The sequence below is a fragment of the Vidua macroura genome, chromosome 6 (assembly GCF_024509145.1).
Source record: "Vidua macroura isolate BioBank_ID:100142 chromosome 6, ASM2450914v1, whole genome shotgun sequence".
NCBI lineage: Eukaryota > Metazoa > Chordata > Aves > Passeriformes > Viduidae > Vidua > Vidua macroura.
In genome coordinates, this window is record NC_071576.1 from 55,636,493 (window position 1) to 55,755,793 (window position 119,301).

The 119,301-nt window shown below is 43.6% G+C and overlaps 5 protein-coding genes and 1 long non-coding RNA gene across 15 annotated transcripts; 2 read left to right on the top strand and 4 right to left on the bottom strand.

Moving 5' to 3' along the window:
- Positions 1-2,880: 2,880 nt before the first annotated feature.
- Positions 2,881-15,512, bottom strand: LOC128808590 (uncharacterized). 4 transcript variants are annotated; one of them, XR_008437499.1, is made up of 7 exons: positions 15,081-15,512; positions 12,508-12,620; positions 12,021-12,107; positions 11,672-11,714; positions 10,456-10,659; positions 6,605-6,716; positions 2,881-3,632 (listed from the first exon to the last, which is right to left on the bottom strand). It is a non-coding gene; the product is annotated as an uncharacterized LOC128808590 (long non-coding RNA). The 4 variants fall into 4 exon arrangements; XR_008437498.1 differs by lacking the exon at positions 10,456-10,659 and having other exon boundaries at positions 15,081-15,496; XR_008437500.1 differs by lacking the exons at positions 2,881-3,632; positions 6,605-6,716 and adding an exon at positions 7,076-7,424.
- Positions 15,513-15,525: 13 nt separating this feature from the next.
- On the top strand, positions 15,526-29,503 carry CAT (catalase). The gene is made up of 13 exons (XM_053979890.1): positions 15,526-15,693; positions 19,290-19,461; positions 20,341-20,451; positions 21,794-21,924; positions 22,529-22,633; positions 22,968-23,093; positions 23,508-23,699; positions 24,427-24,579; positions 24,696-24,834; positions 25,863-25,993; positions 26,292-26,399; positions 26,940-27,026; positions 27,456-29,503. The coding sequence occupies exons 1-13, from the start codon at positions 15,628-15,630 to the stop codon at positions 27,519-27,521; spliced, it is 1,587 nt and encodes a 528-aa protein (XP_053835865.1). The 5' UTR covers positions 15,526-15,627; the 3' UTR covers positions 27,522-29,503.
- Positions 29,504-33,415: 3,912 nt separating this feature from the next.
- LOC128809215 (acyl-CoA (8-3)-desaturase-like) lies at positions 33,416-56,579 on the bottom strand. 4 transcript variants are annotated; one of them, XM_053980999.1, is made up of 15 exons: positions 55,684-55,907; positions 55,156-55,242; positions 53,544-53,630; positions 52,175-52,302; positions 40,072-40,182; positions 39,150-39,347; positions 38,673-38,774; positions 38,386-38,514; positions 37,375-37,435; positions 36,603-36,679; positions 36,215-36,312; positions 35,470-35,566; positions 35,124-35,203; positions 34,312-34,437; positions 33,416-34,057 (listed from the first exon to the last, which is right to left on the bottom strand). In XM_053980999.1, the coding sequence occupies exons 4-15, from the start codon at positions 52,199-52,201 to the stop codon at positions 34,006-34,008; spliced, it is 1,158 nt and encodes a 385-aa protein (XP_053836974.1). In that variant the 5' UTR covers positions 52,202-52,302; positions 53,544-53,630; positions 55,156-55,242; positions 55,684-55,907; the 3' UTR covers positions 33,416-34,005. The 4 variants fall into 4 exon arrangements, with proteins under 4 accessions (XP_053836974.1, XP_053836977.1, XP_053836976.1 ...); XM_053981002.1 differs by lacking the exons at positions 55,156-55,242; positions 55,684-55,907 and adding an exon at positions 56,081-56,579; XM_053981001.1 differs by lacking the exons at positions 55,156-55,242; positions 55,684-55,907 and adding an exon at positions 55,995-56,579.
- A 5,293-nt stretch (positions 56,580-61,872) lies between these two features.
- LOC128808319 (acyl-CoA (8-3)-desaturase-like) lies at positions 61,873-82,533 on the bottom strand. Of its 4 annotated transcripts, none has more exons than XM_053979269.1 (12): positions 82,511-82,533; positions 70,106-70,216; positions 69,498-69,695; positions 68,410-68,511; positions 68,118-68,246; positions 66,938-66,995; positions 66,501-66,577; positions 65,892-65,989; positions 65,495-65,591; positions 64,750-64,829; positions 64,516-64,641; positions 61,873-64,218 (listed from the first exon to the last, which is right to left on the bottom strand). In XM_053979269.1, exons 1-12 carry the CDS (start codon positions 82,514-82,516, stop codon positions 64,167-64,169), a joined length of 1,134 nt encoding a protein of 377 aa, XP_053835244.1. In that variant the 5' UTR covers positions 82,517-82,533; the 3' UTR covers positions 61,873-64,166. The 4 variants fall into 4 exon arrangements, with proteins under 4 accessions (XP_053835244.1, XP_053835245.1, XP_053835242.1 ...); XM_053979270.1 differs by lacking the exon at positions 82,511-82,533 and adding an exon at positions 76,327-76,341; XM_053979267.1 differs by lacking the exon at positions 82,511-82,533 and adding an exon at positions 72,829-73,047.
- FADS1 (fatty acid desaturase 1) lies at positions 82,486-89,991 on the bottom strand. The gene is made up of 12 exons (XM_053979273.1): positions 89,767-89,991; positions 87,685-87,795; positions 87,213-87,410; positions 86,357-86,458; positions 86,097-86,225; positions 84,898-84,958; positions 84,711-84,787; positions 84,115-84,212; positions 83,708-83,804; positions 83,421-83,500; positions 82,903-83,028; positions 82,486-82,696 (listed from the first exon to the last, which is right to left on the bottom strand). Exons 1-12 carry the CDS (start codon positions 89,962-89,964, stop codon positions 82,645-82,647), a joined length of 1,329 nt encoding a protein of 442 aa, XP_053835248.1. The 5' UTR covers positions 89,965-89,991; the 3' UTR covers positions 82,486-82,644.
- Positions 89,992-97,865: 7,874 nt separating this feature from the next.
- FADS2 (fatty acid desaturase 2) lies at positions 97,866-112,298 on the top strand. The gene is made up of 12 exons (XM_053979271.1): positions 97,866-98,314; positions 101,796-101,906; positions 102,898-103,095; positions 103,209-103,310; positions 103,812-103,937; positions 105,157-105,217; positions 105,549-105,625; positions 105,790-105,887; positions 106,460-106,556; positions 107,457-107,536; positions 108,574-108,699; positions 109,596-112,298. Exons 1-12 carry the CDS (start codon positions 98,108-98,110, stop codon positions 109,645-109,647), a joined length of 1,335 nt encoding a protein of 444 aa, XP_053835246.1. The 5' UTR covers positions 97,866-98,107; the 3' UTR covers positions 109,648-112,298.
- The last annotated feature ends 7,003 nt before the right edge of the window (positions 112,299-119,301 follow it).

Here is a 119,301-nt window from a genome sequence, read left to right on the forward strand (position 1 = left end):
CAGTCAAAACTTCTACAAACCATTTCTGTTCCTTCCCTTTATCACACTTCTCCCATACTCCCACACAGTTTGTTATTCCTGCCATTCCATGTCATTTAACAACACCAAAAATTATCTGGTTTAACAAGCAGTGTCTGCTTTCTCCACTTCCTTCAGTGTTTTCTCATTGCAGTATTTATTTATAAAAGAAAAACCTTTGCCAGATAAATCCTTCTCTCCTTCTGCTGCAAAGGTATCACCAGCCTTTTCCACAGGGGAAAAAAACTTTAGAACAGAAGCACCCCCAAATGTGGAAAAGATTTTCCTTACTGAAGATTTAAACCTCAAACTCCAAGATGTTGAACCCAATAAAGACAACAAGTCATACATCAGAACACCCATAAAAACAACTTAACATTCCTTGATTTATAAGGCACAATAAATACTTAGAGTTTTTTTTTGTTTGTTTGTTTGTTTGCATATGTTTCAACTGGAGCCATCAGGAATCCCAAGTTATTTTCACACCATAAAAATCAACTTTCCACAGACAGATTTTCTCATAATAATTTCTCTCTAAAATTAGTGTTAAAGTAGAAACTACCAGAAGACTTACAAGAACATACACAAAACAGATAAAACATGTAACATTGGAAATTCCATAATAAACAAAACCATGGGACTCTGGAAGCTCCATTTTCCTTCGTGTAAAGGGTTCAGATATGAGCTTTTCTAGCTCTGATAAATTACAGGGTTTAAAAATTTTAATTTAAAGTACACCAGAATTACTTAGAAATAAAGAGCCTTTGCATTCTCTGATACACCAAAAGCAACTGGATAAATAGGAAACCTATTTAAAATACTAAACACTTGTTTTAAGGAACTACAGCAGTCAAAGCAAATGTAAAATCCCCATAAACTTAATCTCTACCAAAGTCTCCAAATCACTACTTTTTCAAGTAACCAATACTGAGATTGACCTGTTACTGTTCAAGCCACAAAGTTCAGTGAATCTCTAGGAAATAATATTCATATAGATGGTATTGAGCAGAATAAACATCTCTTACCTCTAGGTCCCACGTAAGCTTATTTTATTCACTTGAAGAAGACTCAAGAATTTCCAAAAGGAAAAGAAAAAAAATTAACAACACAACCAGCCTTAACAGAGCCCTCAAAGAAGCTGCTTGATTGGTGCTACCAACCCCTCAGCACAGTACCAAAGAGAGAGGAACCCTTTCCAAACTTTATTTAAAGCAGTTTGTGGGAGGGAGTGTTACTGAGCCCAAAGGCTCAACAGCTGGCTGGGCTTCCATGGATGTTGCTGGAAATTTCCTTCTCAAGCTGCTGTCTGTGTTTTGAACACGTGCTAACAGCATTTTCCTTTTATAGCTACTTCATTAAACTGCATTTTATCTGCAAGGTTCAGGACTGTTTTTGTTAATAAAGAAAGATAGCTGCTGTCTGATACCTGAAAATCAGTGTGAGCCCAGACAGCAGAAGATGTGGGGGGAGCAGAGATGAAGCATGACTACAGGAGATGAATCACATATCAAGTCTAAATTAAATGGAAAAAAAAAAGTGTTAAGAGAATTAATTTTGCATATTTTCAAAGCATCACTGATGGAGAGAAAATGTTCATGTGGTTTGTTTTCTATCATGCAGCAAAATCCCCATCCAGCCCTCAACTTATTGTCTAACTGGAGTTGCTGGTCCAGTGCTTGGAGTGACCAAATACTCCCTGCTGACCTCACCACTGGCAGGTTCTTGTGTCTTCCCAGCTGGAGAGAAAATCTATTCAATGTGTAATAACTCAAAGTCTCCCCCCATTAATTTTGTGCAAAATGGCCTTTGCCAAGGTTACAATACTTGTCTTTCAGAATGTCTTGATTGGTAATTTAGGTAAATCTACTTGATAGCACGAATTAAAATTTAAAAAGAGAACACAGAATCTCATGAATGTAGAATTTTAGGAATAATACTGTCCCTTGTGAAAACTTTTCAGATGGTTAGAAGTCACTGAAATTAGAATGTCTGCTGAACAAATCTTCAGGCCATTAATAATAAATGGACATCTCACCTTCTCCCTGTCTTGGTTTTATCTGTGATTTAGCATAGCCTAAAACTACATTTTGCTATTAACAATTCCTACCAAGAGAAACACTCCTGCTTAACAAATCTTGCTTCATTTTTTCCCTACTCTACTATTTAGCCTAATAAAAGACATTTCTTGTCCTTACATAACTTGCCTTGCTCGTATCCTTAGGCTGTCAATTAAAACATAATTTCTATTTAAATAAGATCAGGAACTTAAATTTGCTTAGCATAAGAAATCAGCCCAGATCAGCATTACTGTTATTTATAATGACAGATAAGGCAGAGCTTCTCAAAATTAATACTGTCAAGAAAGAAGGGGTCATGTCTATCATGACTCATAGTGACTGTTAAGCAAGACCATTTAAAAAACTTTAATTGCTGAAGATTTTATATTACAGCCTGCTTCTGACACACATTTTCAGATATGAAAAGCATAAGAAGCACTGAGAATCTATTAAGAATATCTTTTCTACATTCAAGAGCTGCCTTTTGTAGTAGATATAATTGGAGTGATAAGGAACTTGGAGTGAAATCTCCATGCACAAGTATATCAGATGCCCAGAATGAACAAATAAGTGGTTTTCTGCTGCTGCAGAGAACTTCTTCAGAGATCCTTCAGAGCAAACTGGTCAGGTATCAGTCAGGTACAAACTGGTCAGCATCCCCTTTATCCTTGGGAAAAGGGTGGAACAAATAAGCCTGGAAAGCATTAAGGACAAAAGGGTGATTTAGAATCACAGAGTTTGGATTGGAAAGGACCTACCACTTACTTCCTTCCACCCCCTGCCATGGGCAGGGACACCTCCCACAAGACCAGGATGCTCCAAGCCCTATCCAGCCTGGCCTTTGAAGCCTTCCAGGGATGGGGATTCCACAACATGTCTGGACAACCTGTGCCTGTGTGTCAGCACCCCCACAGGGAAGAATAAATTCCCAGTACTTGATGCAGGATACAGTTGTCTTTCTGGATTGCAAGTGTGTGTTGCTGGGTCTTGCTGAGCTTCTCATCAGCGAACACCACCAAGTCTTTTCCAGGCTGCTCTTAATCCATTCTCCAGCTATTTAGGAAGGGGAAATGATGCCTTCCATGATGATATCAGTGGTATGATGGATTAGGGAAGGGCAGTGGATATTATCTTCACCACAGCAAGGCTTTTGACACTCACTCCTGCAACATCCTCATTGACAAATTGATTCATTTTTTTTGCTCCTTTCAATCTAAGTGGAAAACAACTTTGGATAAAAAGACCTGTTGGAAAACAAGTTGGATGTGAGCTGGAAATACATCCCTGTGGCAATGAAAGCCAGCAGCATCCCAGGAAAAACACTGCCAGCAGGTGGAGGAGGTGATCCTTTCCTCTGCTCAGCATTGATGAGATTCAGATGGAATCAGAGTCCAGCTCTGGGTTTTCCAGTATAAAAGAGGTGCAGACAAACTGGAGTTAGTCCATCAACGGGACACAAAGATGATTAAGGGACTGGACTTCCTGTCATTTGAGAGGCTGAGAGGCCAGGATTGTTCATTCTGGAGAAGGTGGGGCAGTAGCTCTACCTATAAATACCTGAAGAATAAAAAAAGGAAAAAGACAGGGAAAGAGCAAGAAGCAGTAGGCTCAAACTGAAATACAAAATATTCAATTTAAACTTTAACCCCCCCACACCTTTTACTGTGAGGGTGGTAAGACACTGGAACAGGTGAAACAGGTGAAAACCTGGAGCAGGTTTCCCAGGGAGGTTGTGGAATCTCCATAGTCAGAGATATTCAAAACCCAACTGGACACAATCCTGGACAAGCTGCTTTAGCTGACCCTGCTTTGTGATCTCCAGAGGTGCCTTCCAATCACTGGAAGGATTCCATGAATTCTGCTCTTTCTACTGCAAAGGGTGGAGAGACCATTTCCAGCACAACTTCCCCTTTCCAAAGTCTGCCTACATTTGGAATGATTCTCCTCATAAACTTTCAGCACTACTGCTGAATCCTCTGATCTTTAAACATTTCTGGTTCATTTTGTTTTTAATCTCTCTCAATTCAGCACACATTATATACATTAAGGCATCTTTAAATCAAACATTTTCTAAGAATGAAAGTAGTACTGAAGATGCTTCCTACACTTTTAGGAAAGAGCCTCCCTCCCTGGCAGCATTTTCACTTATTTATTCCATGGGTGTTTTTTGAAAAAAAAATTTGAAGTAGGAAAAGTAAACTAATCTTGGAAACAACCAATGACATTTAACCTAATTTAAAATGTAATCCTCAACAAGAATTGAACATTTCTGTCCTGAAATTTGGAGTGTATGAAGACAAGACTTGATATAAAAATGCTTTCTAAAATTTTAAGTGCAACCAGACAACTGAGCAAGTGTTATAGTAGGCCTTATTTGGAAAGATTATGGAACTACAAAAACTATGGATCTCTGTTGGATTATTTTGCCCAATAAAATGATTGTGATGACAAAGGGTGGAGAAAACTGTCAGAATAAGAAAGATCAGACTAGAATGCATTAAATTCCTGGATAGAAACTTGGTACAGTATCAGACTGTCTCAATCACTATCAGAAATCTTATCAGTAAGGGTTTGTGGGGAGAATTATATTTTACCTGGAATCAGATCAAGTGAAGGGAGTAAAAGAGTATTTACTTCATCACATGACAATATTCAACATGAAGGGTGTACTGAAACTTACTGAGGCCTCCTTTCCTCCTCCTCCTCTTCTCATTCCACTCCTACTATTAATCACAATTTTACAGTGCCTGCATTTTCTTCCTAATGCAGGAATCAAACAACCAGAACATTCTGAGAGCCATCAGGCATTACCAAATAGCTGCAGACAAGGATGTTGTTCTTCAGCATTTAACAGCTTCTAATTTATAACATCCAGCTATAAAGTTACAGCAGGATAAACTTCCCCAGTCACCCAGATCCAGAGCTCTGATCTAACAGCAGGCCTGCCAAGTCTGTGTATGATAGCTACCAGTGTAAAATAACTCTTTGGAGGCACTTGAAATAATCTCAGTTATCTGGCCACAGGATCCACTGCCATATCATGTCTGTGTGGAAACCTGCTGCAGTCCTGTGTGCCAAAACACACATTTGGAAGAACTTAATGTCAAAATTGCATTTATTACTACAGCCATTCACTGGCTGTAATATCAGCCTGTCTCATGAGGCACTTGATAGAGCCAATTACGTGTATCAATTGCAACGGATGTGTGTCATGTTTCCTGAAACAATGTTCATATCCTCAGCTCTCCCCTACTGGCCAGGGACACAGTATTGACAAGAACATTATCAAGACTCTATCACTGTAATTACAAAGCCGATGGAAATAATAGCCAAAGAGAAATAATTACAGCTAAATATTGTATTTTTCATAACCCTGAACAGTCAGGAAGTTGCCAGGAAGCCAAATAAAGTACAACCCTCTAAGAGTGCTGTGAAGTGGATGCTCCAAAGCTTATCAAGCCATGCTGAGATCACTGGTTATTTACAATGGCAAACAGTGCTGAATAGAATTGAAGAGAAATTACTGAGAATGTTCAAGGTCAAAACTCACACTTGCCTTGCCTGGGATCATTCAGAACCATCGGACAAAAGCTGCAGTGGTTGTTCTGGTACTGAAATACACCAAGTGTAGAAACAGCTTCCTGGCTACTATTCCATCATCATCTACACCGGCTGTGCCTAAATTCTGCTTCCCCCTGGTCGTGCTTAAACCTTTATTTTCCCAAGGAATCCCGAACTCGGTAGGATTAGCAGCTTTGCCTGTCACGTAACCCGCTGCCTCCCTCTTGAGGCCGCAATGCCGCATTTTAACTGCTGCAGGTTGTCCGTCAGGACGTGTGGGAGCTCCAAAAGGAGCAGAATGCGGGATGCTGAGGGGAACGATGAAGGCACAGCCGTGTGAACAAGGGCTGTCTGTCACTCCCCGTGGGATGGGCATGTGTGTGAGCTCTGATGAGGCGCTGCCTACGTGGCACAGGTGATCCCGTCCCCACGATGTGACACTGTCACAAGGTCCTTGCCTCATAGAGGGATCAGCATGTGCAGCACTCCGCACACGTAGAGTGCAGGATGTCCAGAGGAACATCCCGACTGCATGGTAGCAAAGCTGCCGACTTTCTAGTTATAAACCTCAAAATAGAAATCTGATTTCTTTCCTCATCCTTAGCCTAAAGCCTCTGGAAGGAGGAACATCTTTCTCTCCACTGGCAAGACAGACTCAGCACCATGTCAGAGATTTTTCCACAAAGGGAAGAGAGTGCAGCGTGGTAGTGAAACTTTGCCACTGTTTTTTTTCTACTCAACTGAGGAGCAGATGAAAAACTCTGTGAGGCTTCAGGTGCCTCACTTTGAATTGGTATATATTCTGTAAAGTTCAAATATGTTTGTGGGGGAAAAAAAACCCCAACAATGAATCAGCATTTCCAGCAACAAAATAATTCCTAAAAGAAAGCCAAATGTGATAATAAGGGGGAAACCCACAACAAAACATCATTAATTGCAGAATTATTTTTTTGCTAAGAACTTCTTACCTTTTTACTTCATGACCCCTAATCTTCTTATCTCTGATTTCTCTGGTGAACTCAAGAATGTTTTCACACTTTCCACTGAACACCAGAAAACTTTGCCTATCTGCAAAGAAACCTGCAAGAGAATGCCATAAATGTTTCAGTTTGAGGTATATTTCATATTGTTTAAACACCTCAGAATCAATAGTGTATAATTCTAATTTAGGAAATAAATGAATGGCTGCCCAAAATTAGGCTGCAATTTTAATAGTTATATCTAAAATATATAAGTCCTACGTGAAAAGTGTGATATAACTCACCCAGCATGACCATTAATATTGGCTTTTTATAAAAGAAAAACAAGCCAGAAACCCAAGCTTCGTACCACTAGTAGGCCACTAAAACAGGAGAGTTTGAGGTAGACGAAAAATCTCTCTCAAAGAATCTGTAAAAGAGTTTCAAAGAAATCTCTTTATTCTGTATAATATTGTAACACTATTCTAGTATTCACTACTAAGTTATATTACCTTTATTAAAACATTTAGAAACCTATTTCAGTGAGAAGATTTAAACTCAGTATGTTGAAAGCAGGAATTTGTAGCTGGACATTTATTGCCAAGTGAGTGTAGTAATTAATGGGAACTTTCTAAGTGAATATGTTGGTCAGAAAGTACCTTTCATAATGCACTGGTCACGATTTTCCAGCATGTTTCTTCCCAGTTTTTATGTGAATGAACAATCTTTTGCTATATCACCCATCTTCTGAAGATGCAGAATGTGTATCCCACCATGGTTTTGCTACAGCAGAAGAGCAAGTGTAATTCCAAGCTCAAAAAGTAAAATCCTGGGGAAAAAAACATTAGGAAAGCAATCCCATACTAAGGTTTCAAGTCTAATTGTCAGTTCAGTACAGGCACATGTTGTTAATTAGCACTGTTGGCTCAGAAACCACCTTGTCAACGTGCAGCCTGAATAAACATAATGCCATCCACCTCCTCGGATCCCTAATTCCAGTTATGACACAGGGCTGCTTGTTATCACATAACCCAGGAATATTTTTCCAACAAGGAGATGGCTGTCAGGCCAATTTGTGATTGCCACTCAGGATGAAACACATGCTGGAAGCAATGGGGAGATAATGACCCTTTTTTCCCTTTGCCTGTGTCATTGGGAAGGAATTCCCGGGACACATCACCTGTGATGGAAGTGTCACAGTGCTCTGTAGTGTTCTGTGCACAGCACAGCCAGAAACTGATCCCCAGAAAATATAGGAACAGTCTGGATGATTCAGTAAAAGTGGGGTTGGTGCCTGGAGCCATCAGCACTCAATAAAATGGTGAGTCAGAATGTATCAGAATTGTATGAAAGGATTAAATAAAACGAAGAATGGAGGGTGGATATTGTAGGATAAGTCATTATGGATCACAGCAAAACCTCCCTGTTCAAAAGCATCAAAAGAGAGTGAGACAGACCCAGGTCTGCCTCCAGTCCACAGGGGAATACTTCAAAATAATTTTCAAGTACAATGAGATAGGAAATATTACAATATTTCCTAGGGTTGCTATCCCTAGGAGTGGTGAGGAGGAAAAGGAGGAAACAATCGTTGTGGAAGAAGACAGTGAAAAGCCTCAAGAATCTGTCATACAGGCAGAAAATCAAGATATCTCAGCCTTCCATATCTTGAAAACTATTTTCAATTTCAGAAATTTGTATGGATAAAAACACCAAACAGAAGAGGGATTAGCACATTGTGAAAACAAGTAAAGAACCTCTCTACCATACCAACAGCAAAAGAAAACGGAAAAAAAAAGAACCTTCTCAAATAATATGATAACCAGAGGACTACTGAAAAAGAGTTGTTTTTACCCTGGGGGAATCAAAAGTAGTTGGTGGTCAAAACTAGGCCAAATTTCCATGCTTAATATGATGTAGTGCTCTTTGTTGTAGCTGTAAAAATTTATCACATATTTTTAGACCAAAAGTATTGAAAAAAAACTAAATGAAAAATCTATATTCCTCTTTAAATTGTTTGGAAGTCCACATTACAGGTCAAGACCAAATGATGCTGTTCAACCACTGCCCTCAATCCAAGGAAAATAGGAAATGCAAGCAAAGCTGGGTAGGAATGCTGATGGTGGTTTGGAAGTTATGTATTTCATTTTTATCCCTACATCATAGGTTTCTTGGTAGTGTAAAGAGCTTGTAAACCTCTTGTAAATATCTTGGAAACATCCAGCCAGGGTGCAGGTAGCAATTAGGAGCTGGAAAGAAACATCTCAATTAACCTGGTAGCTTAGCATCAACCTTCAGGGAAAAAAGAAACCCATAACACACTAATGTTACAGTTTCCATGTAAGGTCAAAATAATTATTTCAGCAACTTCTGTAAAAAAAGATGAACATTTTAGAAAGACAGCTCTTCAAACACATAAAAAGCTGGCAGCCTTTAGGATGTGTAAAAATGGACTAAATGTCTAAGTAAAGACACTGTAATTATGGAATTATTCTGCTCTTTTTTTTTTTTTTTTTTTTTGGTATATTTTGAGCTTCCATAATTCCAACGTACTTATTTGAGGTAATGAATTTTCTTTGAATAGAAAAATGAGGTCAAATGTACAGAAGAGAACTTGGGCTTAAAGAGCAGGAAAAAATCCACTGTTTGTTTTCCATGCACCTACCTGTGCTCAAAACAGCCAAGGGCTTGTCGAGGGCTTTAATTCAGAAGCAGGTCCCTGGCAGTTGTGTAAATGTTAAACAAAACAATGGCCATCTTTGCAACCCATAATGATCTAGAACTAATTACTTTTAGGAAATGACTGGAGCAGCAACTCAAATGCTGATAGCTGGGGCAAAGGGCACCAGCAAACTGCTGGCCAGATGGCAGGCACAGAGCTGGAAGAGTTATTTTTTTATTTACCTAATATCCCACTAACCCCAGGATTTTTTTGGTAGCCTTTCATGTTATCAGAATGAAGATGTTTAAGCAGGTGGTTTACTTTTTGCCACTCTTCAATCCTTAGATGTCTCCTATTATGATGGAAAACAGACTGAGAATGGCAGCTACTTCAAGTGAAAAGAAAAAAAGGCTAAAATATTCACATCAAAATAAAAACTGATTTTCAAAGGTACTGAAACTCCTATCAATTCCAGCAATACTAATTAGTGTGCTGGTGCTCTAGGATTAATTACTCCCTGTGCTCTATTTGCTACCATCTCAAGGGACAAACCTAAATGGCTGTTATTGCTCTTAAAGAGGGCACCTCAAGAGACAGCTACATCCATCTTCTAGAATAAAGCAGATTTTTCAAACTGCCTTTATTTCCCAATTCATTGAAATTATCTTTAAAAAATCAGTTATGTTTAGCATCTATTAATCAGCTAGAGACATTGCAAATTAATCAATCTAAATACATTCAAGTGTGTGTGTGTATTTTCAGGACCAAAAAAAGTGAAAGAGAAAACATTTTAAACTATATTTGGATTATAAACACCTAGAAAATGCTATTTTAATGGGATCTTGCAGGCTGTCTCTACACTGGAATTTGCAGCAATTCCATGGGAAGCTGACCCTTCCAGTCAGCAGAGTGGATTACTACCCATGTGGAGTGCTTGCTGATGCCCTGGCATACAAATGCCACGTGTGCCTGCCACCATTGTCACCTGCTAAGAGCCTTTGATGTCCCTCTGCTTGCAGGGTGTCCCATCTTTCCCAACTCACTGAAACAGAAAGGGATCAATCCAGCATTCCTCAGGACAACTAAACACCACTGGCTGCCTGACTCTAACCTCTCAGCTCTGCCTTGGTGAGTACATCAAGTCTGGAGAATTTCCACCTGCTGATGCTTTCAAAGACAGTGACATTTTCTCTCTCAGTACCTCATAAATCCACTTGTTTGCCTTTCCTTGTTTTCCAGCATCCATATTTGCTGTGGTTGCCACAAATTCACCTGGTTTGTTGCCATTCCACGGGCTGCTGTGTTTGTTGTTGTTGATTTTTTCCCCATAAACTCCCTATGATGATATTTTATTTTCCAGTCAGTGCCATGATCCCATATTCCCAATGAAATTTAGAAATCATCACTGCAAAGAACAAATTTTAACATTGTTTAGTACCAAACTAGCTGAAATTCGAGGTATGAGCCATGCTGAAATCCATCATCACTGGTGATAATGAATTATATCAATAATCTCTATGTATCAGCCTAGCGCCCTACTGATGCATTTAGCTACACACATATCTCCAAAATTTTCAAATTCTGATTTTTCCTAGCAATGAAATAATAGCCTGCTTTTCCAGTCCTGCTAGGCAGACAATGTTTTTAATTGCCTTTAATTTTCTGCAGCTTCAAGATCTGTTCTTCTAGGATTCTCTTCTTTCTGTGCAATTGGAACACATGAAATGACACCTATAGTATCAAGGTATCTCTGGGATCAAACATCTATATTTATACATGCAAACATCCAGCATGCTAATTAAGCACTTGACTAATTTAAAGAACATGTGACTTAGTCATACTGAGGGTTGACCCATTTAAAAGCTTAAGAGATTTTGATTGTAACAACAGAACAAAATATGGCTGTGTTTAGCTTTAAATATTTTCTTATGCAGAATGAAGCTTTAATGGGCAATATCAGGTTCCAAAATGGGAGGTTTTATGAACTGCCACTGGGTAGATGCTTCAGACAATGCTGCTAATAACACAAAGAACAAATGGAGGAAAACATTCATGTGGGTGCTCTAACTTGAAAGGAAATCAAATCTGCATTACCAAAAAGAAAACTGTGTGTCTATGATGTGAAATCATTTTAATGATGCAGCTTTGAGGAGTAAAAACACAGAACTGAGATATCCAGGATGCTAAAGTTCTGCATTTCTTACTCTATTTTTGTTCCTTCACTGATCTCAAGAAGCAGATTGCAGCTGTCTTTCCAGCACTAAATATGAAACACAAATTCTTCAAAATGCTGATTACGAATAGTTTATGAAAAACAATGCATTATTAGAAACAATTAATATAGATTAATTAAATTCTAATTTTGGTAAAAAAGGACTAGGTCTAGGACCACTGGCATTTACTAACCCCATACAAACCTCAAAGGTTGAAGGCAACTGCTCCAAAATCACTGAAGTCATTCTTCACCGAGAATGAGAGAAGTAAAGAAAAAAGTGTTTGAAACATAAAAATTATTAATATTCTAACAAACTTTTCTATATTTGAGGCAAATCTTTTTTTCTAGTAATTTAAATCAAGACCTTGCCCTAATAACTACAGCAGAGGAAGGTGAAAAATTACAAACACAAAACAAAGTTTCCTCTCTTCCTTTCCCTGATTTTCTTCTAGGTGATTTTTTCACATTTAATATGCATCTCAGTATCTCACTCTGTCCAATGACAGTCCAATGTGCTACTTCCCACAAAAGCCAGACTTCCTGCTGCTTACCTTGTTGTCCCCTCAATGATCCCCTAAAGCCCACCTCTTCTGAAGATGTATTTCAGTGTTTCCCATGTTTTCCATTAGATCTGGTGACTGAAAACACAGAATTAAAAAGGCTATGCACAATGCAAGTTACTGAGTGACAAACTTATCATCAAAGCTGCAAAATGTGTTCAGACCTATCTTACAGATACAGAGATGCCCAGTTTATCATTACCAATCCCTTATTCCATCTCTTCTGCTTACCACAGACCGTGCCCAGCACCTCAGCACATGTCACCCAGAGGTTGGCTGACCATTCACAGCTTCATGGCTGTGTAATTGCCAGCTGGAGATACAAAATTGCCCTGGGTGTGTGTTGGGGATCAGCACAGGCAGAATGTTCTGTTTATCGCAATAAAACTAACATTAATCTGTTGTTTCTATTCATAAATCTCTGCTTTTCTCTAAAATAGAATAGTAACCTACTTCTGTCTGTAGCTGCCATACCTACCCCTCAATCCTCTGCCTTGTTATTCTTTGTTGTTCTTTCCATGCTTTTTCTGTGCTCTGATATTTACACCAGGCATGACAGCAGAAGGATGAGTGGAAAAGGTTCCCGAGGTACTGCAAATATATAAATATTAGATATTGATAAAAGACAATTAAAATTTCAGGTCTTGAGAATAGAGTAATTATATTATTTCATAACTAGTCCACGTGCAGTAGCTTGTTTTGTGACTGAAAATACACTCAGTCACATCAATTATACTTTTATTATGTGAGCCTGAACCAGAGCTTTTATGTTTTTCTAACCTTATTCCTTGTGGCTCAGAGTAGAAAACATACCCAAGCCTCATCTCTAGATCCATAATTTGGATCCTCTGGAAGATACAAGTTTGAACATCTTTAGCAGAAGGGTCAATAAGCCTCCCAATCCTGTGATAAGTATTCTCATCAATAATCAGTTTAATTAAGAAGTAAGCACACTCTCTCTTGTGCTTCTCTTTTCTGATCTCTTATTTTAAAAGTCATCTTGTCCCCCATCTCTGTGCTGGAGTTAAATGCAGAGTGTACAGATGTTGTTGTAGGGAGCTTGGGAACATTTACAACTGATTTGATCACAGAGGAAGTAGGGACCAAGGCAGCCAGAGAGGGCTGACAGATGTAGGATGAAAGCTTGGGGTGCCTGTGGAACTTAATTAGCAAAGCAAGAGGCACTACTGACCTGCTATTCAACTGATTCTAGATTCTTCCCTTGGGTGTAAATCACTGAGCTATGTGTAAACTTTATTTACACCACAATCGTGTATGACACTGACCTTGTAGTTTGTGTTTAAACTCACTTTAAATACAACACAAAACACAAATGCTAAGCACTCTGTCTTTTAATCTCCCCAAATCTTAATTAAGGGCAAAGTGTGGTTTGGATCATGCCTCAGAAAGTCATGTGGCAGCAGAGAACCAGTCTCCCCAGGTAAATAAAGATGATTAATTTGGAATTGTTTGAAGTTTGTTTACTTAATGCAGATATATAACAGGAAGCAAATAAGGTGCTCTGCAGATATATAACAGGAAGCAAATAAGGTGCTCTAGGAAACAAATATCAGGATAGATATCAGGAGAGGGGGGAAAAGGAAAAAAATGAAGACACCCACAGCCAGATACCTGTGGAATTCAAACCAGCATTCACTGCTTTTTTTTCCTGAAAAGTCATAAAATCAGAGCAAGATGAGAGACAAAAGTATTTACGTCACACTGAGCTTTGCCTGTGACCTTTCTTATGAAATGCAGTCACTTGGTTTTAGTTAAGCTGAAGTGCAAACACTGTTTGCAATAGGTGCCACTGGTGTTGCCACCCTCTCTCTCCTGGCTTTTGGCTTGAGGTTTGCATATTTCCTTAGCCAATATTTAATCTTTTCTTTGTTTTTTATGCAGGCATACACATGTGCATATATATATATATATATATGTACATATGTCCTTTCCTCTAGCATATAATAAGAAGGGTTCACAGGAAAGGAAAGACGTTTTTGCAAGTTACTCTTACCATGAAACAGATTTGTGAGCAGCGAGATTATCGAAACATCTTGGCCTGCTTAAAATTGAAAGTGTTAAACTGCAAAGGAAAAGCAAATATTGACTGTTCATGAAAATGTTCACATTTCCCCCAGTTTGCTGGTTAAGCAAACTGAAATAGCAATTATTGATTTAAAGAAAACATTATGTGGGCAATCCCATTATTAAATCCAGGTGTGGTAGGTGTAGTCTGCTGATGGATATTTTATATAAAAATATGAGAAACATAAGCAATCTTCCTTGCCCTTCTTTGTGATGTTGGTTATCATGTTGAAGCAGAAAAGATTATGAGGCTTCAAGACATGAGAAAAATGTCCCAATAAAGGGTGAAGCAGAAAATAAGTTTTCTTCCTTCTGAAGAAAAGGAATAGAAGTAATGATATCCCCTGTACAGTACAGACTTAAATTTGTGAGTTTTAACCCTTTAATCCATAATAATACATACAAGATAAAGCAATTGTCTACTTGAAATAATGAGTTAGACTATTCTTTGTATCTATTAAGAGAAAGAATGTAGATATAATCTTGCAGATAAGGAGTTTAAGATGGATTATTTGTGTTGTTCAAAGGTTTTACCTCAGAAATAGGTAAAACCTATTATAGTTATGTAATTATTATATTATTATTATATACTATTATAATAACCAGTTTTTTACCACTCTTATCACCCGTGGTACATGCATTGGCACCAAGCTAGGGATCTTCTGCAGTATTATCAAAGCTACTTGTGTCATATTTATTCATAATTTGTAAGTATAAACACACAATTCAGAAGTGGGTGGTTTTTTAAGGTTAAATTCCAGTCACCCAAGAAATGCTCTTTACTATTGAGTGCATATGACCAAAGTTAGTGAACCACCTGTACCCCATTTCAGGCACCAATACAAGAATGAGCCCGGATATAGTTATACACTGATGTAATTTATGTACTTATATAATTTATGTAGTTATATACCGGTCGCTTTGATTTTGTAAGTTACAAACATTTTTTTCGCCACTGAAACAAACCCTGCCTCAGAAACTCCATAAGAACGTGCAGCTTTCACGGTGCTGAACCTGTAACTTCCTCTGTTACAACTGTTGAACAACAGCAGTTTTAGAAAGCTCCGGCATCTTAACAATGGGATTAGAGCCGAAAAATCCCTTTGGCAGCCGCACATCGGTGAATTTCCTTCCAATTCCAAAGGAACCCGGCAGCGCCGCTGGCCCCTGCCCCACAGCGTGAGGCGTGGGCGTGGCCTCTGCGCTCATGATTGACGTGCCTTTAGACCAATCAGTCCTCGCGGTGGCGGCTGGCCACGGTCCTATTGGCCGAGGAGGTAGCGGGGGGCGGGCGCAGGACGGAGCGGAGCTATAGTGGCGGTGCCTCCCGCTACCCGTGGCTGCTGCGGGCGGGACGCGGCGGCGGCGCAGGGTCCCCGCGGGGTGACAGCGCGACCGGGCCGCGGCCTGACCTCCCCGCGGCCGCTGCTGCCTCCTCGCCGGGAGCGAACGCAGCCCCGCCGCTCCCTTCCGCGCCGCCCTTCCTGCCTCGGGGGTCGCCGGAGACCGCAAAATGGCCGACGGGCGGGACGACGCCGCGAACCAGCTGAAGCAGTGGAAGAGCCAGCGGGGCTCGCAGGTACCCGCCGGGCACCGCCGCTCCCCGGTACCCCCCGTGCCTCGCATCCCGCGGGGAGCCGCGGCACCGGAGGGCGCAGAGCCCCGCGGCGTTCCGCGGGATGCGGCGCTCCGAGCGCCCGGGCGTCCCCGGGGCAGCGGCGGAGGGCGAGGCGCCCTCGGCCCCGTCCTGGCCTCGCCCCCACGGCTTGGAGCTGCGCCCGGGAACAGCGAGGCACGGAGGGACGGAGGCTGCCAGCTGGCCCGGAGCGACAGGGGCGGTCAGCGCTGCCTGGCCCCGGCCGCTCCTTCCAGGCAGCGCCGGGGCTGCGCCGCGCCCGAGCCGCGAGCAGCGATGGGGGCGATTTTTTTCTGTCTTAAATCAGAAGTTTGCGTTTCGGTTTGCTGTCACGGCCGTAGAGCCCTGTGAATATGTAACTAGGGAATAATAGAAAGGATAAAGCACGTTCAGCAGTGTGTGCAGGGCCCGGAGTTGGACTCGGTGATCCTTGTGGCTCCTTTCCAACTCAGCATGACCAGACCGAAGTGAATATTTTGGGAGAAATTCCTCCCTGTGAGACTGGTGAGACCCTGGCATAGGTTTCCCAGAGAAGCCGTGACTGCCCCATCCCTGGAAGTGTCCAAGGCCAGCTTGGATGGGGCTTGTAGCAACCTGGGATAGTGGAAGGTGTCCCTGGCTGTGGCAGGTCGGTGGAGTTCAATGATCTTGAAGATCCCTTCCAACCCAAACCATTCTATGATCCTATGAAGTGGATTGGGACAAGTGGTTGACCGAAATCATAAGGGAATGTAATCAACAGCATGGCACTCAGTCATCTGAAGATGCAGAATAGACCCTAGATATTTAGGTTAATGTGTAAATGTTGCAAGAGTTCTCTTCCCTTCTTCATCAAATCACTGTGAGTTTCCACATGTCGTTTCTGACTGAAATGTGTATTTGCCACTAAATACAGTTTGTGCTGGGTTTAAATGGCAATCTTGCAAGGTGCAAGTGGCCGTTTCAGTTCCCACTGGAGCTGTTAAGTCATCTTAATTTTATTTTTTCTCTCAGTTCTCAAAGGTATAGTGTGAAAACTACCTGATGACTTGTGACTCCATCATATCCTAGCATGTGTCATAATAGTTCCTTTTTTTATCCATGAGTAATTCTTTTTGTAGGGATGTCAGCTTTTCTGTAGCAAAGCAGCATTTGAAAAGAGGCCAAAGTTAATTTGGATTTTGGGAGGCAACCCAAAGTCTGTGTTGCATAAGGAGTCATGAGACTTCAAGATAGAAAGTAGGTAGGACTTATTAGAATTTTAAAGTGAGTTGTATGAGGTGCAAAGTATCAGTAATGGCTGGAAGTGTGTACTTTGATGTGTGCTGTTTACCACAGCAGCTAAAATTCTCCTGGCTTTCCTTCCCTTCTTTTTGTCATGGCAGGTTAGTGCTGTAATGAAACACTGATTTGAAAATTCTTACCTATCAAGGTTTGGGCTGAGTGCAGCTCCTGAGCAGATGAAAACACAGGCATCAAACAAACTCAGGTCCAAAAGTAGTGTGAGAGTTCTTGTTTAAACTATGGTGTTTTTTGGTTTTTTTTCCCTCTCTGGAACTTACATTGTGTGCTTCGCATAACATTATCCTGAAACTAAAGTGAATATCTCCTTCCACTAAGTAAATGAATATTCTTTACTTCCAATGTGAACCCTAGAAAGTCTGCCTACACAAAGGAGACTGTACAGCCACAAAGCTGTTAATTTTTTTTTTTAATAGCCTTAATGTCAACAAGTTGTGGTTTTAGCAACTACTTCTAGTGGCCTTAAATATTGGCATTCTAGAATAGTCTTGTCTGTAATGAATAAGCAGTAGAAAATATACTGAGAACAGTTTCTACTCTTCCATATTTCCCATGAGAAGCTATAGATTACCTTTTGATTTAAGCAGATGTTTGCTTGTTTGTTTGACTTGGAATACGAATTTGGCTTTATTTAACTTTCCTGTAAGTTTCTGAACATCATGTTTACATTTGTAACCAGTTACTTATTATCTTTTAAAATGTTTGTGCAGATTTCAGTGTAGGTAAGGATCCCAGGCATCCCAAAGGAATTGGATTTATGCTTAAAGCTTTATGCTAATGAAGTGGTGAAGGAGGAATAAAGAACGTGGATATTTTGGGAATTCAAGCCAGCTGGAGAAGCGTGTGTTGCACATTAGTAGGAGCACAGTGGAAATGCACTTATCCTGTCAAATGTCTTTTATGTGGTTATTCATGGACCTGAGTGAAACAAAGGTGTCTGGAACTCCCTGTGTTCTCTGCCTCATCCAGAGCTCTGGGTGTGGATGTGAATAATTGTTCATACCTTGCCTTTGTGGGTTGCCTCTGGGGGGGGGGGAGGTTTTCTATCAGATGGGAATTTTGTCTGTTTGCAGAAATTAACCCCCTTAAAGCAGAACTTAGGGTAAGAATTAGAACCCCATGCAGTCGCTGTTAGGATTATGAATGCTTTTCTCATCAGGAATGGCTTCTTCCTTCTCTCCACCATCCCTTTCATTTATAGAACTTTAAAGGAGGAGAACTCATCAGGAAGGGCTGAGGGAGTTTGTGCTGGCGTGGTTCAGGTGTGTGGATGCTTCAGGTAGGGTGGTGTAGATAGAGAGCCCATATGGAATTATGTCAGTTTAGTGCAAGATGTGATGGATTTATTGTTAGCTGGTCAGAATCTGTGACTCTATTTGAGCTCACCCTGTTGCAAATTTTTTCTTTATTTTCTTTATTTTTTCCTTTGTCCTTATTTGTTTTTGTGTTCTTCTCAGTCCTTTACAAGGCTCCTAACAATAAATGTAGTCCAGGAAAAACTGAAAACTGTTACCATGAGGTCTCTGGAGCTGATGTGCCTTTCTCACTACATTTTCCACAGCATCCAGTAAAATAGGAATATTGCCTCAGAGGAGCATATAGCCCCACATGTGATGCAGATAAAGTCTTTTCTACTGGAATCTTTTTGTGAGACAGTAGGAGTGCACTCAGTTCTAGTGCAGGTGTTTCTTGAAGTTGTAGGACATTTCCTGGCAGTAGAGCTTCTTAGGGCTTGTGTTAATCTTAGTCCTTCCATGGTGCAGGAATCTAAAATGATGATTCCTCAGGTGTTCCTACTTCTGTTATTTTCCATAACTCTTCCAGACCAGCACTTATTAAGGAAACCCCATTTTAGTCTGGCTGTAGCTCTTTCCTTATGTCTGCCCCTGTACTGACATTACCTTCTTCCTTTCCTTTCTCCCTTATTTTCCAGCAGCTGCTCCTGTTCTAGTTTTTTTTTTTCCATCCCATATTTTTCTTGAAGCAAGATCAATAGTCTTGAGAAGAAACATTTCTGAACCATGGAAAACATTCCTAGATTTTACATTACTTCAACTCCCCTTCTTAAATTGTCCTAAAACTTAGCTCTGTGATTTAGGTAAACATCTGTAACTTCCCCCAGAATTTGAAGTAATTTTGCCACTTCTTGTTGATCTGTTCTGTGACATATAATGGTTGAAGAGTCATGCACATTGTCTGGCTCAGATCCAGAGGGTTTTTAATTTCTGGTGTTGAAAGTGACTTTCTCTTGCTTCCAGAAACCAGATGTCCTGACCACGGGTGCTGGGAACCCCACTGGGGATAAGCTGAATATCCTGACAGTGGGGCCACGTGGACCTCTTCTTGTCCAAGATGTTGTTTTCACTGATGAGATGGCTCACTTTGACAGAGAGAGGATTCCTGAGAGAGTTGTGCATGCAAAAGGGGCGGGTATGTTTAAAGTCCCATATTTTCTCTACGTAGAATTAAAGAGCTTTTCAGTTAACATGTAGATTGTGATACTTCAATTGCATTGTTATTTATAATTTAGTGTTACTAGCTATAATAAATCTATATAAACAACAGCGGTAAGGCCTGGTTTAAAAGAACTCCCTGCCAAAACGTGAAGCATTTGAAAAGCTGTTTACAAAAATGAGAGAAAATGTGGTTATAGCCCTTCAATTTTTACTGTATCTGCTGTAATCTCTGCTTCTTCTGTCTGTTCCTCCCCATCTCTATTTAATGTTCTTTGCATCTTAATAGAGAATTTGGCTTTGTCTTCTAATGTATGTCTGCCAAAGCAAGCTGATAATCTAATATTTAAATTAAGAAGCACTAAACCTTTAAAAAATTATCATTGATCTTAGTAAGGTAGAATTAGTACCTTGATTTTTGTCATGTATTGGCCTAGAAGGAGCAAATGTGGGGCTGTATTTAAAATGTGACTGTACATGGGAAAAGTTCCTCTGTGGGGGTGGAAAGGGTTGTGTTGCTTCACCCAGCTTACAGGTCCACCAAAAATTCTGCAACTCATAGCAGGATTAAAGAAATACCTGCCTTGCTCCCAGATAAATACACAGATCTTGGCAGAAGAGCATCTTCTGTGCTGCTGCTGGGAGCTGCTAGCAGTCAGTTAAGGAGGAGAGAATGAGCAAATAGTTTGTGTTAAATCAGTTTCATTTTGTGAAAGTAAATGGAGTGTTTAGAGCATTGTTTAAACTGGTGTACTTCCATGTTTCCCTTGGACTTAAAATTGCATGTTGACAACAGACAAGCTGGGAGTGGGAGGAAGGTACCTAGATCTGATATTTTGAACTTGCTGTTCTTCAGGAGCCTTTGGCTATTTTGAAGTCACTCATGATATCACCCAGTATTGTAAGGCAAAAGTGTTTGAGCACATTGGGAAAAGGACTCCGCTTGCCATCCGCTTCTCCACTGTTGGTAAGGCTCTAAATTCACTTTGTGTCTCCTGCATGTGTGCCCTGAGAGCAGTGTTCGCACTGTGGGACACTTAAGGGTGTCTGCAATGCTTGCTTCATCTTCTCTGAAATTCACTTACATGGAAGACCTTAAGCAGCTGTTGCCCCTTTCAGTCAGAGCTCTCTGGAGACACTTTTCTGTCTGAAATGTGAGAGGGAGGGCAGTCTCAGCTGTTTTTTTTCTGACAGAAAGCTTGCTTTGTTTCTGGTTGGATCACAATCAACACTTGTAAGTTAAATACCTATGATCTCTTATGCTGCAGGAATGTTTTGGGGATGAATGACTTGAACTAAATACCGGGCAAAGAAAAACAAATAATCTTCTCTAAATAAACTCTGATTTCTAAAAGGTTGGAGTTCACAAACTAGTAAAATCTTAAATGCTATTAGTTGAAGCTAATTGTGATCAATAGCTTCTCTGGTAGAAGAATTATAATTCATGATGTGGATGTAGTTAAAAGAAAAGAAATCCTAATGAGGATTCAGTTCTGGTAGTATTGGAGAGAAAAATGTAGTCCAGCAAGGCTCAGGGAGCTGCTGGCTTTGGCCTATTTGTTGGCTGTTTCCAGTCTTAAATCTCTTAGGATTTAGGGTGTCCTGAGTGTTGTACAGGATAAGGACACAGAGTTGAGTTTGAAATGTGGACTGTTGCTGGAGCAGGCTGTTCCTTCCTTCCGTTCCCTTTGCCTGCCCTGTTTGGACACGTTTCCTCCCTGCTGTTCTGGAATACACAAGGTTTTTAACAAGAGAATGAGCGTCCCACTGATTTCATCACAATTCAACATCAGCTGTTCTGAGCATTTCTGGAACACTTCTGCTCAGGTGTTGTGCTAAACACTTGTGCTCTGGTCGAAATTCCCATGGAAAATCCCATCCTGGGTGAAGCAGGAGGAATTAAAAGGATTACAGCTCTTCCACAGTGTTTTAATAGGCACGCTGGTTAGATTGCTGCCTTCCAGATGAGAGATTTCCCACTGGGATTTGGTGCACAGAAACAAATATGGGTTTAGATGATTCAGCCTTAAAATCTGATGATGTCTCTCTTAGTGATAATGCGAATTCCAGTCTTAATTGGTTCAAGTGGATACTTGTTTTTTCCTTTTTCTAACTGTGACCTGAATGTTTGGTTGGGTTTACACTTTGAAAACTCACAGTGCCTGAAGTATTGTTGAAAATATTCCTACAATTCCTTGGTATAGAAAAGACTGCAACGAACCCTTTTAGGATTTTATGGCCTATTTTGAGGTTGTATTTATATGCATTTCCTATCCTAACACTTCTGTGTGCTCATGTATTTCTTCCAGCTGGAGAATCTGGCTCAGCTGACACAGTTCGTGACCCCCGAGGCTTTGCCATGAAATTCTACACGGAGGATGGGAATTGGGATCTTGTGGGAAACAACACTCCCATCTTTTTTATTCGGGATGCAATGTTGGTGAGTAAGCACAAAAGGTGAAGGTACTTTGTGAGAAAGCCCAAAAGTTCATTCACATCTTGTTTTGGCTTCCCTCAGAAGCAAAAACTTGGTTGTTTGTCACATTGTCTGAACATTTTTTACTTGGAAAGATGTTCTTAACAAAAGTAAATAAAGAACTAAATCTTGATAACTTACGTGGTTTCCTACTTTTCACTTCAAAAGCTTCTTGCCAGTTCTTTTTTTTAAATCTGGGGTTTTTGGTCTTTTGGCATAAGTTTGACAGCAACTAGCAGAGGGGCTTTTCCTCCAGTGCAGGAATTCTGCACAGATATTTCATAGTATCTCTGTATTCATTTGTGAGTCACATAAACAGAGATATAGAAATCTGAACAGTGTTATCTCTCACCTTACCAACCACAAAATGAAAGCATTCTTTATCTTTGTTTATTCTAATTGTGAATGTTTGGCATTACCCTAATTTTATTGACTGGTCTGTGAATTAATTTGTTTGGCAGGAAGGGTATGGCAGTAGAAGATTTTTTTTCTCAGTGATCTTATAGCTTTGTCATTTTTTTTTTTTAATTTTTCCCTCTTTCTCCTCCTCCACTTCTGGACAAATCAGTTTCCTTCCTTCATCCATAGCCAAAAGAGGAACCCTCAGACTCATCTGAAGGATCCAGACATGGTGTGGGACTTCTGGAGTCTTCGCCCTGAGTCTTTGCATCAAGTAAGCTTCTCCCATGACTTTTTGTATGATTAAGATACACATGTTATGACAACAGGTTTTTAACTCTCTTTTCCATGTTCGATCTAGAAGCCTACACAGTCTTATTTATATTTTATATAATTATGATTTTAAATTATCCATACTTACCTATGCTTACAGGCAGAGTCTGTTTTTTTTCATTAACACCTAAAGCAGAAATTCCTCAAGGAATTCATGACAACATTAACATAGGTCCTAGTGATGCAGATTAACACAATAAACAAACTTAGTCTGGAATGAAGACTTTCTCCTTGATATGCTGAGCCCATTAGTAGTGTTTGATCCTTCTCTTCAGGTGTCTTTCCTGTTCAGTGACCGTGGCATTCCCGATGGCTATCGCCACATGAATGGATATGGATCACACACCTTCAAACTGGTTAATGCTGATGGAAGAGCAGTTTACTGCAAATTCCATGCCAAGGTATGGATTTCTTTTTTTTTTTTTAATTGGAAATACACATCTTATTGGAGAAAAACCATAAAGATCTGTGACTTTTCAAGTTCAATTCAGGCTCAAAGGTGTGTGGAGTCCTTGCTTAATACCAGTTTCGTACCTTTAACCAATAGGAGAAGCATCTTCTTACTAACATAGTAATCATTTACTATAAGAAACTCTTCTTTGGGCATCTGTCGCTTGTTAATGGAGCACTATCAGTGAACTGATTTTCATCTGGAAGGCAGCTGTTGAATGTACTATAAATCTGAACTCAAGTTATTGGAAGTTAGAACTTGGACAATCTCATTCTTGGATTATAAATCTTGTTAAAATCAATTCTAATGGATGAACTTTGTAGTACTTTCAGCATGCTTTAGCTGGTGCTTTTGTTGCTTTTAGACTGACCAGGGCATCAAAAACCTTTCTGTGGAAGAAGCAGGAAGATTGGCTTCTACTGATCCTGATTATGCCATACGGGACCTTTACAATGCAATTGCCAAGGGCAACTATCCTTCATGGTCCTTCTACATTCAGGTTATGACCTTTGAAGAAGCAGAGAAGTTCCCATTTAATCCTTTTGATGTGACTAAGGTATGTCTGATAATTCTGGGAATATTCAGTTTCAGGTAGTTCTTAAGTGCATTCTTTATTGTAGAGCCACGATGAGCCAGCGATTCTGGAGACGAAACTATAGTTGTGTTATATCTGATTTTACTCTTCCTCAGGGAGATAGGATAGGGCTTGATTCCAGGCCTGTAGATCCCATGGCACTTCAGAAGTGTGATCTCAGATCAGAGACACACCCTGAGCCTTGCTGGTCTCATTTTGTCCCACTTCCAATAGCTGCTCCTAGGAATGCCTTGTTGAAAGATGCCAATGTAAACTTGCATTGCATAAACTCTTTTTTACCTCTAACACTGTTCTCCCCAAGTGGCTAAAGACCTTTGAACTTACAAGTGCAGCTCAGATGGCAAAGAAAAGGCCAGTTAAGCATTTTGAAGGAACTGAAAACATTTGTGCCACCAGTTCCACCCATGCCCTACTTCCCTAGGCAGCTTTTCAAGGGCCTGCGGGTATTTTGTTCAAGTATTCATGTGCTGAGATTATGCTGGGATGATGAAATAAGTTGCATTAATAATCTGTATTAATTGCAAAAGGCTTCTTAAAATAAGATGTTCCTCAATGTTTGTTAAGAGAAAAGAAACTCGGTAATGTGTTTTCTTAACCTAGACTGAAATGAGGTGAATTCTGCCTGGCAGTTAAGCTGCATAATACTGTAATAATGTTGATTTTACTGGATTTGTGTTGTGTCTTACAGGTTTGGCCTCATGGTGACTACCCTCTCATCCCTGTGGGAAAGCTGGTCTTGAACAGGAATCCTGTCAACTACTTTGCAGAGGTGGAACAGATGGCTTATGACCCTAGCAACATGCCTCCTGGAATTGAGCCCAGCCCTGACAAAATGCTGCAGGTAAACAGGAGGTGTGACCTGAGGAGCATTGATTACTTTGCTGCTTATGAAAGCTTTGATTTGGTATGCCCCAGTGTTTTAGAAGTGGTGGTTTATGTTTGTGCTCAATGTTTTAGGGACGCCTCTTCTCATATCCTGACACCCACAGACACCGCTTGGGCCCCAACTATCTCCAGATCCCTGTCAACTGTCCCTTCAGAGCCAGGGTGGCCAACTACCAGAGGGATGGGCCAATGACTGTTTCTGACAACCAAGGTAGCCAGGACAACAGCTTTGAATATAATGATGCTTAGGCATGGGCTGCAGCGTTCTCTTCAGTTCACAGGGGGCTTAAGATCCATGTTTATTTTCTTTACATACTTGCGTAGAATGCTTGTATATCTTCTCTGACAATCCAGTAAAGCAAAGTTGGGATATTTGGATACGGGATGAGGAGTTTGTTTAAAAGTATAAAAACCAAGTGAAGCTTAGGATTTGTTTAAAACTTAATAAAAAGACCTTTAACAGGAAAGCAGGTTGTGGGAGAATACCCACAGTCAGGTTTTAGAGACTGACTTGGCTCAGTCCACTTCGCTAAACTGCTTTGCTTTCAGATTTCTGAGAGATTGTGAAAGACAAAAGTGAAAATGCCAAGAGTAGAGCTGTCACTTCCCCTCTATTGAGTGGCTTCTGTTCTGTCAGGGTTTGCCCAATAGTGGCTGTTTTCCACCTGAGAGTAAACAAGGATGTACTTAAGCTGTGGCTCATGCCAAAATATGTGTTCCTCTGGGCTATGAATTCAGACACTCGCTGAGGGAGGAGAGGGAAATATTTGAAAAACAGGAACTTGAGGACAGCTGCTCTTGTCCCAGAACAGATAATGAGTTTATTTTTATGCAGTTGTCTTCATTCATGATGTGTTTAAAATACACCCCCTACACAGGGAAGCATTGTAGTACTTCAGAAATGTAAATGATTGTATTTTTATGCTGCCTTAAACTTCAACCATGACTGTCTATTACAATTGAGAAATATTGTTGTGAGAGTAGCCAGGTTTTCTTATTTTTGAATCAAATCAATATCCCCTGAAAAAAGCTGTGGAAATTCTCTTTGTAGCAGGTGTTGTTAAGTACTGGCTTCAAGGTGTTGACAGAAAAATGCTGTCAGCTGCTTTTAATAAAATGAATCCTATCTTGAGTAATTGATTTAGATTCCTCCAAGCAAGTAACATCCTCTGTCTTCTGACTTATTTGAAAGTGCTGCCGTCTGATTGATTTGGTTTGGGGATTTTTTTTTTTCCCCAGGTGGTGCCCCAAATTATTACCCAAACAGCTTCACTGGTCCTGAGGATCAGCCCCAGCTCAAGGAGAGCCCCATGTTTGCTTCAGGGGATGTGCAGCGCTTCAACAGTGCCAATGAGGACAACGTGACCCAGGTGGGGGTGTGGAAAGGCTTTGTGCTGCTTGGCACGCATGAGGAGTGTGCAGGGTGTGTGAGTTCTCACAGAATCTGAAATTCAGATTTTGGGCATTGTTAGGTAGAGGCTCTGACTTGTTTTCTTGCCGTTAGTGTCTGGAGGAGGAGTTGTTGGCATATTTGCCAAAGAAAAACCCTGACAGATTGGCTGCCTTTTAAATGTTTTGAGTATTTTAAGTGTTGCTTGACTAGGAAGTGAAAGCTATTCTTATTCACTTTTGGGAATATCAAAATAAACGTTTATTTCCAATGGCCAGGTGCGAGAATTCTACCTCAAAGTGCTGAACGAGGAAGAGCGGCGGAGGCTGTGTAAAAACATTGCAGATCATCTGAAGGATGCCCAACTTTTCATTCAGAAAAGAGCTGTAAGTGCCCTCTTTGGGGTTTATTCCAGGTTTCCTACCTGTCTAGTAACATTGTTGTAATGGCTTCTGGAAAGGAAGATCAGGAATTCTCTGAAAAGGCTGGGTTTTTTTCCTCAGGAATTCTCATACTTAAATATATGCCTGTTTACACACGATAACATCAATATATAATATGTTAAAATAACTTTTTCCTGGGGGAAGAATGGGACAGGTGTTGAACATATGTTTAGCTTGGTGTTTTAAAAATCAGATGACTGCCAGAGTAAGGTTTTGCTCTAAAAAAGGAGAAGGCAGTGAGGGCCAATGAGGGATTGGATCCTTATCCTTCCCAGGGCAACCTTGTTGAAATTGGGAATGAGCTCTGTGCGGCATAACAGAAATTGTGTTTGAAGATGTTCATATCTTGTTTATAACTGATCAGAATTAAACTTTTCTTCCTTATGATCCTTATTCTTATAGCCCAGGTAATGTGGTAAAGAACTCTCTTGAAATGGAGGAAAAAAATTCTTGCTGCCTTTTCTGAATTGTCTTCCTGTGCAGGTGAAAAACTTCACTGATGTTCATCCTAATTATGGAGCCTCCATCCAGGCTTTGCTGGACAAATACCGTGCTGAGGGTGGGAAAAAGGTATGGTGATGATTTTTTTAGCTGCATTTTGCCTGGCTGTGAATTATTTTGACTTCTCTTGTAAATCCAATGAAGTGAGAAATCAGTCTTGATCCCTGTTTGAGCTAAAAGCCAGAAGAAGTCAGTGCTTGTAGAATTGCAAAATAAGAAAACATCACTCTAATAACAATTAAATGTTGATTAACTGGTGATGTACAAAGACTTTGTTGAAGTCAGGGTTTGTAGGATTTCTGGAAGGTAACTATGTCATAATAAATGTGTTCAGGTTGGTTACCCACCCTTTGAGATGGTAATGAAACATTACCACAAGGCTTTCCTGGGCTCAGTGCTTGCTCCAGAGAACAACAACTCAGTTGATTCAATTTTTTCCTGCAGTTCTCTACTTAAAATGGAACTTGCTTTGAGATTTTTCTGTTGCTTTATTTTCAGGATGTAATTAGAACATACACACAGTCCACAACTCGTACATCTGTCAAGGAAAGATCCAACCTGTAAATCTGCAGAGATCTGCTCTGAATTTTGCATCCTTCCAGCTGCACAAGAACTTGTCCAACACTTTAATGAATGTAGCAGACTTGGGCCCAAGCACAGGAGTGTTTTACAGGTGTGATTTACTGAGCTCTCAAGTGCTCAAGGAAACCAGGTAACACAAGCTCCAATCCTAGTGCCTTTCAACACTAGTGCTTTACTGCTTGTTAACAACTTAGAGGATTTTTAAACAACTCATGTATAAGAAATTGTCTTCATTTCTAGTAGCAAAAAGAAATTTAATCAAAATACTGTTTCTTTTTTTTTTTTTTTTTTGTTGAACAACTTTCTATCACACAGTAGAATTTCTATAAGGGCACTGTGATTGCCCTCATGGAGAAACTGCTTGAGAAGTTGATGTTGTTCAGTATTTCTAATAAAATAATTATCTGTCTGTATTTGTAAACACATCTCTTGAATTTAACTTTTGGCCTTCCAGAAGTAAAAGGATACCCAGTATCATTTACCTCGAGTAAAATGTTGGTATGTCTCATTCCTTATGATAGAGACAAAGCTAACTACAAAGCTTAATCTGAATACAGTTCAATTTTATTCCCAATATATATTTTAAAATAATCTTTGCTTACTAATGCTGTGTTGGGATATAAACTGACATAAGGGAGGTAGCAAAGGATATTTTCTTATTCCATGCACTGTTCAACTAAATTGATTACACCTTACAGGCCTTTCAGGGGTAGGAGAGTAAATTGTTCTTTATAATCTGTAAGAATTTAAATAGAAAAATATTAACATGCCAAATGTTTGAGAAATAAAATTTAATATTGAAATTGATGCTCAAGAACTTTCAAAACCATTCCCAGTGGTTGCTGAAATTCTTATTTTACTGCAGTAATCTGCTGTTGCTATTTCTTGATCAAGCCAGGACTAATTTTCAGGGTGATCCTTTAATTAAAGCAGCATGCTTGTATGAATGTAGATATCTAGAAAATATGTCTAAAACCTGATTTGAGGCATGTTGTAATGTTACCCAGCATCTGCACTTCAGTTAAATTGTGCAAAATTTTGGGACCCCAGTTATGTGATAATCATTGTCAAAGCTAAATGCAAAGCATTTCAGAGCCCAGCTACTGCTCTTAACTCAGGCAAATGTAAAAAATTAAAATCATAGCGGTTTGGGGGTGATTTGTCAATAATCACTGCATCTCTGGGTGTGCCTTGAGTTGTATTTTGACTAGGATTACTTCCTGATTTAAGTGTGAATTTCCAGGAATGGTGGCAGGTAAAGAAGAGTAGATACTAAATGCTGTTCTGTTAAATTTTGGAGAATTTTACTTGCTCTGCAGTTCATTTATCTCCAACCTATTGTGAAAAATCAGCTGGGGTAGAAGTGCAGTAAAATAATATGAACTGGTAACCTACTGTATTCTAGGATTCCATTGGCTTTTTACCTGATCAGGCATGTGGGATTACATGATTGGGTGGGAATATTTTGTGCTGGAACAGAGAATCCTAATGAGTTTTGGAAAAGAATAAACAAGGGGCCTGATATTCTAATTTTGGTTGTGTCTGCTAATTGATTTATATTGTTGTCTTCTTTCTGAAATAAATGGAATGAAAAATCTCTTAGCAACATGTATTCTGTGCAGATGTCTTCAAATACCTTGTGTTAATCTAGGAAGTTCATACATCCCTTCATCTGTTTTTCTGGAGGTGGTGCAGAAGGTGTAGGTTGGATGTATTTTTGCAGCTGCCTTTGTTTGAAAAACTCATGTTTCATCCCTACAGTTGTGTTTAAATGACTTAAATGACCTGTGTTCTATGCTAAACTGGCCGTGACTAGTGTACAGAAAACTTAGCTTTTCCCAAAGCTGTGAAGAGCATTAGGCAACACTGGAAGAACAATAATGTTATTTCTTCAAATAAATAAGACAATAAATCCACTTACAGATCCTTATTGTGAGAATAAAGAGACTGTTGACATGACAGAACAGCAGTTTTGTTTTGTTTTTGTATTCTGTTCAGTTAAAATCAAACATTCCTTTGCCAGGTTGTTCCAATATGATTTCAGTGATCTGTAAAGGAGAATTGCTCAACATTTTCTTATTACTGTTTTATTTTAGATGCGCATCTCCAGCAGTGGATTTGGGAATGAATTTGAAACTAATATTTGGGAAATTACAGCTTCTCCAGCAGTACCTCTTCTTTTAAAGGGCAGTACCTCATCTTTTAGTTCTTAGGTTATTTTCCATTCCCCAAAATATTTTAACTTGAATATCCAAAAACCATGAGCAAATTTCAGAATCGCATTTGTTGTAGTGAGCTGTGCCAGGAGATGAGGAGACATTCCTGGCATTGCTAAGTGTTATGTGGGGAGAAAAAAGGTGAGGTAGGTTTGGATCAGACTTTCCAGTGCTCCAGAGATGTTGGAAAAAGCCCTGATTTCCTTTCCTTAGTGCAGCTCATTGATGGGAATTACCTGCTAAGCAGTGTTTGAGTATCCATCATTTCAGCTTCCAGTAAACCAATCACTTTGTTTTGCCAAATATTCCATACCTGTTGCTCATCTTGCAGAAAAAGACTGTTTGTTTTGGAGATCTGATCCATGAATTCTTGCAGGCAGGTGAGTCACCATTTTCTTACAAAATGTTTTGAGTGTGATGAGGCCCTGGTTCAGGGTTCCAAGGGAGGTGGTGGATGCCACATCCCTGGAATTGTTCAAGGCCAGTTGGACAGGGCTCTGAAGAGCCTGGGATGGTGGAAGATGTCCCTGTTCCTTGCAGGGGGTTGGACTAGATGAGCCCTCTGTAACTGTCTCCACACTCTGTGGGGTGTGGGGCTCCAGCCCAGTGCAGCAGAAGTGAATCGATCCACTGATGGACTGTGTGTTCTTATCTCCTGCTGATAAGAAATTGCACAGAGATCTGCAGTGCATGGTAAAGCCTGACCTTTGCCCACCTCCAGGTAATACTGCAGAGCTCAGTCTGAAGTGATATTTGGGGTCAAAGCTGTGTGGTCATGACAGGTCATGGCATGCAGAGGTGGACTTGAGCATAACCTCGACTCTGACATTGAGGATTAAACCTCAGCAGTGGCCGAAGGTCATTTTGGATGGAATTGGGAAAAGAACTGAGGCTCTATTTTGATTATTGTAAGTGAATTTAAGGCAGTTTTGCAAGGTTTGTGGTATTCAGGATGATTCCAGCTGGGATGGTTCAGTAAGATGAAGATTCCCAAAACCAGCCCTGTGTTTGCAAAAGGTTATAAAGTGATGCAATGTTACACAGTCTGGGAAAGCAAAGGCTGAACAACGAGGCAGCGGTGTAAAAATAACAGTAAGTGAAGTATTTGATAGCTGACTGTTAATAATGACACTTTTGCAGCCTGGATTACAGAGCAGAGCCTGTGTGGTTTAATTGTCTGATGAAAGCTTGGACTTTGTCATGCTGCAATTCCACCTGAAGTCAAACTTCAACCCAAAGCAGCTGGAAATCTCTTTGCACTGCAGGCCCTCAAGAGCTGGGCTGAAATTTGTTCTCGGATCACAGACTGAAGCTTGATAAACTGATAGTTTTACTTCTTTAATGAAAAAAACCCACTGTATATTTTTACATCCTGCTACTCAGAGCAGTTCAAATACTGTAAATCTCTAATGGACCAAGTCAGAAGGAAAACTTCCTTTCCTGTTTTATAGCATGTGATGAACCACAGAAATCCTTTATATAGATTTGCTGTGTTGGTTAATTTCAGTATTTATTCTTTGCTTGTTTCTCTCAGGTTCCCCATTTTTAAATTTTGACCAGGATTGGGAACTTTGTTGTTTTTTTTTTTTTGTTTTTTTTTTTTTTTTTTGTTTTTTTATTGTTTGGTTGGGGTTATTTTCCAGTGCAACAAATCCTTGTCCCTGTGATTATTGATTCAGGATTGACACAGAAGTGGATACACTTTCCTACCCAAACTATTGTATGATTCTCTTTTCCAGACTTGGCAGTCTTTGACCTTGTGCTTACATGTTGTAAGATTTATTGAGGAAGGAGGGTGATGGCAGGTACTGGTTACAAACTCAGTTACAGTTGCAACACTCCCCAGACCTAATGAAAATACAGAATTTCTACATTATCCTAGCTACTGTGTTCTCTACAAGGTCTCAAAAACACTCTTGACTTTGTGGAGGGAAGCTGGAAAATCAGGAATGAAGAATTTTTTAAAATTTATTGTGTGTGTGCAGAGTCCAAGGTGCTTTAGCCACTCAGTACTTTTCCTAAGAGATTTTATTGGAAAAATACTTCACTTTGAATTTAAACTTTCAGTATTATTTCAAGTAGGAACTGTCTTCCCTGAACCTCTGATTCCAAGATCTTAGTGTAAGAAAATAATGAAATTTTGCCCTTCAGAGTTGCAGGAATCAAGGCTGTATTTTAGAGTAAGCCAGTTAATATTTTGTATTATTTTCATCATTGTTCACATTTAAGGAAGATACTCTACTGCTGATTCTGATTTTTTTTTTTCCCCACTCTGTTTGCATGTACTATAACTTTTTTACAGGAGTGGGGTTTGTTTATGCTTTTTTATTGTGTTATATGACTAATTTGTATGTGTTTCCTTCTTTGGGCCTCTCAGTGATATCTTCTTTGTAAAATCTCATCCAGCTATCCAATATTTTCCTGAGGGAGCGCAGGCAGCTTTTCATCTGAGATTGATACTGGTAAGATTGCTCAAAGATAACGCAGGGAAAACTTGGCAACTGCTCCTGTTTGCTCTGTCATTGATCCATATATTGCTTAGGCTTTATTCCATATTTAGCCACGGCCCTTCATCTCAGTCTTGCCCAATCCTCTTGCACACCTGTCCTCATTGGAGCACTGTTGGGTCCTCAAACAATGGAAATATTCACAGCTCTTTTTTTAATTGCATTTTGACTTTCAGGGGTCCTGAACTAGGAGCCAAATGATGTCAAAGGTCCAAAAATCAAATTATGATCTTCAAAATCAGGCCTTTCATCTACCCAATAAATAATTTTCAAAGGCTGATTAGGGTAATTTTAAAAGGCTTTTTAAAGTAGTGGAAATGTGTTTGTGAGTAAATGATACTGTTGTGACTTCTGCTTTATTTCTTATTTCTCCCACAGAGCTTTTGGGAATTACTTCTTTTACACCTATGGGTCAGGTATTGTACTTTGTGCTGTTAACCTCTAAACACAATTGCACTTTTTCCAAGGCAGGAAAAATTATTTAATAGCAAATCCTTCCCTTGTTCTGGCTGACTCTGCGGGGTTAAAGGTTTTTAAGTAATTCAGCCAATCATTGCACAAGTAGTACAAAGTCCATCTGTTACATCATCAGAGACTTTTTCTATATCTTTTTACCTCTTGAGTTTTCTATTTATTAACCTTGAATTAGTGAAAAAAAGTGTGGTAACTGCTAATATTCAAATGAATTTTGTTGTTCCCATAGTCTCCTTTCCAAAAGCTGGTCTTTTATTTCAGGGTCTGAGTTTGTATTCACATGAGACAAAGAAAAGGCTTTCTTACTAATTAATGGAAAGATATTGTCTCCTCTCAAGGTTATTCAAAGTACCTGGACCAGCCTCTTTCACTGACTCATCTTCTGCCTGGCACAGCCAAAATCTGATCTAATCTTGGTTTAGCTGCAACAGCAAGTTTTGGATTTGACCAAATGTCTGTAGGGGATTTATTTTACTTTTGGTTTACCTTTCTGTAGTATAATCTTAATCCTGTATAGGTGGGGAGTGTACATGGAGTGTGCACATGTCTCAGCCCAACACAAAGTACAAAAAACCCCCTCAAACCAGATAAATTTTGAAGAGAGTAGAGGCCTTAAGCTGGTTTTAACCCCATGTGTTTCTTGGCCTTGTGACAATGAGGATGCTCTAGAGAACAGTAATGGAAACACATTTATGTTTTTATTCACTGCATGTGCACTTGCTACAGTCTAAGTGTTGTTTGTAGTTTATCCTAATTTATTGTACTTTAAACACATTGCTGGAACACCATGTTAATCCAAAATCCTTGACAATTTCAAATTCAAGTAAGCAAATGCTGTATCAAGCATTAAATCCTCCACATGAGGAAAACAAAATGGAACAAAAAAAAAAAAAACAAAACCAACCAAACAAAAAAACCCCACCATGATTAGCGGCCTCTGACATGAAGTTAAGTGTGTGCAGCTCCACCAGTCCATGATCTGACTTGAGCCTGTGCCCAGGCTCAGAAATGCTCAGACTGAGTCAGCAAAGAGCTCCTTCCTCTCCTAACAATTCACCTTCTGCTTGCCCTGCCCACTCTTAACATATCTGAACCATAACCCTAGGAAAAACCAGAAGAAAAATTCAGGCAGCTTCATCTCTACTGGAATTTTATCCCTCAGTCCTTACTCACTTTGTTCTGCCAGAGAGTCCCTTGTGATCCCTGCCCCTCAGCTTGCTGGGAATGCAGCTGTGGCAGGCTCTGAATGGTAGCACCAAGGTTTGTCCTTTATTTGTGCAGGTAGGCATCGTGCCAGAGCTCTCCCGAGGTTTTCAGGGACCTGGGAGAGACAGAAAGAGAGGACATACCACATGGCTGCTCAGGGGAGTGCTGCTGGGACAGGGGAATGAGGTTTTGTCTCTGCTCATTTCCCAGAATCCCACAATAAGCTGAGCTGGGAGAGACCCACAAAGATCTCTCCCCAAGAGTGACCATGTGCCCAAGAGGCTAAAAGGAGAGCAAGGCAGCTCTTGCTCTGAGGATTCCAGTCTCTCCTGCATCCTCCTGCAGTTTTGGGGTTTTTTTTTTACTCACTGCACGATGTCTGCGAAGGCTGTGAGCAGAGGCTTGCACTGGTACTCAATGCCATGCTTGGCACACAGGGACTTCACCAGAGGGGCCACCTTCCAGTAGTTGTGCCGTGGCATGGAGGGGAACAGGCTGTGAACAGGAGACAGGCAAGTTTCACAAGAAATCCTAGCTATTAGTGCTTCCCAGGAATCACCCAGCTCACAATGAGCAGGGTCTGTAGCTGCTCCTAGCTCTTCTTTCCCCCTGCTGTGCATTTAGCACAAGGAACTGGTAGGAATTTCCTGCTTTCCCCTCTGTTCTTTTCCACACAGTTTGTCTCCAGAGTAAATGATGTTTATGGAAAAAATTACTTTCCCCTCCTTCCCTTTTTCTGGAAGTAGCACAAAGGAGGAGATGAGCCCATCCTTCATCCTTGCATATCTCACTCTAACGAGTAACAGCAAAAAAAAAAAAAATCAGCAGAGGTGGCTTTAAACTCCTGTTTAAAGACAAAAACCAGGTGCTTTAACCAGGACATTTCCATTGATCCTTAAAACCTACTACTTGGGATTGACTCTATTGCTGTCCTTGCATGGATCCTGCCCCTGTTCCATTTCCTCTTGTCATCCTGTGGATCCAGTGAAAGTTTTCAATTACATGATTTTCTTCAAGAGTTTTAAGTTTTAAAGGCAAACTCATTGGTACCCCACAACTATTTGTAGAATTCAGAGCAAAAAAAAGAATAAGGAAGGAGAAAAAAAAAAAGAGAAAGAAGGAAAAATATTTTTAAAAAATGAGGAGGGGAAAGAAAATTCCCTCTTGGGGTGAGTACTCACTGATGCTCAATCTGGAAATTGAGGTGCCCTGTGAACCAGTCATTGAAGAGTGACTGCTCCACGTTGCAGGTTGCTTGGAGCTAGAGGAGGGGGAGAGGAAAGCGAAGTCAGAGACAGGTCAGAGTATGTTTAGGTACCAGAGCTCGACCTGGATTTCATTTTGGATTGCCCATGAGTGTGTCATTGCTGTAGTCCTTTACCTTTTCCATGACTGAATCCATCAGCCTATTAACCTTCACCTCCCAGCCACCAACAGATTTCCCCCTTAATGCAACAGGAGACTTGCTTATGGTTAAAATTTGTACCTGTATGGCCACAATTCCTAAGAAGGGAAAAAATATTTTACCTGAGTAGACACCCAGTCCAAATTCTTGTCGTAGTCAATATCCATTGGGATGTGGTTCATCTGTGAGACCCAGACAAACCAGCTGCTCTCCAGCATCCTGTGCAATGAGATGAGAGAATTCAGTGCTGGGTGAGCAGGTCAGCGAGGAGCCATTGAAATAATGGCAAAGCCAGACTTAAAGACATGACTGAACACTAGCCTTGCTAAGCCAGCACCTGGATGGACTTGCAAACCCTGGAAGTTTCATATTTCCTTATGAAACTCATTATTATTTCATGTGTTTTGTTATAACACTGACTGGTGTTCAACTTGTTTTATCTGTAGCCAAGGCCCAAACTGATTAGAATCTGTGAAATGATCCAAGGGGAGAGTGTGCTGACCATTCAAGTCAGTGCTGCTGGATAATACCTGGGCATTTGCAAGCCCAGGCTAAGCTGTTTCAGTTAAATGTTCTCTTTCAGCAGCAACAGACCCAATGCCCAAAGCACTGAATGTTATATGAGGTAAATATTTCTCAATTTGGTCAGCACTCTGACCAAACTGTGAAATCTCTTTGTTGCCACAGCTAATGAGGCAACACAAAACTTGCACTGGCAATTGAACTAAAGAATTATTAATTAAAAAGTAGGCAAAAAATTAGGTGGTAAAGGAGAATGTGGAAATATAAACACAGAGAAAGGCAGGCAGGTACAGATGGAAAGAATGCATAGAGAAAAGGCTGAAGAAGCTTCTAAAGACACATCACCTGAATATAAAATAATATGCCAGGAGACTTTTTGTTTCTAATAAAGATCCATAAGTATAAAAGAATCTGATGTAGAAGGTCAGCATCCAGGCCAAGTCCTAACAAAACCAGAGACAACAAGAAAAGCATGTCTTTATAAATTACATTTACTTATTTATTCTTTAAACCTTCATACTACAGGTATAAGAGAACAATTTACTTTCAGCTCTGACAGTCTTTTTCTGAAGGGAATAATCTAGAACAATCAACACAAGCCTATGATACTTTGTCACAGCTTGCTGTAAGAGGTGAGAGCATTCTTGCCCAGCAAGGAGCTGGCTGCAAGCTCAGAAGGAAGGCTGAAGGTCCCCATCTGACCCCTTTTGGTCACACAAGTAGCAGTACTCACCACCCAGTACTTCTTTGTGTAGGCAATGTAGAATGTGTGGCAGTGGAAGTAGGTGGGGAACAGGAGGGGAGGTAGAGCTGGAAAGAAAAATTCATCACTGGTGACATCATAGACTGAGTGACAACATCAGCCTGGGAGGGAAGGGTCTTGAATTCCTGCTCAATCTGGAGAACATTCCAGGTTAGGATGTTAGGATGGTTTAGTGCCTTGAAACATTTCTAGGTCTGTCCATTAATCTGAGAGATCTTACAAACCTCAGGTTTCATCTTAGGCTCTTGACTGAGGAACAGCCACAAATTATTATTTTGAGAAGTGGCTTCTACAGCCCAAAGCTTATCGGGCTCCTTATTCCTTAGTGCAAAGCAGGGCAACAACAGGAATGCATATGAAATCCCTTTTCTATCAGGGATTTGGGGTTGAAGAACTCAAACTCAGCCTTCCAAAAGGACATCTCAGTTGCACTTAAAAACCCAAGAAACCAAAGCAAACCAAACAAACAAACAAAAAAACCCTGAAACCCACAGACTTTGATACTACTGAAAGATATAGTATGATATCATAACCCAGAGCCTCTGTGGAGGATGTGGGAGATCTGGGATAAGATAGGTCAGGTCTTCAACTCTTCCAAAAATCTGGTTATTATTATTTTGGCTTTTTATTGTGTTCTTTGACTCAGGCACCATTGTTTTTCTTCAGTTCTCCAGGTAAAAAGTAGAATCTCCAAGCCCCTTTAATACTTCTCAGGGAACTGGAGGAGGATAGAGATACTCACTGATGAAGAAGTATTTGTGTTGGTGGTTGTAGGGCATGTATTTTTTCTTTTTGATCCCAAGCTGTGAAAAAAACAAAACAAAACAAAAACAAAAAAAAACAAAAAACAAAAAAAAAAAAAAAAACAACCAAAAAACCAACCAAACAAACAAACAAAACAAACAAAAAAAAAAAAAAACAGGAAAAAAAAAATTAGTTGAGACCAAGCAATTTTCACAGGTAACTTGCTCTTTTCCATTTATTTTGCAGAGGGACTCTTCTTGCACACTTCCCACAACCCTCATTCCTTTTTTTCATGATTAATTTTGTGAAGAATTAGATACATCAAGGCTAAGTTATGTTAGTGGTCAGAAATACTTATTTTCTCTCATTTTTCCCCTTATTTCTTCTCTGATTCTCTAAACTTAAATGGCAGTTCCACGATGGCATGGAGAAGAATATTTCACTGCTGTAGTTGCTGTGATGGGGTCTCAAGAACTGATGGGATCTACAGCAAAAGGGGTTCAGCACTCTTACGTTGTCACTCATGGCAGTGTCCAAACAGGACAAACTGAGAATATCCTACATGGTCCAACAAATTCTACCCAACTGGAGTTCCAGGAACAGCCCTGGGTTTCTCAGTCCTGCTGTTCCTGTCACAGCAAACTCTCCTAGAACACATGGACACATCAAAGCCACCCCTTTGACTGAGTCTCATGCATTAATATTAAAATAATAATTCCAGGCTGACTGTAGCCATGCCTTACATTGATTGATGTTTACAAGTTATCTAATGATCATTAATTACTGAGCTGTTGTTCTAGGTCATTAGGTTTCTCCAACCATGAATGTGCTGGTGGATTTTTCCACCCTATATACAATGCCCTTACATCATGTCTAATTTACTTACATCCACGTATCAGCTGTTTGAGACATTCTTACAAGGACTTAGTGTGAACTGTGGAGAAATAAACCTCTTTACAGAAACTGCCATCACACCTTAGTTTTAGACTTCCCACACCCACTTACTGACCTCCACAGAGAATTTCTTCCCCAAAGTGAAGAGGAAAGGGTGCATATCAATGTCAGGGTCCTTGTGGAAGCAGTTGGGTTTGGCATGGTGCTGGGAGTGCAGGAGCGTCCACCACTTGGCCGAGGCCCCCTGTTTGAGGGAAGAACAAAGCATGAAAAGCACTTTCAGAGCCAGAATTGCCTTTACTTCCTGCCCCTAATCCCTCACCCAGTGCTGCACATGCTCCACAGAGTCTTCAGAACACACGTTTCTACAGGAAAGCCCTCAGAAGTTTCCCAGGGACTCACAATCAAATGGCACATCACAAACTTGTGTAGCAAGTGGTTCCACTTGGTTTTCCTGAATACTGAGAGGTGTCCTAAATCATGCTGTAACCAGGAAGCCTGGACCTGGAGGAGAAGAAAGAAAACTTTAGGAGGGGAGAAAAAGAGGAATTGAGATGGGGGTGGTGCCACACTCATCCTTTGCTTTGAAATATCAAGACTTATTTTCCGGACACTGCTCCCAAGTCACCAGCAGAAAGGGACTGTGGAATCCTGACAGTCCCAAGGCTTCCCGCAGAATAGATCTTGCTGAAAGAATCCCAAACTAAGTTTAGCGTGAGCTCCCCACATGCAGAATTTCTCCTTGGTATCCAGAGAGTGTCTGTGTTTTTATGACAAAGTGAAACTGTGCCAAGTGAGGAAGCAAAGGACAAGAAACTGCTCACATGTGTGTGTGTGTGTAGGTTGATGCAAGTCCACGCCATGGAATTCATTGCTTACCTGGGAAATGGTCAGCAGCAACAGGGAGAAAATGAAGGGCAGTAAGGATGTCCCAAAGTAGAAGAGGATGAGCCAGGCAGCTGTATCCAAGAGCAGAATGTGAGCCAGGAGCAGGAAGAAGAAGAGTTGGTTTGGCTCCAGCAGTCCCATTCTCTCAACTGTAGCGCGCAATTCCCGGAAATCTTTCACCAGCATTTCCTGGGGGAAGCATCAGGGTTACAGTTCTCTGGTTTTAGAGAGCACCACTGCAGCCTCATAACCCAGAAACCACTTTAATGGTAGGGAGAAAGAACAAAGGATCTGGCTAAAAGAGCAAGAGCTGGGTTTAATAAACATTATCATTGTTCTGCTACAGCTTTTTGTTGAGGAGCCAGGACCAGCCATCACAATGTCTGCATCCCAATCCCTAAAACAAATCCTCCTCGGTGCTTCTTCCATCAAATCCTCGGAGGCAGCAGAGGGCTCAGCTGGAAGCTGTGTTTAGTGGGAGCTGTGCGTGAACTTCCCATGCCACCTTGTGGTAGGTCTTTGCATGAAATTTTTCCTTATATTTGTCTTCACTTTTCCCTTCCCAGGATTAACAGGGGAGAGTTAAATGCACCTATACCTGAAGGAGAATATTTATTCTCCAAGACTATTCCTTTTCCTTTTGGTTAGCTCTTCCTTAAAGCAAGGGAAAGAGGTGATAACTCAGCTATTTAGTTAGAGAGGCTGTAGAAAAATTCATCTTCAGGAACTTCATTCTCGACCACAGAATGTGGACTTAGACTCATATTTACACATTGTTTATAAGTAATAGCCAAAAAAAAAGTGAGAAACCTGAATCCTATTGCTCCAGGAGCTACGCTGATAGAGAACAAGGTGTAATCTCAGAATATTTCCCTTTAGTCTCCTTTGATCTGCTTTGCAAGGACAGACTTACATTTTTAGTGGGCTCAATGCTGGGTTGGTCTGGTGCCAGCTCCCCAATCTGCAGTGGCTTCAAGTACTTGCTCACCAGCACCTTGTTGACATGGAATGCCACAAAGGCATCCTGCAAAGGCACAGCAACAAAGGAAAAGAAATCCAGATTTTGTTAATTTTTTTTTTTTAATTGCCTTTCGAATCACTCAGTTTCTGGAAGTGTCCAAGGCCAGGTTGAAGCAACTTGGTCTGGTGGAAGGCATCCTTTCTTTTTCATCCTTTGTGAGAGAACACCGCAACAAAATGCAGCACCAAGAGGACTTCACAGTTTCAGTGTGCAGTGTCACCCTTTCTAAAATGTTGGCATTAATTGTACTCATTTTTTCATTCCTCAGGTTCCTTTGCTCACTGAGAGTCTTCTGTGCTTCTCATCCTCTCCTGAGCTGCCACCTTTCATGAGTTTCTGCTTTTGGTTAAAATCTTCCAGGTCAACTAAGATAATGTCTTAATTTTTCATAATATATATCCAAAAGATTAAGCAATGGACCTAATACAAGATGGACAGACATGAAAGTGGCTCAGATCTTGCAGGGCTTAATGATTTGAACATGGAACCAACTACCTACCAACCTGGCTCAGATGCCAGAAACAAAATATCTGGTTCATCCATTGTCTGGGATTTTCTGGCATGCTAAAATGAAAGAAATCTGCCAGTAGTAATTCAAGAAATAAGCAATGAAATTACACAATGCAAAGTTCAATTAATATACAATTTGAAATCTAAACTTGATGGACTGAAAATTCTTTTGATTTCCTTGAGCCTCAAATATCCCTTAGATATGGAAAAAAATGCTGTAACTCACAGCAACTGCACAAGCAAGACCAGAAGATAAGAGGAATCCTGAAGAGTTAAGAATCACAGAATGGTTTGGGTTGGAAGGGACCTTTAAAGCTCCTCTAGTCCAACCCCCCTGCAATGAGCAGGGACATCTTCAACTACATCAGATTGCTCCATCCCACCTGGTCTTGGAGGTGTCCAGGGATGGGAAATCTCTGGGTGACGCATACCAGTGTTTCGCCACCCTCATCATCAAAACCTTCTTCATTATATCCAATCTAAATCGATGTTCTTTTAGTTTAAAGCTATTCTCCTTTGTCCTGTCCCTCTGGGCCCTTGTCCAAAGTCCCTCTCCGGTTCTCTTGGAGCCCTTTAGGTAGTGGAAGGGGCTCTGAGCTCTTCCTGGAGTCTTCTCGTCCCCAGGCTGAACACTCCCAGCTAGCAGAGGTGCTCCAGTCCTCTGAGCATCTCCATGTGCTCCTCTGCTCTAGCTCCAGCTGTTGCTCTGATTTAGCTGATTTTGCTCGGGAGAATCCGCTCCGATCCCGTTCCCGTGGGCTGCATCTCCTCATTTGCCCTTTCCCATGCCATGGGGATGGCGAGGCTCGCATGGAGCGGTCATACTTCGGTCCCCCGACTCTGTCCCATACCCCGATTCCCACTCCCAAGCTCTCTCCGCACGACTTTTCCCGGGCGCCCTCCTCCGGCACATCCCGGCTCCCGCATCCCCGCTCCGCTCACCGTGGCGTCCTGCCCGGCGTGGCTGACGAGGAGCCGGGCTCCTCCCGGGTGCCTCCGGTAGAAGTGGCTGATGTCGTACACCTTCCTGTCGATCACCAGCCAGCGCTCCTGCGGCGCCGACCCTCGTCCGTTTCGCTGCCCGATCTCCTCCCAGGTAAAGCGCCGCATCCCCGCTGCGGTGGCTCTGTCCCTGTCCCCTTCCCTGTCCCCATCCCGCACCTCCCCGCCGCCCCCCGGCGGTGCCATCCTGCCTCCTGCCCTCCTCCCGCCCGTAGCTGCAGCCCCGCTTCCCGCTCCGCCGTGGCATTTAAGGGAGGGAGCCGCCCCGGCGCCGCTCCACGCCTCCTCCACCCGCTCCAGCTCATCGAGGTTGGGTCTGCCTCCCAAAATTGCCCCTTTCCCACCCTGGTTCTGCACCCCCAGTGCCCAAAGCCCTCATGTAGTACCCTCAGGTGGAGGGTACCTGACTGCTTAGGGAGGGGTCCTCAGCAAGTTCATTCCATTCCCAGGACGGGCTCGGACAGGGAAAACTTTCCTTAAAATATTCCGTTAATTAACCAAAAAAAAAATACCACTCTGTAGCTTCGTTTTTGATGTTGCAGTCCACAAACCCTTTGGATGAAACATGAATTAAGCATATTCTTATGTCCTACTAAAAAAACCCAGCAACCAAACCACCCCAATCTCCAGCAAACTCAGTATAAAACTCATCAGTTAGCACCTGATGAAACCCTGTATTTCAGTCCAGTTTTCCAACACTCACAGCGAGCAGGGAGCTCCCACAGAACCCATGGCAGGAATAATCCTCGAAGCTCTGTCCTGGGTGCTTCTGTTACCTGGGATAAACCTGGGATGGCACACATGGAATGTTGTACCTGATAGCAGGTTGTGAAACTGCTGTTTCTTCCCCTCCCACTGCCCCCTTCGTGTTTGTAAAATTATTAATTAGATTTGGGGACTCCAGGAAATGAGCATTAATTGCAGAACAACACTTGGTGCCACTTTTCCTTTCCCTCTAAACAGTCACAGCATCCACATAATTTTCTCTTGTCAAAACAGACCCAATCTTGAAAATTTAAAACTGTGATTGACTGAATGATTTCTTTATCCTGTAGAAAACTACCTGTTAAAACATACAACAGCAACAACCCAGATGGAGGAGCCCACAATTAGGACAGGCCTTTCAAAGTACATGAATTAATTTATCTGAGATACTATCTTTTGATGATTAATTAATTTGAACTGATTTCTTTACATTTATAACATTTCTCATGCATCTATTTGCCCTGGTTTTTTTGTTTTGTTTTTTTTTTTTTTTCTGCCCTCAGTGTTTGTTTGCTCTTGAGTCTACTTGTGCTGGTAAAGCTCACACTTGATAATGATTCTGCAGTCTAGATTTCCAAAAGAAATGTTGATGCAAAAGAAGAAATCTCATCTCGTTATCTCAATCAAACTGTTTACACAATACTTCTCGCTCTTCTTCTTTACAGGAACGTGTGAAAATCCTAAAGCTGGTTTCTCAGCCCAGCTCCCAGAGACAGCCAGTGCAATAAGGTGCCTTAAAAAGAAGTTTAATAGTTGTTATCATCAACCTGTTTCTTTGCTTGTCCCCTGTCACAGTAGGCACCATTTCCTCCTGATTCCTGGGCTTTGCCATCCCTTTAGGCTCACATTTGGTGCTATTTGCAGAATATGTTTTTATAACATTTGAGATAAACCACTTCCAGCACACCAGCACGTACCTTCAGGAGGGCAGCACAACTCCTTCCTTTTAGCTTCTCCTCTTACACTGAATACTCAATATTGAATATTCAGCAGAAAAGAAGGAAGAATCCACCCCCTTCTTGTCCCGTGCTCATACCTCCTTAGCTACTTTACGGAATTATTAAGGTGGGAAAAGACCTCCAAGATCACTGAGTCCAACCTTCAAGATCATCAGCTCAACCTTTCTCTGATCCTAAAATCCTGCACAAGGTTAAATAGCTCCCACTGGGTCAGTAAGTCAAGCAGGCAAAAGCTTCCTCCTCAAAGGGTTTTTAGTGTATGGAGCACAAAAAAAATAACCCCAAACATGACAATTTCTGTGCACCATTCCAGTACCTAAAGGGCCTCCAAGACAGCTGGAGATGGACTTTTTACAGTGGCCTGGAGTGACAGGACAAGAGGGAATGGCTTCAAAGTGACAGAGGGCAGGGTTAGATGGGATGGATATTGGGAAGAAATTCTTCCCTGTGAGGGTGGGAAGGCACTGGCACAGGGTGCCCAGAGAAGCTGTGGCTGCCCCATCCCTGGAAGTGTTCCAGGCTTGAACCTGGGGATGTCAGGAGACAAGCACAAGCTTAGCTAGAGTTTTATATTTTTTAAAAACTGCCCTCGAGCGCCCAAAATGGTAGCGAGGTTTTAAGACCTTACATGGCTTTATGTCAAGCCCTTGGATAACTGAAGCTTTCATTACCTCAGGATGAGCCAGGTAACCTGCTGAAAGAAGGAGCTGCTTGTCACATGCAGGACACTCATGACATTATCACTGTGTCAGACACTGCTCTGATAGGAATGCTGATAACAGCACCCAGTTCCATTGTAGCAGCAGGTCCTTCCAAGGGGGAAAATCCATTTGGGAACAAACCCTTCATTAATCTGCACCACAGCCCTTACATCACCAAGGTTCCAGCTCCTCAGTTTTGTACCCACATTAAGCAGCTCTGATTGGTTTTGCAACCTGTCTTTTCACAACGAAGATGTCAACTGCTAAAAAGATAAGCATCAAATTATGACTTGATAGCTACCAGATAACCATTGTTACTTCACATATCCCATGTCTTTATGCTCCTGTAATCCAGTCTTCTTTTCCTTGCACTGTACCAAAGCTGCATGATGGTCCTTGGTCCTTTCTGGAACTTTTGTCTTAATACATATGTCATCAAGCCTCAAAAAAAAAAAAAAAAAAAAAAAAAAAAAAAAAAAAAAAAAAAAAATTGGGGCAAAGCTAAATGGGCTTTTTTGCAGATTAAAATCTGATTTTTTCCAAACTGAGCTGTTGCACTTCCTAAGTGATTAATATATTTGCTGACTGCCAAAGGAACTCCATTAGTTCCCCTTCTGCATGTTATGAATGTGGCAGATTCTGGAGAGAAACATTGATGAAATGATTGACACCAAAAGCATGGAAAGGTCAAGCACCTTCATAAATGAACAAGCAGGAATCTCCTCTCTCTTAGAGAGAGGAGAAAATGGAACAGAATGGAATACAACAGAATATTTCAGTTGAGTTGGTTGCAAGGGACTATCATTTAATCACTTAGATAATTTAGCTCACTACAGATATCATGCCTGACCACTTCATGGCTGACCAAAAGTTAAAGCCTCTACCATTGCTCAAATGCTTTTTAAACACTGCCAGGCTTGGAGCATCACTCACTTCTTGAGGAAAAAGGAAAAAAAAAAATAAAAGGAGCAGTAATGAAGCTGAGTAACTCAGAGCAAAACATAAATAAAAATATAAATAAAATAAATTACTAAATATAAATAAATAAACCACTTAGTCATAAAAATGTAATTTATAGAAGAATGCAAATTGTATCACTCCCGTTCCTTCTTTTTCTTTTCTTATTCTTTCATGTGGTGCAACTCCTTAGAGGAATGTACCCTCTTCATTCCTCATTATTCTTAGCAGGATGTGAGCAAGTCCTTGGAATTTGCAGCAAACTGGAAGGGACACCATGGCAGGGACTTCTGAGGGTCCTGATGTTCTGCTGCTGAGGACCAGTAGAGCTAATACTGTTTTGGTGATAGCTTAGCCACACAGGCGCAGGGCAGGGCTTTCCTCCTGCGAGCGCAGGAGGCTCTAGGGAGCGCAGCGAAGCAGAGCGGGCAAGCCGGGGCGTGGCACGGCAGTCTGCACAGGCAGGGTTGGTTTCCTCCTGCTGGTGGGGTTTTTAGTTTGTTGTGTTTCTGTTGGTTGGTTGGTTTTGGGGTTTTTTGTTAGTAGTGGTTTTTACACGATCAAAAGCCGCAGTTAGTGAAAGTGTATGTAGAGAAACAGAACCCTCCAAAAAGGATGTGTCCGTCCGCACCCTTCCTGTGCGGAGTGTTTGAGCTTATCAGTGGTTTCCGGGGGCGTTGCAGAAGAACCCTGCCTGCGGTGTGAACAGTGAATGATCTCCTTTTCTCGGTGGCCGAGCTTAGGGAGGGAGTTGAAAGACTAAGGAGTTTCAGGGAAAGTGAAAGGGAAATAGATTGGTGGGGTTCAGTCCATCCATCCTTAAGGGAGGCCAACCAGGAGTCAGAGGACTCCCATGCCTCCCACTGTCGCGCAATAGAAGGACACCTGGTGGATGTAGGGGAGTAGAAATGGGTGCCTGCTCGGGGAGGTAATAATAAAAATTCCTCCTGACCCCCATCCCCTAGCCAGGTGCCACTTCAGAATAGGTATGACCCCCTGGATCTAGAGGGTCAGCCAGATGACACAGAAGAAAATTATCTGCCTAGTGAGCCTCCCAATTACACTTAATCTGTCAAACAGATCACTGCCTCTGCCATTAAAAAGAAAAGAAGGGTAGTCCTTGTGGGTGACTCCCTTCTGAGGGGAACAGAGGGCCCCATGACCCATTGACCAGACCCACCCCACAGTGAGGTCTGCTGCCTCCCTGGTGCTCGGGTACAGGATATCACTGAGACTCCCTGGGCTGATTCAGCCCTCTGATTATTACCCACTGCTGATACTCCAGGCTGGCAGTGGTGGGATTGAAAAGAGAAGCATCAGGGTAATTAAAAGGGATTTCAGGGCACTGGGTCAAGAGGTTGATAGGGCAGAAGTACAGGTAGTGTTCAGGTAGTCCCTTTGGTGGCAGAGGAAAATGATGAAAGGAGTAGGAGAGTGCACATTATCAACAAGTGGCTCAAGGGCTGGTGTCATCTGCAGAATTTTGAGTTCTTTGATCATGGGGCAACTTTTACAGCACCTGGCCTGCTGGAACTGGATAGGCTCCATCTCTCTGTTAAGGGCAGAAGGATTTTAGCTCATGAACTGGCACAACTCATTCAGAGGGCTTTAAACTAGGTTTGAAGGGGGTAGGGGATGCAGCTGGGATGTCTGGAAGCAGGCCCAAGGGCAGTAAGCCTGAATTAGGGGTGAAATCAGTTGCCCAGCTGAGGTGCATGTATACCAATGCATACAGCATGGGTAAGAAACAAGAGGAGCTGGAAGCCGTGGCACAACAGCAAAGCTAAGATGTAGTCACCACAGAAATGTGGTGGGTTGACTCACATAGCTGGAGCACTGCACTGGATGGTTACAAGCTCTTCAGGAGAGACAGGAAAGGGAGAAGAGGTGGAGGGGTGGAGCCTCCCTTTATATTAGGGAGGCTCTTGATGCCATGGATGCTGAAACTAATGATGACAAAGTTGAATGCCTATGGGTAAGAATTGAGGGGAAGGCCAACAAGGCCAACATCCTACTGGGAGTCTGCTATTGTCCACCCTACCAGGCAGAAGAGGTGGACAACTTATTTAATAAGTAGCTGGAGAATGTCTCAGGATCACCAGCCCTTGTTCTTGTAGGTGACATTAACCTACCAGACATCTGCTGGGAACTTAATAGAGCAGAAAAGAGGCAGTTCCCAAAGTTCTTAGAGTTCTGGAAGTTCTTAAAGTTCTGGAAGTTCTTAGGAGGACAATTCTTTGTCGTAGCTGGTGAGTGAGCCCAGCAGGGGAGGGACTATGTTAGAGCTGTTGTTTACAAATGGAGGTGGGCTGTGGGAGATGTGGTGGTTGGAGGCTGCCTTATGGCGGCCTGGGGTCCCAGGGGTCTGTCCGGCCCCCCGGGCAGCTGCCGCCATAGGTGTCCCGGATAGCGCTGTGCTGATGAGGCTCAGCGTGTCTGGGCCCTCGGGCTAGCTCCCAGCCGCAGGCGACCTAGCGAGCAACTCTGGAGTGATTTCAGCTCTAGTGAATTCAGCTTCTAGTGATTTCAGCTCATTGCTCGCTATGTGCCTCAGCAGACGCAGGGATGGAGAGAGGAGAAGCCGGTATGGAGTTCCACAGCAGTGTCTTTATTGGCAGCTCCAGCAAAGGTTTCCAGTGACAGCTCTTCTGCCGAATTGGACAGAGATGGAGTTTATATTGAGTTTTGGGGTGTTAGAAATTGTCCAATGGCCAGGGTTGAGGAGAATATGACCTATAGCCTTACAGAGAGATAACAATGGTCCGAGGGCGGAAGAAGGGCTGCTTTGGTCCACTCATCATGACTATGCATTTCTTATCTTAGGCGAATGACCGCCATGGAGGCCTTGCAGGGCCTCTGCCTGCTACACTGCCTGGGGCATAGTGATCATGAAATTATAGTTCTCAATATTTGGTGAAATCAGGAGGAACATCAATAAGAATTTTACGTTGGACTTACAGAGGACAGACTTTGGCCTATTCAGGAGACTTATTCAGAGAGTTCCTTGGGGAGCAGCCCTTAAAAAGAAAGGAGTCCAGGAAAGGTGGATGTGCTTCAAAACAGAGATCTTGAGGGCACAGGAACAGACTGTCCCTGTGTGCTGAAAGATGAGTCAAGGCAAACATCCAGCCTGGATGGGCAACGAGGTTTCGAAGGAGTTTAGGAATAAAAAGAGGGTGTATCATCTTTGGAAGGAGGGTCAGGTCTCTCAGGAAGTTTTTAAGGGGGTTGCTAGGGCATGTAGGAAAAAAAATTAGGGAGGCCAAAGCTCAGTTCAAACTTAATTTGGCAACTTTTGTAAAGGATAATAAAAAATGTTTTTACAAATGTATTAATGGCAAAAGGAAGGGTAAGACCAACCTTTGTCCTCTACTGGATGCGGGAGGGAACTCAGTAACTGCAGATGAGGAGAAGGCAGAGGTGCTTAAGGCCTTCTTTGCCTCAGTCTTTAGTGGGAAGACAGCTTGTCCTCAGGACAGCTGTACTCCTGGCTGGGTAGATGGTGTCAGGGAGCAGGATGAGCACCCTGTTATCCAGGAGGAGGCAGTCAGAGAACTGCTGAGCTGCTTGGGTGTTCATAAATTTATGGGAACAGATGGGATCCACCCCAGGGTGATGAAGGAGCTGATGAGCTTCCCAAGCTGCTCTCCATCATTTACGAGCAGTCCTGGCTCACTGGTGAGGTTCCAGGTGACTGAAAGCTGGCCAATGTGACACCCATTCACAAAAAGGGTGGGAAGGAGGATCCTGGTAATTATAGGCCACTTGGCCTGACCTCAGTACCCGGTAAGGTTATGGAATAGTTTATATTGAGTGCTATCACACAGCACTTACAGGATGGCCAGGGTATCAGACCCAGCCAGCAGGGGTTTAGGAAGGGTAGGTCGTGTTTGACCAACCTGGTCTCCCTTTATGACCAGGTGACCTGCCTGGTGGATGCAGGAAAGGCTGTGGATGTTGTCAATTTGGACTTCAGCAAGGCCTTTGACGCTGTCTCCCACAGCACACTCCTGGAAAAGCTGCAGCCCACAGCTTCGAGAGGAGCACTCTTTGCTGGGTGCAGAACTGGCTGGATAGCGGGCCCAGAGAGTGATGGTAACAGTGCTGCATCCAGCTGGCAGCCAGTCACCAGTGATGTCCCCCAGGGCTCTGTGCTGGGGCCAGTTCTGTTCAATATTGTTACTGATGACATGGATGAGGGCATTGAGTCTTTCAATAGTGAATTTGCACATGACACTAAGCTGGGAGCGTGTGTCCATCTGTTGGAAGGTCGGAGGGCTCTGCAGAGAGACTTGGAACAGCTGGATGGATGGACAGAGTCCAATAGGATGAAGTTTAATAAATCCAAGTGCAGAGTCCTGCATTTTGGCCACAATAACCCCCTGCAGCGCTATAGGCTGGGGATGGTGTGGTTGGACAGTGCCCAGGCAGAAAGGGACCTGGGGATACTGGTCAACAGCTGACTGAACAGGAGCCAGCAGTCTGCCCTGGTGGCCAAGAAGGCCAAGGGCATCCTGGCCTGTATCAGGAATGGTGTGGCCAGCAGGAGCAGGGAGGTCATTCTCCCCCTGTACTCAGCACCAGTGAGGCAACACCTCGAGTGCTGTGTCCAGTTCTGGCCCCTCAGTTTGGGAAGGACGTTGAGACGCTCGAGCACGTCCAGAGGAGGCAAGGAGGCTGGAGAGGGGCTGGGAACACAAACCCTATGAGGAATGACTGAGGGAGCTGGGGGTGTTTAGCCTGGAGAAAAGGAGACTCAGAGGTGACCTTTATCACTCTCTACAACTTCCTAGAAGGTGGTTGTAGTCAGGTGAGGGTCGGTCTCTTTCTCAGGCAGCAACTGACAGAATGAGAGGACACAGTCTTAAGCTGCATCAGGGGAAGTTTAGGTTGGATATTAGGAAAAAGGTTAAGATATTAGGATAAAGGTTTTTCACAGAAGGAATGATAAAGTTCTGGAATGGTCTGCCTGGGGAGGTGGTGGAGTCATCATCCCTGGATGTGTTTAAAAAAAGACTGGATATGGCACTCGATGCCATGGTTTATTTGAGGTGTTAGGGCATGGGTTGGACTTCAATGATCTTGAAGATCTCTTCCAACCTAGTGATTCTGTGATCCTGTGTGATTCTGTGAACTGCTCTCACAGGTCCCTTAACCCCTTGAAGAAATCTGGAAACATAGAAGCCACCTCCTACCAACTTTTCCTCACTTTTAACCTCTGACACTCTAAGGAAAACCCTGCATTATTCCTATTTTCTTAATCCCAATTGGCTTTTCCAAGCACCAGATGACCATACTTCTACCCAAAACAAATCAGAAATTTCCAGTGCCAAATTCAGGGCTGATGAGGTACTAAATATATGGCTCTGCATGTCTGAACAAGGCAGGCAAGGATGTCAACACAGAGACGCTTCCATGGGAACTCAAAACATATTTGAGAGTTGTTTGAGCCAAGCTATGGCACAAAAATAGGGAAGAGAAGAACCTGAACAAAAGCTACAAAGAAGTGGCTGGGGAATGTTAACATGGGATAACTTCTAGTGCTGTTAGTGTGATAAATGGGAAATAAGCTGAAGAAAATGCTGGGTACAGGAGTAATGGAGGTGGCACATGCTGAAGTTGCTGCATAATACAAGGGATTCTGTAATCTCTGGGGAAGTGATTTCTCTCATCAGCCTTGTTTCTCACACCTCAGACTTCACCATGACAGCAATTACCTACAAGAGAGGCCAGAAAGGGGAGACAGAATAAAGAAGGACAGACGAGCTCCACATAAAAATTACACATAAAACCAGTTATATGATCACTCACTCCCACAGGAGACACTACTCTCTTGTTAGAGCAAGAAGTAATAAATAAAGCAACTGAAAGCTTATCAATCCACATGACTTTCCCTCATGTTATCCTGATTAATTTAGAGATTATTTGTCCTACCAGTCCTACCAACAGCAGAAAATCAGTGAAAGTATTTCACAACTGCACTATTTTAGAGTATTTCAAACTTGGTCCTGGGAAGTGAAAACAGAGTTAAGGTTATGCCCAGTTCTATACATGATTTCAGAGATGTCCAAATCTACCAGTCCCTCTCTTCCTCCCTCTTCTCCTGCAAACACAGACACTTTATTTTAGAATAAAGGTCAGAGGAAGCCAGAAATCCCTCAGAAATCCTTAGCTCTTCCAAATAATCTTATATGACAGTATTGCTAAGCTGACCTCTCACTCTCCAGTGTACCCGGAATATTCTGAGCCGATTTCCACTTCACATTGCCAATCTGTGGGGGAGAGGGGGATTAATGTTGCATAATTCCTAATTTCTTAGTCCTGTATATCAGAACCATAATTACTTCCTTTCCTAATCTCCAGAGTGTGACATACTGATGAAGAGAGTGTTTGGAAAAGGCCAAAGGAACAGCCTAGCAACTCTAAATATGTTGGAATTATGAAGGAAAAACAACAATATCAATCTCAAATTATAAAGTCAAGAATTAGGAAAGGAAAGGAACAAAACCCATCCACAGTTAGCTGGTATAGAAGGTAAAACATGGTTCTCACTCATGGTGGAAATTCAGCAGAGAGATTTCATAAGGGTGGTGATTAAGTTGCCATCACACTACTGGCAAGGATGGGGAAATGCAGAAAAAAGCTGGAACCATTTTGGTTGGAAAAGACCTTTTACAGTTATGCTCTTAAAGCAAATCTGGAGAGAAACTTGTGACAGTGTCCACAGTAAAAGCACATTTTCTCCTGGAAGGGAAAGCAGAGAGGGGCTCTCCTTATGTTTGTGTCGCTGCATTCCCTCCTTTTCTTATAAAAGAGAGGAGTTGTGGATTTCAAGAGCTAAGGAAGCACAAGGACATGAAGAAGAGCAAGGAGCCAGCAAGGATTTGCTGCACATTACAAGCTGTGTCCACATCCTACACAGACTCACAGATCCCATTGGTAGGAAGCTTTGTCTGTTTTAGTGTTTGGGGAAAACTCCAAACTCATTCCAGCTCCTGAGTAAAGATCCACCCAGCCTTCCCACCTGAGGTGTGTCAGCAGGTACAGGCAGGCCCCACCAGCCATCAGGGTGAAAACACATTGCACAACCCTCCAAATTACCTTCCTCAGAAGCTTCTTCTGTAACATTTAGACACAACTTGTGTGTCTTTCACTGCACCTCCTGAGAAGCACTTCCTTTGCAGTTCTTTGCACCAACAGGCTCATACCCAGCTGGAAATCATATTATTCTGCAAAATTTAAACACACAAATATAAATTGCAGTGACTTTTTGTTTGGAAAACAATACTGCAAATATCATCTGAAAATGTGATTGGTCCTTTCATACTTGTTTCTTCCCCCCCTCCCCACCCCCCTTTGCTGTTTGCAGGAAGTCTTCCAGGCCAGGCTGGAGCAAGCTGTTCAAGTGGAAGGTATCTCTGTCCATGGAGCTGGATGGACTTTAAGGTCCCTTCCAACCCAAACCATTCCATGATTCCATGAAGAATATAATGTCCTTTAACAATCTCACCCCCTTTTATCAACTGCATGTTTAAGGATTATGTTGTGTGGTGGCGCAGGTACAGAAAATGCTTCATGTCACCTGTGTCTCCAAACAGAATGATGTGAGCACCAGAATATTTAAAATACAGTAAATGAATTTAATCACTTAGCTTTAGCTGTCTTAAAATGCATAATGTAAATGATTTATGTGTTCTTGCTCTATTATCATGTAAGGAAATGGACAGCATAAATTAGATCCAGAGATAATTTTCTCTCTCCACTGACAAGAAAACCCAGGCAGCAGCTTAGACAAGATGTTTGACTCCATAAAGATGGACAAGATGAAACTGATTTGAGGAGTCCTTCAGTGCCATTGTTGACAAGGTTATTTTTCTAAAAAGTCATTGCTGCAGGCAGCACAAGTTTTAGATTTAAAGAAAACTGGAGTACTTGAGTTCTAATCAGCATTTCTTTGTATTCCCTCCATTTGTTATGGACAGTGACCAGCTTAGCTCATCTTGTCTTTCATAAGTGAAATAATGAAGTTCTTTAAGGAACTGTGCTTTCAGAAAAAGTCTGCAGAAGCAGTTGAAATAGAAAATCAAAGAATTAAAATACCCCTTTGCAGAATTGCACTCTTACGATTAGCTTTTACAACTTCCTCACCTTTCAGAATGAGCCTAAAAGATTCTCCTTTATTCTCCCCAGGGGAGACAGAACATAAAAACCCCAGTGAAGTTATTCAGCCAGTCTCAAGCAAGAACTGGTGTTTTCCACACTTAAAATTGTCTTACAAAATCCCAGACACCCACTCACTCCATGAGGACAATCTTGTCACTTTCATTGGAGGGAAACGAGGGGGAGTGGAGCCAAGGAATATAATTCACCCTGTCACTCAGGAGCCATTATCAAGATCAAAAGGGAGGAACTGTATTTTGTAGCTGGACCAGTTCCTTGCTCAACCTGTGCCCAGCACCACCTGGCTTACCTAACTGCCTTGATTCACCTGGAGTGGCTGGATCCACATTTCATCACAATCCATCCTTTCTTTTGGGGTCTTCCTCCTCCTGCATCCCTGTGAAGGGCAAAGAAGCAGAAATGGAAAGTTAATGCTACCTAAACCTCACTATTCTTGTTTGTCAAACAGAATTTATCTAGAACAACCTATAAAGTGTCTAGTTTATCTATATTTTGGCTTGCAATTGCATTTGGAAACATAAATTTGCATCAGTGACATAGGCACAGGACACACTAACTTCACATCCCCAGGTGCACAAGTGCAGCTCATTCTGGAAACCTCAGGGGTTTAGTAACTGCAACCTCAGTGTTGTAAAATAAAGGCTACAACTCAGACAATCAAAACCTGTGCCTTTGCATATGTGTAATAACAATATCTGTTGGAAACTTCTTGCCCGTCGTTTAGGAACCCTAAAAATAATTAAATATTCATTTCATAGTAGTGTCCAACATATAAAGAGCAGATAATACAATTCAATCAATCAATAGAAGGGCTGTTAAGCACAGATAAGTGAGTGTTGCATTGCAGTGCCTCCTTTAGGAAGGTTTTACATCATAAACATCCTCATACAGGACAAATGTGCCGTTGCTCCTGCTCAGGGACAAAAACAGCAGTTCATTTCAAAGTTTCCTTTATTCTTCTTACCTATGGTCAAAATGTCTCATTTTTTTTAGGCAGAACCTTTAATTATCTTCTCAAAAAAAAAACCAAAAAACCAAAAAAAAACCCCAAAAAACCAACAAAAAAAAACCAACCCAAACCCCCCCCCCCCCAAAAAAAAAAAACATTTAAAGAGTCTATAAGGTTAAAATTGTTAAGGAACACACATTAAGGAAAAGATTGACTGGTCTCAAACATTCAGTAGAAGAAAAACATTCATAAAGTATAACAAATATTTAAATATTTCCTTGCACAATCCCTGCAGAGCTTCCATGGATCAGCAATGGTTTATCATTATCCTTTTCCAATATCATTAGATAAGTTATCTCAAGAGTCTAATTATTTCCTGTAGATAATCAATTGCTCAAAGTCTAAAAACATTCCATCACTAATGATTATTAATGCTGACCAGATTATTTAATGTTCCCTTGTTTTTTTTTTAGAGTATTATTTTATGTTCTTCAATCAAAACTAACATGTGTTATTGAAAGAATTATTGGTAAAATACAGTTTAACTATTACCAGATGTTTTTTACTTAAGCTTTTTCTGATTATGAGTTAGTAAACAAAGAATAAGTGTTCATAAAAGTTATCAGAGTACGCATCATTTAAAAGTACCTAAGCAAAACAGAAGGCTAAAAGTTTTAGGGGGGAAAGGTATCTTTAAAAGATAATGAAATGTTAGAACTGAGGCAGATAAAGCAGCTTTTGAGGGAAGCAAAGACTCAGAAAGTAACTGGGGAAATGATAATAATAATGGAGAATAAAAATTACAATATGAGAATAAAACCCAGGCAAACTCTAGATTTAAGGTGAATTTTCATGTGCAGTTCTTCTCTCAGTTCTGCATCCTTGAACTGAGGGATCCTAACTGAGACAAGTCCATTAAGTAACTAGATCTTTATTTGGATTCATGGATTACCATTCCACAGCTTAACTGGTTGGAATGCTTTGTTCTTCTAGTATGGGATGTTCTTTAGGTGTTCCATGAGCCACCTGGAGGGTTATCCTTGGAAGGAAATTGCATTATAAATCCTTTGCTCCAGCCCAGCAAGATGGATATTAATGGATACTGTGCCAGTATTGCATTTGTCTTCCCTTAATTGCTCCTAATCCTTGATGAGACAAACAGAGGCCTTGGGCTATGCCTGTGGGACACTTCTCAAGTACTAATTGGATAATCTTAGCCCTGAGCAGCTAAACCCATAACCTTTGTTTATGTCCTGACTGCTCACAGATTGCAAACCTGAGGAGGCACCAAAGCACTCCACACACTCCAAGTCCTGTCCTTTGGGCATGGAGCAGAAAGCTTGAGAGCAGCTGGGATTATCCCAAGGTAACTAGGATCTGGAAATAAATACAGCCTTTACCATAGCGGGATCTCCCCGTGTCCTGGGACAACAGTAAGGAAATTAATTAAAAGACAACAGGCTCAGTAATTCATTTGCACCTTTAGGGATTATATCAGAGACACAGTGAAATTAAATTTCCCGTTGGAAAAGGCATGAAAGGCTTTTGGGAGCTGCTGAGGGAAGCAAAGGAATGAGTTTAACTATGCAAGGCTGAGTCAGGCCCAACCACTGCTCTCACTGGTCTCTCACAGGATATTACAGGGAGCAAGCAATGGAAACACCACATCCCCTTGTATTTTTTATAAGATGGATTGAAAGAAAAGGCTTTTTGAGAGGCCATGCAGCTATTCCTATGCTCCTTTCCTTGGAGAAGAGGTTTTGGAGGAGAAGGGAACTCAAGGACTCTGACCTGTCATCCAAACTCCAAGGCTCTCCCCCTCAGAAAACGAGGTGCCAAAAAATTGGTAGCAAACACTTGCTGTGGTAAAAAATGACCTCAAAGGTGACATTTGTCCTCCTGGACACTGAAAAAGCCTTCACAGCATCCAAAGCTATGCCCAAAAAGCAGGTGCTGAGGAGCAGGCCTGCACATGACGTGGAAAAGCAGCACTAAATGTGAGGCCATGGGCTGAACCTGCTCTTCGTGGCTGCAGGCAGACACGGCCTCTCCTTTATGAATAAACCCTCACGATTTGGAGGAAAAAACAAGAGAGCCAGATTTTCACACTGTGAAATTTCATGTGAGCAATGATCCTTCTTGTTCAGGAGATGGAATGTGTTCTCTAAAATATACAGGTTTGAGGTGAAATTTGTGAATTTTGAGTCTTGTGTAGTCCTAGCTTCTGTATCCATCATTATTTCAAATAACCCACCAAAAAATATTAGAGTTTTCATCTCATTTTTTCCTCTCTTTCATGAGCTACTTATAAGTTGGAATTCTTGTCTGGAGAGAATTTGGATTCTTTTACTCCCAGAGCAGAACTTTGATTAAATAGCTCCAGCTGCAAAGCTGCTATAAGGTAATTGTTACAATTGCACCACCTTTTCATTATCAAATACACCTAATACAAATGTAACCCAGGAGAGAGATTTTTTTTAAAATGTTGTCATTTGTTATAGTGATTTGGATAACATTTCTCTGTTATTCACAGCAGCTATACTTAAGGGTTTTTTTTAATATTGTCATTTCTTATTGTGATTTGGGTAACATTTCTGTGTTATTCACAACAGCTGTTCCAGGGAGGAATTCATCCAAGCTTGGAAAAGGAAAAACTGACCCATTTCCAGGTGCAACAGCGGGATTCTGCCACAGGGAGGCAAACTTAGATCATCTTTCCTTATCCTTTCCCCGTGTTTTATCTTGAGAGCCCCACCAGCTGATTAAATTCTCAAGTCTCTCTAACCTTCCTCTCCTTAGCTGTCCAAATATCAATCAATTAGAAACTCAGCTATCTCTTCCTAGGGAGTGAAGAAAATCACAGTGGTTTTCTCCAGATCCACATCCGGTCAAACACTTCTTTGAAATCATCTGGAAAATAAAAGTTTAAGAACTTTTTATTGGATTTCAAGTCATAAGAGGAACTGCTGACCTCGGAATTGAGGTAAAACAACCCCAGTAACCGAGGATTACACTCCAAAATCAGTGATTTCATATTTTGATTTTAGAAAATGCAAAGTATAATCCTGATATGTATTCCATGGTCACCTGCATGCATTTACCAGCGGGAGAAGCACATGGCTGCAGCCAATATTCAGCTTTAGTAAGCACCAGCACACCTGGAGCAGGCAAGGTTTACTCCCAATTCCAGGTGGGAATGATGCTAAAAGTGTCAAGCAGTGACCCAGAGGCCAAGTTGAGCTCAGAGATGAGTTCTGGGCTTGCCAGGTGCCAGGTCGCCCAGTGGGAAACTTGTTCAGAGGTTTTTTTTTTTAGAGACAAGAGGGATTATCTTGCTGTCAACAGATTCAGACAAGAACACCAGGCACACCCTGGTGTATGCAACTGAAGAGTGACAGCAGACAATAAAACACTGCATGAACGAGGCAGCTGTGCCTCAAACTTGCTTTTAATAGCTGAGGTCGTATTTAAGAGCTCATTAGTCAAGAGATAATTCCTTTTCCAGGAATATTCTGTTCTACAGGGATTGCAGCCCTGAAAAAGGAGCACCAAAGCAAATTATATTACATAGATTTTTTTCAAAGCCATGTTTTCATTAAGAGAAAAATTGAAGGTTTTTATTTCCTGGGACACTGGGCAATGGCTTCAAACTGCCAGAGGGTGGGTTTGGATTGGATATTGGGAAGAAATTCTTCCCTGTGAGGGCAGTGAGGCCCTGGCTACATAAAAGGACTGCAGTTGGTGCTGATCAAGGCCTGAAAGGCACCATAATTCAAGGAATACAAGGATGTGGAACTGGGATCTTGTGCAGCTCCCTGGACAAACCAACAGCTTGGATTTGTTGGCATGATATCTGTTATTTTAGCACACAGTCAACAAATTTGCAGGACATTAGCTGGGAAGTCTCCTCCTCTGCTTTCTTAAGTCACTGGGCATACTCATGGTAAGAAATACCAGTAGATTTTATTCAGCCCAGCTGCCTAAATCCAGGTATTACTCTGGATACTGCCTCCCCCACCCCATATTTATTTCAAACCAACTTTGAAAGAGTGGCAGAATCCCAAGAGTAACTAAACTGGAGAGAGTAGCCCAGAGTTAAATCCCTTCCCAAAGTGTTATTAGGGAGAGATGGAGGCGGCAAGATAACTCACACAGGCAGTGAAACTATCCAGGGATATTCAGATTTTGGACTGGGGAGTGTAGCAAGGATGCAAATTAAGAGTTTATACTGAAAAAAAAGGGGATGCTGGTTAAAGATATAACACAGGGCCTTTCATCATCAATGATTTTTAAATATAAGCAGTCAAAATGAGGAACTCAGGGCCATGCTGCAGGGAATTAAAAGGATTAAAGGGACAAAAAGGAGTTGATATTTTTCATTGGAGGGACACATTTCAGAGAGGTGCTCAAACTGTAAATTATAGCTCCAAGAATACCTTCTTTGAGTCAGGGAAAAGTTTCCTCAGTATTTTTTCAACTACATTCTTAGACACTACTGGATTTCACCTCATTCCAGAGACCACAGAATTCGGGACTGTTGGGTGACATTGACAGAGTTTTCTCTCACCTCACTGGCTGTCAGCACGTCTCACCTTCTTACTCCAGGGATTTTTTCATTCAAGAGTTGGTAGGAGCAATAAAAAGAAGAAGTGGGTTAATAAAAGAGGGTTTAAAACTACCCTGAGAGCATCTCTTTCATTCTTACACACCCAAAGCCTGCAACTTCAATCCTAGGGTTAAAAATCTTACATCACCACCACTTATATTGAGCAAATTTTGTGTGCTGCAATATCACACTTTTAGCTCATGTCCCACAGCTGATATTTAAATAATTTTAATGAGCATTTTGCTGGATAGTCCCTGCCTGCTTTGCTTTGCTCATTGCTGTTCACAGCTGATGGATTTCTGATTCAGCAAACTGGAGCTTCACAATGGGGTGTTGAAACACAGCATCAGAAAATCCCAGCTGGAGTTTGTATCATCTATATCCCTGAAAAAAAGCCCAGGTAGAACATTCCAAAATTGATTGGCTCCTCTCTCCCTGACATAACACAAAGAATTCAGGAAATCTTAGTTTGAAGTTTGGGTTTTTTGAGTTTTTTTGGTTTTGTTTTTTTTTTTGTTTTGTTTTGTTTTGGTTTGTTTTTTGTTTTGTTTTGTTTTGTTTTGTTTTTTTTAACGGCATAGATATTTTAATATGTAATTTTTATGTGGGGTTTCGGTTTGGTTTGGAGTTTTTTGTTTGATTTTTTTTGTCATGGTATATGCAGATCTAACACCCACTTCAACATGAAAATAAAGACAAAAATAAAAAAGACAAATCCTCTTTCAGCTTCATGAGGAGCCAAACCTGGTAAATCCACTGTTGTAACAGGTCAAAAAGTTTTAGGCTATTTCATCATTCCAGAGGAACAGAAGAAGGTTAGATGAATATTTGGGACCTCTGGCATGAGAATGCAATTCCAAAGGTCCTTATAAATCAGTGGAAGTGGAATGAGTAATTCTTGAGAAGAGCTACCCTTTAAATAACGGTGGTCAGAGCTGCCTCTTCCCACATAGGAGAAGTCCCTGTGGATTCAGCCCATGCAGGATAATAAAATAAACACTGTAATTAATCTCTATTGAAGCTGGGTTTATTTTCTTCTTCAGGCCTCCACTTTTGGGCACTGGGATAATGCTCTGATCTGTTGTAGTCTCTTTTGCCCTCTCCTGTCTGTTTGCTGTTCTGGATACCCCACAGACCATGAATTAAAGCTGACACTGATTGAACAGGTTGTAAACGGGTGGAAAAGCCCACGTAAGCAAACCCCAGCCCTTCACTGACTGGGATCCAACTGGTGTGCACAGTTCTGCTCCCAGAATGGAATTATGAGTCAGAGTGAAAATGAATGTCACACAGATCACTGTGTGCAGCAATTCATGCAGGGAATATGGGCTTTATTTGCATAATTAGCTCATTCTTGCTCAATAATCTCCTCACAGGGCTATATTCTGGATGTTCTTGCTGGATTTTTCAGGTGTTATATGCTATTAAAACCCCCAAAAAGCAAGGGATAGTACTTTAAAAAATTGCCTTTGTTTTTATTCCATGAATACATTTAAACTAAATCTCTTCTAACACATCACAGATTGGAATAGCAGCTCCAGTGGGCACCTTTGTGTCAACACCTTCAATCAATAAACTGGATTAATTGGCACAAAAACATAGCATGGTGGCTGAGCTTTTTTTTTTTTTTTTTTTTTTTTTTTTTTTTTGGTGGTAAATATTTGTAAGGATGGAACAGTTAGTAGGGAGAGTTCTAGACCATTTCCAGAACCTAAACCATCCCTAAAAGGTGGATTTTCACATCTGTTTCTATGTGTTTTCAGGTGTTACTTCCAAGAGAGAATATGGACCTTTTAGGGAGAAATATGTTTTTTTCAGACTAGATTGAATTTAGTGACCAGACAAATCAGTAAAGATTATTTCACTTGATTTTTCCTCATCTATCACCAAGGATAAGAGGATATAAGGAAGATGTATTTATATTTTTCTGAGAAAATAGAAAAATACCTTTGGGAGGCCAAGAGTTTAAGTGAGGAACATCCTCACCATTCACCAGTTAAGAAGACTTGAAGCAGAGTGAAAAAATTAATATTTTGATGCAAACCTGCCACAATCCATGGAGGAGGTGAGGAATTTCCTGAGGGACAAGTTGAATTGAAGGGCCACAGCCTGAGATGAAACCTTAGGTACCACATTGTCCTTGTAAGTTTATTTGCAAAGGATGCAGGATTGCTTCTCCCAGCTCCATTTTGGAGAGACAACAGCCATAAATATCCTCTGGAAAGCACAGTCCTGCCTTTAAGAGTGTGATCCAAGCATGCCCATGGCATGACGTCCCTCAGGGGGCTGGCAGCCAGGAAAACCAAGCATGCCCCACCCTTGGGTGGGTGATAAGAGGAAAATTGCTCAGACAGAGGCAGCTCTGTACTTGCAGGGGAGCACAGCTCAGCACTTTGGGCTGGGGAGTAATAGCAGAACACACCTTCTGTGGGCAGCACGTGAAGAAAAGGAAATTCCATTTCAGGTGGCAAGCTGGAATAAAGTCACCTGTTTTTTTGGAATTCGGTGTAAATACAGCCTCTGTTTCTGGCTGGCTCTCTCTTTATGGACACACAAACTGCAGTTTCCTTCAAGTCAGACTACAAGTTGCTCTCCAAACAATCATTGAAGAGTTTTTAGGCAATAAAACTGAAGGAGTTTTTTTGCAGGGGTGGCTGGTAAGAGGAATTAGTACCTAAGTGAATAATTTTACACTCAGGAAAAGAGGTGCTGGGCTGAGATGCTGCCACATAGAGCAGAGTTGTTCTATCCATTTCAAAATCCTCTTCATCAGATTCGACCCAAAGCATCTTATTCAATTGCATCCTTAAATCTGGGACCTGAGGGAAGAACAAAAAGATACGAAAGAGCTTTTGCTCCACCTGGCTAAGGGAAACCACTTCCAGCAGCATCTCAGCACAAACTCCAGCAACCAGGAGGATTCTCCAAAGTATCTCCCTAATTTCCTTGTCTCTTCCAGGTATTTCAGATAGCAAATATTGTCTTTCAGGGAATATTAAAGTTCTCACATGACCCCTTGGAGTTTGCAAACCATGTTAGAATTTAATCAAGGTAAACCAGCTCCACTGTGAATAACCTTTATTAAAAAGATAAAGAAATTATTATCGACACAGAGCAGCCTGTTGGGACAAATAGAGACAGAAATGTTTTAATTAAAAACAGATTGAAAAAAGGATCAATAATAATGACATTCAAATAAGCAGTATTCTAATTAAACACTACAAATGATCAGCTTAATTTATGAGACTGACACCACAAAGAACCCTCTTGATTCAGCCTTGTATTGATTTCAGGGGGACACAGGATCAGCACAGCTTTCAAGTTTCACTGGTAAAAAAAAAGGAGGAATCCATAATATTTTTATTACCTTCAGCAGGACAGCAATTTTAAAATGTCTTTATGTAGTACCATGAACTCCCTGCATTCATCTTAAGACAGTATTATCCCTTAAATAATTAAAAAATGTTTCTGCTTTAGCAAATAATTATGAATATCACCATTATAACCACCCCTGGGATTTGGGAACCCTTAATTGCTATAGGGACCAGTTAGTAGGGATTTCCAAACTACATTTTAAACACTTTTTAACAACTACTTTTTTAAACAGGACCCTTTTCAAAGACATCTGTCAGCCATTATTATGATACAACCAGAACAGTGTTATTGGTACCTGCACTTACACATAAAAATATAAATAAAAAGAAGAAACTGAGATGTTCTGAAAAAAAAACAAAGGCAAAAATAAAAACCCCAAACTCCTTCTGCTTTGTTTGTTGGGCTTGATCTTTTGGAGATACCAGAAGAGGGGTGTTGGTGCCTGCAAATTGCAACACAAGTGAGCTGCTTTGAAATCTCCCACATCTTCCTCCTGTGGGTGATTTATCCACTGAAAGTTCTGGGTGTGAAGGCAGAGGAGAGGAACCATGTGGTCTTTGCTTTTATGGGCAAATTATCTCTTTATTTGCCACTACAGGTTCTTGCCATGAAAACCTGTCTGGTTTTGGGTCAGTGAGGTGGGTACAGTACTACATGGGTTCTGACAGTCCCATAATGGAATATATTTTACTCTAAGTGGCATTAGGAAATGTCATTGAATCATAATTGCTTTTCAAAATTAGCAAGATAAATCAGAGCTCCTTCTAAAACAGGCTTTGACTTCAATCTAAAAATCATGACCAAGAACTTTATTCATAATTCTCTCGTAAAACTAATTGTACTAAACCACCAAGAGGGAAACTTTTAGATAAAATGTAATATATATATAAAAGCAGGAGTACCCTAAATACCCTTGAAATCTGGACCTACTCCTCAGTGCTTTGTCTTCTCAGCCTGATTCAAAGATGGTCTGCATCAGAAATCCAATCTGACAGCACAGTCAGCACTCAGTTAAAACCCAAGACACGTATTTACGCCCACAGATACCACAAGACATACACACTGTGTTCACACTGGTGACTGCAGGTGTCAGGAGCCCCCAGCTGATCTGCCTGCCCGTGCAATCCAGGAACAGAACCTGTTACAACTCTTAACAGTCACAGCAAGGTGACCAGAGCAATGGGGACATGCCCCAGAGGCTACCTTGCTCTTTGTACATTTATTTGATCTGTTCAAAAAAAAATTAAAAGAAATTCCCCCTTGGCCTAATGTCTCCTGACTGCCTGTACTTTTCCTACATTTTTTTCACTGAGCCAAGAACACAAAGGAGACCTTAATACTGAAAGAGGCTTGTGAGAAAGATGGAGAGTTTTTATCAGGACTTGTAGGGACAGGATGAGGGACAACAGTTTTGAACTGACAGAGGGTGGGTGTAGATTGGATATTAGGAAGAAATTCTTTATTGTGAGGCACTGGAGCTTGTTTCCAGGGAAGCTGTGGATGTCCCATCCCTGGAACTGTTCAAGGCCAGGCTGGACAGGGTTTGGAGCAACCTGGTCTGGTGGAAGGTGTCCCTGCCCATGACAGGCGGTGGAGCAAGATGATCTTTAAGGTCCCTTCCAACCTAAACCATTCCAGGATTCTATGACTCGGAGAAGAATTTCCTTTCAAACCTCTTCCATAAGCAAGGAGCTGGCACTTCCAATAAAGTTAAACTGGTCAAGCTGATTCAAGAGCTACTTCTCCCCAAGTGTAAAAGGCCATCTCTAAATTCTGAGATTGAGAGCAGGAAAAAACAGAGGTTCATTGTTGGGAACAAGGTAAAAATGTATCTTGAAGGCACTTTCCCATTTCATTCTTACTGAAATTAACTTTGCCCAGCTCCTGAGTTCCCATGCCTGAGGACATGCACAGGGATGATGTGTCCTGGCTCTTGGCAGCAGTTGTGTGGTGAAGGGATTCCCTTGGAGAGTTGCCAGTTTCTATCCATGCAGATATGCTTCCAGCCAGTGCTCCCCAGAATCCTTCAGGGAACTGCAGGAGCAGAAGGGAAAAAAATCACTTAGGAGGAGACAGAACTCAACTTTGTGGAAGGCCAACAGTAGTTATAGAAATGAAAGGAAAAAAATTGGATTTTAAATTGCATGGACACCTCATAGCAAAGTCTGACTGCTGTCATTGAGCTGGGAGGATTTAAAAGCTTTGAAACTTTAGAAAAGTCTAAATAACCTCTTGGTTTGATCTCTTTGTGGACATTTATTTGAAATGGCTGCCTGGGTGTCTCTCACCTGCCACCACAGAGCAAAAATCATCTTGTTAATTGATACTTACTGCAAAATATCTACAAAGGCTGTCAGCAAAGTCTTGCTTTTGTATTCAATGCCGTGCTTGTCACAGAGGCTTTTCACCAGGGGAGCCACTTTCCAGTAGTTGTGCCGAGGCATTGTGGGGAACAGGCTGCACAATGGGATGAGGGAGAATTATTGCAAAGCTTGGCTTTCTCCCTGTTCAAAATATTCCCCTGCCTCAGATTATTCCCATTTTTTCCCCCAGGATGATACTCACTGGTGCTCGATTTGGAAGTTCAGGTGCCCAGTGAACCAGTCATTGAACACAGACTGCTTCACGTTGCAGGTTGCGTGGAGCTGGGAGGGAAAAAACCCAAAACCCTCAGATGATTTTGATTTTCTTTACCTGCAAGTCCAACAATGGAAGCCCAGCAATCACTGCCCACCCTAGTCTAGCATAAAAATCAAGGCAAAGTCAGGGATTACAGTCATCATTGCTCCGAGGAATTCCAACACAGTCTAGACTAGCCAGGCTGAGTTTTTTATCCTTGATAAAACAGGAAACTGCTGCAAGCCCACTGTGTGGGATTATACTGCTGGAGGCAGGATAGAGGTGAGCAAAGCTCTATTTACATATTCTTTTTTATCAGGCAATTTTGTCAGATTTATCTGTAGTAAACTTGCAGCCTGTAGGGTAAAAATAAAGGTATCCCACTTTGCTTCCCTTTAGTTGGCCTAAAGAGGAAATTGGCTGTTATACCATCAGTACTTTTCTATAATAGAGAGGGGAAAGGGTTGTGAAAAATATGTCAAGGCCTTTCAGTGAAAAAACAAGATTTTTTAAATCTAGATTTCCTGTTTTCCAACTATAATTTTAAATGGTTTGAATAACTCAGAAATGTTTATTGAATGAATGGAAGGGCAAACCTCATTAACAGTTAATCTAAGAGAGTAACAATGTTGTCTTTGTTCTATAGTTTAGACCAGCAGACCCAGCATTCCAGAGAAAAGGTGTTTCTCACCTGAGTAGACACCCAGTCTTTGTTCTTGTCATAATCAATGTCCATTGGGATGTGGTTCATCTGGGACACCCAAATAAACCAGCTACTCTCAAGGTACCTGGGCAGATAAACCCAGAAATTCTTGTCATATCTCTAATCCCATCCAAATTTAACACTAAAACACTTGGCTAAGTCTCTTCTTAAGTGAAAAAGCACTTCTGGAGTTCAAGAACTACTCAAGTTTTAGATGCAAATGTCCCTGAGCGGCCACCACCCCCCTTCCCCCCGAAGTTAAACTGTTTCTTGTGGACTATTTCATTCTGAGAAAACCGTAGTTTTAGTTTTCATTTCTTTCTTTTGAAGCTCAATATTGATTACAAATATTAATTATGGGGGCTCTGGGTCTGCTCTGAGTTACCTGGACAGCCAGTAGTACACCATGAAGTTGTTAAATCCCATTAAAGGAACATACATGAGGCAGACTCGGATGTTGAAAGTCACAACCAATATCAGGTCCTATAAAAAAAAAAACAAAAACAAACAAAAAAAAAAAAAAAAAAAAAAAAACAAAAAAAAAAAAAACAAAAAAAAAAAAAAAAACAAAAAAAAAACCCAAACAAATCAGGATGAAAATCAGTCTTTGTTGATGAAATGCCTCGACTCCATCCTCTCCCTTTTACTTGAACTGCAGCTTAAAAAATGTTCAAATATGCAAATTTCTGATTTATCAGGAGTATGCTTCATTGTGCATAAGGTGGGTGTGTCCCTCAAATATTCCTACTTAACCATCAATAACTGCAGACAACAGCCCTGCCATCACACTCTGGGTCTGGGAATTTCCTGGTAACTTTTATTTATCTGCTAAAAGGCTAAAATGCCTCTTTTAAACCATTTTCTCTTGCTGCAGCAAGCCTAGAATCAGCCTTTTCTATCCTTTTTCTCTCTTACCCCTCAACCACCTGCCCAGTAGGAGATGAAGGTGGATACAGTGACATTTTTGGAATTCAGAAAGGAAAGCAGTGCTTACCAACCACTTTTTTCTCTTGATTGCAAAGTAGATTGTTGACAGCTGGAAGAAGGGTACAAGGGCAAGTGGGGCCAGCACTGAAGGACAGAACAGAAAAAAAAAAATAAAATTGTGATTTCACTGCATCATAAAAATGATTCTTCTTTCCAGTGGAAGAAAAATTGCTGTCTTCCACTCATATTAACCTCCATGCACCCACATATTCTCTTCCTCTTTTCTTCTCATCACTTCTCCATTTCTTCCATCCCTGTATCTGTTTGATACACCCCTATCTACATCTCATAACCCAAACAGAGACTTAAGGGGCAATTCCTCCTCATAGGGACCTTCTTTAATGTGAAGGAAGCTTCCTGGAGCTCTCACTTCAATAGGAATATCTTTAAAAACACTTATTTTCTGGGGGAGGAGATGCACTCATGATTTTAGGGCATACTCACAGATGAAATACTTGTGCTGGTAATTGTAAGGCATGAACTTTTTCTTCTGCTTTCCAAGCTGAAAAATGAAAAGATAATGAAATATTCACAAAAAGCACAATTAAGTTTATTTCTTCACCTTGTAATTTTTCATCAATTGCACAAAAAGTTTCTTAACATCACCCCAAACTTTTGGAATATAATTCTTCAAAAGACAAAATAATAAGGAACTAAAGCAAACTACTTCCAGAGCTCTAGTCTGCACTGGATCAACACTGAAGCAACAAATAAACTGCATAAACAAAACCCCTGAATCCACTTTGCCTATCCATGGTGTGCCTAACTCTGATCCTGTTAAAAACCAGGAAGACATGAGAACTGATTTCCTACATTTTCACTCCATCAGACCTACTGGAGAACAGCCAACCTGCTCTGGATGCTCATGCTCCTACATGAGAAATCTTTCCCAAAATCCCCGACAAAATCCTTCCCAAATGGAGCCAGCGGTTTTCTATCAATAAGCATTTTGTATCTCCCATTGCAGGAATCTGTCTAGGACAGCAGAGCTGGAACTTTCCATGTGTCTTGGAGAGGTAAAAGAGAGAGAGGCATTATTTTAAGAGGCTGGTGTATCTCACAACAAGGCCATTTCATCACCCCACGAATAAAAGGAATTACAAGGAAAAGGCAAATGCGCCCTTGCCTATCCTGATGCTGTCAGAAACCATAATGGAAGCAGCGAGGATCTGTTTATAGTTTCTCTTTTTATGAAAGCCATAAAATTCAGGATTAGGAAATCATTTGCTGCATTTGCATTTGGCATGCAGCAGCTCCTCCGGCCCTGAAGGATTTGGGTGCCCAACAGCTCTGGCAGCCAGGAGGATCCAGAGGGAACATCTGACTCACTAACCCTCTCTTATGCAAGTTGGGCTGACTCACCCCTGGAGCTTCCTTCAAGGTGCTTGCCTTTACTTAAGCACTGATTTTAAGCCTTTGCTTCTCGGGAGTCGGTGCCTCAGCATTGCAATAACACGAGACTCTCAGATCTTGGAACACTTCAGGAATTATCATAAAATCCTAGAATAGTCTGGATTGGAAGGGGACCTTAAAAACCACTTTGTTTCAAGGCACAAACTTGGTTGTCATTATTATATATTAGATACATATCTAGCTTTCTGTCACCAAATCTGCTTTTGCAGACCTCCATGGAGAGGGTCTTTCCCAGGCTGAAGAGCAGAGGGTGCATGTTGAGGTCGGGGTCCTTGCGGAAGCAGTTGGGCTTGGCGTGGTGCTGGTTGTGCAGGTGGTTCCACCAGCTGGCAGGCAGCCCCTGCATGGGGAAAAGGGCGACACCAGGGATTCAAACTGGAGCAATATCAAGGATCCCATCTCTATTTTCTGCAATTCCCTCACAGGAGACCTTGCCTGGATTTAGGGACACTCCCATCCATTGCTTAGTCCCGATCAGCCCCAGAGAACATTCCCACCACTACCTTCAGCATGCTTATCACCACGATCTGCAGGAGATGATTCCACCTGGGCTTCCTGAAGACAGAGCAGTGCCCCAGATCATGCTGGAACCAGCCCATCTGGATCTGGGAGACAAAAAGATCACTGAGGAAAGAGAACTGATTTATTGCAATAACTTGCCTTGTGAGTCTCTGTAACTTCATAGTGTGAGTTTCATCCTCCTTCTGATGTGTCAAGAGAAACTCACAGGGCTGGGAACTTCCATCCAGGCCACTGTCCACTAGAGTTGCTCAATTCCAGATATTAATTTCATCTGGAATATAGGGAAAGCAGTGAAGCATCACTGCAATTAACTTCACTGTCACAGCATGGAATTTTGTTGCTACATCATGAATAATTAATTTCCAAGTAACCAGCCACAGCAAGTCTGTGGCTTCACTGCATTCCATATTTCCATGGAAATACAAGACTGCTCTTTGAGGGATATCTGCCTTAGCAGATATTAGGCAATTAAAACAGATTAATTAAATAAATTAGCTCATTTGCACCTGCTCCAGGGGGATCTGAGCAAACTTAAGCATTCAGTGCTAATAAGAAAACCTTAATTTTCCTCCCTCTGCCACACCCTTCAATTTCTCCCATCTAAGTGCTACAAATCCCTATTCCCTCCTTCCCTACACCCACGCTGAAATGGATCCTTTGCTTATATGGCTGAATTTACTAATCCAGCAGAAAACTATTCAGGGCTAGAGGAGACTCATAAAGGACCCAAAAAATACCAGAGCCATCTGAGAGAAGAAACAGAGAGCCAAAAATGCAAGTGAGAACGAAATATTCCTTCTTTTTCCTGCAGTAAGTGATTAAATCAGCTCGTCCCATCTTGTGAAAGAGCCAGTTCCACAAGAACCCCACCATCCCGAGGGAGCAGCCTGTCAGCAAAATGAGATCAGCTGCAGGCAACAAAAATTGTGACGTAGAACGTGCTTGTCATCTTCAGCCAGATAATGGGATCTAAGGAGAGGCAATGCCTGGGATGGGAGCATTCCATTAACCCTCCCCACCTGGAAGAGCCAAGGGTGTCTGCAGCATTGAGCAGCCGTCAGCAGTTTACCTGGGCAGTGGTGAAGAACACCATGCCAGTCAGGAAAGGCAACAGGGATATGCCAAAGTACCAGACCACGAGCCAGGATGCAGCATCCAGCACCAGGAGGTGAAGGAAAATCAGGAAGAAGAAGAAGTAATTGGGCCTCAGAAGTCCCATCTTCTCGATGGTGCAGCGCAGCTCACGAAAATCCTCCAAGAGGGATTTCTTAGGGTAAAGAAAAGGGATTTCTGTGGGTAACATGAATATTAATGCACTATTTACTTTGAAAATGTCATAGAGCAAAGCCAGCCAGGAGCCCCAAAACAGCCACAGAAGTTGGAGGAGATGTTCTGTGAGTAGGGGCTCTGTGCCAAAACAAGCATGAAGTCAACAGCTTTTGCTTTGATTCTGAGACATCCCAGCGAGGAGAACAGAGCAGGATTTGGGGCTCTGGAGCTCATTCCTTGCTCCCAGGGGTGGATTTAGTGATGCTGGGACAGTCACATTTCCATGCCTGCCCATCACCACCCAGAGCATCAGGCGTGCTCCCTCAGAGGCAATTCCTGCTACCTCTCCTGTTCTCCTTCCATGCTGAACCCCAAGCCATTCCCACCACTGGAATCTAGGGCACTCACCTTTTTATTAGACTCAAAGCTGGGTTGATCAGGTGCCAGCTCCCCAATCAGCAGAGATTTCAGGTACTTTTTCACCAGAGACTTGTCGTTGTGGAATGCCACAAAGGCATCCTGAGGAACACAAAGGGAGGGAGTGAGAGAGAGCACGTGACCGAACACCAGAGCTGAGCCTCTCATTCCTCAGGTCTGGATTATAACACAAAATCCTGCTCCCCTTGTCCATTTTTGTCTCTCCTGTCACTCTTTCCCATTTACTGGAGCTTGGCCCAAGGAAGCTGGAGGAGTTTCAAGCACCCAGATTTCATAAATGCTTCTGGGTGAGGCTGGTAATAAACATGAAAGGGTTTGATGAAAAACCCTTTGCAGAGGGAAACCTGTTCCTTCATCTGCTTGCTTCAGCACAGTCTGTCCCTAGAAGGCTCCAGCCAGCAGCCCTGCCCTATGGATGGGACCCAAGAGCAGGGAATGAGGTGTGTCTCTGCCATGCTTGGGATGAGACTTTGAAATCCTGTCTGTGCAACACTAAGGCCATACAAAACAGATGCTGAAGCCTCATATTCAGCAGCACAAACTGGGTGTCTCTTACAGTTCCCTCCCAATTTCCAGAACAAGTTGATGTTTTGGGGACGTGGGAACACAAATGACAGAAAAGTGCCTGTCCAAGAACCATTTCAAATCACAGTTTCAAATCAAATATAAACAATGGAAAAAGGATGAGATTCCAGATAAATCAAAACTCTTCTTTAGTTCGTGTCCTCAGTGGATTTTCCAGAAGAAAGGTAAAGAGGTTGGCCATACCCTTTTTTCTTCCAGAAAGAGCAGATAGAACAAAATCCTCATTTTGAACAGTCTGGTTTTGCTGATTTTGGCTCTGAAAATCAGCAGGGATGAGCACAACCCAAATATTCTGCACGAGTTTGGTCAGGATCAAAACCCTGGAAGAGGACAGAGGACTTCCTTGGAGCCTCTTGGCTGGAGACAGTCTCTCTCTGAGTACTGTAGTCTAGAAAAAGCCAGAACAGGGTGACTTTTTGGAAATTTGAGCTTTTCTACAGACATCTAGTCACCCTTTGTCACAGTGACAAATGAACAGCTCTGCCCAGACCAAGAGGACTGGGGAAACCTTTCCATCACAATTTTGTGCCCGTCATCCTCCAGGTGAGGATTTTATATTTTATTTATACATTTTTATATCCCTCCATCTTGCCAGGAATTCTGATTTAATCCATAAGTATCTGTACAGCAGTTTGGAAACAGGAACCAGAATCCTTTCAAGCAGAAACTCCTATCCATGAGATCAGTATCACAGATTCTTATCACTGAAAGCCTCTCAGTCCTGTCTGTTCCTCCTCCCTGGTCTTAGGCCCTGATTAGCATCTTACTAACTTTAAGATTAACATTAGAGATTAACTTTAAGAACTATCACCTACAAGGCACATAACTCACAATATTTGACATCAATTAAATGCTCTGTAATGGTCTTGCCTTGTATTTTCAAAACAATTCCCATAGAGGAAGAAAATTCTCACTATGTATAGACTATTAGGAGTTCTAGAGCAGTCAAGAGTTGTTGGGAAAAAAAATCCTGGATCCTGGTTTTAGGTAAAGTCCTGCACCAGTAATTTATTGAGACACCTTCCAGTCCTGCTTTTCTATGTGGATTTCTTAGAATGTATGCACAAGCAGCACTTTAAAAGCAAAAAAAAATGATTAGGATTAGCAAAGGCAAGACACAAAGTGTTGTTAGGATGCAACACAAATCCCCACTGAACCCACGATTTTGGCTACTGGTTGTGGTCCTGTCTTCAAAGGGATATAGTACACCTAGAGGTTTGAAAATAACTTTAAGATCAAGTAAAATCAGATTGCAATTATTGCTACAATAAAAGAAGTAAGATCAAAGGTCATTTTTTAAACACATTCACTGCGCGGTTAAAGCCCCTGGGAGTCTATAAATACAATGATGTAAATTGCAGTCCTTGCAGGAGCTGGGAGGACATAGCTTGGGGACAAATCATTCCATGCATTCTGCATTCTTTGACTCCTTTTGTAAAAGTCCAGTGGCAGAAAGTGCAGGAGATAGCACTAGGATCTCTGGGCTGGCCTATGCTCTGAAGGTCAGTGAACCTGGGAGAAACCAAACAAGACTCAAACCTCTCCTTTTGCTTCCTCTGAGATCACCAGGTATTTTCCTGCCCCAGGGTGCAAGGGATGAAATGTGAAAAGTAACTGATCTGGTCCATTTTGGGCTGGGAATTAGAAATGCCATCCCATTCTGCACGCTGAAACCTGAGGAATCAAGACAGGCTAAGCAACTTTCTTCAAGTCAGAAAGTCTTGTCGTGACAAGAATTAAATCTCCCACATCACAAGTTTATGTTCATGTTTCCAATTCTCAGATTTCTGCCTATTCAGAAATTCAGTGTCTCCTTTCAGCATAATCTGGGAGATCTGCTTAGAAGTATTTGTTCCTGCCAAAAAGCACTAAATGATTTTAGATAAATCCTCTAGATCAAAGATTTTTGCAGGAATCCCTGGAAGATCTGTGATCAAATATATTTGTAGGACTTTTCCTTATGTCCTGCAGCCCAAGGTCATCATGCTGCTTTCTCAGTCCGCTCTCTGACCAAGCACAGTGATGACCACCACCAGACAGGATTCCCCACCACGTCCTCCTTCCCTGCCACTGGAACCACCTTCCTCCGCCGCTTTCCCAGCTCTTACCGTGGCATCCTGCCCGGCATAGTGGCTGATAACCCGGCTGCCCCCGGGATGGCTCTTGGAAAACTGGCTGACATCATAAACCTTCCTGTCAACCACCAGCCACTGCTCCCGGCCTTGCCCGCGGCCGTTGTGGATCCTGATCTCTTCCCAAGTGAAAAGCTGTGGAAGGGCCAGAACAGGTCCTGTCCCCTTCTCGCTGGGGCCAGTCTGTGGAGCCATCCGTGCTGGGACTCTCCAGTGGCAGCTCCCTGTCCAGGCTGAGGGTGGCCCATGCTGGCCTGCCCGTTATACAGCCCCACTCCAAGCCACTCCCTGCGCTTCCAAGGGCTGGTTGGCTCTCCTCGTCCAAACACACCCATCCCACGTTCCCTCCTCTTCCAGACGCTTGGACACACCCGTGAGGAAAAGCCCTGCTCCTTCTTGTCCTTTCTGAGCTGCCTTTGCAAGGTCTGACTGCTTCACTGAACACAAGCAGGAATAAAGACAGAAATTTGGGAAGACCGCCTGTTACCTCTAAATGGCCTCATCACCACCCAAATCCTTCAGGTTGTTCTTGGCCTTTGAAATTTTTTTGACTCTTGCATTCTGAATTAATGTGCCTTTCTCAAATAAATAATTGATTAAAATACCACCAGATCAGAGTAAAGAAAGAACACATTAAGAAAACATTCTTTATTTCCAGTTAATTTGGCTTCTATATTGATAATACTTTGCATACACTTGGTTTCAGAATTTCCTGTATGTTCCTGAGGCCATGCAACCACCTAATTGTTCAAGTAATTAATTCATGAGTCTAGAACATTAAAATATTTTGTAGTAATAGCAGTAGTAAAATTAGTGATAAAAATAACAACAACAATAATAATAACAACGATAATAATAGCAGTAACTGTTAACACCAACTTTGGCTATAAATTCAGAAACCTATGCTTAAAGGCAATGTTGACATAATTAACTTTACTTAAACACTACTCCTGCAGAAACCAAGTCTATGCATCTCTGATATAGTGAAGGTCTCCTGTGCAATAAAGAGGTAAAGAGTTCTCAGCTATAATAAAATGCAGTGACAAGGCAATGCCAAGTTTTCTATGAACTCGCATCATTTTTGAAGAAAAATTAAGCAATGTAAATTAAATATTGCCCTACTTGAGATCTAGCAGTGTCTTAATCCTGGTTGGGATTTTTTAAATACAAAATTCTAAGCCTTGGGTGCTTTTGAGGAAGATACAAGCAGCAGGCAGATGTGGTACAGTCTGGGGTGGTAGAGATGGGGTATTTCCATCATACCCCTTTGTAATGCAATACTGAGTTAAATCCTGACTTTCCCCCCTTGCTTCAAATGTTCTATTTATGTTTCTGAATTTCTTAGGTCTATAACTCCAGATGTGGCCTGCAGCGATGACCAGTTGCTGCCTGAAGCTGGGCAGCTGCAGGTCTCAACTGTCTCTTGTGACAATGAGCTACCCAGACAATTCATACTCTGGGATTCCAAGAAAACTGTGGAGCTCCCAGTGTGAACTCCCAGTTCTGAGAAAACACTCAGGTGAAGCTGCAGACTTCAGGACAGAAAGATAAAGAAAGATAAAGGTAGATAAAAAAGCCAAACTACTTTCTTGACCAAGGCACCTCAGCAGAGTGAGGCATTTTCCCTGTCTCCCAAGCACAGAATGGGCAGTTTTTTGGCTGACGTGGAACTCTAAATGATGCAATTCTAATTCTTCAAATCATGTAGCATCATGCAAATTATTCAGTCAAGCCCCAAACTGCCATTTAAAAGTACCTGACATGTGGCAATTGGTGAACCACCCAAAGTAAAAGAGAAATGTGACTGCTGCTATTCATTAAAAGACAGTGATAAAAGAATGGGAGGAATAATTTCTACTCTGCTGTCACATTGTATTTTGTAACTCTTTATCTTGCTCTAAATAAAAGCTGAGAGTGTCCACGCTAATGATGTGTTCATGATCTATGTACATGTACAGAGTCTTACCTAAATCAATATTCAGTACTTGAGGTGGTGGCAATAAAATATGCAACAGTTTGCGCAATTTCCTGCAGATGTGGGGTTTTGTGCACATGTGAAAATATCAAGTTACTCCATAGCTGGCTGAAAGTACAAAAAACCCTTCCCATGGCCCTATATTCAGACTTGTACATGTAGCAGCTACTTGAAAAGGAGGAGATAAAAATGTGGGGTTTGGTTTTGGTCTACGAGGAGACGCAGGATAAAGAGCCAGGAATGTACTGGAGTGAACAAATATGGGATGTCTCTGTCTATACCCACAGTCAGTAGCTGTGACTTTCACTGTTAACACTGTGGGTGCCAGCATCCAGCAAACTGGTGGAATTAAGTTTGGGAACTCTAAGATGATTGTCCTCTGTATTAACAGTGTGTATCAATATTTATTGTCCGACTTTATTTAGCATCAGATCCCATCCAGAGGGGCCTGTAACGCCCACTGATATTCTGTTCAATTAAAATCCCTTCCCAATGTGAAAGCAGAAGCTGCCTCTGTCTATATTATCCAGGTTACCAAACTGATTTCAAAAGCTCAGATAGCGAAAGGCACGGTCCTGCTCACCCAGAGAAACTATTGAGAAACCTGTTAGAGTGAATTTACACCACACTCGGTGTTCTGCAACCACTGCCCACACACCTGCCAAAAAGCGTGTCCTGCGTTCCCGGGAGCTGGTACACAGGCACAGGGCTGCTCCACAGCCCTGCTCCCATGACTCAGAGTCTCCTTGCACAGGCTCTTGACACAGTTTCCCAGATTTCCAGAAGGACACTACATGACTGCTCATCTAGCAGTTGCTGCCTCGGCCCTTTTCTCGTCTGTCATGTAAATGTTTGCAGCTTACACTTAATACACTGGAGATAAATGGTCCAGAAATAAATCTGGTACTGAGATACCCCAGAACGTTTGGAAGTGGTTGATGATCTTAGAGGTTTTTCCAGTATTAATGATCCTGTGATCTTGTTTCTAAGAAAATCTTCTTTTCTGGAGAGGATCTTTAGGTTCTGAGTAATATTGTCTTACTTTTTTATAGGGTTTTCATGGAGCCTGGCAAGTGGGAACACCTCCCAAGTGGGGCTCCTGGGCAAAACTGGGTGGAGAATCTCTACTTTATGAAGTGTAGAGCCTCACCAGAGTTGTTAGATAGAACACAGACAGTTGTGGGTTGAACAGGTCTCCAGAATTAGGTGTTAACAGTGGAGAAAGCTGGAAAGTACATGTGCATTTCCCTCTGGAAGCAGAGCTGAGTCTCTCTGCCCTGTCCTGGCTGCTCTGGAGCCATGGAACAGCATCTTTGATCAAAGCAGAGATGATCTGAAAAGTCTCTGCATCAGGAGGCAGGTACCACCTAATTTATATAACATAACTTTACTTTGAAGAATTTGTCCTCAAGGGACTCTGGAATGGAGCTCACAGGATACTGAGCCCTTTGTGGAGGGCTCAGGAAGCCTCTGCCCTACAGTGGCTCCAAGGAAATTACCTGCATCCATCCAGTCAGAACACACATTCCTGTGTACAGAGGCTGTTTTTCTTGCTGGATTTCATGCACTCTCCTTCAAGATTCCCTCTTCTGTGACTATGATGTGCCTCTTCCCAAACAGAGCCAGGAAACAGAAATAATTAACATTATTTTATCTCCAGAACAAAACTTAATGGGGAATCCATAATTCAGGAAAAGGCTGCATTCAGAAAGATCTTTGCAATCTTTTCAAGCAATAAAAAACTTTTGCAGTTTGCAAAATTTTGTTTTGGAAAGGAAAAAAGAATCTAGTAATTTACTGCTTTTGATAAAAACATTATAAGGCACCATGTCAGTCAGGAGGAGAAAAGGACCGGGTTTTCCCTTTTTTAGTATATTCTGGGTTGATGAAATACCACCCTGCATCTCGGATGGAGCTACTTACCAGGAATACCACGTCCCATGAAATGGAAAGAGAAACCTAAAGCAAAACTAAGGGGTTTTTTTATACACAGAGTCAAGTTTGCAATGGAGACCCTGCCTTGAGGGGTTTCATTTGCTCAGATATTTAAAATTTTTATTAATTTTGTTTCATTCCTTAGTCCAGATATCAATAGTAAATTAACACAGGGTTTTTTTTCTCTGTGAAAACCATCTTCACATCCTTTGCAAAAGAGGAAAAAAAACACCTGTGAAAGCCACGCTTTCCCTCCCAGCTTTTGGTTGCATTTTATGAGTAAACAATAAAACCCCAAGATGTTAATTAGAATGAGGGCTAAAATTAGGCTCTGTAATAAGCCCTTTGAACCTTCTCATTTAAATCTCCCCACAGAACAATAAATGACATTAAAGCACATATTATATACATTTTTTTTGCAATTCATATAAAATAAACCCTTTGCACCCTTCAGCTTCATGAAATTCAAAATCCCAGGGTCTCTTTTGTGGCTTTAAGATCTAAATTAAGCTGATCCAAAGTAACAAATTCTGTAGTTCTCTTCTCCCAAGTGCTCTATATTGTTACAAAGAATAAGACACAACATGATCCAAGTCAAAATTGTTAAATGCCTGTAACAAATCCATTTTGTTTTCTCACTGTTGCATATTTGGGGTTGGGTTTTTTCTTCAGACCAGGCAGCATTTTTGTTGCGTTTTCTGTGCCCAGTGCAGGGCACCCACTACTTACAAACTTCTGAATGTTCTGGCTGCCTGAAATTGGGCATCCACAGAAGAGAAACTCCACAAAAGGTGCCCATGCTCGAAAGTTTGTTTTAATATGTGGTTTGTGCAACCATAATTAGGAACAAAGTGGCCTAAGCCAGGATTAAAACACCCATGCTGGTTCCATGGTGTCCTTCCTCTGTCTGGCCTTCCTGTGGGCCTCGGGCCTCCTTCCAACCTCTGAAATAAACGTGGCACAGCCAATATTTGGCCATAATTCCTTCCCTGGACTTCACCATCTGCCTCTGTCTTTCCTCAGCCACATATTTTGGGGTGTATTCTTAGGGCAATTTAAATATTTTGCCTCAGAGATGTCCCTCGTCCTTAAACTTCTACATCCTACCCTGCCTGCCAAGGGGACCACTCATAGTTTGCATATTTTGCTACTTCTTTTGCAAAATTTAATTTTCCTTTGACACTTTAGCAATTACTAAATTGCTGAAGTTTCTACAAGTAGCAACTCCTACTTGTAGTTCCATGACCTTTTCATATTCTTTCTATTCCCAATCTGCCTCACAGGTTGTCCCTCATCCCTCAAAAATGCTCTCATGAGTTTGTTTCTCCCCTCGTTGCTAGGGAGCTAAGTCCCATAATTTTATCCTTACTCCTTTATTTAGGCAACTTTGGAATATTTGCTGAAGATAGAAATACCTGTGGCTTTCTAGTCTCACATGTTTCTGATCTTTCTTTTGGGTGAGGGGAGAAGAGGGAACAAAACAAAGAAAATGACAAAACCTGAGCTCATTGCAGATCTCCACTCACCTTTTATTTTACTTGGGCAACACCCAGCATTTCTTACCTCACCTTGTTTCTTTTTCCTAACCGGCTGGGAGATGATCCTGGAAAGGAATTCAGGCTCATTTGTTGGAACATTGGCACCCCTTCTTGCCAGAAGAAGTTATCATTCTATCTTGGTCTGCAGCTAAATGATGGGTTAGTGCTCATCTGAAAAGGTCTATTATGCAGGAGGCAACCTAATTAGGATAATACTGCCCACAGGCCTGCCCTGATCTCTTCCTGAGTCAAAGCAAACATTATACAAGGAATTATCATCTATAAAATTGAGTTATTCTTGGATTTTTATATTACCCTTAGAGGACAATCTAGCACTGCTTCTGCTAATTGGGCTAATTAACCTTGGTACTAAGATTTGCACTTACACTGTATCTTGAACTGGTATTGATCCACACTTCAGCTGCTGAATATTTCTTTATTACTGACAGATTGAAGTATTCTCTGCTCTAAAATTTCTCATTTTCTGATCAATTCACTGATTCTTCTTTTATTTTGCTCAGGGAACGCCGACAATTTTATTCTCTCACAAAAAAAAAAAAAAAAAAAAAAAAAAAAAAAAAAAAAAATCAGCAGACTGATAAGAACTTAAATTATGAGCTGCAAAAATCAAAAAGCCAGGCTGGTTCTTGGGAGCAAAGCCAAGGGAGATTACTATGGATCAATCAGACCTTTGGAAATTTTGCCTAAGGGACACCATCATAACCAGCATTTCATATAAGCTGTCATGGGTGTATAATTTCTTGCTGCTGTTTCAAAACTATTCTTGGTGGAAATTCCTCCCCATTTTCTGAACGTTTAATACCAGTCCCTGCAGGAGATGCAAATCCCAGAGAAATCTCTTCCAGTGTAATCCTCTACCTTTCCCGCCCATGAGCAGTGTTGCATTACTGCACTTGTCCTCTACACCTGACTTGTTAGGAAATCTCTCTCTATTCCTTGTAAAAGAACCTTGGGAAGCAGCAAATCCTCCCATTTATGAGCAACTCAGCTGCATTCATCATCTGTCCTGTGGAATCTACAATCAGCTTGACTTCCCCTACTTTTCTAAAGATGGGGAAAATTCTATAAACCCTAACCATCCCCCTCTTCAGGAATCTGGGATAATGGATGCAAACACATCCACAAGTTGGGCAAGGACTGCAAATCTGCACCATTAACAAGTCCAGATGAGTGGGTGTTGGCAAGTGGAAAACTACAGCATTTTCCTCTTTCAGTTGCCCCATCACCCTTAACTGTACAAACATCACACTGATATTTTTATAATTCCAGTTGCTCCATTGCTGAAGAGGTTCCTCCCTGATTTGGAAAAAGTGATTTATTCCAGGTTGGAGCCACCTCTTTGTCCAGTGATATTCCACTTAACTGGATAATCTTCAAAGCCTTATGAACTCCTGACATCTTCAGGAACAATATCGTCTTCTCCCTGCCATGAGCAGGGACACCTTCCACTATCTCAGGTTGCTCCAAGCCCCGTCCAACCCTGCCTTGCACACTTCCAGGAATCCAGGGACAGCCACAGCTTCCCGGGGCAACCTGTGCCAGGGCCTCACCACCCTCACAGGGAAGAATTTCTCCCCAATATCCCATCTAAACCTCCCTTCTTTCAGTTTGAAGCCATTCCCCCTTGTCCTGTCACTCTGTGCCCTTGCCAGGTCTCTCTCATGATGTGATCTTTCTCTTCTGGTCCTCTGGGATGTCCTCCCCTTCTGATGTCTGACTGCCACCCTGTGGCTATTCCACAATGTTCAGGTTCCATTTTTAAGGCCAAAAGGTTTCCACTAGGTGGCAAAGTTGGGGCTGGTGTTCTTCCAAGGTCGTGTAATTCAGTGTATTTCTCAAGCCTGGAAAACTTCCAGGAAACTCAGCACATTCATATCTGGGTATGCTGAGTCAGCTCCCCTTTCAGTGTTCCCTTCAGGATTGTGAATCTGCTCATCTATGTTATTTTTCCTGGTTATCCAGGCATTTGGTTTATTGTATGGTGGATGTTCCCTTCTTACTGTGGCAGAGAAAACACAGGAGAAGCATGTTCTAGAGAAAGAGGTTTATGAAGTTCTCTCTCTGTAGCTGTGGACAGCCGTTTGTTCCACCTTTTACAGAATGAAGACTCTTGCACAGATGTATTTTACTCTGATGACAGCACAAATTGGTAAGATAAGGAATTTTATTAATAGACTTTCCTCCATCCACAGTTGTAATACGAGGGAAAGAAATGGATCAGGAAAAAAACAAGGTAAAACAATAACTAAGGCCCACTTCCTTTATGGTCTTATTCAACAGGTATTTGATTGTATGATGTATTGTTATTATATAACAATATATTATTATATTATAACAATAACAATATTATATATATATTATATATGTATGATTGTATTATTATTCCCATTACAATTTTATCCTGTGCTTAACAACACTCTTGGCCTGAGAAGATCTATTTCTTCCATTCCACCTCATCCTCATTTTGGATGTTGATTGGGAAAAAATTCATCAAAATCAACCCATCCCTCCTGGATTCTAATCCACCAGTCCCTGGGGGACCAGGATGATGTAACATTTTCCTCAGTGATGTGTCAGGTGCTACATCCTGGTTTGGCATCTGTAACATTGTGGCAGTAAATTAAGAGGCCCCAGGAAAGGCAGTAAGACTATTCAGTAAATGCCACAGGATTGGTGTGTGTTTGGAAGGCACATCATCCAAGAGAGGGAGACCAGCAATGTTTTGGCTGAGGTGTGCCTGTGGAGATGCAGCTGAATGAAAAGTTAAACACTTTTAAACAACAGTCTGACCCCCACCACTTTTTTAACTTCCTTAGATTTATCTGCTGCTCAGGCAGGAATGCCTCACTCTCCATGGGCCAGGAGGAAGGAATTCTCTCCTTTTAACAAATCACCCAGAGGTCCAAAAAAGCCCAAAGCTTCAGGCAATCACAGAGTGATTATGATCACCCTTCACACAGAATCATTGTAGAACAGTTTGGGTTGGAAGGGACCTTAAAGCTCAACTCATTCCATCCCCTGCCATGCTTCATTGTATTCCACTAAACCAGGCTGCTCCAAGCCTTGTCCAGCCTGGTCTGGAATGCTTTTGCTTCCTTAGTCACTCTTGTAGGGATCCTGTGTATGAATGGGACAGGTTTCTCTCTCTTCTGACTCAGTAATGGCTTCATAGCACTCCAAACTCTGGCAGGGAGGAAATCCCTTGCAGATCCCCCACAGAATGTCACCAGTGGCCAAATAACCCAGAGGCTTCCAGAGATGTGGAGGGCAGCATTCCCACAGAATATGGCATATGAGAAATGTCGCCCTGATTTTTTAAGATTTTCTAAAGCCTTCTGAGTTTACATTTTTGTAGAAAACTTTCTTCTCACACAACTTTCTGTAAACAACCTATTATTTTACATTCCTTCATAGAAGCAGAGAAATTTAATGTACTAGTAGTTTGTCCAGTGTCATTGGAGAGGTGACACGTTCACCCTCCAATCCACTGGCACCTTTTGAAAACTATAAATGTTGGAGTCAAAGGAAATAAATTAATCTCTTCATCATAACCACAGCTGTGGTGTGTCGTTTTTCCTTGTGTCCTCTAGTGACAGAAAAACTTCCACTTTCCTGTTTCCTCTATTAGGGCTCTAACTAGATCCTATTCCTAGAGAACTGCTGCCTGTGCCTCCCCACCCCACCCACATATGTACAAATTGGTCTGGGAGCTCCCTATTACAAACAGGGATTTGAAAATACTGAACCTATCCAATTCCCCAGAGCTTACACATTTCCCTAATTCCCACATTGCTTGATTTCATGCTGTCTCAACTTTCTTACTACACTCACAATGAGAGCCACCCCAAAAAGCCTATGTTAGATAAGAAGTTTCCCTCCTATATACTCAGCAAATGAAGGATCAGCAGACAGAAAGGAATCTGTTCCCAGTCCCAAAGCTGTACCCAGCTTCGTGGGACACAACCTCCTCCATCCAGCTTCTCCCCAGAACTCAGCACCAGAGAAGAGGAATGAAAGAAGCACAAGAAAAAATTAAGAGCACATATTACATAAAAAAAAAACCAAAACAAAACAAAACAAAAAAAAAACCCCAAACAAAAAAAACAAAAAAAAACAAAAAAAAAAAAAACCAAACAAAAAAAAAAACAACCAAAAAGAAAAAAAAAAAAGGAAAAATCATATTAATTACATTCATCCATGGAATTAAGCAGCACCACCTCCCCAAATCTGGCTTAGTCAGCTCTCCTCAGTGCAAGATCTTCAGGGTGACCACCACAGGAGGCAGCAAAGCTGGGGAACTCCTCTGCAGGAATCCACTACTGCTTACTTATGTAGATAAGCATCGAGCCAGAGCTCCCCTGAATCTTTCAAAGAGCTGCCAAGAGAGAAAGAAGGGAATGAACACCATGTTCCATCCAGAGCCTCCTGGGGAGAATTCTACAGATGAAGTAAAGGAGATCATGAATTGATTTGGGTCAGAAGGGACCTTTAGAGGCTGCCCCTCCCTGTCCATGTCCCTCCCCTTTTCACTGCACAGCACTGACAACCCTTGACTTGGGAACACAGCGGGTCAATACTCACTGCACGATGTCTGCGAAGGCTGTGAGCAGAGGCTTGCACTGGTACTCAATGCCATGCTTGGCACACAGGGACTTCACCAGAGGGGCCACCTTCCAGTAGTTGTGCCGTGGCATTGTAGGGAAAAGGCTGTGGGAAAGGAGGTGCTGATTCAATGGCATCCCTGGCCACCATATGGAATCCTGGCCCCGCTGCCGTGCCTAATTCTGGAAGTGCCCCAAGCTCCCCTTGTGCCAAAGCCATGGGTGCTCTGCAATGGTCCCTCTTGTGTCCCTTCAGTGCCTGTGCTGGGAATTCTCCCCTCTGTGCCACGCAGCTTAGATCTGAAGTGGTGCTGGTGCTCACTGGTGCTCCAGAAATTTTCTTTTCAGAGTTCCTGTTCTGCCCCCACACAAAGAGCACAAAATTAACCCATGTTGTCTTTTGTTCCTGAATCAGCTGATAGAGGGACCTTGGAGGCTCTTCAGCCCTGGTGTATCTAGTACTCCTTGGAACTATTCCCAACCCCTGTTTCCACTCACTGGTGCTCTATCTGGAAGTTCAGGTGGCCACTGAACCAGTCATTGAACAAGGACTGATGAACGTTGCAGGTTGCCTGGAGCTGAAAGAAAAAACAAATAAGAAGTCCTGTTTTAATTATTATTTTAGCAATGCCCCATCTCAAACACAGGTTTCTCATCCCCACAGGAATTCTGGCTGGACACAACAGCTCGAGGAGTTATTTCCAGCCAACATGAGGTAGCCAGGCTGAGATGGATGGACTTTACACACCCAGAACTGTCACAGATCTCCATAAATAAGGTCTCACCTGGGTAGAGAACCAGTCCACATTCTTATCATAATCAATGTGCATGGGGATGTGATTCATCTGTGTGACCCAGACAAACCAGTTGCTTTCTATAAACCTGTGCAAAAACAAGAAACCATCACAGATCACACACCCATGATGTGACAAGTCAGTACAAAACACTTGTGCACACACCAGCTGGTTGTTGCCTGACAAAATAAACACCAGAAACCCAAACAGATCAGACCTACACACACCTTCCATCTCCTGCAGCCTGACAGGAAACCACCCCTGTCCCACTGAAAGGATCAGGAGAGAGAAGAACAGGAAGTGATGAGAAAAATAACCAGGGGGCTGGAGAAAAGCTGACACAAAGGATTGATGCAAACTGGGCAGAGAAAATGTTGGAATTGTAAGTTGGATGATACCTGACTAACAGGTGGAGCCCCAGGGTACCCTTCACGCCCAGGAAAGGCAAGTAGGTGAGGAAGAATCGGATGTAGAAGGACAGCATCCAGGCCAGGTCCTGTAGTACAGGGGACAGGGAAAACTTCAATAGAAGGAAGATTTTCTGACTTCTGAATTTACCATCACTCCCCTTTAAAACCTCCAAAATGTCATTACATTTACCAAAATGTAATGTCTTCTACTGATCAATTTTTCCTCCCCAGCTTCATAACAAAGTAACCTGACACCAGCCATTCCCTGTGCTCAGGAATTATCCTGGTTCCATGAGCCCAGCAGAGGGCAAACACTAGACAGGACACGCTCTAAAGCACCTCTGGATCTAAAGAGGAACCAAGCAGTGAGAAAACCAAAACCCAGAACACCAGAGAACATCTTTTGTTACCCAGGGGATCTTTCACAAAGAAAGGCTGTGGAAGATCCCCCTTTGGCAAACACCATTCCCAAATCTATACCCACATCCTTTGCTGCAGACACACACAATTCCCAGTAAATCTGGCACTGGAATTCACCCCTAAACCCAGGAAAAGCCGCCCTGGCCCCCGTGGAGCTGACTCACCACCCACTGCTTCCGCTGCACAGCGAAGTAGAAGATGTACCACTGGAAATAAAGGGGCACCAGCGCTGGGGGACCAACTGGAGGGACAAACAGAGCCATGAAATACCCCAACAGGATGGGATGGAATGGGAAAACAAGGGGCAGAGTGACTTCTGGCTATGGAACTGCAGAGGGGGAGGTTACTCACTGATGAAGAAGTACTTGTGCTGGTGGTTGTAAGGCATGAATTTCTTCTTTTGCACACCAAGCTGTTAAAATACACAAATTACTCAGGCCATGAAGACACCTGTGCACACACTCCTAAACTTCCAGGAGATGTTCTATCCAACCAAGCCAGCATCCACCATCCCCTGGAACCTCGGCTGGGAGGAATTTTCACCCTGCCCTGGGTGCAGAAGGGGCTGGGCAGTGCTGCACACACACAGCGACCTGCACAGGAAGCTCTGCCCCTACAGAGGGCACAAGCTGCCTAAAAATGCTGAAATAGAAACCCACACAAACAGTTTGCTGACAAAGCAGAGCTTCAGAATTAAAAAAAACCCAAGCTATTATACTGTTACGATACTGTTAATGAAGATGGCAGTGTGTGGAACTCCCATCTCCTTGCAATTAGTTTGGAAAACAGAGAAGTGAGCATCTAGGCATGAAACTGTGTCCACAGAAATGAGGGTGAACAGATTCTCTTCCCTCTGAGGCTGCTCATTTTTCAATGTTTGCTGTACAAACATAACAGAACAAGCCACTGGCTTCCTTAAGGAATGCCATGATATTGCTGTACATGTTCAAACTAATTCCCAATAGCCCATCCCTTAATTTCAATACAAATCAGAGCATTTAAAGTGACACTATGAATTTACATAGCATTTTTTTTAAAGGACAGCAAATGCTAAAGCCACTGATTTAACTGCAGAGCTGTACCAGAAATAGAGCTGGACTCCAGATGGGCACCACTGTGACACCCACTGTCAGGCTGAGACCACCAAAATAGCTTCTTTGATCAGGAATTGTAAAAGTTCCAGACAGCCCTGGCTTGTCATCTGCTGTTTCCATCCCCAGATCATTACAATTAGTCACACTGATCTTGACAAAAGAGAACAACTTGTAATTCTGATCTTCATAAAACTGAAATTCTCTCATCAAGGGAAATAGGAACTTGTAATCATGGCAAATATTTCATTCTTATCTTCTGACACTGCAAAAATAACTCTGAGTGAAGTTTTAAGAATATAAAGATCTCAGAATATTACTAAGGAATATTAGGGACTAGTGAAAGGCAAAGTAGCGCTATATAAAATCAAACTAATTAGTGTCCAGTCTCCAAGCTCTCTGCAGCTTCCCAAATTTGAATCCTATTGCTGTCACCTCCCAGCTCCCCTCAGGTCTCACCTCCACAGAGAGGGTTTTCCCCAAAGCAAAAAACAAGGGGTGCATGTTGACATCGGGATCCTTCCGGAAGCAGTTGGGTTTGGCGTGGTGCTGGAAGTGGAGGTGATTCCACCAGCTGGCCGGGGCTCCCTGTGGGAATGGATGAGAAGGAAGTTCTCTAAAGCAGGTGGATCTTCTGCCCTCAGTTCTCTCCTTATCCTGGGATTGGTTCTGGCTGCAGAGCAGGGCTCTGGCAGCCCCTCCCCACAGCCAGTGCTCACCTTGAGGTGGCCGATGACGAACTTGTGCACCCAGTGGTTCCACCTGGACTTGCTGAAGACTGACAGGTGTCCAAAATCATGCTGGAGCCAGCCAGCCTGGGCCTGGAATTAAGAAAACAACAGTGCTGCTGGGGAAAAAGAACTGTCAGGAGGATCTGTGTCTGAAAAGGGCTTTCATCTCCCACTCTCACACTCCTCACGACGTATCCCTGGATAGCAAAAACGCTTCCATGGCCAGGGCCCAATCCCAACTCTCCTTTTTCACTACACACCAGTGCACTCCAGACTCTGCCTAATGACTTTTAGTCCTGGACAGTTGTTTCCATGAGGAAGGGAAAAAAAGTCATGGGAAAAAAACAGCCACAGAGCTGAGAACCAGCATTTATTCCCTCACAAAACTGCTCTGAAATCAGCAACAAAGTGTCCTTTAAGGAGCAGCTTGCTGCTGCCTCCTCCAAGTACTTGTAATTCCAAGGGGATCAGCTGGCCACGGGAGGAATAGCTGGGGCTTTGAGAGCTGCTCTGCCCTCTCCTCTAACTCCCTGCAAGTTCCCATGGGAACACAGTGGCTTGGCCCCTGCACACTGCCTCGGAGCTCTGGCACCGTGGAGCTCAGGAGCGGGGCATGGCTTTCATCGCGCGGGGAAGGCTGGAATAAGGAAGGCTTTGATGGAGTACGGGGAGGAAAAAGTGCTGCTCTACCACAGCAGCATGTGTAGTTTTGCCTTATGGTGGAATCCAGAGAGAAGCAGGATTTGGGAAAGTCCATGATGATAAGATCTGTCCTCTGCTTATGGCAACAAGCACCTAAGTCCCAAATTTGGCTTTGTGGGGTTATTTTTGTGTAGTTGCTCACCTGGACAGTGCCCAGAAGCACAGCAGAGAAGAGGAAAGGCACCAAGGATGCTCCAAAATACCAGATGATGAGCCAGGCTGCAACATCCAGCATCAGGATGTGGCAGAGACAGAGGATGAAAAAGGCATGGTTGGGCTGGAGAAGCCCCATCCTCTCCACAGTGGCACGGAGCTCACGGAAATCTTCCACCAGCTTTTTCTGTGGGGAGACCCAAAAGCATCCACTGGTCAGAAAACGGCTCAGGAACATCAATAGGAACATAGTTTTCCCTCTCAGGGATGAAAAGGGGGAAAGCTGAGGGTCACCTGGAGACAAATCTTTGCTAAAACTACAAATAATGATGTGAAATGAAGCTTCAGCCAACAGTGATTCCAGGAGATCCTATGATCTTATGTACAGGGAGTTCTGCCTGCCAGTCAGAAAAGGTAACAGTACCATTTCAACCCCAAAGCCAGGTTTTTATGACACTCACGTTCTTGCTGGGCTCAAAGCTGGGCTGATCTGGTGCCAGTTCCCCAATCAGGAGAGGGTTCATGTACTTCCTTACCAGTGCCTTGTCAAGATGAAAAGCAATGAAAGGATCCTGAAACACAGACAGAGGAACAGGATGAAGAAAAACCATCATTCAGGTGGCAGCAAAAGAAATCTATTCTATGATATGCTGGACCATTCAAAAGATTCCTGTTGGGGAAATCAGTTACTGTTATTATTTAAATGTGGTGTCAATCTCCATGGCAACCAGGTGAAAAACCCACTAGTGGCTGTTATCACAACAGATTCTGTCCCTATATCTAAATTACAAATCCTGCAGGCACACATGGCACTTTGACATCTAATTCCTGATCTCCCATTTACCTCCTTTTCGACATTTCTCTCCTGATGCCCAAATTAGCACATTTTTACAATCTTCCTCAACCTAAGCATGTGGGTTTCTTTAATTTTCTGCTATACAATATTTGCTTGCTGGGCATCACTTTGTAAGATTCCTGCACCATGCATTGGTTATCACTATAATTACTAGGCCATCATTGTGTGCTTTTAAAATAAAATGTGCTTTTAAAAGATCTCTAGTCAGGAAAGGGGTTAAAAAAACTGGCTGGTGTTGCCAGCTCTAGGTCAGCTGTAGCACCCTCCCTGCTCAGGGTCACTGAATAAAGGAGGGAAAAAGAGAGGGGAACCAACATTTGCATTTTCTCATTAGAAAAGGGGGGAAAAATGGGGAGGAGTATGTGGGCAGAGCAGGGGAGGATGGTACCACACATTTAGACCAATCCTTTCCATGAAGGCTGTAAAACCTGGAGTGCAATCCCAGCTGGGGGTTAGGGGACAGCTGACTGCATCTTCCAGAAATCAGAACAGCAAACCAGAGGAGTTCTTCCTTTACTTCCCATTTTTTTCCTGGTTTTGTGGAGTCTCGTTCTTTTGATCCCCAGGGACAAAACCACTGGGAAATAAAACTTGGCAGGGGTTTCTGAGTGGTCAGCAGTTCAACTGCAGCCAGCAGTGGCACTGATAACATCACCATCACCTAAAGAATGCAGCTGGCTGCAATCCCACCATGAAGCCCTGCTCCCTCCATGGGCTGACCCTTTTCTGCTCACAGAAACTCAGAATGTTCGTGTGAGAAAGGTCCTTCAGAGCTCATCTCATTCCCCCCTGGCACAGACACCTTGCAGGTTGCTCCAAGCTCCACCCAGCCAGGCCTGGAACACTTCCAGGGATGGGGCTCCACCACTTCTCTGGGCAACCTGTGCCAGTGGCAGGGCTTTGAAAACGCACATGTGCACCCTGCCCTCACGAAATGTTGCAAAATCACTTGTCATTTTTGGCTCTAAATGATATTCCTACAATAGGATCTTCACGTGGAGATCTCAAGTTCCATCCTGACTGAAACACAGTCCATCAACACCATCCTAGAGGGAGATTCCCACCCCATATCCACCCTTGTGTCCAAACACACGCATTTGGAGAAATTAACGGAAAAGGCACAAGCAGACAAAGAAAGAAACATCACTGGCAAAGCCACCCCACACCCGACTCCAGCAGCATTTACTCCGCTCTGCAGCAGCCGCTGGCACTCAGACACGAGTGATTCATTCCTTTTTCGTGACTGAAATACGACTTTCAGTGATATGCTGCTCTCGTGCCATCTCTTGGGTTCGGGAAGTTCGAGGGGGGCGAAGGCACCCGCGCTGCGAACAACAACTCTTGTCACCGCGTGTGCCACACGGGTGGCAGCACCCGCTACTCCTATGTGTGCGAAAATTACTGAGGGGATTTGGGATTTTGTTTTTTTCCTTCCCGGCTGCGGTTTTTCAGTCACTCCTTCAGCAGCGCTTCCTTGTAACAACAATCCCAAACAATTCCCGGCGGAGCGTGCGCGCTGTGTGTTCCCTTGCACACCGCTCCCGGCGTACGCGTGTGTGGCACAGCCGAGTGTCCAGGCGTGCCACACAGGCTCCCTGCGTGCTCCCAGCCCCAGGGATCCTGCTCCGCGCTCATCCCTCCTCCAGCCCTCCCTGCCGGGCTGCCGGGGCCGCAGCCGGCCGCTCACCGTGGCGTCCTGCCCGGCGTAGTGGCTGATGACCCGGGAGCCTCCCGGGTGCCTCCGGCAGAAGTGGCTGATGTCGTACACCTTCCTGTCGATCACCAGCCAGCGCTCCTGCGGCGCCGGCCCCCGTCCGTTCCGCTGCCCGATCTCCTCCCAGGTGAAGTGCCGCATCCCCCCCGGGACAGGCTCCGAACCCTCCATGGCCGGGATCGGCTCGCCCGGACTCGGCTCGGCTCGGCTCGGCTCGGCTCCGCCTCCCCGGGGCCCCCACGCCCACCCCGGTCCCCCCCGCCCACTGGGCTGCGCTCGCCGTGCGCCCGCCCCCGGGGCCCGAGAGGGGCGGCCGGGATGCTGGGGCATTCGGGGTGACGGCAGGGGACGGAAGGGAACTCGGACTGTCCGGGCTGGGATGGCTCCCGGAATCATTTCGTTTAGAGCAGCGAGGCCCCCAGCACTGCCCAGCCCATCAGTCACAGAACCACGGGATCGTTCGGGTTGGAAGGGAGCTCTGGAGATCATTCAGTTGAACCCCCTGCCAAGGCAGGGTCACCTGGAGCAGGTGACACAGGGTCCAGGTGGGTTTGGAGACTCCAGAGAGGGAGACTCCACATCCTTCCTGAGGTCCCTGAGCAGCCTGTCCCAATGCCCTGCCATCCTCAATGTAAAGAAGTTCTTCCTCACATTGAGGTGAAACTTCTGGAGTTTTAGTTTACAGCCTTTGCTCCTCACCCTGTTGCTGGGCACCACGGAAACATGTCTCCAAATGCCACATACACGTGGCTTTTAAATCCCTCCAGCTGATTCCACCACTGCTCCAGACAGTCCGTTCCAGGGCTTGTTAACCCTTGACAACAATTCTCCCTCATATCCAACTTAAACCTCCCCTCGGCACACCCCGAGGCTGTTTCCTCTTGTCCTTGTTACCTGGGAGAGAGACCAACCCCCATCTGTCTCCACTGTCCTTCCAGGTGATGCCTAGAGAGGCTACCTGGAACAGAGGCTAGACAGAATTAAAGAATAAAGTAGATATTTATTAAAAGGCCTTCAAAGGATACACCTTGGGCAGTACAAGAGCCCGGACATGTCTCTACCCAAGATGCACCCAAGATGGATGACTGGTCATGAGTTTTCACACTTTTATGAGTTTTGGTCCATTTGCATATTGGGGTTAATTGTCCAACCACAGCTTCAGGTTATGAAGTCCCATCCTCCCAGTTTGCTCTCCTCAATTCGCTGTTGTTTACACTTTTTGGGCCTGAAGAACAACGGTGTCCTTGGTTCTCAGGCTGGAAAAGGATTGTTTTGTCTAAGGAAACTGTGATGAGAACTTGCTAACCCTTCATGTGAAGTTCAGAGTTATGTACTAATGCAGTACAGAAGCTGGAAAATATGAAAGCTAAAACGTAAGGCATCACAGGGAAGTTTCCCTTCCTCACACCCAGGTTCCTTCTTTTGAACCACTTTTACAACCTGTTTCTCCTTATTTCTATGCTGATTATGACATATCTTCCCTATCCTTGATTTTGCTTCCCCTTTCCAGCAGATCCCTCCCTCTCTTCCATCTGTTCTGCCTCTCCCTTCCAACTGCCTCAGCCTTTCCTGTTGCTGAGGCTCCTTTTGGCTGCTCATGCCTGGATATGCAGCCAGAGGGAGGGAAGGTGTTGCCACAGGTAAATCACATCAAACCCCTGCAGATGATTCTTCAGACAGCAGAATAATGCTGGAAGAGTGAATGATGCGAAAACAGACCAATCCCTCTGTGTGGGACTTCATCCATATGAGTTACAAATTAAAATTCCTCTCCCCACACTCATCTCCCTGAACTCTCATTATTGATCCCAGATTTCTTTGTTTCCATTCACACCTTCCAATCTGACCTAGTTACAGCAATTCCAGTTGAAGGTAACCATAGAAACAAAGAGCCACCAGGCCGCATCACCTGATGGCTACATCACATCTTGGAATTCTGTGCCTGCAAAGCACTGGATGCAACATTTTTATTTCCTTTGCTTCAGCAATTTGTATTAATAATCATGAATAGATGTTTAGTATCTTTTTAAACATAATTATATGCAGTATAATGTATGCAGTACGCAGTGCAGTAATTATTTCAAATTCTGTTTCCCCCATCATTAATTGCACAACAGAATATTTATCCTAAATTTAGTCTATATTTATGACCTTTTATCATGAATATGGGGGACACACAGAGATCAGTTTTCTTTTTCCTATATTTTTTAAAAGCAAATAAATTCCATCTTCCTACACAAGTTAAATCTTTGGATGCTTGCTCTGAGAGATCTTAACAGGCAAAAAGCACCACTAAACTTGATAAAATCCACTCTTGTTCACTTCATGTGCTTCTTCTGGTTTCAGCAGCTATAAGGGCTGTTAATGCCTTATTAACACAAATTAAACAACAGGCCTTGGAATTTTCTTCCCAGCTCCTTCTGACATAAAATCCCTGGCTGTGATTGTTTTCCCCTCAGCAGATGATTCAAGACAAGCCATGGAGGCTCCTGGAATCACCAGCCCTAAGCAGGGAAGGTTTCTGTGTCCTGCCAGCTGCCAGCAGTGCTTGTTTGCCCTGCCCTTGCCCCACTCGGGATCTCAATGGGTGTCTCAGAGACAAGAACGGGACCTTTGTCATAAAAACTGACACAAAAAAAAAACAGCTGCTATTATAGACTCACCAGCATCCTGCATCCAGCTGGGATTCCTGGCATCAATCTCTGCTGGAATACAATTAATCAGGTAAAATGAGTCCTTCAGTGCCCTGACTCCTTGTTTTACCTTCACTGCTTCCACCTCTGTATCTGCTGTCACCATCATGTTGTGACCCAGCTCCCCAGACTACCATGAACCACCAAAAATCCAAGTGGAGGGAAGAGATGCTCTTTGGTTCACTCCTCTGATCAGCCTGCAAATCTGGTGACTGGGGATCACCAGAATTTGGAGAAAATATATTAAAATTCCTTATTTCACTACCATGATTTGGCTGGAACATGCTTTAAAATACCCAAGTGACCTGGGTGGTGAGGGATCACTAAATATTTGGGCATCTGGTGACCAAACCAGTAATCAGGGAAAGAGGGAGATGGGTTGAAAGGATTGCAGCCTTTCTGTTCTCCTTTTAGAGAAAATGAGTTACAATGATGGATGGTGAGGTCTGAAACCACAGGGAAAAAAAGAAATAAAAGGAAAATAACAAATGCTGAAAAACAGTTTAAAAGGGCAGAGTCTAAAAGAAGACTCAGTTCTTGGCTTTGATTCAGCCTAAGAAAAGCTGAAGATTCCAGGCACAGGGGAATTGTGGTGGCATGATTTACAAGATTCTGTCATCAGTGCAATTAAAACAGCCACGCTGATGAAGCAAATGCAGCAGGAAACCACTAATTCAGTCATTGTGTCACTACCAGGGAAGAGCCTGACAGCTCCCTGTAACACCATTCCTACCCCAGGCTTAGGATCCACTGCAAGGTTCTGTGTAACACCAGCAGAAGAGGGAGAAACTGGAAATATTCCCTTTATTCTTGTTGTATTATTGGGAATGAGCTGGAATACTGGAATAAGTTGGCCTAAATGATACAATTAGTGTTGTGCCCAGAACTCTTTGTTAGGGTTGCTAACACTTCATACCCACAATAAAGTCTTGATTTTTCATACAAACAGTGTAACTTCATGGAATATTTGCTCAGTGCTCTGCTCTAATAACTCAACTGACTGTTACAATTTAGATGCAAAAAAGACTGAGATTTGTGAGGAGTTTGCATCTTGGCAGGAAAAGCACCCAGGAATTACTCTGTGTAAGGGAGGAGATAAAAATAAGCTTATTTTTTGTCCTTCAGAAGTCATAAAATCAGATTAGCAACTGAGGGAGTGAGGTGGTGATTATTTAGAGTTCTACACTTTGGAAAGCAAAACCTGAGTAAGGAAAAAAGGGAAATGATCCATTTATAACGTGGGAATACCAGCAGGACTTTGACTAGAAATCATTACAAAGCAGCATCAGAACAGAGCATTTCTCTCCTTATTCCTGCCCTGCTGCAGTGTCTGCTGCTTTCTGAGTGTGATTCCCTCCCCTGCTCCCCTGGCAGTTTGTGCCCTGACCCTGATAAACCCATGGGCAGCCCAAGATCCACTGCAGAATGTGGAATCCCTGCCAGCCATGACCACACAATGGGGATTTCTGTTCCTTTGTTGGTTGCTTCCCTTGCAAAGTTCCTCAGCTCTCAGCCACTTTCCCAGGACTAGAGAAAAAGTGGAATATGTCAGAGTAAAAAAATATCAAGGAAATCTTTGGCAGCAGTTTGTTTTAAATACAGCATTCCCACCTAATCACTGGGTTCCCTCACCTCAGGCTCCAGCCCTCCATTCCCTGCCCAGCTGTTTCCCACTATGTTTGAATTTATTATTCAATTTAATATCTATTTTTATGTTCAGAGCTCTTCAGCCTTTCCCTCTTGTGAAAGACAGGAGAAACCTGGGGTCCTTTCTCTCCTTACATATATTTTTATTTGGCAGAAAGGAAAAAAGGTATCAAAAAGACTATTAAAAGTATCAAAAAGTTTAAAGGTGCAGCTAAATCTGATTTTCACTCTGTTTTTCTCCCGAGATCCTCAGTTCCTGCCTTCTTCACCTTCAGAAAGCTGCTCTGTGTCTTTCCCTTGTTCACTGCTCCTTCCTGCTGCCTCCTTTTCCCACCACATGCCTTGGAGCCATCTGGCCTTACCAAGTGATGGATCTCATACTATAAACTGGGTGAAAAGGAGGATTTCCCCTGCATCCATGAGGATTGCAGCACAGCTGCAGGGCATTTCCATGTGCTGGTGCCAGTCTGTGTGCTGCTGTCAAAGTCTAGTCCTTTCTAAAAACCAAATTAAAAGAAACTTATCAGACCATGCAAAAAAAAAAACCAAAAACTTATCAGACCTTGCCGCCTACATGAAACTCCACAGAGGGATGAGACAACAAACACAGAAAATGTTGTGGTTTTGCTACATTTTTAAAGTGCTTTCCTCAGGGAAAAGGAACTTCTTTTACATTAAACCAATGCATGAGACAGTGTAGAGATACCTGAGCTACCACTTTCTCCTGCTTTTTCACCTTTCCAGTCTAAAGATACCTGAGCTACCACTTTCTCCTGCTTTTTCACCTTTCCAGTCTAAAGATACCTGAGCTACCACTTTTCCCTGCTTTTTCACTTTTCCAGTCTACTCCAGTCAGATATCCTTCACTCACTCGTTAGCTGAAGAGCAGAGGGGCCACTTCTACGTGTGCTCCCTGCAAAAACTCTTCCACTTCTACATCCCCCTTCCCATACTTTGCTCCCTTTCATGTTCCTCACCTTTTTTGCCCACATCTCATGACTCTTTGGTTAAACTCAGGGCTTTTATGTCCCTCACACAAGCTCTTTGTGCTGCTAAAGCTACACCGGGCAGCAACCGCAGCCTTTCACCCACTTGGCCATAGAGCAGAGCCTGTTCTCCTCTCTTTGCTGGGGCTGGTTTGTGTCCCAGGAGCCAAAGAAAACTTGGAACAGGCCCTGCCTGAAGCCTGACAGCCTGGCTGGCTGTGCTGCAGGAGGCTGAGAGCAGCAGGGATTATTTTAGAAGCATCTTTCAATGGCTTGTCATTAAGTTATGGTGCAATTTTCCATGGGAAATATCCAGGTAGGGAGTTCTGGGAGCTGATTTTGATTTTTTGTCCATCTGCAGGTAAATTCCAAAATGGACTGACCTACTTTTCGGCTTATTTCATAGAATCAACATAGAATCCAGGAATGGTTTGGGTTGGGAGAGACCTTAAAGCTCATCCCATTCCAACCCCCTGCCATGGGCAGGGACATCACCCACTATCCCAGGCTGCTTTAAGCCCCCTCCAACCTGGCCTCGGACACTTCCAGGGATGGGGCAGCCACAGCTTCCCTGGGAAACCTGTGCCAGGTTGTCAACACCCTCACAGGGAAGGATTTCTTCCTGAGTTGTAATATCCAGGCACACCTACAGGACTAAAATCCCCAAATTCAAAGAACTCAGCAAACTTTTCCCTCATCACAAGCAGGTCCACCTTTTTTTGGTGTCTGGCTGTAATTTAGTCTGATCCTTGTCACAGGGCTATTTTGAACCAAACTAAATAAAACTTGCAAGCCTTAGCAAAACATTCCCGTCATTTCTGACTTTCCTCACCCCACACCACACGCAAAGATTGTTTAACAGGCTGAAGCCATCCTGTAGCATTAACACCAGGCAGAAACAGAGGAAAGCTCTAGCATGGCTTGGCACAAAGCTAAAGAGGAGAGATTTGGATTGGAAGAAATTCTTCCCTGTGAGGATCCTGAGGCCCTGGCACAGGGTGCCCAGAGAAGCTGTGGCTGCCTCATCCCTGGAAATGTTCCAGACCAGGTTGGATGGGGCTTGGAGCAACCTGGGACAGTGGAAGATTTCCCTGTCCATAGCAAGGGAGTGGAACTGGATAAGCTTTAATGTCCTTTCCCACCCAAATCCTTCTGTGATTCTATGGTTAACCCTGTGGGTTCCTTCACCTGCTTAGGCCCAGCCTCTGCCACTCCAGAAAGGATTAATAATCCTCCCACTTATTCATGCAAAATAGTCACAGGAAAAGATTCCTATTGCCAGGAAAGCTGGGGATCACACCTGCCTGGCCCTGGAAAGTGCCCACAGGTCCTGTCAGAGGTAAACAAAGCCACAGGGAGAGAGGTCTGTGGTTTTTTTGTTCTTGCCACACCACACCTTGCATAACCTAACGCAGGAATTGCATACAATAAAGTGCCCCACGGCAAGGAAAAGATGGCAAAGATGGCATTATCCCACCTGTTAATAAAAGCATGGCCTGGGGCAGGAGAGTTCAACCAGCTCTGCTTGTGCCACAGCAAAGCTGTGAAGTCTGGCAGCCACCAGCGGAAGCCTGGCAAAACCAGAGCAAAACAATGCAGATTTTGGGCAGAAGAGCTCAGCAGTGAATAGTGAATTGAGAAGTCTGGGGCAATAAGGCAGAAAAAGGAGAAAAAAGCAGGGGAAAAAAGTACTAAAAAGAGATGGAAAAGAAAAAAGGTAAAAAAGGTAAAAAAGAGTAAAAATAGTAAAAAAAAAAAGGTTAAAAAGAGTAAAAATGGTAAAAATAGTAAAAAAAGAGGGGAAGGAGGAGAAAAGGGTGGAAAGAGGGGAAGCAGGAGGATGGGTGAAAGGAAAAAAGGAGGGAAAAGGAGTGGAAGAGAAAAAGGCAGAAAAGGGAGAAGGAGGGAAGAGAAGAAGGGAGGAAAAAGGGGGGAAGGGGGAAGAAAAGGGGAAAGAGATTACAAAAGGGGGAAAGAGGGAAGAAGGGGAAACGAGAGAAAGGGGGAAAGGTAGGAAAAGTGGGCAAGAGGAGAAGGAGGAAAAGGGGGATAAAGGGAGGAAAGAGAGAAGAAAGGAGCGAAGTGGGAAAGATGGGGAAGGAGAGGGGGAGAAAAGGGAGGAAGGAGGAGAGGGCAGAAAAGGAAATGAAGAAAAAGAAAAGAAAACAGGGAAAAGTAAGGGGGGGAAAAAGAAGGAGAAAGACAAGGAAAATAACGCGGGGAAAAAAAAAAAAAAAAAACAAAAAAAAAAAAAACGGCGGGGACAGCTCTTTACATCAGGAGCCAAAAAATCTCGAGGACACGAAGCTCGGAGCGGGAGGTGGAGGAGGAGGAGGAGGCGAGGGGCTCCCGTCCCCGGGCGGCCCCGGCCCGCAGCCGCTTCGAAAGATCGGGACGGGCCAATGGGCGGGAGTGGGAGGGCGGCGGGACAGCCGGGATTGGCGCTGGGGCTCGGCTGATCCCGCCGGGAGAGCCCCGGCACCGGGCGGAGCGGAGCGGGGGCGATGCCGGGCAGAGGGGGGCGGGATGCCGGGCAGGGGGAGATGCCCGCGGGGAGGAGGATGCTGAGTTTGGGGAGGGGGGGGATGCCGAGAGGGAGGAGAATGCCTGGGAGAAAGGATGATGCTGGGAGAGGGAGGGGATGCCGAGGGAGGAGAATGCCCGGGGGGGATGCCCGAGAGGGGGGTGCGAGGGGGCGTGTGGGTGGAAGGGGCCGAGCTTCCCTCAAAACACAGGGCTATGTGCGAGGATAAAGTGCATCAGTGCGGGGACAGCCAGCCTAGGGGGCACTTCCGAGCAGCGGAGAGAAGCGAGAAACAAAGAGAAGGGAGGACATGAGCGAAGGCGAAGGGAGGGAGCAGGGGATCAGCTGAGTTCAATCCCGCCAGGAAAGCTCTTCCCCTCCGGCACATCCCTGAGAGGCGCAGGGACAGGTTCTCCCCCCTCCTTTCCCCCTTTGGTCAAGAAGACAAAGAACCGAGTGGCCCCATGGGGAAAGGGGGTGAGCAAGGGGGGGACTCGGGGGAGCCGGCGGCGCAGATCCGCTTCTACACCTGGGAGGAGATCCAGAAGCACAACCTGAGGACGGACAAGTGGCTGGTGATAGAGCGAAAGATTTATAATATCACCAAGTGGGCAAACAGGCACCCGGGGGGCCAGCGAGTCATCAGCCACTGCGCCGGCGAAGATGCCACGGTAAGGACCGACCCCCGCGGCTCTCCCGGCTCCAGCTGCATCCTCTGACAGCTCCTTCCCTCCCCAAAGGGAGCCAGCTGCCTGCTGTCCCCTGTCCCCATCTCCCCAACACCTGCTGGACACCCGGCTCAGCCCCTTTCGCTGCTCCCAGCTCGGTTCAAGCGGATGCAGGTTCCCCACGATGGGTTGGTAGGGATAATTCTGCTTAAATCCTGCTGGTTTGCCTTTGTCTCCTGCTTGTGCCCGTGCCTCGAGCCCTGAATTCAGGAGCAAAGTGTCCCAAATCTCCCCTTTTCCAGTGTGCAGCTTGTGACATGCAGAGTCACGCAGCCGAGCACAGGGAGGGTTAAACAGAGGCCAGGCTGTGTCTCAAAGTTGCTTCTGTGAGGAGGCTTTAAAACAAGGAGCTTTTTAGCATTTTTTTCCCCAGGAGAAAATTCTCTGGAGAATTTGGTTACAGGTTGCTACAGAAAAGAGAAAAAAAAAAAAAAAAAAAAGCAGCAAACCATTTGCTGCTGCTCCAGCTGCTCCTTCGCTGGGTTCAGCCACCTCTCAGGTTTCAGTCAAAGATAAGAAACCAAACAACAACAACCAAAACAAAAAAACAAACCAAAAAAACAAAAAAAAAAAAACAAAAAAAAAAAAAAAACCAACACAAAAACCCCAACCGTGAAACAGGAACAAATTAGAAATAAATTGTTTGTTGTCTGGAGTTCCTCTCAAAACCACCTTCCTCAGAAGTGCATCCAGAGAGCATGTTCTCCCTTCAGGGCGTGTTAATGAAATCCAAGCAGCCTCAGAGCTCTTCCTAAAACGTGCAGAGACCAAGCAGGAACAGGAACTGCTGGTCTCCCACGGCTCCTGACACCTTAGCAAGGAGGAGGCTCCATGTGTGACAAAATTTTTTGGCAGAACCTTCCCTTTCCACCAGCCCCCACTTCCCTGCGTCCTGTGATTATTTTCCATTCTTTTCCTTGAAGCACTGAGCTGCATTTCGACACTTCTGTCCCTTTTCAGTAAATCCTCTGAATGAATAGCTTTCTCCCTCAGAAAGATGGGCCAGGTTTTGCTTTCAACTGCTTAAACACAGAGCTGCTGAAACAGGAGGAGTTTGACTCCTATCCCCAAGAATTTAACTCCAGTATCTCCATTAGCAACCAAAAAGCATCTGTTACTGCAGAAGCCTTTAAAGGGAGGCTGAAACACAGGTTGGTGGGTCCAGGATTGCTGGTTCTCCTCCCACCTCCCCAGGCTACATTGCATCCCACACTCCATGAAGGCATGGCCTTAAAAATGCTCTGAAATTCTTAAATCACCACTCCGAGCACTAAACCAGGATTGGCATCAGTTTTGCAGCTTCCCTGTGGTGAACAACCATTTACAGCCAGAAAACCCTCGCTCATTCAGGGGGAGAAGCCTCTGTGGGTTTAGATTGGATTTTAGGAGGAAATCCCTCCCTGTGAGGGTGCTGAGGCCCTGGCACAGGTTGTCCAAAGAAGCTGTGGCTGCCCCATCCCTGGCAGTGTCCAAGGCCAGGCTGGATGGGGTTTGGAGTAACCTGGCCTATGGAAGGTGTCCCTGCCCATGGCAGGGGAGTGGAATGAGATGATTTTTGAAGTCTCTTTCAACCAAAACCATTCCATGGGTCTCTGATTTTTTTAAACACAACATCTGAGTCTGGGCCAACCTGTTCTGGTGTCACCTCATGCACAGAACACAAAGGCAAGGGACTCTTTGCAGTGTCTCTGTACCAGAAGTGTTCAGGGATATAAAAGAAAATCCTTGTGCAGACTGCTCTAAGCACTCCCAATGCTCAAGTACAGCTCATATCTCAATTATACAAAGCTTTTTTTTCCTCACCAAAAGCAGCTGGAATAACTCCCATATCCCATAAAACACTTTGGCTTATTTGGTCAGTAGATCACAAAGCTGGGAGGTCAAGTGCCAATATCACACAGCATTTCCCAGGGATTATCTTTTCCCTTAAGCTTTTTATTTCCTGCAGTACAGGACTGAGAACAATTCCAAAATTCAGGTGCTATCTTATATTTGGAACTTATTAGTACAGGAGCTTAATGAGATAAACATAACAAAAATCCAATCCTTCCATCATTTGCAGGATCTCCAGGCAGTAAGCACCCAGACCTCCAAAGACACTTTTATTTTCAGCAGTTAAAATAATACAGAATCAACATTTTTAATGCTTCTTATGTATCACCCTCTCTCTTCCCCTGTCTTCCCCTTTTTTTTTGTTTTCAGCAAAACTGCAGAGCCTTGCAGTAGGCACAGTCAGCTATTCACTTCCCCCCTCATTCTGATTTTCCTTCCCCTTTCACATCTTCTACAAATTGTTCCAGAGAGGGAAACAATGAACCAGAGTCAACATTTCAGTGACCTACTTCTGGGTCCAAGTTTTGATTTATTTTGGTGGACTTTGGGCCCGAGGTCGTCACCTGGCATTCTTGAACTCCAGACTGAGGGCAGCTCCCAGAAGGGTCAGCTGGACACAGGCAGCACTTTCCAGTCTGCCCTTTGTCTTTAGAGCCAGGAGGGAAATATTAGTTGGTCCCTACAATTGTTAGGCAATGGGACAAAGGTGGAAAGGCTGGAGCATGGTTCCCCTCGCTCCTGTTTTTAATGATTTTTTTTTTCCATACTCTCTTAGCACTTCATGGAACCAATCTTTCCTGTTCTCCCAGGTGAATTCCAAGAGCTGACTCCAGTTCTGTGCACAGAGGAAAGGGCAAGGACAGAGTGAGGGTTTCTGATGTGGGTCAGCTTTCTGTCCCTGCTTTTGTCCTTGGGGTTAAAATTCCAGCTGTGCCATGGGAAAGGATCTGGCCAAGATCTCACTACGAGCATCAGGCACCTGTGGGATACAGGTGGACAAAAATATGTGGAAAGGGGAAGGAATAGAGAAAAATAGGAGCCAGATAAACTAGTGAATGACAGGATCAAAATGACTCCACAAACAAGGCATTATTCTTCTCAAAAATCACCACTTTTTCCTCAGCTGTTTTACAGCTGGGATCTCCAGGCCTGGCCAAAACACCTAAGAATATTTTTTGTGTTTGCAGTCACATCCAGCTTCAGCCACCACAGTCAGTCCCTCTCTTGACTTGCTTCCAGGATCAGACTTTCCAAGGGTATTTATATCCTAGGAGGGATTTGCACAAATTCCCCTCTGCCTACCTTCTAAGGGAATTAACAGGATTTAAGTATTTAGTTGCTTAGAAAGAATTTCTCGAGGTGCCTTTCACCATATGGCTGGATGCCATCCCAGGTCTCACCGTTCCCAGGACAGCAAATTCATCAGGCTTTAGTGGAATTAATGTCCCAAAAAGTGATCACAGAGCTGGAGGTCACGTGGCCTCCTCTTCCACAGGTTCCACAACTGCTGGAGGTGGGTGGGAATGACACAGTGAATAGGAAGAACATCTTACTCCTGGATCTCACACAGTTCCTCCTGTTTCCACTCCAGGATGCATTCCAGGCCTTCCATATCAATCCCACCTTGGTGCAGAAGTTTCTCAAGCCGCTGCTTATTGGAGAACTCGCTCCAGGGGAGCCCAGCCAGGACCGAGACAAAAATGTGAGTATTTGTTCCTCAGCTGGGGTTCGGCGTGGCTGCTCCCACCATTCTTTCCCTCTTGGGATGCTCTCCAGGGAGGGAGAGGAGTTCTCAGTGACTGAACAACTCCATGCAGAGTATTTTCATCCTATCATGGATTCAAATATGTGTGGAAAGTGGGTTACACTTTTGGCTGTACAAACCTTTTCATTCCCACAGAGCCACCAACAGCCAATTTCTGGCAGCCCATTCCAAGCACCCAGGCTGGACTGAGCCCATCCTGAAGGGAAATAGGAACTGAGACATGTGGAATAGGAAATGTACACCAGCCCTGGTGACCGTGGTCCCTTCTGCTGCTCTTTTGCTGGTGACCAAGCTCCAAAACACAAGTCCCCAGATGTCCCATTTTGGTGGCCTTGCTAAGGAGCAGCAGCCACTGCCCATCCTCAGGGCAGCTCTGTATCCCTGCTCATCCATTATTCAGGCCCAGAGCATGGCACAACTGGCTCTGGCCAGGAAACTCAATCCTGCCCCGTTGTTTGTGGCTGGCCATGATTGTGATATATCTGTGTCACTCACAATAGAGGGGACAATGCTGGCCCCCAGTGACCCAGGAATGCCCCTCATGGATGGCTGCACGGGAGCTGGCCCATGGATTGAATGGATGATGGGTGATAGTGGGTGCTCATTACCAGAGCTCTGGAATTAGGCACAATAGCACTGAATTCCCTCTTGCTCCAGCTTCTCCTTAGCGCTCAGGAAGCTCATTCAGACACCATCAGGTGATAGGACACTCAACAGAGCTTGGATTCCTATGGCTCCTGGCTCCAGGTCCAAAAGGTCAGGATGTGGGCTCAGACCAGCCAGGATGTTTATTCATAGGAATACAGGGCAAAGAGCTGGAATATGGAGCCATGTTCCTTAGCATGGAGCTCATCCTTCTTCCATCCATCCCACAACTCAGTCAGGCTCACTTCCAAGCCTCACCCTGCTCTTGCCTGTCCTGTTGCAGTCCCAGCTGGTGGAGGATTTCCGGACCCTGCGGAAGACAGCGGAGGACATGAACCTGTTCCAAGCCAGCCCCTTGTTCTTCTCCTTTTACCTGGGCCACATCATTGCCATGGAAGTTTTGGCTTGGCTCATGATTTCCTACTTTGGGACCGGCTGGATCACAACCCTCATCCTTGCCTGCATCCTTACAACTTCCCAGGTGATAAAGAGAGATCTTCCTCACACTCCCAGTTTGGCCTCCGTCTCCATTTCTTTCCTGCTTAGCTCTGATTCCCAATAGCTTCCTAACTATTTGATTTCCCCTTATCCCAGGCCCAGGCAGGGTGGCTGCAACATGATTTTGGACACCTCTCTGTCTTCAAGAAGTCTTCCTGGAACCATGTCGTCCACAAGTTTGTCATTGGACACCTGAAGGTAAAAGGAATTATGGAGCCAGGGAATTCTGGGAATGCATCACTTTAGCTGGGGCAGAGTAGGGAAGGGAGGCTCTCAACCTTCCCAGAGTAAGCAGAGGCACAAAAAAAGTTGATTACATTGCCCATGGAGCAACCTGGGCTAGTGGAAGGTGTCCCTGCTCATGGCAGGGGGTTGGGACTGGATGAGCTTTAAAGTCCCTTCCAACTCAAACAATTTCAGGATTTTCTGGGAAGACACAGTGACCTGTAACTCACTCAGAGTGTGTTTATTCCATGTTCTTTCAATACAGATGATCCTTAGGGATCTCTCTGCAAGCAGCAGTCTCATAGCAACCAACAGCTCCACCACGCCCTGCTTGCTGCTCTTCCCAAAGCAAATCCCACTTTGGTCACAAATTGGGTGGCATTTATAGGAACAATTAGTTCCTCTAAATGATTGGGTAATCCCACCTTGGGAGCAGCTCTCCGTGGATGAAAACTCCTTGTTCTCCTTGCCCAGGGTGCCTCTGCAAACTGGTGGAACCACCGCCACTTCCAGCACCACGCCAAGCCCAACATCTTCCAGAAGGACCCAGATGTGAACATGCTGCACATTTTTGTCCTGGGAGACACACAGCCTGTTGAGGTAAGGAAAAGTAGGGAAAACATGGAAAACTACTGTCCGAGAGGGCCCTGGAGAGTGGTTGCGCAAATCCAGGAGTTGGCTCCCATTGTTAGACATGACTTGCACAGGCAGGACTTCCAGGAATGCTAGAAAGGAAATGCTTAATCCAGGGATTTCGTCTGGCTGCGTGGTCTGACAGGAGTTTGGAGCCAATCCTTGGGCTGAGGAGCAGCACTGACTACTAATTCCAAATCCATTTCCTGTGCTGACCACAGGAGAAAGTGTCTTGGGTTACGTTGGGAAAAATAAAGCAGGTGGGGTTGGAGGGAAAGCAAAAAGCCACTAAAGGCCACTTCATGCTGCTGGCTTGAAGTACCAGCACACAGGGGGAATATGGTGTTCCTCAGTATTGCAGCAAAAGCATTCAAAACTGACCTTCCATTTCCATAGCAAAAATCTTCCAGCATCAAGTAATTTTAATTTTAATTCTATCTGCCCCTCCAGAGCCAAAATATTTACTGCCTGTTCATGAAAACCTACCCAAAGCACTTAAATAATGGTGTTTTTTCACAGTGGAACAAGGATTTCTAGTTTTAAAAACAAAACCCCAAGAAAATGGACAAGCAGCAAAGACAACACAGGGAAATACAACATTAAAAACGGTTTTGCAGCCAGATCTTGTATTATTGAGAAAGCAGACCATGGTTCTACTACTTAAAGGAAAACCTAAACATTTGTGGTAACAAGGAAAAACTGGATTTCTGCCTCAAAATATCTGATATTAGGCCAGAATCAGTCTATCCCAATATTCTCACATTGGTATAAAAATCCTTTTCCAAATGATGCCAAGCACACAGCCTTGCAGAGCTCAGCCCAGAGGGGATAATGTGCCTGATTTATTGGTGTTACAAGCCTTCCCTTCCAAAAAATCAGACTTTATGCCTATCACATTCGTATTAGTGAAGATGGAGGTGCTGGCAGCTCTTCTTACAGACAGGGGTGGCAGAAGGTGAAGTGCATCAAAATTCCATGAAGTAAATAGAAGCTATCTTTAAAAATTGAGTTTACACCTAACACAATGACAAAGTTAGGACATTTAATCACTCCAAATCTCTTCTTGCCTGCTGGTGGGAATTCAGTCAAAACTCCCTGGTCAATAAATTAAGAATTACTGCAGAGAATCTGCTTTTACCTGGCAATGTCCCAGTCCCAGGCTGAGCTGTCTTGTTGTGTCCTGCAGTATGGCAAGAAGAAGCTGAAGTACCTGCCTTACAACCACCAGCACGAGTACTTCTTCCTCAGTGAGTATCCACTCTCCTCTCTTCCCTTTTCCTGGAATGCCACTTGTCCTTTCCAGCCCTCACTGTGTGAGCAGATTAACTCCTCAAATCCCAACTCATCCCACCCTTCCTCAGGACCCTGTGCAGGTCCCAAAATCAGCTCAGGGATATCCAAGCCCCTGGAACATTGCCCTGTAGAGCAAGGGAATGTAAAATAGCTGAGGCTGGGAATGACCTCCATGTGAGAGGCTCCATGGAAAAACTGCATGTTCCCAGTTCCATGGAAGCAGTCCCCCATGTCACACACCTTCCCACCCCTCTGATGGCCAAACCATTTCCCTTTGCCTTGCAGTCTTCCCACCTCTGCTCATCCCTGTGTATTTCCAAATCCAAATCATCTCGACCATGATCAAGCACAGGTTCTGGGCGGTGAGTGAAACATTCCCTCCATCCTTATGGGGTCTGGCTGGAAACTGGAGCAGAGAGGGAGGCCAGGGGGCAGGCAGGAATTACCCAGTGTTCCAAACATCACCAGCAAGGACACGTTATCCGAGATGGGCAAAGTGATGCCTGGTGTTTTCTCGGTCCCCCAGGACCTGGCCTGGGCCATCAGCTACTACCTGCGCTACTTCATCACCTACATCCCGTTCTACGGCCTCCTGGGATCCCTGTGTCTCCTCACGTTTGTCAGGTAGGGGATCCAGGGCATCCCTGCTGCTCTCCCATCCCTCCAGTGCCGTTTGAGCCTGGCCTCTGCTCTGCTGTGTCTCACTGCCTCACTTTCCTGTCAGCATCTCTGAGTTCCAGCTCCTCTGGCACTCTCCCTGCACCCTCCCCTGCCTCATGATGGTCCTGCCGGGATTCTCCTGCCTTTCCTCATTCCCTGTTCTCACACACTGCTGATCCCACTTCGGTCATGGCTGGACCCTCCCAGAGCACCTCATCCCACCCTCTTCCCAGCAGACTGTGGAGGTAATTCTGTGCATGCTCCAAGTCTGAAATCAAGCTGGAAAACTTATCACAACTAGCCCATTATTCTCAAAATATTTGATGAAACTCAAAGTGCAAAAAAAAAAAAAAAAAAGCAAAATTGCAAAATCGGATCATCTGCTTTTGCAGAAAACAAGCCTGGAACAAAGATGATTCCAGGCAATTCCTTGTCAACATCCATCCACGTCTCTGCTGCTCCCTGCAAACCCCACTCTAATTACCTGATGTCCCCATGTGTGGTAGAAATTCTCATGATTTTTCCTGGTTTTGCAGGTTTCTGGAGAGTCACTGGTTCGTGTGGGTCACCCAGATGAATCACATTCCAATGGAAATTGATTCTGAGAAGCACAGAGACTGGCTGAGCTCCCAGGTAACTGGGAGGGAGGAAAACCACCCCTGACTCACCCCAAAATGGGATTTACTCAAAGAGTGTGAGAGTTACCACCACCCCTTACTAGGATATAGTGTCTTGTCCATGACTTCTCCCATAAACATGGTCTTCCCAGAGCCAGCATTGCTGGGCAAAGACATGGAATTACAAAGTTCTGCAATTCCCCTGACAATCAAAAGGTTACCTGTGGTGAGTGAAGCTGGATGTGATTGCAAATCCAAAAATCATTCCTGGGTGTTTTGGCCAGGCCTGTAGATCCCAGCAATAAAACAGCCGAGGAAAAAATGTCGACTCTTCATTTTGGAGACTGCCTTTGTCCTTTTGTTCTGGAAGATGAGTGATTGAGTTCTCCCTTTCCTCTTCTTTATTCTAGAGCCATCTTCTTGATATTTCGGCAGTTCTATCCCCCTGCAAATCCAAGGAAAATGTGTGAGGGAGGAACCCTATCAAAAATTTGGTTGAATTTTAAGAATTTTAAGAAAAAATATCTAATTTTATGATCATTAATGGCAGGAATACCTAAGAAATATTCTCAGAATATCACACTTAAGGCAAACTGGGCAATAACTACATGGGGATGGGGAAGCTTTGTGTCCATGTATTTTCCTCCTGTTTTCTACCTTGGTACTGCTGTCAACCCTCTGATCTCCAACAGGAGAGGCTGAAATTTAGGAATCTGGGCTTGGGCTGCTACATCACTTCACCACCAGTGACAGTTTGATTACCTGAGGCCCTGAGGGAGGATTAAAGCTCCCCTTGCTGCACCCAGCAGGCCCAGCACAGCAGGCTGTGCATTCCCAGAGCTCAGGAAAGAGGAATTTCACCCCGATTTTGGGATGAGCCACCCCTAACCCTCACAGTTTTCTCTCTCCCTGGCAGATGGCAGCGACCTGCAACATTGAGCAGTCCTTTTTCAACGACTGGTTCACTGGGCACCTGAACTTCCAGATCGAGCACCAGTGAGTACAGAGCCGGGACGGCGAGGGCACTGCCAGCTTGTCACAGCCCAAGGGAGGGAATTATGAGCTGGAGAAGGATTGTATGCCAAGGAAACAGAGTCCCAGACTACACAGGCATGGAAAGTGTGCCTGCCCCATCCCTGGAAGTGCTCGAGCCCAGGTTGGATGAGGCTTGGAGCAACCTGCATTAGTGGAAGGTGTCCCTGCCCATGGCGGGGCAGGAACTGAATGAGCTTTAAGATCCCTTCCCACCCAAACCATTCCATGATAGTCTGCTTCCATTACAGCCTGACATTTTTCTCTCTTGCTTCAAAGCTTTCACTCTGACAGCCTTAATTTTGGGTTTAATTAGGAATTGTCGTTATGCATCTACCAGTTGCAAAGGCTGTGGGCTCAAATCCCAAGCATCCACCTCAGAAAACTCCCCTCCCCTAAAGCGCTCCAGTGTTTTATAGAGTGTGGGACTGTGTAGGATGCTAGATACCAGATTCCAGAGAAAATATGGAAAACAGGGACATATGGACAGTCTGTTGCCAATGGCAACAGCAAATGTAAAAGAAATGGCTTTTAGGGTGAGGCTGGCTGGTTTGGGAGCCAGCTTAGGAAATCTCCATGCAAGAACATAGGGCAAGGTACCCCCAAAATCCTTCTTTACCTGCTTCCAGAAGTGAAAAAGCAGGTCATTGGGAATTCAGTTCAGCAAGAAACAATTATTCCCAGAGGAATGGTCGGCCATCTCTGAGGCTGTTCCCTCACTCCTACTGCCCTCTCATTGCACTCGTGTCCCTTTTTGCACCAACTGGCTTTCAGTGTGTCCTGCGCATGCTTTGAGGCATGGACAGGAAAATCAGTTTTCACCACCTGCTTGAGACAGAGGAGTATAAAGCAGGGATGTCTCTGTGCTTCCCTTCCTTTGTTTGTGCAGCTTGAGGAGGAGGCACCAACAATGAGCCCCTGAGGATGCAAATCCTAATGCCCATCCCTTGTCGCTTGTCTCAAGAGTTTTCTCAGCTTTGTTTTCTCTCTCTCCTCTCCAGCCTGTTTCCAACAATGCCACGGCACAACTTCTGGAAGGTGAAGCCTTTGGTGAAGTCATTATGTGCCAAGTATGGAGTCCACTATGAGGAGAAGCCTCTCGGGAAAGCGTTCATAGACATCGTTGGGTAAGGCCCTCCTGAGTCCACCTGCAGCTCATTTTTCCAGGGACACACATGATATTTTCTAGCACAGAGGATCCAGGACATGGCAGACCCTTTAGAAATTTGTGTTGTTGCTGTCAAAGTACCAAACACTTGACCTTTAGACAGGTACAAACCTGATTGTGGCATCTGGGGACATGGTAGCTCAGCAGTGCTGGGGTCGATCTTAGAAGGCTTTTCCAGTCCTAATGATTCTGACTTTAATACCACCCTGTTCTGAGCTGGTGGCTCCTGCTGCTGGGAGCTGCCAGCAGATCTGCTGCAAAGTGAGATGAAATCAAAGGGAAACGGGTCGGGTTACAGCCCCTGCTGCGTCCCCTGAGAGCTCTGACAGCAGCAACAGGCAATTCCCTACAGGCAGAGCTGGAGAGGATCTAACAGTCCTTGTCAGCAGCCTCGGTGTTAATGTTGCTGTCTCAATTGCTCTGAGGGGAATAATTCATGGCAGGGAACATGAGAAAGCTCTGCAGTCCAGGCACCTCCTGCACAAAGCACTCTGAGCATGGGCAGATTGAAGTGGGGTGGCCACAGTGGGCAGGAGAGCTGGTTCCAAACCTGCTTTTGTCCTCAGATCCGGTAAGGACAGGGCCACACAGCACCAAGGCACAGTGGAGTGAAGCCTGGAGGCTCCCAGGAGAACTTACAGCCCCTTCCAGTGCCTAAAAGGGCTCCAAAGGAGCTGGAGAGGGATTCTGGACACAGGTCTGGAGTGACAGGACCAGGGGGAATGGCTTCACACTGACAGAGGGTGGGTTCTGGGAGTGTGATCCTATGATTGATATTAAATTCAGTAACAGCCTTCATTGCAGGAAAAACACAACAGAAGCAAGATTGCCAAACTTCTCCTTTTCTTCCCACAGGTCCCTAAAGAAATCTGGAGATCTCTGGCTGGATGCTTATCTCCATAAGTGATCATGAATCTTTCTGGGGAGGTGTGAGTGACCGGGAGGGATGGGGGGGACGTGGGGGGATTCACATTTGTGTCTTTTACTCTCAGATCTCAGTCTAAATCCAGGGTTGGAGAGGAGTTTCCTGCCTTGCCAGCTGCTTCTGGTGCAGGCCCTGTTCAATCCAGACAGATTTAAAATGTGCTCCAGAGGGTGGAAAGCAAGGCCAGCAGTGCAAATGTTTCAGAAAGGAGCATTAATATCCGACCTTGACCTTCTTTTCACAAGATTTGTTCTCATTCTGCCTAAACCACACAAACCCTGATTCACACCTAAGGGTTTTTAGGCCTCAGTGAGTGTTTGCAATCCAAGGACACCCCAGTCAGCTCATGCCTCTTTCCCATGTTTGTGTGGAAGAGGAATCACATCCCACAGGAGTGGCAGCTGCTGGACTGTGCTTCCAGCCCTGTCCAGAGCCCAGCCCCCTCCTTTCCCTGCCTCCTCCCCTTCTCAGCATCCCTTTAGTGCAAGCTGTGACCCTGGCCCTGCACAGCTAACCCCTAACCACAGCAGGGTTAACATAGCCGCGTTTTAGGATCAGCCCCTCTTCACAGGGGTCTGTAGAAGATTTCTGGGTTTAAACAGCAAAACGTCTCCTTTAGGAGAGGGTCTGTTTTCTCTTTAATGAGCAGCAGGTCTGGCAAAGGAATTGTCAGTAAATCACACAAAAGACCAAAACAATCAAACAAGCAAAACGTGCTAATTGCTCCTCAGTGCTCCAGGGGAACCACAAATGGCTTTTTCACCATCCTGCCCTGAAGAAACCCAGAGTTCTGCCTGTCTGCACATGCTAGGCGGGCACCGAGCCTCTTCCTGCCTGCCCGAGGCCAGGAGCCATGGCACTGTTCACTCTTCCCTTGGGAACAATCGCAGGAGAAAGGAGCTCTCCCTGCAAAAGGAGGAGCTGCTCAAATCCCAGCCGGAATCAGCCCTGCCCAGGCTGTGCTGCTGATGTGAGACCTTTGGAGAACCATCTTACAAGTTGTCTAAAACTCCATTTTCTGCCCACCACCTAATTACCAAAATTCATTAATGGCTTATCAGGAGATATGGTTGGACAGCTTCCAGGCGCTTCTGGAACAGGTGACCTGAGCCCAAATAAATCCAGGGTTTCAGGTTCAGCTGCAACACTACAGAAGAGATATTTGGTTTAGGACAAAGGTTCCAAAAGCAGCCTCCAGCTCCAGCATCTGCGTCGGTGCTCCCTGAAAACACCAGGAGGGAGACTCTGGTTACTTTGCATGCCTCATTACTTCCCTCAGCTCTGAAACTGGTTCCTCTCTGCCAAATCCCTGAATCCTAGCAGCATCCTACAGAATCAGCAAGGTGCTTCATCATGAATAGAGAAGACTCTGGGACTGTGGCCAGCATTGCAAAAAAAAAAAAAAAAAAAAAAATGTATTCCCTCCCCACCCTCTTTGGAGAATAAAATGAGATTTTATCTTTGCTTGCAGTGGAGAATTCAGCATCTTGCAACTTCAGCAAGCAATGCTTCCCGTTTGTAAAGGGCTTGTTCTGGGGGTCTTGCTCACCCAAGTACCACCAGGAATGTTTAGGGTGAAAAGCTACATAAGTAACATCCTTCTGGATACTGTGATTTCCCAGGCAGGTAGTAAGGAGCTCTCCTGGAATTTGGCTAACTTCATCAGGACTGCCTTCATTTGTGCATCCCTTCCTTGAATGTACCTCACTTTGCTCCAGCAAGGATGACCACGAGCACAGTGGCATCAGCAGTGCAAGATTTTAAATATCCAACTTATTCTTCTCACAGCCCTTGGGGTTTTTTTGTCTTATTTACAGAGCAAATATTTTCCTCCTTAGCCCTGCCCCCTTCTTTTCTTCTCACTTTTCTTCTTGGGAAGCTGTTTGGATTGATCTTGGGGAAAGATCAGCTGTCAGGCAAATGGACATTTTTTCCCCAAAAAAACTTATTTTTTTCAGGCAAAGCCTCTCTGGCTCATATAGCTTTTTCCTTTCCTTCCAAAAAATCCTAGCTTTCTCTCTTGGAATTTGAGCTGGTTTTTATGTGCCTTGATTCCTTGTTGGCACCCCATCCCTGCATCTGTTACAGGCGAGGTGGGATGAGGTTTGGGGCAACCTGGTCTAGGGAAGGTGTCCCTGTCCACAGCAGGAGGGTGGAATTGGATGATCTTTATTACCCCTTCCAACCCAAACCATTCCAGGATTCTACAAGCTCTCCACTCTAACTGGAGCAGGTAAAAGAGATCCCTGACAAAGTGCCCTGGAAGTCTGGATCAATCTGCTTTATTATCATTGTTCTCCAAGTAAAAATAGGTTTATCTGGAGCTATTCCAGAAGTTTCAGTAAGACTGGAAATGTAGATAGATATAAATTTCCCATGAGCTTTGTCTCCAGCAAGGCAGCAATGAGTGGGATACGAGCAGGTTAAAATCTGCCATCAAAATGACTGAAACACAGAATTTTCAGCAGAGATTTGCCCAGCTTTCTGAGGACTCTTAACTAACCAGTTTCTCTGAAAATAACGAGGTGAAATCTTGTCCACTTTCTCTCTTGATAAAGGTCATTCATTTGCACTGTAATGAGACACAAACATGAAAGAAAAAAAAAAACAAAAAAAAACAAAAAAACAACCAACCTCAGCCAGTAAGAGGTGCTGGGAGCCTGCCAGGGTAATTGAACCCAGCTACACACATGGCAGTGGGGACCTGGAAATACAGCTGGTTTCAGAGTAGAGAATCAAACAACAGCCAGGGAAGGACTGGATTTGTTCTCCCCACTCACTGTGGGGGACTGGAGTAGGAGCTGGAGGACCAGGATGATTGAGGATGCCAGAGAAAAGCACAAAGGAGAAGCCTCTGGGTATGCTTTGGGAAGAGAATGAGAAATGGGAGAAGTTTGGGAAGGTCAGGGGTTGGGAAGGGATGCATGAGAGTTGGAGAAAAAATACTGAGGGATGAAGGAGGAGAAATTTGGAATCAGGTGTCCCATGATCTCCCAGCATGGCTGGAATCTGCCTGGAGGGCTGTGCTGGAGACACAGGGCAGGACCGGGCAGAGCTGGGGCTCAGAGGGGGTGGCAGGGACTGGTGACAGCCACAGGCACCTCGGAGTGAGCTGGATCTCACACTGAGGCCCCCCCCCAGCTCTGGGAGCAGGGACTCACTGCCCCCAGCTCCCAGGGAGAGGCACTGTGGGAACTAGGGGACTTTCCTTGGAGTTTTCCCTCCAAGCATGGATTTGAGGAGTCTAGATCCCAACTGCTCACTGAAATAGGGCTTGGGAGGCTTGTCAGGACCCATGTCCAGGCACCATCATTCCCTGCTGCAGGGGCTGAGCTCTCTGGCTGGATTTGAGGTCTTCATTAGGGCAAAGACATCCTTTTCCTCAGTAGATGCTTTCCCAAGAAAGCCTTCCTAACAAAGCCCTAACATTTCCAGTGTTCAAACAGCAAACCCACATTTCTTAAAGGACAACTCCTGTTTTTTTTAATTCTTAAAAAAAAAAAAATCCAGTAACTCAAAAAGAACAATTTTTTTTCCTTGTGTATTCTACCACTCAATAAAATCATAACTATTTGTTGACCATACAAATGATTTATGTCGTTTTTTTTCCAGAGCCACTGGTACTCAGGGAATTTGTTCCCTCTTGGAGTGCCTTCTGCCAAGTGGGCATGGAGATGCCAACTAAGCAAGTCAGGACATTGCTAGGATGGGAATGTCATCATCCAGGTTTTGCTCTGAGATCAAAAACATATTCAAATTCAGATTTGTAAAGAGTCAGGGTAGGATTTGACAAAAAGGGTGACTCAAGCTCCAATTTCAGATTTAACCTTGTAAATGGTCTTTTTTAGCAGTTCAAAATCAGATCCCAAGCCAAGAACACTGTGGAAGCAAACTAAAAAAGGACCTGGGATCAGAATTGCTTATTGTGGTTTCCCTTGGTTTTCCTGGGGCTTTTTATGCAGGAGCTGTTAGCCAGTGAGTGTGGAAAGTCCTTTTTCCACTTCACATGGTGAAATTAGTGGAACTACTTTGATACCACTGACTCTAATAGCACAGATGGATTTCTTTATTAGCCTTCACAATCTCAGGATCAATGATGCTGCTTCCCCTCATCCTTGGAACAAACACCAAAGGAAAGGAGATTTTCCTGTCAAAGATTTGCCTGGCCACTCAAACTTGGCCTCCACACAGTCCGAGGAAGCAGCTGAGAACAAAATTGTGAAAACTTCATAGAAGCACATTACAATTTTCTTAAAGTCCATTTTGTGCCCATTCATGGCTCATCCTGGGGTGTGGTGAGCACCTTGCAGCAGCTTTTCCAACCCATAGCTCCCTCCAATGCTTTGGTGGGTTTTGGGTCAACACCAGCAGTGGATTTTAGGTCAAAACTGTCTTGAGGTCAGCCCAGTGGCTTTAACAGAGCTGGTTCTGCCAGATGAACCCATTGAAACCTGTCCCATCAGGTGAAGGGGCAGACAAAGGGAACTCACAGGTTGTCCAGGGTCAGGAGACAAAGTGATGGCCAGATTATCCTTACCTGTCCCCTAAAACCAACACTGGAGCTTGCCAGAGTCCAAAGGAATTGCTCCATAGGCAAACTCATCCTGCCCAAAAGCAGGTGCCACAGAACTCAAAGCAGAAAATGACCCCATTTTTAGGGCTTTCATTTCATCCCAGAACAAACAGGTTCCCCTAAAGCAAACACAGGTGGCTCTTACACAAAAATTAACTGTTACAAATCAATAGCTTCACTCATGAACAATATTGCTTTTATAAAAAATCATGGTTTACTTACTCTGCAGGGCCCCAGTTCTAGAGGTTTCAGGAAACTTCTTCACAACATAATTTGTGTGTGGCATCAGCATGGGGAGAAACAGCTTCATGGTGCTCAGACGTACAGTTGTTATCCCCTCCAAGCTGGCCTTGAACACTTCCAGGGATGGGGCAGCCACATTTGTGAGCTTCCTTCTTGCAACAAGTTTTTAAAACTCAGTTAAAACAAAACAAATACAACAACAACAACAAAAAAAAAAAAAAAAAAAAAAAAAAAAAAAAAAAACACCAAAAAAAACAAAACAAAACAAAACAAAAACCAAAAAAACCCACCACCAACCAAGAAAACAACAGCAAGCTCAGCCTCTGAAAAACCCTAAATTTTTTTCCAATGTTTGTGCTGGGTTATATCATGTTATCATATATATTTTATTGAAAAATTAGCCAAAATTCTTCAAATATCACATAGAAACACTTCCATACTGAGTCCTTCCTACACCATCCCTCTGTCCTGGAGTTTCTACAGAACAGGACATTGTTGGAGCAGCTGTAAGGTGAATATTCAATTCACATTTCCAGCCACACACTTATCCATTTGGAAACCACGATGTAAAGAGTATGAAGGGAATAGTCCAGAATTCCAGAGTGAGCCAGGAGGTGAATAATTCCCCCACAGTAGAACATAAAATATAAGTATAAATTATATAAATAAATAGTAATATAAAAGAAAGGTGTTATCTACCTCCCCACAGAGGTTGGAGGGTATAAATGTAAGTTTCACTGGGGCGAATGGTGATGTGTTCTAAAATACCCTGTGTCAGAGCTTTTCCACCTTCTGCCAACCTCTGAGGTTTGAAGGTCAAGCCCAGGCTGCTCAGGTCAAGGGAGGCTCAGCAGAAATTCGAGAAAGGAGTGGGAAAAGGCCAAGAAGAAGGATCCTCACCTGGAAGCACCACCTTCGCCTGCAGCATCCTCCTGAGCACAGTTAGGTAACTCCCCAACTTCTTGGCCAGGTGCTGGCTGTGGGGATGACAACGAGAGGATTAATCACAGTAATTGCCTGTGATTGCACCCATCCTCCTCAGAAGGGTGTGGCTGGTGCACTTGCCTGATTAATTTAATTGGCTCAATTAGCCTGGCCTTCATTAAGCAGCAATTGGTTTTTCTATAAAATATAGGAGCCATATTGCACTTTCTCTGTGTGCTTTGTTCCCTTATTGCTGACAGATGCCTAATAAAACCTGGAAGTTTGAGTTCTGAGCTGAAGATGCTGCTGGTTTCTCAGCTGGGGCCAGTTCCTGGTCCAGCATCTCCAGGCAAATCACTCAGAGCTGAAATTATCACCCTTTGCAAGTCTACAAACCTTCAGGCCACGCTCACCACCCCAAATGGAGCAAAGCAGCACAGCCTGTGCTTCACCATCAGCCTGGGGAGGGGGAAGTGTGACCAGAAATCAAAATGCTGTTGCCAACTCCAATTCCATGCCTTGCTCATTCTTGTCTCCCCATCATGCTGGAGTTCACTGAGTCTAAAACTGAACACCTGATTTGGTGAAAGTATGTGAGTGAACTGGAATTCAACAGCACTAGAGGGCAAGGAATGGTGAAGCCACAGTGTTCCAGCAGCATTCCAGCACCATGACTCCTCCACATCCCTGCAGAAAATCAACAACTCCACAGTAACAGGATGTCTGGGCTTGAATGGTGCAGCAGGAGCTTCTGGGCAAGCCAGGAGCTGGAGATCATCTTTAGAGATCCCTTCAAGTCCAAACCATTCCCTGGGAACGTTTCTGTCTGCATAAAAGAATTAAAAGCAAAATTATGTTGAGCCTGCTCTGCCCCATGATGCACAAATGAATCAAACACAAAACAGCAGACAGAGATTAAGAAGCAATTTCCTTTCTGCAATGTCTCTCCAATCAGAGAGGAACAGTTTTAAAGGTCTCTATTGAAATATTTAGCAAATGGTTTCAGAGAAGCTCTCCTGGATGTGGTGGTGCTGGCACAGGGATGAGTCCCACGTGCTGCAGTGAGAGAGAGGGTTTAACTCATTTGTGTATTTTGAATGTGTAAAGCCAGGCTTGTAAAACCAGCACAAGGAGGAGAAAGTAGCGATGCCCAACTGCTGACAACAGAAAAATGCTTTTTTTTTTTGAGTTTTCCCAACTCAGTTGGTTCAGGCACTACTCAAACACAGCCCACGAGGTCTTCTCCACATACACATCATTCCAGTGTGAAATTAATCAGATTTGAAACCCAGTTTCCCTCTCCTATTAAGGACTAACATCTGCCAGAGCTGCCAAGATTTTGGGGTGGTTGCAAAACTTCCCTTGTCCAAAAGCACCGTGGGACCATCAGACACTGCTCCAGCTTTCCTGAGACATTATTTATCACTGTCCTCGGTGTGATGGAAAGTTGGATTGCTGCTTCCCTCCTTCCTCCTGGTTTTGCCAGATGGCACAGGTGGCCTGACAAAGGGGAAGGTCACCAAAGGCAAGGGACAAGTCACCTCTGTCCAGGTGCTGATGCAGAAAGAGCAAAGGTGCCACTGAGCTGTAACCCACACAAGTGTCCATTGGCATCAAGCACCTTAAATTGACTCTAAGGTGATTAACAGAGCAGAATTAGCACAGTGAGCAAGGGGAATTAAGGGCAGGGAGCTGTCCTTGAGCCAATGCCATGGCTGTATCTGCCAGAGGGAAGCCTGCAGCCCCAGAACCAGAGAGGGAACAGAAACTGGAAGCATTAGCAGAGTTAAAAGCTCAGGAACACAGGACTGAGTGCTGGGGTTTCTACTGTAAAGCTTCCTGGGGAACACCTCCACCTTCAGCTTCCTTCTGCCAGCTCCCCTCTCTGGCACAGACCCATGGGGAGCTGTTGTGGGATTCTACTCCTGCACAAATGGCTTTTCCATCACTGGAGTCACTTGGAAATAATCAGATTTGTACCAGTGACTCAGCTTCTCCTGCGCAGCTGACGTCAAGGGGAATAATTTCAAAATTAAGCCAAACAAAAGCTAAGGAGTGCCTCTTCTTTCCTAAACCTTCCCTGCTGTCCCTCTGGTCCATCATTCCAGCCAGTGCTATCTCATCTCCTGAGCCAGGACACCAGTGGCAGCTCAGATTTTTCACAGAATTCCAGAATGGTTTGGGTTGGAAGGGATCTCAAAGCCTCTCATTCCAAACCCCTGCCATGAGCAGGGACACCTTCCACTATCCCAGGCTGCTCCAAGCCCCATCCAACCTGGCCTGAACACTTCCAGGGATCCAGGGGCAGCCACAGCCTCTCTGGGCAACCTCTGCCAGGGCCTCCTCACCCTCACAGGGAAGGATTTCTTCTTACATCTCATCCAAATCTACCCTCCTTCATCTTAATGCCATTGCAAAGCCATTTTCCCTTCTTCCCCTCACATCCAGCCCACAACTAGGCTGATCATTTTCTCTACATTCCCTTTCCCTCCTAATCCACTCCCAAAGGAGGTGAAACATTCTCTGGAAGTTATATAAACCAACACAAAGTCCAGCTGCCTTCTCAGCTAAAGTTAACCTTCCAGCTCAGCCCAGTGAGCCTTGCACAAACATGAGAATATTGACATGACAAACAGCAAATCCGACCCCTTGGCTCCCAGCACTGGTGGCACCACAGGGATTTGTTCCTATTAGGAACAGGTTGCCTTGGCAGAGCTGGCCAGCCCCAGCCGTGGGTGCCACGTGCACACTGAGAGTTGTGCCAGGACATCTGACTTTTTCCTGGCAGGGCCACACTCCCTGAATGTCCAAAATGACTGGAATTTCCCCGTGGCTGGCCCAGTGCTGCCTGTTCTGCAGGGAATCCTCTCTGCTTTGACAGATTCATCCTACAGGAAGGTCAGGAAAGCATGGAAAGTCCTGACTTTTCTGAGGCCAGCTGCTTCTCTCTTTTCTTTGATTGCACTTGGAGCAAATAATAATAAAAAAGTTTAAATCTTTCATTTGTTGGTTCCTGGAACAGAAACCATCTATCTCTGTGTGTGGGCATGTGGGGACAGCCTGACCTGCACAAAGACAGCCTGATTTACAGCCCTGAGCAAACCTGGAGTAATTCCACAGGCAGGGAAAGGACACAGCCAGCAGACACTGGGAACTGCCAGGAGCAACCAAATCTCTCTGGTCTAAATCCCAATTTCTCAAGTAGTAATATCCAAATGCTTAAAAGCACCTCACTGCACAACACGAACCTCCACCATCATCCAAATATCCCTTTTCTCTCCCAAACTTGAGGGAAAGAGGGATGAAAACAAAATCAACCAAGTCAAACACATCTATAAAAGCAGATTTTTGAACTCCCATCCCTTTGAAGCTCTTTATTTCAGCCCAGGACAGGCTGGCAGACCCTTTGTGGGGGCAAATAGATGCAAGAAAGATTGCAGGAGGTACTAGAGAACCCAGAGACTCTGCTCAAACTCTGGTTTATTTATGAGGGGAAAACCAGCAGGAAAGTTCTGGTGGAAAAGGCTGGGAATAAGGGACATGATATCTTCTCATACCTTAGAAGCTTAGGAGCCAATGTCACAGGGAAGTTTCTGACAGCAATTCCTGCTGACATTACACCAGAAGACCCAGACATAGGAAAGCATTCCCAAGGTCTCACCTGACCATCCCTTACAGAAATCCAAGTCCTTCCTTTCCTTTCTACTCTCCAGCTGCCCAATTCCCTTTCCCAGCAGCGCAGGGAAGCTGCAGGAATGTTCTCCTGTCAAAAGGCTGCAGGGAGGGTCAGGAGCAGGTGATGCTCCATTCTCCCAGGGAGGGAATGAGGGAGGGAGGACGGTCCCTGCCTGGGCTTCCTGTGCCCTCTCGTGGCTGCCTGACTTGCTGCACAACCA

What these genes read in the sequence shown, in the direction of transcription:
- FADS2 (XM_053979271.1), top strand. Translation starts at nt 98,108, where the DNA reads ATGGGGAAAGGGGGTGAGCAAGGGGGGGACTCGGGGGAGCCGGCGGCG. An exon ending in GCACGAGTACTTCTTCCTCA is followed by an intron (nt 105,218 to 105,548) that starts GTGAGTATCCAC and finishes TTTGCCTTGCAG; the next exon opens with TCTTCCCACCTCTGCTCATC. An exon ending in GAGACTGGCTGAGCTCCCAG is followed by an intron (nt 106,557 to 107,456) that starts GTAACTGGGAGG and finishes TCTCCCTGGCAG; the next exon opens with ATGGCAGCGACCTGCAACAT.
- CAT (XM_053979890.1), top strand. Translation starts at nt 15,628, where the DNA reads ATGGCCGACGGGCGGGACGACGCCGCGAACCAGCTGAAGCAGTGGAAG. An exon ending in TGTGCATGCAAAAGGGGCGG is followed by an intron (nt 19,462 to 20,340) that starts GTATGTTTAAAG and finishes GCTGTTCTTCAG; the next exon opens with GAGCCTTTGGCTATTTTGAA. An exon ending in ACTGCAAATTCCATGCCAAG is followed by an intron (nt 23,094 to 23,507) that starts GTATGGATTTCT and finishes TGTTGCTTTTAG; the next exon opens with ACTGACCAGGGCATCAAAAA.
- FADS1 (XM_053979273.1), bottom strand. Translation starts at nt 89,964, where the DNA reads ATGGAGGGTTCGGAGCCTGTCCCGGGGGGGATGCGGCACTTCACCTGG. An exon ending in TGGACTGGTTCTCTACCCAG is followed by an intron (nt 83,501 to 83,707) that starts GTGAGACCTTAT and finishes TTTTTCTTTCAG; the next exon opens with CTCCAGGCAACCTGCAACGT. An exon ending in GCCTTCGCAGACATCGTGCA is followed by an intron (nt 82,697 to 82,902) that starts GTGAGTATTGAC and finishes CTCTCTTGGCAG; the next exon opens with CTCTTTGAAAGATTCAGGGG.
- LOC128808319 (XM_053979267.1), bottom strand. Translation starts at nt 73,047, where the DNA reads ATGGCTCCACAGACTGGCCCCAGCGAGAAGGGGACAGGACCTGTTCTG. An exon ending in ATGCCGGGCAGGATGCCACG is followed by an intron (nt 70,217 to 72,828) that starts GTAAGAGCTGGG and finishes TGTGTTCCTCAG; the next exon opens with GATGCCTTTGTGGCATTCCA. An exon ending in TGTTCTTCACCACTGCCCAG is followed by an intron (nt 68,512 to 69,497) that starts GTAAACTGCTGA and finishes TTTGTCTCCCAG; the next exon opens with ATCCAGATGGGCTGGTTCCA.
- LOC128809215 (XM_053980998.1), bottom strand. Translation starts at nt 41,877, where the DNA reads ATGGCACCGCCGGGGGGCGGCGGGGAGGTGCGGGATGGGGACAGGGAA. An exon ending in ACACAAATACTTCTTCATCA is followed by an intron (nt 36,680 to 37,374) that starts GTGAGTATCTCT and finishes TTTTCTTTCCAG; the next exon opens with CTCTACCTCCCCTCCTGTTC. An exon ending in GCCTTCGCAGACATCGTGCA is followed by an intron (nt 34,058 to 34,311) that starts GTGAGTAAAAAA and finishes TGTCTCTCCCAG; the next exon opens with GTCCCTGAAAACCTCGGGAG.